This window comes from Zonotrichia leucophrys, chromosome 1 (genome assembly GCF_028769735.1).
Source record: "Zonotrichia leucophrys gambelii isolate GWCS_2022_RI chromosome 1, RI_Zleu_2.0, whole genome shotgun sequence".
NCBI lineage: Eukaryota > Metazoa > Chordata > Aves > Passeriformes > Passerellidae > Zonotrichia > Zonotrichia leucophrys.
Genome location: NC_088169.1, coordinates 79,778,745 through 79,922,923, shown reverse-complemented (window position 1 = coordinate 79,922,923; position 144,179 = coordinate 79,778,745). Strand labels below are relative to the sequence as shown.

At 39.2% G+C, this 144,179-nt stretch overlaps 1 protein-coding gene across 3 annotated transcripts; it reads right to left on the bottom strand.

The window, feature by feature from the left end:
* Positions 1-43,699: 43,699 nt before the first annotated feature.
* On the bottom strand, positions 43,700-132,472 carry SLC36A4 (solute carrier family 36 member 4). Of its 3 annotated transcripts, none has more exons than XM_064719009.1 (11): positions 132,388-132,472; positions 123,940-124,066; positions 123,344-123,434; positions 122,270-122,358; positions 120,912-121,007; positions 119,632-119,716; positions 110,877-111,104; positions 110,080-110,178; positions 94,669-94,838; positions 89,070-89,239; positions 43,700-46,658 (listed from the first exon to the last, which is right to left on the bottom strand). In XM_064719009.1, the coding sequence occupies exons 1-11, from the start codon at positions 132,413-132,415 to the stop codon at positions 46,351-46,353; spliced, it is 1,491 nt and encodes a 496-aa protein (XP_064575079.1). In that variant the 5' UTR covers positions 132,416-132,472; the 3' UTR covers positions 43,700-46,350. The 3 variants fall into 3 exon arrangements, with proteins under 3 accessions (XP_064575079.1, XP_064575096.1, XP_064575087.1); XM_064719017.1 differs by lacking the exon at positions 43,700-46,658 and adding an exon at positions 88,101-88,486; XM_064719026.1 differs by lacking the exons at positions 123,344-123,434; positions 123,940-124,066; positions 132,388-132,472 and having other exon boundaries at positions 122,299-122,359.
* Positions 132,473-144,179: the final 11,707 nt, after the last annotated feature.

Genomic DNA, 144,179 nt, shown 5'->3' with positions numbered 1-144,179 from the left:
AATTCCAACCCCTGCCGTGGGCAGGGACACCTTCCACTGGACCAAGTTGTTCCGAGCCCCATCCAGCCTGACCACTTGGATAAACAGATATGGGACAAAAAGAAGATCAAGTACAGGGCCCAGGCTCCAGAGCAGGGCAGGGCAAGCCAGAGCAGAGTGGAGCTTTCACTATCTCCTTCTACAGCTCAGGCAGGGCTCCCGTAAGGCTGGTGCTCTGGGGCTGGCCCTGCTGCCAGACATAATTCTGGGCTTTGCTGGCCTTCCAGACAGGTGGTTGTGTTCTCTGCAAAACTGGGTTTGTCACCTGCTGTGCAGCAAGCCAATAATTACACACTTGTGAGAGGCACAGATTGTGTGTTTCAGAGTTACATGTGCTTGGGTGCTCAATGGTATTTCATAGATAAAGCACACCCCACCAGACTTTTCATACTATTATTTATACATAGAAGTTCAGAATTAACAGCTTCCCAAGTACAGTCCCTCTACTATGACTGGTTAATAGTTTCCATACAAGTTATGCAACCACAGCTAACTTCTATGCATGCTTAGGGGAGGGGTCTTCACCTGGGCAGGGGTCTTTTTAACCTCCAGGTGTGATTTTCAGTATTATAATGAAGAAAATACAGCTAGACTATACATGGACCTTGAGTCTTCTGCCAAACTGGCAATGTATATACATAGAAATACATCAACATCTTGATTTATAGCAACCTTTATAGATGTCCTTCACTAAGGATGCTTCTGCTGTCTGTTCTACTGAAACAACAATATCTTGATTTACTACATCCTTAACACTTGTAAGTTCCAGGATGTCCTTGGCTGAGGGATGCTGGCTGCTGCTGTTCCACTGATTGTCTCCTTTCTTGCTGCTTAGGCTTGAAAGCATACATAAAAAACTCCACCCAGACTCAGATAATTTGGACAAATCCCTTATTTTGAACAGGCGGGGGGCCTGCTGTTTGTCCTTACTGCTTGTCCTTGTTGTAGCCATTGATGCGGAGCTTGTTCAGCCACCAGTGCCGCCGCAGCCGGGCCAGGTCGGCGCTGGCGGCCGCGCTGTGCAGGTCCACCAGCACCATGGCTCGGGGCTGGGCTCAGCACACACAGCGGGGCCCGGCCGCCTCTGCCCAGCCCCGGGCCGGGAGGGGAAGCGGCCGTGGGGACGGGAATCGCGAATCCGAGAGGCCAGGTCCTGGAGGCCGCTCGCAGTCCCGGCTCTGCGGGCCCGAGGCGCGCTGCCCGTGCCGCCGGCACGGAGCCGGCACTGGCAGCTGGGCAGCGCCCGGCCCAGACAGAAACCCTGGGAGCCGGCACTGGGGACAGTGACCCGGGGAGCCGGCGCTGGGGGCTGGACAGCGCCCGGCACTGGGGACAGCGACCCTGAGAGCCGACAGTGGCAGCTGGACAGCGCCCGGCACTGGGGACAGCGACCCTGAGAGCCGGCAGTGACAGCTGGGCAGCGCCCGGCACTGGGGACAGCGACCCTGAGAGCCGTCACTAGGGGCTGGACAGCGCCCGGCACTGGGGACAGCGACCGTGGAACGCGCCCCGACGTCACACACGGGACACGCCCGCCCCCAGCACGGCCGGCCCGGCGGGGAAGGCGGGAGTCGGCATGACACGGCCTGTGGGGTCGGAATCACAGCGCTTCAGTCAGCCTGAGACCGCCTCTTATCGAGAAAGAAGTGCTCGTATACACTCATTATAGATCATGAAGAAGTATGAGCTATAATAATGAAGGATGTTAGCCCAGATGGAAAAAAAAAACCAAATAACAGAACTGACATAGTGCTGGTTCCCAGAAGACTGTGCTTTCCCCTGGGCAGACAGCCTTCTGGTAATAATCTGTTCAAGCTTCCACTAAGCCAAGGGCAGGCTTTTGAACAGCAGGCAGGCTGGAAGTCTCCCATGGTTTACCATCTCCTGATCCCAGGGATCAATAGCTAATTGTATTTCTATCCTCTTCAATCCATTGATCATTTTATGTTAAAGCATTAGATAATTAATGACTACCTTTGAACACCAGAGTTAGACTCATTGACTTCATTTTGAATAAATCAATAACTGAGACAAAATTCCTGGTGGTTTGGACAGCCTTTAAAAGGGGTAATTTAGAAAATGAGTTTTCAATTACTCCATTCTAGCAGTTGGCAAGAACTCAAAAAATAAGATGAGTCTCAACTGAGGCCATAAACACTTTTATAGAAACACTAAAGTCAGATTTTCAAGGGAATTCAGCACCCCAAATCCCCAGCATTTTTTAAAATCTGCCTACTCTCCTGGCATTAAAATACATCAGAGGCAAAAACTGTGAGCCCTCTATCATGAGCAGGAGGGGGGCTGTTCACAACATATGCACAAGGGAAAACAAATTATTTCCTGAAGAAAAAGACATTTTAAGGAATGATTTTGCATTTCCTCTTCTATCTATTAGAAAAAAACGGTGGATGGCAGGTGGAAGAAAACTGCAAGGACAGAAAATAACTCAAGGGAAATGGTAATACCCAACATATATACTATTTTCTTTTCTTTTTTTTTTTCCACCTAAAAGGTCATTGTAAAGATTATAATAATATAAATGAAAGATTAAAGTCTTGATTGCTTTAATACCTAACTGCTAAATCCTGTTCATAGGGAAAATATGTCTCACTGCTTTTTCTAAACCTTTTTATGCCTGATTTTCAAATTATACTGTAAAAATTCACCACAGCCAAATGCAAGGGCCCCCACTGAGGGACAGGAATGAGTTAGGCCACTGGTTGTTCATAAAATAATCCCCTAGTAATTTACTATCAATGAACAATTTACATTCACAAATAATCAGGAGCCAGATTTTGACTACCTAGATAAAAGTCAGAGCCCTTAACAGGGAAGTAGGCATGATCTTTGGATGCCAGCTTCTCAAAAACTTAAAGAGGCAAGACCACAGAGTCTTTTCCTTACATGGATTAATCCTTGCATGGTGTAACCAGTTGCATCAGTAGAAGTTGTTCTGGTGGATGTGATAGAATCACTCTTGGTGATTGTACCAGCAAGCAGTATAGAGAAATACCCCCCACTGCAATGGTTGTAATTCTGTGTCCCCTAGAGATACCCTGCCAGAGCCAAAGTGCCACCCAAATATAACCTTGTTTCACTGAATGCCATTGGCAGTGCTGCAATAATTATCCAGACTGGAGGCAATTCCATTCATTCCATCTTGCATTTCATTCACGCAGCCTAGCCTAAAGCAGATCTTTGTGAATGTTGTGTTTGGTTCTATCCCAGCACACTGTCCACCCAGCATTCAGAATTAAGTGGGCTAACTGAAATAACAAGTGAAAACCCCAATTAATTCGTAATGCTTCCTCATGATTTCTGTGAGTCACATGGTGGTTCTCTGCTGCAAGTAACTGGTTTTTTGCAGGGAAATAGACACCTGAAGTGGCACAGGCCATTCCACCTGACTGTTGGCACAATGGTCATTACCATGACTTGACAGCATTTAGTTGTGCAAATAACAGGATACTGCTATCAAACCTCCAGCATAGTCACTGGGTACTGTGTGAGAACATAGGAGCTTTCATATTTAGCATGTGGCAAAAAAAAACCAAAAAACACCCTGCTCTCACAAACCTGCTGTATGTAAGGTTCCCTGATTCTAACAGTGCATCCCTTCACCAATGTTTGCCAGCCACCATTCACTGGTGTAGCTGAAAGAAAGCAGCAGGATTTGCCCCCAGTCATCACTTGAATCTCTTAGTGATTGTTAGATTTCATCCTGCTTGATTAACAGATTAGTTCTGTGCATTGGAATTACTCTACACTTTATCTCAGAGAATTTACTTATTATTCTCAGAGCATCAGAAGTAATCAATTCTACTATTATTTTGCCCTCATAATCCTTTTTCACCTCATTCCAGAAATGCATTTTCATCTGAAATTTGCACCCAAAGTTCTACTGGGACCATCCACAGAGTACCAAGCTTGTAAAGACAGCACAATATCAGCTTTGATATTTTCCTTCATTGTAGACAAAACTAAAATGACTGTTTAGTATTTTCCATCACTTGCATACCAATAGAGTGTCTGTCCTTGTGTGTTAGCCCTTTGGTGTTTTTATCTGCCCTCTTTATTCACATTTCTTCCCAGGCTTTTGGATTATCTGATCATAATAACTGTGCAGGCTGGGATCCCTCCATTCCAGGCCTCCCTGAGAGGCACAACCACTGGGAGATGTCTGCTCTCAGGACACAGCCTGTTGCATACTCCTTCAGGCAACTCCTTAGCTGCTAACTACATCTTGTCTCCTCCAACAACTTCTGTTTGTGAAGGAACTTCCATCATGTGTTTACCTCCATGGTTTGAAGCTTAAAGAACATTAGCACCCTAACATTGCTGGTGGGATAAATACTGCAATTGCCTTTCAGCCAGAAACAGTCCCCAAAAAAAAGCTTAGGGAAGCCGGCAGAGAGGGAGACTACAAACCTCCTCAGGGCCAGGTCGCAGTCTCATAGCGCTTTCCTTCCACCAGTGTACATGAAAAAGACATTTTGGAGAGGAAGTGTCACCACTACTAGACCCTTCCCTGATTTGGATCCCTTTCTTCCAATAGACAGCCCTGTGCTGTATTTTTAAACCATCTTTAAGAAAGCACTCAGGAAAAGTTGGGACACAAGTTATTTAGGTAAAAGTGGCAGTACTGAGCTGTTGCAGGACACCAGAGGAATGGCTGGCTGGCTCCCAACATCCAAGGGAGGAAGTGGTGGGAGCACAGTGGCAGTGAGTGGGTGGGGCAGTGCCCCCTGCCCCGTGTGTGTGTGAGTGGGTGTGTGTGTGTGCAGGGCCAGCCCTGGAGTCCACGCTGCCAGGAACATGGAATTGGCATAGGCTTGCCTGATAGAGGAGCACAGGTATAATGAAATAATAAAACTCAGCATAATTTTACAGTTAAACTTTACAATTCTTTTTTTTTTTTTCAAACTAAACTATTCTATGAGAAACATTCTGCAATAAAGTTATGATTATGAGGGTTTATCACACCAACCCTGCTCAATACTCATAGGCCCTTTGTGAGTTGTGCTCCCTTTTATCTGCATTTTGTCTTTCCTCTTCTTTGGGTGGGTGGTTGAGATGAAGTGACTCACCACTGGACACCTTGAAATATCTTCAACAGACAGAAAGGAAGCTAATTTAATTTAAAATGACAGGAACAGCAGGCTTACCTGTCTAATCTGATTTATTAGTGTTCCCCTGCCAACTAGTTTGGATAAAGTTCCAACCACATGAGCACCTTCATTTGCTTGGTCTCCTACAGACATTTAAGAAGATTTCCCTTTCTATGGGTTTTGTCATATGTGACAAACACAGTGAATTCCCTTTCTTCCTTTTTTTCCAGTTGGTCCTTAAGAGACAGAGCACACAGTTAATTTGGGAGATTTAAAGAACAAAGATAAAGACTGGTTTAAGTCCACTTTCTCTGAAAGACTTTTTTTCTTCCCTGGAACTATGCCTGATACAAAGGTTTCTTACAAAGGAAATTCACAACAGAAGCACAGGGAGATACTAAAAGTGTGGGCAGGATGTGCCTTCAAACATCCCTAATTCAAAAACTGAACGCTGCACAAGGTGAATAGACTGCAGAAAATGGACAGGTTATTACCATGCAAACCTGTAATACACTATTGCCATTGTCACTAAGAAAGCCAAAGCTCTGTACTGAGCCCTTCAAGCCTCAGAGGAAGGGCTTGCCCTAGACAAGCTTTCTTTGACCTGGACAACCTGCACAAGGTAGACAAGCAGAAGCCAGCCAAATCTGGCTTTATGGGTAATGGAGACATGTAAAATGCATCATGTAATGTGGAGCTGCAGAGCAATCAAAAAAAGAGTAAGGTGCAAATATATGTTAGCAAATACATAAATGTGGCCCCATTTGAAAAGGGGAGGGAGGAAAACACCACCATGAAAATCCTGCACTTCCAGATGCTGGTAGTGGGCTAAAGCTCCCCCTTCACCATCAACCACCAAAACAAAACCATCAACCTGAGCACTCAGAAGAGCAGGGAAAGAGTGAGGCAGAAGGGGTCTAGAAACTAAACAGGGTGAGACTAATAATTGCAATTGTATAGTTATCATTATTATATTATTATTAAAGTTTTTCTGCATTGAAGCATTTTTCGTTCTTATATAATTATTTGGTCTGAACTATTATTTGCTTCTTGGATTAGAATGTTAATATTTCAATCATACCAGCAATAAATTCTTGTTTTATATAAATTTCTTCTGAGATTTCCTCTGTCCTACGCACTCCCTGTTCCTTCTTTATCCTTTGCTCCTCCCATTGCACCATCCAGAGTGGTGGCCACACTGAAAATGAACCAATGTGAAAGACAGGTTTTTCCAGTGATTTGTTCTGGGAGGGTTGATCAACTTTACAAACACCATCAGAGTGAAGGGAAGATTACTACCTGCTTTAAAAAAGCTGGAGCTAGGCACAGTTTTACTATCTGAGCGTCATTATAATTTCAAAACTATCTCATTCCAACAGAATGTAAAATGCAATAATAACTACCTGTGAAATTTTTATGGCTATGTCCTGACAGCAGTACAGCAGCAGCAGTTTTTTCCCGACTCTTATTTATTCCTTCTTATTATATATATGCATTTTCCTGATTATTTTAACTATAAAACCAGCCATATTCCAGGAAACAAGAATTTTAAAGCCGATTATATCTGCAGCAGGACAGTGATTGAAATGAAAATTGTATTTTCAATGTAAACTTTCTTAAAAATTACCATTCTTTGAGTTTTCATACCTCAGTGCTTAGGGCAGGATGGAGAGTAAATACCACATATACAGAAACACAGAATTAATTCTTAAATATTTTCCCCTTATCTAAACCATATTTCTGCAGCATATCATACAAGCTAATTCTAGCCCAAATATTCAGATATTCAGTACTATTTTTCTTGATGCATGTTCCCAGAAAGGAAAGCTGAAGGGTGTAGAAAATCTATCAAGATAAACTAATGTATGAGATTATTTGCAATAGATTAATCATTTAGGCAGAAAATTTAAGAGATGTCTGAAATACCTGTGCAGAGTAATTTTTAAAAACATCTACTTCAAAATAGGTAAAGAATTAAAGGTATGCAAGCAACAGCTGCGGACTCCTCTGGCAAGAGATAATATTTTTGTTCATTGCTTATTCAGCACTTAAAGAGGTCTTAATCAATTAAAGTCTTCTTATAGCCACAGTCACCACAGGACAAGCAAATATTTCATAGTTCTTTATGGTCTAAATCAGTCTTATCCTGAGCTTTTGGTTTATTCTGGACTAAAGAAGGCTGCAGCCTTGCACATGATGCCAGCAATTATCCCAAAGCATACGGTCATGCTGAAGCTTCACATCTCTGTAGTGTTCCAGTTCCACTTGAGGCTACAGAAACCTGGATCCAATGCAGATGAATGCTACACACAAGCCAAGATATTTATGTCCAAATTTCCTACAGCTTAAGGCATTCATTTCTTTCTTCTGTAATGTTTAGAACATTTTCATCCTCAGTCTGGGATTACGTTTTCTGGAAAAAATACAATCCTAAACCCACAACCCAAATTTTGGCTGCTCTTTCCTTTTTAATAACTTCTCTATTGGCAAAGTGTTGGAATTGGGCAACAAAAAGCATCTTTTAAGGGTACATGTTGGATTTTCAGAATCAGAGCAAGTAATCATTTGTCAAAGTCATATGTTTTATAAATATGTTTTGTTTCTGGCTCTCAGTGTTGTATTTTCTATGGCTCACCAGCACTCTATGGTTCTGAGCAACCCAAGTACTGCTCAAGACCGATGGAGTGCTGGGTTAGTGCAAATTCTTCATCTAACCCCAGTTCAATCTCATAGCAAAATTATCCATGGCCCTAGAGAAAAAGAAAATCCAAACTGCTCCTCATATGTATGCTTTAAAAACAGCATCCTGCCACATCCTGGGAATACCTGAGCCCATCAAGGCAATTCATCTCCCCTCATCACTTATGTCTGCTGGATTTTTCACCACAGGTCTGCCAAAGGTGAGTTATTCTGACAATTTTTCCAGAGCATCCACCCTGGGAGCAGATAAGGATGTAGGCACAGGGCAGGCAAGGGATTAAACTCATCCTGTGGTCAGGAGCAGCTGTACACAGAACACAAGACACCCTAAAACTGTCAGGACTGTGGAACATATCCAAGATCACCTGAAGAGCCCTGGGCATGAAGGTTTTCTGTGACAAGGGGACATGGTTTGACATATCACTCCTTTACACAAAGTTCCTAGGCTTAATCTGGGCTTTGCCTCTTTGTTTTAGGAACAGTATATCCTTATATATGACCTGCTTCTGACACTGTGGTGAAGGCCATAATAGAGAAGTCTCTATAAAATCACCTTCTCCAAACAAGAAGTGAAATAATTCCTTTAAACTGTTAAGTCAGGAACTGAGTAAGTGTTTGTCATCTAATTTCAGCTCTCCCACACAGAGTGAAGTCAGTGAAAGTTTAGGCATCTAAAAGCTACTTTGGATTGACTTCAGTCTTCTAACCTGTCGAGAAGGACAAAATTCTGTACTTCTCCAGTAAGAAGTGATCTCATTGTAATAACTTATTTGTGCAATTACCTGCAGCTCATTAGGAGTGAGTTATTTCACTTAGTTTTCATCTCTTACCCAGAAAACCCCACTTGGCAGCCAAAGGCAAGAATCAGCAAAGAGACAGGGAAAAATAACTCTTGCCATAATAAATAATTTGCTGTTTGCTGAGTTTTAAATTAGTTACTAATCTTCAGACTTTCTATTGGCAAGACATCACCTAAACTTGTATTTTCATTCATTTAAGCATCCAGTAAAATTTTTGGCAGAGTTGACACTCCAGAACTTGTTGATCTACTCTTTTGGACTTACTTTCAGCTTACTACTAATAAAACTACACTAACTCAACACTGCTTTATAGTTCTTGACCCACAACTGGTTGGCCTTCCAATGATATTGTGAAAGAAAATGACATTATGAAACTATTGGTGAATCAATTCACAAAAACCCTCCTTTGCAAACTATGAAGTCAGGAAAAATTGTGCACAAGAAATTGCCCTCAAATGGATTTTGTCATATCCAAAGGAATTTTTTACTACTCATGGCATGAAATGATGTGATGACTCCTTTACACAGGAATAAGAATGATTAAAACACTACCAAGATATTTACTATGAATTAACACAAGGAAAAGCCCAGCCCTTTCTTCCATGAGGTCGTGCATGACTTGATACTGTAAAATTTCTCAGCTCTCCTAATCAAGAACAGGTCACTGTTTTAGCCTCTGACAATTCAAAGCCTCTATGCGTATTACTGAAAGTTCATCTCAGTTTTGAGATGCCTGCAGCCTCCTGAACCCAGAAACTAAGGCTCTGCCCTCCTTCAGCCCTGCACCCATGAGATCAAACTCCAGTCAGGATGTTATCTCCACTGCTTTGTCCCCCCATCCTCAAAAATGTCTCCAGGATAATTCATTTTCCTTGTGACATACATGTGGAAAACCGCTATTATCTCAGTTTCATCTCTGCTTATCTTCTTTGTGCTCCTTTGTGCTGAATGAACCACTGATCCATGAAACCTTCTGGCTGCTTAGCACTGCTGCAGCTTTCACTGCCTCCCTCGTCTCCTTGGGCTTTGAACATTTGGCACTACAGTAACCTTACTGCCAACTCACCTGAAGAACACGAATCACCCCTCTTTCTCCCAAATCACTGTTAAAATAACAAAGGGGGGGGGGGTGTTGCAATTACAATAAGTAAATGTTGGGCTTTTTTTTTAATTTATAATTTCAATTTTCCTCTCTGTCCCTGAAATTAAATTCTTACAAGCTGTCATCTAGAAGGACTCTCCATTTTTCACTATGCAATATATTTTGTCCATTTAGTTTTTGCCCAAAACCAAATGCAGATGATTATTTATTTTCAGAAAAGGATGGGATTTTTAAAAATGCCTGAAGAGAAAGAATACTGTGGGTATCACTGACAGATGGCCACAGCAAGCACGGGGAGTATTCAAAAGTGCTTGTGAGAGCAGGATAGGTCCCCATGCTTTCAGTGTTGAAAGCCAAGTGTCTGTCCCCTGTGATGTGTACAGTCAGCATCTGTTACAGAGAGGAGTAAAACACAGAAAGATCTGAACAGTTTAGGGAAATTCTGTCATTTCCAAATGTGGTTTATAAAAACAAGACAAAGTTACCCTCTCTTTTTCGTCAGGTTTTTTTCTGTGTGTCAGAGTGTTGGGATTTTTTTGTTTCTCACTGAATGCATTTGGAAATGTTGACTTTTTATTTGGAGGTGCATCCTCAAAATAAAATATTATGAAATTCACAGTATTGGCACAAACGTATTTGTTGGTTTCATAGGACAGAGGTAAATCATTGTTAAAATGATTGTTAGAAGTCTTTCCAATTTTAATAACACTGTTCTTTCAGCTATCGCAATGCATAAGCGGTTCATCTGTCTTCATTGCCTTGCCTGACCATATTCTCTGGACTACTGTCAAAATATCCCCAGTGTCCTTGAAAAACCTCACAGACAGACAATAATCAACACATCATCCATGAGTCTCCAGGGACCCATATGCAGAAGTAAACAAAACAGATCCCTGGTAAGAGAGATCCCCAGAGGAAATGTGCTACAGAGAAAGGCACTCCATTGTCTGTGATTCAAAAGTCAATGCTCCATAAAACAATACTACTGTCTTTAGCCATTACAAGGCCATTTTAACTAAAAGCAATCTGAAAAGAAATTTATTTTTATTTCCTTTTGAAAAAAATTATATAAAAATTTAAGTTTTTTATTACAAACTTAAGGAAAAGAAATAACATGGTGATCTGCATCTCTTGACTATTTATATCATAGGCCATGGATAACAAGTGGACAATTCTGATTGTATCCTGTGGAAGGCAGCAAGATATGTTCTAGCAAATCCTTTATGATGAAAGTTTTCTGAGCACAATGGCTGCAACCCTTTCTTGTCCATTCCTGGATGGACTTCTCAGAAGTTAAATGATTTCCAGAAGGAGAAAAGAAAAAAAATAAAGTTCAGGATAAGACTGTGACACTTTAAACTTCAAAATACCCTCTTACTGAGACTGAGTTTAGACAATAAACTTTTCCCCCCAAGCTGCACTATCCATAGCAATTTTATGCTTTAAAAAACATGGCAGCAAAATACTAGCTGTAATGCTTTTGGCTGTCTCTCCTTCCCTCATTCATACATCATTTAGCTTCCTTTTAGGAGGTGAAAACATCAGCTAATCTGAGGGAGGAAACAACTGGTTTGAAGCAATTGTTCCATGTAATACTCTTTTTTTTTTTTTTTGTATTCTCTCTTGTGCCATCATGGTTCATCAATAATTTATAGAGCATTTAATTACTCAGTAAAGCACAAGTGGGCATATTTTCCATAGCTATTCCAAGCACATCAACAAGGCCTTTTTCCCCTTAAGGCCTTGAAGCATGTACAGTAATGGACTTTTAAAACTTTCCCTAGAGTACCTTACTGCTCTTGCTTTATGTTCTTTTAATTTATTTTGGGAATGCTTTTTTTGTTTTGGTTTGGTTTTTTGAAAGGGGAATTTTCGGGTCAAACCTACTGCTTTGACTCATCCTTTCATACTCTTACTGCTTTGACTTCATCCCTTCACACAGTGAGTACATTAATAAATAATATAGTGCTGACCTGCACTGAATGGTTTTATAAAAAATCTTGCTCAGGCTTCACAGAAAACAATACAAGAGCTTCTCAGGGAGAAAGAATCAGATGGCATTAGGCTGGTTCCTTGCTGATTTTGGTGAGACACCTGTAGACAGTCCATTCTTTGTATTCCCTTTGTTTTCAGCAGGACCTTTGGAATGATGACACTGCCACACTCATACTCTGAATCACTCAAAATCTCAACATTTCCTTCCTGCAATGGTCCCTGACATTAGGTAAGGGTCAGGGCAACACCATTTCCATTTCTGCCTTCTGATTTGAAGGCTCTTGGAGTGACAGGTTAACCCTCTGCATTTCACTGTATTTTGTAAAATAAGCATAAATAAACCTTGCACCAACTACACAGAAGAGTATCATGAGACTAATTATCAGTGTTTCTGAAGAACTGTTATGGACTGAGTTATGTCCTCAGGCCAAATGTCTTATTGGCAATGTTTCTTACTCTGTTAAGTGCCAATCTGAGCAGTCAGCACCAATTTCTTTCTTTCTTTAAGGTCACTGAAGACAGCAGACCAAGTTCTGCCCTCATATCTGAACCCATCACATTTTAACCCAAATCTCTTCAGGACTACTATTAAAATTGAGACTTCTTTTACACCTGCAAAATCCTTAAGAAAAAGCAAAAGAAGCCTTCCAGTGACAAAAGTTGAGCTCCATCTGCCTAGCACACTGCTTGGCCCTGTTTCAAGTAAATGTCATAACCCTGCACCTGTGGCCATTTTTTTGTGTCTAAAACTGACATAATTTGAGATAATGGAGGAAAATATACCTTATATATAAATTTATATAGATATATAAATCTATATTCTGCAGAATGAAAGCTACCTGAACCTGGAAGCAGAATGCCATAAATATGTGGAATAAGCACAGTGACAAAGAGAGAGACAGCAAAATCACCACAGAAAAGAGGTGTGTACACCAGGGTTTTGGAGTGCTTGTCAGGGAGGGAAGATGGTTGCAAGAAGATTTTTGGCTTTATGAGTGAAGAAGTTTTAAAAGAATAGGAAGAGTCAGACATATTTAAGAAGGGTGCCATGTTTGGCCCATCATTCAGTGTACCAAGCTATGATCCCAGCCTTATCTATAAGAGAAATTGGTGTAGAAGAATTCTCTATTTTCCAGATGCTTTGCAATATAATGTTATGGAATTTTCATGCAGATTTTCCGCAACTGAGATCTCCACAAAATAAAAAATGTAAGCTTTTTAGGTAACAATGAGTTATTTCCTAGGCCCTAAGTGTGATGGGCTGGTTAGTAAATGGAATCCCTGCTCTGCTCACACTCGGGTGTGTGCCAATCTTCTTGCTACTTCTGTCTTCTGTCCAGTATTGTTTAATTAGCAAAAAAATTGACACAATAGCACATTTTGGGTGGACAAAAAAAAAACCTCAAACCACCCAGTTCTGCAGAGGGAGCTCCATTGATTTTGGACTAATGTTTACAAATTTTTTGATTTTCTGCGAGAAATTTCCCATATTATCGCTGTATACAGGACACATCCCAAGCAGATGACATTTACAGCACTTGTCAACATTTTAAGACTCTTATTCAGGGAAAGTAAATTAGAAACTGCATTTTGTTTTCTATTGAAATACTCAGTAGGAAGCCTTTCCAAATTACCTTTGGAAGATGCAGGTCCCTGTAAACACAGAGCTTTCTTTGGGACCACTGTGTTCTAGGATGATTACTTGGCTTGTTCATCTTGTTCCTGTATTTGGCCAAACAATTAGCTTGGCAATGTGCCATAGCTAAACTTTTCCTTGGGAAACTTACTGTTGTCTAATTTAATGTGCAGTGAAAATATGTGAAATTTTAAAGTGTAGCAAGAAAGAAAGGTTAATGATTTTCTATGTTGCATTTTAAAAAAGCATCTCCTTGGACTTGATGTACAATGATATGCACTAATGCACTAAGTTGCTAAGTGAGCAAGATTTGAAAATGAAAAATGTAAATATAACCCCTGATATTGATTGCTGTGCAGGCAGAATGTAGAGAGGAGAAGCATACATTAGGTTCACCATCCTCACATGAAAAGACATTGCAGGACATATACATTTTCAGAAATGTTATTAATAATGGTGAAGTAAATGTGTCTTGAGAAGATGCAATTAAAAGTTAAATTGATTTGCTTATCCATTTTTCACTTTCATGGCAACACATGGCTGCCCAGTAACTGTAGTGGAATCAAATGATTAATGCCCAGTTTTCAGGGATGTCCTCTTCAGTGCAAATATGAAGATGGCATTTAGATTTTAAAACCTTGGGAATCCTCAGTATAGAACTATTAAATCTCACTGCAGTTCACTTTTCTGACCACTGAATCATTTTGCCTATCTCCTCTTTAAATACATGCCAGGCATTTGTCGCCATGCTAAGCAGACACGTGAGTTTTGTAATATACATCCTTTGCCTCCTCTGTGAAAACATAGTATTTGAACCCAGATTTCTAGAAAAAAATGGTCAGTGAATTAGCCACTAATTTTGTCTCTTCTGTAATGATACACACACTTTCTGTATGTATTATGAGGAGTCATGATTATACTTGGCATGGTTCAAAACAACATCAAAAAATAATCATGTCTAAGGTGACAGTTAAGGTATAGATATCTGCACTGCCCATAAGAAAAAATAAGTGACATACATTGCACCCTTCTGGTGTGGTTGGGGATTTTAGTTTGTTTGTTTGCCCTGGAATCCCCTTTAAAATATTTTTCCTATTTAATAGTTCAGGTTTATGTGGCAAATTTATTTGATAAGGTGTAAATAAATCATTATGTATATCATCATATATAATTATGTGCATGCTATGAAAGGCAACAAGAATTTACTGGAGACTCTTGAGCTTTCATGAGCTTGAGTATCTCTTGATAGCTTCTGCAGTGGTAGCTGAATTGGAGCCCTGCTGCAAAAAAAAAAAAGGAACAGGGCAAAAAAGGGAGCAGCAAAGTGGAGAAAACACACAGTGAAGGCAGGATGCTGGTGAAAGAACAGAGCAGTCAGCACTGGCACCAAACAGCACAGCAGTGTGTCCCACCCACTGAAACCAGAGGGTTGCAGCACCTCCTGATGCCAGTGCATGCTGAAGTGGCAGCTGCAGCCCACGGGCAAAACCTACAGTGTCAGGTATCCTACAAAAAGCACCTCGAGGCTCAAAGAGTGGGTAGAACCTCACACAACCACTCCTTGCAACTCCCAATTCACTGTACAGAACAATGCCTCATGTCCACTTGTGTTTGTCCTCTACAAGTGAGCTTGGTCCCTGCCCCAAGGACAGCCTGAGGATGCCCAAGATGGGTGCAGATTCTCTGGGACACCACCTCAGATAATCACAGTGAAACACAAAGGTGCAGCTCAGTTGAACAGACTTCCATACAGACAGTACTTGAATCTCCCCTGTGGCAATTTCTCCAGTTATTCACTTCAAAACAGCAAAATCTCTGAGAATGCACAAATCAGATCTGAGATGTTCAAGAAAGAGTGAAGATCATATAATGACCAATGAGATATAAAACAAATACAGTTAAATGGATAGCTGCTGCTTTTTAAAAAATTATTATTACTCCCTCTATATTATATCCTTCTTTTCAATTTTAGGTGCAGTTAAATTCATTCTTATTATGCATTAATTTATTTGAAATTGAAGAATAATTTATCAGAGGAACATTTATTTGACTTTATTTGAACATTTATTTGAACATAAGATCATCATAACAGTGTAAGATTTCCTATCCAATGATGACTAAAAATAGTGTGATTATCACTTTGCTACCAGTATAGTACCATTTAATTTGAAAGTTGGAATTACCTAGGAGAAATGACTGCAACTTGAAGACATCAATAAACTTCCAGAAATAAAACATAAGATACAAGAGGCCAATAAAATAATGATGTTCAAACTTTTCCTATTACTGACTGGGATGATGATGATGAAGGCTGTGCGGGCCATTGCAGAATGCCTTCATCAGGAGGAAAGTTGTCCACAAGGACAGCTAAAATTCTATGGACCATGAGCTTAAATTTGCACACTCAGTTCACCCACCAATCATTTAAAAATCCCAGTTCAGGTTCAGCTGATGCCTTCAGATGAAATTATAACAAATTTTGGCAGCAGTGGCAATCTGGGACAGATGAAAAAAGGGTAAAATCCAAAGGTGCAGAGAGGCTGTTTCAGAGCATTTGCAATGCATAACCTGGGATGGCAGGGTGTGCAACATTTTGTTTTAAGATAATGGGAGGCTGAACAAGACTAGCAAAGTCTTTACTGCAAGCATTGGATGATAAGAACATTCCCCATACCAGAAAAAGATGTTTTAAAAGTTTATTAAAAACTATGAAGAAACTGTTTTTTCCGGCCTGTGCTCAGCACATTTCCAAAATGTTAGATGCTTTTGGGGAAAGAATGTGAAGGTTCTTTGTTGTCTTTCTGCTTTTCCTTTGAGGAAAGTTCTTCTTCTTTCTAATCTTTGTGACAAAGATGCCCTATATTTGTTTTTTATTCCATTTTTCTCTTTTGTCATGTTCTTCTCTCAGCAAAATATGACATTTTGAAGTTTTCTGGGCTGGAGAAGTAAAACTGCTTTTTGACAGTGATTCTTTGTCTAAAGAAATTTCTCAGCTTTTTGACAAACAACAAAACTATTGTGCACAATCCAGGACAAACCATATTCCCCAATAGAGGTAAGCCAAAGCTGTAAGATTAAATAATTTGGTATCTTGCTTTTGTTGAGGATGTCACCTGTATGCTTTCTGTGGCTTCCTGATGGATGCACAGAAACACAGGCAAGGAGGCAAGAAAACAGTTTTAAAGTTCATACTGTGTGGATATGAATGGGAGGGGTTCACCAGAACAGCGCTCTCATTGTGAGGGATTTTGCACTCTAAGGCACAGGATGACTTCCAAGAAAGATTTTCTTTCCTACCTTGTATACATTATACCTGGCGTATTTGTGGTGTATTGTGTGAGATGTGGGGAAAAATTGAGGATGGGAACTTTCCCGTTGAAGATAATAGGAATTTTGACTGGGGCTTAGATTCTGGCCAGAGGATTTATAGTTTGGTATTTATCTAAGAGTCAGAGAATCTGGATTCAGCTCCTCAGTGGATTTATTGATTTCTGGATAGATGTTAGTATCTCACTTAAAACCTAATTTTTAAGGCAGTTGGTGCTCAATAGGTTTAAATAGCCCTGCCACTTCCTTCAGGTCCCAAAGAGAGAATTTACAATCTTGGAAAATTTGGCCATTAATCTCTGCCCTCTACTGCTGTATCTTTTTCAACTCTTCTGATTCCCACAATTTAAGTGGCCCATCTCTTCAAATAATAGTTTGGGGGTTTTTTGGTATTGGACCTTATTAGGATGCAAGAACAGTATTAAACATTTTTCCAGTACCTGACTCTATCGGACCCAGGCTTTGTGCTATTAGGCCTAAAAGCAACACAAATAGAAAATAATGACATAGTTTGTATTGAATTTTATCGAGGCTAGTGAACACAGCAACTGTCACATACTTAAAATGTAGAAGTGAGTGAGTGTAGCTAAAAATGAAGATGCACTTACCCAAAAGAGAGTCCTGCAGCAAAATCAGAGGTGAGAACAAAGACAGTCCAAGGAACTTTCCCAGACACTAATCAAGGAGGCATGCACATATCTGTGTCTGTGTGGGTGCACTGGGTTTGCATGGCAAGCTTTTGGTAGCAGAGGATCCACAGAGGTGGTTTCTATGAGAATCTGCCAGAAGCTTCCCCCATGTCTGACAGAGCCAATGCCAGCTGGCTCCCAGAGTGACCTGCCACTGAGCAAGCTGAGCAATGGTGGGGACAAAATGCCAAAGCAAAATGAATAAATGCTGAACAGCAGCCAGAGGACAGGAGTGAGAATATGGACTAGGAACAGCCCCACAGACACCAAGGTCAGTGCAGAAGGAGGGGCAGGAGGTGCTCCAGGCACAGGAGCAGAAATTCCCCTGCAGCCCATGGGGCAGCCCATGGTGAGACAGCTGTGCCCCTGCAGCCCACAGAGGACCATGGTGGAGCAGAGATCCACCTGCAGCCCATGGAGGACCATGGTGGAGCAGAGATCCACCTGCAGCCCATGGAGGACCATGGTGGAGCAGAGATCCACCTGCAGCCCATGGAGGACCATGGGGGAGCAGAGATCCACCTGCAGCCCATGGAGGATGCCATGCCTGAGCAGGGGGATGCCTGAAGGAGGCTGTGACCCCATGGGAAGTTCATACTGAAGCAGGGACCTACACTAGAGCACTTCATGAAGATCTGTGTCCCATGGGAAAGACTCAAGTTGGAAAAGTTGTGGAGGACTTCCTCCCATGGAAGGACCCCACACTGGAGCAGGGGAAGGGTGTGAGGAATCCTGTCCCTGAAGAGAAAGGAGTGGCAGAGAAATGATGAAGAAGAAGAGTGTGATGAACTGGCTGCAGCCACCATTCCCCATCTCCCTGTGCCAATCTGGGAGAGCGTAGAGAAATCAGGAGTGAAGCTGAGCCTGGGAGAAATGCAGAGATAGAGGGAAGGTTTTTTAAGCTCTTTTTTCCCATTATCCTTCTCTTTTACTGACTAGCAATAATTAAACTAATTGTCCCATGTCCAGTCTACTTTTGATGCCATGCTAATTGAGGGGTCATCTTCATTCCATATCTTTAACAGTGATTCTATGAATGGACAGGATTTTAGAAGATGGGATCCAGTCATAGGACAAGGGATTGTAACCAGTAGTAACCAGCCAAGTACTAAACCAGCTACTAAGACTGCCACTGCTTTGGGAGTGCTGATGCTTTGTTCCACAATTTACACCTATGTTCTGATCATGGGAGGGTCAAGGTGGGCTGGGCTATGATCAGATAGTCCAGCTGGTGCTGATACTGTCCTTCCTACTCCATGTGCACCCCTCCGCACTGTTCTATCAGCGCCTGTCAGCCACTCAGCTCTTCACATACCCACAAGGACAGTGTAAGGTGCCCTTTCCTTTGACTACATCTTTAAATGTTATTGCTGTATAAATGTCACCATTTCCAGTGCTGCCCACAATACTACCCATGCAGAGCCTCATGCTGCTTTTTTACTCTGTGGCTCTTTTCGTTTTTTCTGCTTTCCTTCTGGCTCTGGACCAATTCCTTCTTTAAAATTCCTTTTGAAAGGTTCAGCTTGAGAACACTTCATTTAAGTACTGACAGTAGGTTCAGACTTTCAGAAGTACTGCTGCAGAGCACAGGAACTCACCAACTTCCCTTGATGAAATGCCTTGTAGGTTTTTTTTAATGACTCAAGGAAAAAAACTGTCTTGGCTCCTTTCCTCCCTCCTCAATGATTCAGCCACACAAACACGTAGCAAGATGTGTGAAAAGCCATTCTGTAAACAAAATTATTTAAGCAAAATGAATCCTATTGCACTGGTTTTGTACAAGTCCTGTGTCAATCCTATGGGACAGGTTGAATTTAACCCTGGCGTAAGTTTGCATAAATTAAGACAACTCTTATTTGCTATCTGAGATGCTGTCACGAATTCCTCTTCCAGTACATGAACTTCCATTCTTCCAAAATGCTACCCCTGAATGTGCAACGTGGTCTGGCACCACATCGCCAACAGAAAATCTCTCAGAGAAAGATGGACAGGAGCTGGAGAGAGGCAAGCATCTGTTCAAACTATTCAAGGATTAAATTGATTGCTTCTAAATTAATTGGGCCAGAGAAAGGAGATAACAGGTTGGCAACTGAACACTGCTCAGAGGGATGTAAATTTCATAAAAAGGTTGGAGTACAGTGCAAGATAATTTCGAACAGTGAGGCACCCTATTCCACTGGGCTACAGAATTGAAACAGCTGAAGAAAAAAGTCTGCAAACATAATGCAGGGAATTTTTGGTAGCTCAGAAAGGTTGATAATAAAATAAAGGATCCAGCACCTCTTCTGGTAAAGAAAACACATAGATTCTTATAATTTTTCCTCTAAGAAATCCTTATTTGCAAATATTGCCAGCACGGGTCTAAGAGCTGTTTGAGGAAGGGTGGGAAGGATTTTGGGTGTGTTTTCTGACATCTCTTTCCAGGGGATGTTTGATTCATGTCTGGCGTTGTACCCAGCATGACTCAGCTGTAATGAATGAAAAACCTTCTGTGAAAATTTCTGATAAATTTTCCTTCTCTCAACCCTTTAAGAAGCAGCATAAAGTAACCCAATATAAAATCAAAGCAAAGGCACCACATCCTTGTTGCAGAGTGTATTTAGGCTGGTAATTCTTGTTCCACTCCAACAGGAAGACCTCTCCTGTTTCACATTCCCATGTATAAAATTTAAAACTTGCCCCAGCATCTGGCTGACAGACTGCATTGTCATCTCATCTGGGAGAAGGAGTTTCTCCTGGTGAAGAGGAGTGTGGTGGGTTGACCCGGACTGTACACCAGGTGCCCACCAAAGCCACTCTGTCACTGCCCTCCTCAGCTGGACAGGGGAGAGAAAATAGAGTGAAAGATTCATGGGCTGAGATAAGGACTGACAAAACCAAATATTGAAAACCCCTTTCCCCCATCCCTTCCTCCTTCCCATGCTTAACTTGTATCCCTGTTCTCTACCTCCTCCCTGACAGCGGTGCAGGGACTGTAAATGGGGGCTCTGGTCAGTTCATCACACCTTGTTTCTGCCACTGCTTCCTCCTCGTGGAGAAAAGTCCTTCCCCTGCTCCAGTGTGGGTCCCTCCCATCGGCAACAGTCCCCCACAGACTTCCCCACTGTGAGTCCTGCCCGTTGGCTGCAGTTCTCCATTAACTTCTCCAGCATGAGTCCCTTCATGAGCTCCAGTCCTTCAGAAACAGGCTGCTCCAGCATGGATCCCCCATGGGATCATAAGTCTTGCCAGCAAACCTGCTCCAGGGTGAGCTCCTCTCCCCAAGTCCCACAGGTCCTGCCAGGAAGTTGTTCCAGTGTGGGCTTCTCATGGAGTCACATCCTCCTTTGGGCATCCCCCTGCTCTGGAATGGGATCCTCCAAGGGCTGCAGGTGGATCTCTGCTCCCCCATGGGCTGCACCATGGGCTGCAGGGGGATCTCCGCTCCATGCCTGGAGCACCTCCTGCCCCTCCTTCTGCCCTGACCTTGGTTGTCTGCAGGGCTGTTCCTGCCACATGGTCCTACTTCTCTCCTTTGGCTGTTTCTGAGTCTTTCTGTCTCTGCCCACAATCACTCCTGCACAATGTGGTTTTCCCCTCTTCTTGAATACAATATCCCAGAGGCACTACCACTGTTTCCCTTGGGCTTGTCCTTGGCCCGCAGTGGGCCCCTCTTGGAGCCCACTGACATTGGCTCTGTTGCACGTGGGGGAAGCTTCCAGCAGCTTCTCAGAGAAGCCACCCCTGTAGATCCCCTGCTACCAAAAGCTTGCCAAGAAAACCCACTACAAGGGACCAATGTGAGAAATCTGGTTTGGAATAATTCAAAGTTTCAGGAATGGAAACAGTGGCTGTTTCTGGATGCTGTTCCTCTCTCAAAAGGTAATGAGACAGAGTAGAGATCCATTCTGAATTAGGTGAAGTGTCTAGGAGAGGTGAAAAGTCTGTGAGGCCAAAGCTGAAGGAAAAACTCGCATGCCAAGACAGCAAGGAGACAGAGAAAGAAAAACAGAAAAGACCACGAGGTCAATTTGCCCCCGACCTAGGAATTCCTTTGATAAAGAAGAACTGGCAATAAATGTCACGCGGAATGAATATGTATGAACCTATTGTGAAACTGTATGCATATGCATTTGGAAGGGGGATAAAAGAAGACCTGAGATCTTCAGGAGCACACATGCCTTTTGAGGAGAATTTTCTCCGCATGCGTAAATAAACATACCGAGCTTTACAACTTTTATAAAGTTGTGAGGTTTCTTCTTTTCTCCACAAAACAGTAGGTAAGAGTTCCAGAATATTGGCATGAGTCAATGGCCTCTACACTGGATGGCTAGAGAAGCTTGTACTGCTGACTGTTCATTAACAGTAAAGGAGGGCCCTTTCATCAGTGATTGCAGATTTTTTGCGAGAGGGAGAAGCAATTAAAGTTCTTTAAAATTGCCTATTCCTGAAGTATTTCTCATTATAAAGGACTGCAGAGAGAAATTACAAATCTGTTATTTTTTCACCATGTGAGCACAAAATGAAACAGTTCCTTAATGCATTAATGTGATACTTGCAAATAAAAGTGAGATAAGTTTTGGGACAAAACCTATGTTGTTTGAAAATCTGTGACACTCTAATCAGCAGATTAATAAAAAACCAGTAATTTGGTTCAAATAACCGAGACAGGCCAACATGATTCTCATTCCTATTTCTTTTTCCTTCTTCCACCCTCCAGGGAGTAGTTTATCCATTATAAAATGGGGGTTTGCCAGGACCAGGTGTTATTAAGTAAAAATCCCTCATGCCTGGTTATGTTTTACTCACTAAGATATTACATAAAAGGTTGATAGTGCAAATACTGCCCTCACCTTCCTGAAAGGGAGGAGATGGTGTACTATCCATAATTAAAAGGTTGGTGGTTGCTTAGACCTAGAAACATTACAGGATACATTCAGTGTCCCTGAAATACACTGATACATTCAGGAAACCTGATGTTCAGGGTGTAAGTGAGATTGCAAACACGTTTTTCTTCTCTGCATTGTCTGTCCCTCAGCTCTGTAAATTCATCCCAGAGCCAGAGATGCTCAGTGGTTAGGAAACACTGCAGATCAGTCTCTGAAACTCTGATAGAGGTTTCAAAGCTACTTTTCTATCAGGTTATGGCGCTATTCAATGTAACAGAGCATAGGCTAAACTACTTTCATTTTAGGGTAGTGAAGACTGATTTTGCTTTAAATCTTCTCTGTTCTCTAGGTAAGAACACTGCTTCCCACCTGTGCCTGGGCACAGCCTGGCTTTCAGCATGATCCAGGTTCATCAGTTCCTGTTGAATTTAGCAATGGCTACTGGGGCACAACTCTGGCATCAGCCACATTTTAAATTCAGTCTTAGGAGGAAACTACAAATAGTAGCAGCATGCCTTCAGCTGGCTATTCAAAAATCAGTGATCATTAACAGTACTGAGTGCATGAGAAGGTGTTTCTAAAAAGTTTGCTGATCGCCCCGTTCCTGAAACTTGGATCACTGCAGGTCCCCTCACTGATGCCACTTTGCCAGCAGCCAGCAGCTGCTGACAGACATGAACTGCTGAAGATGAGCTGAAATACCTATTGCTTTTTCACAGTACAGTACTCCTTACCCAGAGATTTTCATTTGTCTTCAACAGTCTTCACCACCTCTCTGTGTTTTCTTTGTTTGAAGTCAGGTAATAAATGATTAATGTAACTTCAGATGCCAAACGCAGTGCCCACCCAACACAGTTTGACAGAGACTGGACAGTTTGATGGTTGCCTGAAGTTATGCCTAAGGGTTTGTCCACCCTCTGAAAAGCAAAGTGATAGGGATAGCTAACCTAGGAAAATTGCAAGTCAGCAGGCACACAGGGCCATGGAAACACAGAGCAAAGCAGAGTTAGCCCTGTGCTGTGCTGGTTAGCAACCCCTTGTCATTATCCACACATGAGTTTATCATCCTCATAAGTCAGAGTTTTAGTAACACAGGCTTGCCCACAATACCAGCTTCATGGTCAGCATGGACCAACTGAGGGAGTCTGCTTGCAGCCTCTGGCTTGCTGACATTCTTTGGAAGGGCCAAGGAGCTTCTGAACCTGTCAGAGTCCATCTGACTCCAGCAGATCTATCTCCAGATTTACAAGAAAGAATGAAAAAAAAAGAAGCCAACAACTTGATCTCACTAAAGAATTACAAAGAAGCAGAAATGGAAGAAAGAAACTCCCTCTTCCTCAATATTTGCCAATATGGACTGTGTCTCTCCTAAATGTTATCCAAAGTCTCCTATGAAGTGCCAGTGGTCCTCTTAACTCAAGACAAGTCAGCGAAACTGAGCTTTGCACTTAATGGAAAAGCCATTTTTACTGAACAAGTGCATTTCCATTAAAAAAAAAATCTATTACAGAAATTGATTGCAATGCTTATACTGGGGCATATGAGAAGAAAAGAGACAGAGAATGTAAGCCATTCATCATTTCTTTACAGATGCATGCTCCCCAGAGGCTTAATTGTGGTTTGATTATATGCAGTAGTGGCTCATTTACACTAGCCCTGGCAGAAGGCAGTGGTGACTAGCAATGCTTTAACAAAATGTCACATACAGCTTTTCCTTCAAACCAGGCCAGGGCCTGCTGAAGTCCGGGTGATGAAGTTCACCTTACCTATATCTAGATTTCCAGCCAGATGTCTTTTCTATCATGTTTCCTCAAGCCTATTTTGGTCATCAGCTCTAGCTCGAGATGCATGGCTCCAGCTGGCAGGAGCCATTCCTCTCTGTGGCACACAGAGGCACTGTCCTGTGACCAGCCAGGTGTGGCCAATGTGTTCCTTAGTCAAATGTGTTCCCCTCAGCCTTTGCATTGGCTCAGTGGATTCTGGCTGAGAGGTCAGCAATGCATTCTGGTGAGGTTAAACAGTTTTGGAGACTTCAGTCCTGAAAGTACACATTGCATCAAAGTATGTCACTCTTGAAATAAGCAGTGTCCTGTAGTCAGGCCACAGGAATACATTTCCTCCTTGTTATACTCCTTGTTTATATATGTATAAAATACACTGCTAGTTTCTACATGCTATATTTTTCCTGAACTTTCACTTTTCTTTTGTTTTTTCTCATATCACTTCACCTCTTCATCATCTTTCTCTGTTTTCCTCTACATTTTTCAGTCTTATCTTCTTTGCCATCCTGTATTCTATTTTTCCTTTCTACTGCTTTTATATAATGTCATTATTTATTGGTTTTTATCAACAAATCATCTCTTCAATACACTTCATACACTTACACTTTCCAAAAACTTTGGAAGAGAAAATAAATTCTATTCTGCTGCTTCTGCAAAACATCTGTTTAGTGTGTTAATACACATTATATTTCTAAATAGTGTAATACGTGAGTGTAAAAACAAAAGAAAAAAATTTACATTCAGACTATTTTCACGTAAATGTAAAATCTTTCTGAAGACTACACACATTTATGGGATAATAAATTATTATCCTGTATCACTTTTATCATTTAACTTTTATTTCCTTAGTCACGTTCGCATTTTCCTCAATTATTTTTGTGATACAGCTCAGCTCAGTCACTCAAAGCTCTTAGAAATCACACCCACCTTGTTTAGTCTCTATCCTGCCTAAGGAACAGGAATTCAATTGAAGAAGCAGCCTCAAAAATAGCTTTTCAATCTTCAGAGCCATGCATATCAGCCCTAAATACAACCAATACAAGTCCATCTGGCATGTTAATTGCTGCTTACCTCTTATCTGTGCTTGCAAACCAGCTGCAAGACCATAAAATTTGTAAATATGTTTCATCTCCAGTGGGGTTAAAAGCAGTGCTTAGGTTTCTGTGTGCAGTATAGAATGCAGGAAAAGATTGCTCCGGGCTAATTAAAGCTAGGGACTGGGACATTAGGATGCTGGGGAGCTCTCCACATCCTACACTGCAGAAGACCCCTAAGCAAATTTCAGGAAGGTGTGTGAACTCAGCAGAACTCTTCTGCTTCTGGGAGAAATGCACACACTGGGTTTTTCCATGAAGATACAGGAGCTCACTCAGTGCCAGCTCAGCTCTCTCTAACCAGCTCTCTGGCTCTTTTCTTTGCACTAATGTGAAGACAGGCGGAGAGAGCTGGAGCTGTTCAGCCTGGAGATGAGAAAGCTCTGGGGAGGCATTCTAGGAGCCTTCCAGCCAGTACCTAAAGGGTCCTACAGCAAAGCTGGGGAGGGACTTTTTACAAGGGTGTGAGTGATGGTACAAGGGCAAATGGCTTTTAGCTGAAAGAGGGAAGGGTTAGATTAGATTAGATGTGAGGAAGAAATTCTTTACCAGGAGGGCAGTGAGGTGTAGGAACAGGTTACCCAGAGAAGCTGTGAATGCTCCATCTCTGGAATTGTTCAAGGCCAGGATAGACAGGGTTTGGAGCAACCTGTGGAAGGTGTCCCTGTCCATGGCAGGGGGTTGTAACTAGATGATCTTTAAGGTCCCTTCCAACCCTAACAATTCTGTGATTTTATATGTAGCAGAAGTAGCATTGTAGCACAGCAGTGATTTCATACATCTCTTATTCAGTCTGGCAGCCACAACCTGGCTTCTTCCAAAAACTTTCCAGAGCAATAAATAAAAGGGTTTCTGCTTGTAGTCCCTGCTGCTGTACTTTGGAAGGAGTATCTGGAACTTCCAGCAGCAGATGGCCCTTCCACATCTTCAGAGTTACTTGGTGCCTTTGATCTTTCTGCAGTTGCTTCAATAAGCCAGCTGAGTCTGAATCAGAAAAAAATCTAAGGCTCATGAAGAAGTTTAATCCCTCTTAATAACCCAATCTTATGACATTTACAATCTTCCTGTTGTTTTTATGTTCAATAACAAGGTAGAAATCTTCTGCAACTTCATAATTGCTTGCAAGGCTTTTCTAGGAGCATCAGAACCATTTTCTAGGTGCTGCAAAGGACCTGAATTTGAAGTGTGCTGGAGCCACTCTTCTCTCCCATGCCTGCAATGTGTGTTCCTGGGTGCTGGTGTGACTGGTGTGGTTCCACTAAGCCATTGCTGACTTTTCTCAAACTGCTGCCTCCCACTGGACTAGTCCTCTGTTCCAGAGAGGAAACATTGAGCTGTTTTTGGAGATAGTCATCTTCGAGTCAGTGAAAACAGCCTAAAACATGCAGCATCTGTTTACCTCCCTTGCTTGCCAAATAAAAAAGTGGTGGAAGACTTCTGGAGGGTATGCAGGAATAGCTTAGTAAAGGGTATGGCAATAACAGGGAATGGCAACTGTTGACTTGCTCTTCTGATTTGACTGCCCTTCCACATTGTTATCTCAGTTAAAAAGGTCTTGGAATCACAAATTTAAATGCACTTAATTATTCATTTTTATAGAGATTAATTAAATGTTCCTTTCCAATTCATCATGAAGGCCTTCAGTCCAAGGCATGTACATCTGTATCACTCAAAGCATTTGGCTATTGCATAAAAAGCTTTGCAATGTGAGCTGCATATAATTCCCTGTCTCCCATCAGCATAGTTTAAAAGGGAAACTTTAGGGGGATAGTGCTCCCCTCAGAGCTGCTGAAGCACACAAATTCATCCAGTTAGTCGAGCAAAGGTAGAGCATTTACATAAACTATTCTCTGTCAGGACTGTGGTCTAGAAATTCCCACAGATGTTTCTCACTTTTGTACAGTGCAAAGTGCAATTCCTTTTGTCTAACTTTGTGCATATTCCCACAGCTGTCCACCCTGAAGAGAGAGTCACCTCCACAGATGGTCTCACCCATGGGTTTCATGATTTGCTTTGACAACATTGACGACAAAGGGAGATCACTGATTTATTGTTCTATGTCTGCCATTGTATGAAATGAAAATGGCCATGAGCGGCTTCCCTTTCCTTGGCCACAGCTACCACATTGCCAGCCTTCATTGAACACACCTCAAATGTCTTTTCCTTATGATCATCCCAGTCTTCTGCACCTCCTTGCTCCATGGAACATCCCTTTCATGTCCTGAACTGTGAAGAAAGCTGACAATATCCCTGCTGTGTCAGCTGGTAGGTTTTCTCACACTGCTTCTACTACATGAGCAATGTCACTTAAGAGCAGGAATGATGTTTACCTTGAAAAGGGTGGGCACTTGCAATCTACTTTTACTAATGATGGACTAAAGGAAATCACATATCTGAGATCCTGCTCAAATATTAATATCTGATCTGCATATTTTTCTATTTTTTTACAAATTGAATGTTACATTTCACAAGGGAAAAATCAGGATGTGTTGATCAGAGAACTTTTAACACCAGAGACTTATTAATAGTAACTACAGTACAAAAGCAGCTGTTTCCAGCTTTTATACAGCATTACATTTGCTTGATGCAGATAAAGAGAAATTACTCATGAGGCAATGGAAGGAAAGGTGTAGGAGGGTGAATCATGTTGGAAGAATAGGAAAAAATGAAAGTGGGGGCAAAATTTTTTAAGCATGCTGTGTCATCCCCAGTAAAAAGTAATTTGCTATATCAGTGGAATGCTATTAACTCCTGCTTGGTTGGGCATAATGCATGGTGGAGGAGGGAATATTTCAGTCAAATTGAATGACAGTAATTTTGGGGGAAAGAGAATGACTCTCATTACTTTTTTTTTTCTAGAAGGAAACTCATTGGCATCTTCACATCTAATTCTGATTTGCAGGCAATTAGTGCACAGTTGCACAACTGGAGCCAAACTGTTGCTATTAGCAGGGCTCAGCACAATTGTCTAAGGCTGAAAATAAGTGAACACAAAAAGACTGCAGGTTTTCTTCATAACAGGGTGACAAACATTTAGTGAAAACATGGTTTATCTGTTAAAATTGCAGTTAATTTTAGGTATGTTTCTTCTTTTTTTCCAATGACCTCCATCATATTATTGAGATTACTCTTTGAAACAGGACTAAGGAATGTTCTGGAGCAATCTCTACTTCAGGGATAACAGGCTATGTCAAATTAGAACTAACTAATCACTATAATCTGCATATTACACAAGACTGACTGTCACATTGGATTTTTATGCAAGTTTATAACAAGAAACACTGCATGTGCCACTCTTACTGCTTTTTTTCAGGATGACATCTTCCATTTCCTCTGCCAAGGGAGACCTTTTATTCCATAAGCAGAGATTGGAAAACAAAGAAGATTCTCATGTCAAAGTCAGACAAAAATACATTTAATATTGTGCCACAGAAGCCAAAATAAAGGGCTTAACCCAGACACAAAAAGTGACATGACTTAGAGGCACACTGTAGTTTTCATGTGCAGTTTGTTTCCCCTTTGTGCTGCCAATATCTCTGCCACTTCCTGGCATCCAAAGAGCCGTTCCCAGCAGAGAGGGCAATGATCTGGGCTCTCAGGGCTCCTTCATATTAATTCCTCCACCATTCCTCACTGAAGCCTTTTCTAGCAGCCAGTCTGAGTCCATATACAAAATGAGGTGGCACGTTGCAAAATTTATAATCATCCCATGACATCTTTCATTATTTCTTTTCCATTTGTGGGGCACAAAACAGTCATGTGGCATATCTCAGGGGAAAAAAATCCCCAATTGTCCTGTTTTCTCAGTGTTAAGCAGCTTTGGGGTACATAACCCATGCTTATGTTGCAATTCAGGTATGTAAAACAGGCAGGGTGCCCCAGGCCCATTTCCCTTGGTCCCAGAGCAGTGCTGAGGGAAGCCCCAGCCTGGGTGCCTCCATCACAAGGCCAGAGCTATGTTCACGTGTCTTGTTTCCTCTCCTGAATTCCCTCCTGCTCAGAGAGTAATTCCACAGCAGATCATGTCATCATTTCATTGCAGCAATCCAAAGGACATCCAAATCCTCTGCACAAATATTGAGAGGAGTTTATTGGGGAAAATATTACTCACAAACCCTTTGCACTGTCCAGCTGATAACATGTGCCCTTCATTCCCTTCACTTGCACTACAGAGGTCAGTATGACCAGCTCACCCCAACTCCCTCACCTGCTGCCAAGTCATCTATTTCTTTTGAGTTTTTCTCTGCTCTTACTCTTCTCCCACTGTCTCTAGGGTTGTCTCAAAGTGCCACATCCCAGGCTGTGCTTTGGGACACAGATGGAATCTTTGCTCTGCCAGGAACACATGCTGACTGTGAGGAAGTTGTTCTCAATTTAGGCTCAAGATTGTGACTCTTCAGATTCTGCCACTGAGTGCCCCTTGAAAGCACCACACACCTCACTGTACTTCTCCACGCCTTCTGACAGGTCTGGAGAGATTTGCTGAGGTGTCAATACCAAGTATGCAGGATTTCATGCAGGATAACACTGAAGATATTTTATGCACAAATACCTTTGCAATGACAAGAAGGTTTCAGTGAGGAGAAAGGTGTAGGCAGTACTGGAAGGAGTGGGTCTGACCAGCTTCTTGTTTCTCCCTGCTGCAGTGAATATCACACTTGAGACCAAAAGACTCCAGCTAGAAGAGATCTAAAGAGGAGGGACAGGAAATGATTAATTATTTTAGTTAAAAGAAACAATATTACTTGGCCACAAGCCCCCAGGTAATAAAGAATTACTTTTTCTTAGCTAATGAGAAATTACATCTCCACAATATCTGAACAAGAATGCATTCCACTGAAAGTAATTCTTCAAGAAAGGATGTCAGAAAAGACTAGGAAATGCACAAAACATTTGCACACCACTGCAAAAGGGCAGTTTTGATGTGAAATCATTGGAACTGCATTTAGAGTAATCCAAACTCAGAAATGGTCATGGAAGGTGCTTTATGGATCTAATGTAGCTTTTTCAGTGGCAAGACAGGGTTTTATTATCACTTTTTAAATTTTTGTTTGTTTGTTTTTATTTGTTTTGCTTTGTTTTGTTTTGAATAACTAGCTATTATCCCAAGACCTATCTATAGCTACATTTATTAAAGAGCTGCATTTATACCCAGTAGGATGGGAGGATCCAAATCTGTGATGTTTTTGAAAGACTTCAAGGGGCACATCACTCCATAAAGGCAGTGTAACCGGTTTCCCACCTGCATCAGAAAGTGGTGTAAGAATCAAGTCCACACAAAACAAGCAAATTAGGAGCTCTTTTTCTAAACAATTGCCCTTTTCTTGAAGAACCTGATGATGCCTTGAAGCTATGAGAGAAAATTCTGACAGTGACAAACTTCAAATTTTAGGGGTTTAGAAAAACAAGAGGGGGGAAAAAAGAAAGAAATAAAAAAGAAATTAGGAAAAAGAAAGAGGGAATGCTTATAACAGCCTTTGTGGTGTTTTAGGAGAACTCTGTTCTTTTGCAAAATGTTAGAGGACAGACTGGGGAGCTTGTGCATGTATACCACAGCCTTGCCCTGACTGCATGCCAGGTGCCACCAAAGCTGCTCTATCACTCCCCTCAGCTGGCCAGGGGAGAGAAAATATAACAAAAGGCTCGTGGGTTGAGATAAGGACAAGGAGAGATCACTCACCAGTCACCATTGTGGGCAAAACAGGCTTGCCTTGGGGAAAATAGTTTAATTTATTGCAAATCAAATCAGAGTGGGATAATGAGAAATAAGAACAAAACTGCAAACACATGTTCCTCCCTTCTTGGGCTCTGCTTCAGTGGTGATTTCTCTGCCTCATCTCCCGCAGTGGCACAGGGGAATGGGGAATGGTGGCTGCAGTCAGTTCATCACACGCTGTCTGTGCTGCTCCTCCCTCCCCACAGGCAGGACTCCTCACACTCCTTTATCCCTCCAGAGGGCTCTCTGCAGTTTTGGGAGTGGATATTTCCTCTTGGTATTCCTTCTCAGGACCTTGCAGTCACTGGCACACGTCATGGCACTCTGGTTCTTTTTTACTGTATTCAGGTCACAGATCACTGACACATTCAGACATGGCAGGTCAGAATTCATGCAGATAAGAGATCACATTTAAAATATTTAAAATTCCCTTATGTAAACATCAATTTTATTAAGATCTATTAAAAAAATCCCTCAAAAATATTGAGAGTAAATGGGAAAGATTCACAATTTACTAGATACTTCTGTTATAATCTGATTTGAGACTCAAATTTTTTAAAATGTTCCTACTATAAAATTATCGGTGGATTATGAACACCATTTTTAAAGTTTTACACTGTATCATTACACATCTTCACTAGAGTTGTCTTTTTGAGATACCTACTGTTAATACCTGCATTTTTACTGGATACTTCACACCTGTAAATTCCAGATAATTTATTCCAGTACTACTAAATCCTTATTTTCCCAATGGATTTTCCCAAAACACCAAAACTTGCTACTTTATGCCTCAAGGATAACCAAGAGCTTCTCCATACTGGCAGATGACCTCTGTAGCTAGCAAATTTAAGCCAAATATTGCTCTTTTCATCTCTCTAGGTCAATTTTTTATGCTTGTTTATACTTTAACAGATAGACTTGGATGTGAGGGACCCAAACCCCCTCACACTGGATCTTTAACATTGAGTAGTCTTTATTTCCAGGGTTACTTTTTCTCCCTTTCCTCCTCCTCCACAATTTGTCCCTAGTTTTCCTTCTGCTCTACTCCCACCCCCAACATCTCTGTCTTTGCCTGACTCCTCTCAGAGTAGGGCATTCAATTGAATTAACACAGAATCTTCTTTTTCTTCTGCATCATTACTGAAGGAGCTACTTGACAACAGTAATTACAAAGATCCCTGGTTTGCCACCTCACTCTGCCAAAAATATTACCCTTAGTGCTAACCTTATATGTTCCTAATTTCATTTTCAGTCCCAGGAGAGCTTGTATTCAGGCTCATCTGAATTCTTTCTGAGCGTGAGTTTTTCAACCACTGCAGTTCCTGCTCACTGCTTAAGGAAATGATGTGTTCTAATCCAAAAGCATAATAAACTAGATCAACTGCTTTGCTTTCAGTGACTGTCTTAGCTATTCTACGAAAAATCTGGCAAGATTTATTCTATATAGACATAGTAATTTCTTTTCCTCATGCTTCTGAAGACCAAATCCTTTTCACCAGTAGGCTGGTTATCTATCTCTCTGCTAAGCTGGAAAAACTCCATAAAAGTAAATAACATTATGCCAGCTTCATACTAGGCTTTTTATCAGAGTTTGTTTCTTTTCTTTAGAGGCAAGGAGTTCTGGATACTGACCTTAACTAAAATTTTCAAAAAGATCATATAGACTTTTTCTTGGTTTGGAGCTGCCTGCTCATTTTGAGATTTCTTGGATCTCATTTGAAATCGCACAGACACCTTTGTTTGTTAGACACCCAGAAGTATTAGCAAATTTAAAACCACTAACATTTCTCCATTCCCACTGTCCATGAAATGCAAGAGATAATTTCTCTATCTTGCAGGCATATTATGAGGAAAAATGTGTCACTGTAACCTAAGATCTCAGATACTGTGAACAAATAAGGAAAACAGCAAATAATGAAGCAAATACAGGTAAACAGCTCCATAGCCATGAACTAGTTCTTTCTTCCTTCACCTTACATTATTGAAAGGTTCTACACCTCAGCTGTGGTTATATTACTTGTACTAACACATAAAATAGCATTTTTTATCCTTCTGTACTTTGTCCTTCACAGACTCAGGATGAGTTGTTGTCCCAGGGGAAATCACAGAAATGAGGAACATGAGCAAGATCAGGTTTCTGCAATACAAAGCTGACCCAAAACATGAAATACACTTTGGTGCCATGTAGGTCATGTAGAAGGGCAAAATGTACCCAGTAACAGCTGTGATTGTTACTTTATCGTCAATGGGATCAGAAGTTGATATCATATCTGGTGCTTTTTCTTCCATTTCAACCAGCCATCACAGGTCTTCTGAATCCCCCTCCTCAATTGTGAATGGCTCTTAGACTTCAAAACTACAAAGAAGTCTTCCAAACTCAAATCAAATAAAATACAGCGTGTCTCCTTTGTAAATATGTTCCTCCATGAAGAATAAATCTAATGAATCACACAGATCTCTGCTTAATGACGCTTACAGCCTCTTGTTTCCTTTCCTCCTGTAGCAAAACTCCCCATCCATCTCCCAGGAACTGAAGGGCTAAAAGCTGGAGCAAGCTGTGGTTGCTTGCAAGGGTTGGTAGCGCTGCTGCTGGAGCAGCAGCTCCATGAGTAAGGGTGATAATCAGAGGAGCTGACAGCTCCACAGGGGTCATTTGAACGCATTTCCCCAAGTCACAGTTTTGAGGAAACTTTAAAGAGTATCTTTGACAACATTTTCAAGGTGATATCTATGCCCTCTGCCAGACTGGTGAATAGCCCTGAATGTGTCAAAGTCATTAAAAGGTGATATGACAGGCAAAAATCCTAATGTGCAACTACATAATTCACTGCCTTGGCATATCAGGCTAAAAATCTCAAATTTCCCAGAACAAAATATTACCAAGGAGAAAACAGTGAGATCCATATGCAATCTGCTTTGCAGGGAGAGAACAGAAACTTGACATGTTTTTCTACCAAACAGAAAATGAAGTGATAATTCAGGTATGATTGTTTCACAGCTCCTTGAGGAGTGGCAGAAAAGGATTCCCTCTGTAATAGAGAAATGCCATAAAAAGGCACAAAAATTGTAGACTAGATCCAGGTCTATAAGACTGGAAACAAAATGCAGTTTTTAAGAGGTGAGGAGCAACTTAAAAGCAGCAACTGATGCAGCAATCAGAGTAGATGAGGCGCTGAGAAGGTGAAGTCCCTAAATAAGCTTTGAAACACTAATAAGTACTGTTACAAAGATACTTTTCTGGTAGCAGCATTGCCAGGTAACATTGCCCCAGGCTGTCTCCCACCAGCATCTTCACGTGCACCCCAAAAATCTCCTGGCCTGGACCTTCAGAGCTCACTGCCTTGTCAGCTTGAAAATGTTTTAGCTGTTGGAGCTGAGACCAATGAGATAAATGCAAGACCTGACACTGTTTAACATTTTCATCAATGAACTAGGAGTAAATATAAAATCACTGCGTAAGATTTCTAGAGCTGATGATGTAAAAAAGAGTGGAGAGAAAAACAGCACCAGAGACAGAACATTATTAAGAGCTGGCTGGTGTTGAGGAAATTATTTCATCAAAACAATGAAAATTCATATTCCTGGGGAAAAGAAATCCAATATTTATGCATCAAGGGGTTTTATCAACAGTAAAATACGGGTTATCTTGGGCAGTGAGCACACACCGGAGAACTGTCAGGAAAGACTAGAAAAAGATGACAAAAGATTATATTTCAGTGAGAGAATTGATTTGAATTAGTTTTCAAAGATAATCAATTATGTCATTCAAATGCTGGAATACTTTTGTGGGAGAAAGCACAATGTCCTATGTCTTGAATGGGGCTCTAATCTGGTGGGGAATAAAACAAAAAAATTTAACAAGATGTCTAGAAGCAAAAAGGAAATCTAAATTGGAAACTACAGACAAAATTCTAGCAGTGAGAGAGACTAAAGTCCTGAGCAAAACAACAGAGAAAATGTTGGATTTTCAGCCTCTTGATGTTGCATAGTGACCTGATGACTTTTTGTGTCAGGGCTGAGATTCTGGATGCAAAGTAACTGTCTGCATTTGACTCAGGTTTGGTGATCTCCTGATGCTCTTTTTCATTTGTAAAATCTATTAATATATGTAAATATTGACTTTGCACTTTCACAGCTGTTCCTTTTTTGTTTCAGTTTCTAGCCAAATTGAGAGGGAATATAAAATCTTTTGCTTAGCCTAACTAGAATCAGTCCATGTTTTATTAACACATATCCATTTCTGTTCCAACAGCTGGAAGAGGAGAGGAAGCTGAAAAAGGCCTAAGTCCCAGACTTATACTCCTGGGCTATACATGTTTTCATATTTTTTTTCCCAAATGCCACTTAAGCACTGTGAAGTATGAAGTGAAACCAGCAATGTAGAAGTATTTTTTTTGTGTATTTATACAGCATTTTGCAAAATATATTCTGCTAGTTTCTTCTTCTTTTGCCTGTGAGGCTTTTCAGCAGCATGCCATTATCCCAAATGGCATGGTTTCTTGTAGATATTTGTCTCTCTATATATTATAGCTCCAATAAAAATCAATTGAATAGGAAAAAAAAAATTAAATTCTCAGAATTGTGGGCATTAGGCAATGCAGTTATTACAGGAAAGTTGGAACTCATTTACCTTTATCAGGGTGTAATTAAAACACCGTTTTAAAAGGCACATGATAACTGCAGTGTTCAGTGAAGCTGCAGGAGATTCACAAGATGAGAAGGAGCAAAGAAAGTTCAGCTCAAAAGAGAAATACATTTCCAATGAACAATTAACCACCCTTAATCAGGATCTGCTGGCAGAAAGAAGAATTGGACTGGGTAACAACTCCCAAGCCTGGAGAAGAGAAGGCTCCAGGGAGACCTCATAGCACCTTCCAGTACCTAAAGGGGACCCATAGGCTGGGGACAAACCTTTTTTAGCAGGGTCTAGTGATAGAACAAGGGGGGATGGCTTTAACTAGAATCAAGGCCCTGTTCACTATGAGGGTGGTGAGGCACTGGTGGCACAGGCTGCCCAGAGAGGCTGTGGGTCCAGCATCTCGGGAGCAGAGCTGTGAAGATCTTGTTGGAGGCACTTGATGATGTAGGGAAAAGCGTAAAGGTGTTTGTGGCTTGCCAGGAGCAACCTCATGGAAAGCCAGCCTTTGAGAACCTGGTGAGGGCATTTACACAGGTATTACTCATAGGTAACTGCGAAATAAATGAAAATTAAACTCACCCCAAGGTAATAAATTTACCTTCCTCAAAATTAATAGCCAGGAAAACCATAAATATTTATGAGAAAAGAGGAAAAAAATATTTAAAAAGTCAGATAGAAGTCATAATTTGTTCCTTTGTGTGTTGAATAGACACTACAACTGACTGTGAAATTTAGTCTTTTCTATCATTAGATCTCACCTTTCAGTTTCAGAGTCTTATCCCCATGTCTCTCTAGAACAGAAAGACCAAGAAATAAGACATTACAAAGTCTACATTTTAAAGTGTTTCAGCATTTGGTCAGTACATCAGGGTCTGGAGTGTCCTGCAATGTGTGAAAGGAGAAATTCTTTAAATTAAAATGTTTTGAAGCCTGTGTCATATAAAGATGGTACCTACTTACTCATCTACCCATAGCCAGAAACAAATAGATGCCTTCTATTATCTCCATTCAGTGCAATAAAACAAGAATGAAAATTCTGAGACTCATAGCTGGGTTATAAAAAACAACAGAGCCACTGGAATGGGATGTTTGAGATAAGCAAGCATGAGGTGACGGCTCCTCGAGATCTCTGGCAGCAGGATTCATTTCCTAATGCATGTATGTGTGCCTGTCATGCTATTTTGGCAAGGAAGAAAGAGGAAATGACAGGACAAGAGCTGTAGGTGTTTGCCCAACAGAGCTGAGGGCTGTGCATGGAGCCCTTTTTGTTGCATGGCACTGGTTTTGCTGCACAAGTTGAAGCATTCTTAGAAATCTCAAATCAGTTAATCCCAGCTCCTCACATGGCTGCAGGGAGTAGGAATTATTCATTAATTCAGCAAAGGAAGAGTGAAAATACACTTGTAGATGATATAGAAAAAGAGACAGAGGTTTGAGATGCACACTATTCTTTTATAAATCCTCCAGACTCCTAATGGCAGAGTGACCCCATATTAGTAACAGAGTTTAGGAAAAAATTAGGAGAGTCTTAACAAAAGTTTCTATGATGTTGTAATTTTCTAATAAAAGAGCCAAACAAAATAAACAAACAAACCAAAACAACAGCCAAAAGAAAAACCAAACCACAATAAACAAACAAAACCCCCAAACAACTAAAGAGGAAGATAAAAATAAATGCTAGGGAGAGGTGCTTCATAATGCAGAGAAATGGCATTTGCTCATGACATGGATCAATCAAAAAGAAAATCCTGTTTTGTGCCAAACTTTGATGGAGGTAATTGAACATGAGATGACAATACCCTCATAACTTCTTATATACTATTCTATAGGGGAATACGTGTGTTGCATGGGTAAGGCAACATCTAATAAATACCTGTAATGGCAGAAATAAATACCTGTAACTTTCAGCAAACATTGCCCAAAGTGAGCCATCCATATCCATATCTGTGTTCTGTGCAGAGCACTGAACATCTGCCATAACTCCCTGATAGATGGTCCCTTCCTAAGTATGAATTATATAGATTCTCTAGATTCTCTAGATTCTCTAAAGTAGCTATCAGACATGGGGATCTCACCTGCATGCCTGACTTGAGATATTGCAAAAAAAATAACTTGTCTTGCAGGCAGTTCTGGGTAACTGCCCTACAGTTCTGATATTTTGATAGGAATGCATTGTATTATTGCTCTTGAAGTGCCATCCTTCAGCAGCAAAGAAGAAGGGAAAGAAGAAAGAAAACAGGAAAACAGGTATCAGTTATTCTCACCTGCTTAATTACTATGGTGAGCTAAACCCTTGCTGATGCTGATACAAATCTGACTGGTCTCCTCAAAGCCCAGCACCCTGGAGATTATTTTACAGAGATGCTTCTGAGACAATTCACAGTGAGCTAGGGCTGTCTGAAAGTGAGAACACTGCAGACTTTATGGCAGGTACATTCTTGAGGGAAACAGACTTATTTGCTATGTTTGCTTGTCAAGCCCAGCACCCTGTCTTCAGTGCTAGTAAGAACTTTATTTTCTGTTTGATTTCAGAATACTGTGATGCTTTATGCATTTCTCTCTTTTGATTCATACTTTTTTTTGTTGAACATCACTACTGCTCTTGCCATATCACTTCAGCTAACTCTAACATAACATGGAAAAAGAGAGATAAACCACACAGTCCCAACAAAAAAAAAAAAAAAAAACTAAACCCCCCAATTTCTCTCACCAATACAGAGATGTGAGAGTAAGGGCTGAAAAATGGCAGTCAACAACCACTGCAAAGCCAGAAGTTACAAGTTTAAAGTCTCCAGGCAAGTCAGAGACTTGTTTGCTGCCACAGGGTAGCTGACCTCACTGCAGGACAAACTGCACATTTCTTCCCCTAAGCCCCAAAAGAAACAAACTACACTGGGAAAATAACTTTGTTGCAGCAAATTTTGCTGGCATTGCAGTGTCTGTAAGGGATCATTTGTCATTGAATTGAACAACATGACTGTTGTAGGAGAATTGTGATGCCAGCTTGGCCTCTGGCAGTCACAAGATCCATAGCCCTGTTCTATATAAAAAGAGAGCACTATAATTTAGGACATTGAGAAGGGTCACTCTACTCCATTTTAATTAAGAAATGTAGCACTTATGATTTAACAAAGGAAAAAGTTCTCTTATAAAATGTTTGACAAGTTTCTTATGAACTCTAGCTTTGCCTCCAGAAGAAGATGCCAACATTTACAGGACAAAACCACAGAAACTGTGATAACAACTGGCACTGCATGTGACAGTGCCAGGCAAGGCGTGTTACTGAAATAAAATGTGACACGGCAGAAATGTGATTGCAGAGAGGAGAGATGATCAGCTGAGCTGGCTGAATCTGATGGAAACAGAAACTGTCTGATGAATAGAGGGGGGATGAAATATCTGGAAGAACAAAGCTTGACTGGTGCAGAGTTTTGTGAACAAAGCACACCTTCAGTGTGTCGTCTGAGGCTGTGGAAGGTAGGCAGGACTGATGGTGAGTCCCAAAGTAGCCTATAAAGGCCTGAGGAAAGAGCTGAGGCCACTGCTTGCTGCTGGTGGTTTTCTCAACAGTGGATCAGGTCTTGTTAGCTACCATCTCCCTGGGTTGTCCCCATGCACATGGACTATATCCAGAAGGGTGCCCCAGCTTCCAGCCTGGACCTTCATATCAGCTTTTTCAGCTGCATTTCTGCTGGGACATGGTCCTCACCAGTGCTGCTCTCATCCCACCACCCCAGCCCAAATGGTGTGTTTTCCACAAGAGAGCCAAGGCCCACCCTGGCCAGGTCTTTGAACTGAGGGACTGGAGAGCACCTCCAGCTATTTGAGATACAGCCCCAGTGCCGTGAACAACCTCTGGGGCTCACCTGTGGGTCTGTGCTGCAGTCACAAGAACATGGCTATTTTAAGAAAATTTTATCAAGGGCAGACCTGAGAGGCTTCTTTCATGGAGCTGAATTGAATTGAATATACCTCATTTTGTTTCTTGGATAACTCCACTGGACACAGACACATTTGCTTATTAGAATCATTGTCAACTGAATCCTTGAACTTCCCATATTCTCACCTTTTAAAATCAGCTGTGACACCTGGGTTCAACAAAACAAGTAGAAATTTGAGATTCACAATAAATATAATTCAGATATGCATTTATGATATACAGGTGTTTTGAATGAACAAGGCAGAGCATAAACAACAGCTCACAGCACGATGATGAGTAGCATGACTTTGTCTAAAATTGAGAGCCAGGGACAGAGCTAGCCTTGCATTCTGAGCAGAAAGATCACTGGATGCAAGGCATAGCAGTGACTTCCACAAAAATAGCTTAGGTAGGAAGAGAATGGGTAATTTTAATAAACATGTATATGAGATGTATTTATTTTTATATATAAAAAGATCCTTTCAACCAAGCTGACACGAGTTCAGCAATTTAAACAGAAATATAGAACTTAAAATGGCAGAGAATTCACTAAAAAATAGAAAAGTAAGGAATCCCCCATGACAGATAAGGCGAAACATCAGGTTGGGAAGACACAAAATTGTCCATGGACTGATGAGACTCAGGAGAGAGAGCACTGAGATGCAATTACCCTGCAGAGGTAGCATATGCACCATGGGTTCTAACTTGAAAACAGAAACTTGTAACAGCGGAGTTGCCAAGTGAGGGGAAAGCAAGGAGATGAATCTGATCCAACTATCCATGAAAATATTCTCAGCAAAGTTTTGGAGATTAAAGTAGTACCTGTGTTGTAAAAGCTGTGTACTCTTTGAAGGGTAGCTTGTAAGGCTGACCAGGTAAAAGAATTAAGTTCCCATTGACAGATTTATTCCTGTATATAGTTGGGTCATATTTAGTAATAATAAGTTTGCTGAGCCTTAGGCTGACACCCTCTGGAGCCTACCCAGCAGTAGGAACAAATGGATTCTCTATCTTGTGGGCAAGAATTGCTCCAATAATTTATTATTCAATATGAATCCATTAACAGTAACAATGTCCTAGGCTTTGGAGGAGATGCTGTAGCACAAATTATGCGGAAAGACTAACAAATCCTCACAATGATTTTATTAACCTTGGGGAAGTATGAAAAAAGAGCACTGGGCTTGGTGTCCCAGGACTTTGGTCTCTGGGCTGGCAACTGAAACCAAGGAAAAAAAGGTTGTGTTCTACAAAGAGATTATATTGGATATGAAGATGGTCCAAAAAATCAATAAACTTTGAAACTTCCAATGGCATTTATATGTCAACATTTAGAGGGCTGGATACATTAAAGGTTATTTAAATTTTGGAAAGTTGCTGAAAACAAAAATATAGAACAATCAATTGTCACTAAGTATCTAAGATACAAATGGAAATGCTCCCAAAATAAAACTTTGTTTCTGAGTGCATATGTAAGAGCAAAACTGAAAGGACTTCACCGGCTTCAGTAGTTTGAGCTCACTCATTCAAAGTCAAGTAAATCCATCGGGTCAAGAGACAAATACTGTACAGCATAAATTATCCAGAGACATCATGAAAAACACCTCACAAAATGCCACATGCACAAATTCCAAGAAGAAACTGAGCTGTTTAAAAACCACTAAAGAAACTATTACCTGAGGAAAAGGAGTGCTGGGGGGGCACATGCACCTTTTACCTCCAAGATGACAGGAAGCCCAAAGCTCAGCAGTAAGAGGCGATGCTGCTGAGCCCCAGAGAAACCAGTTTTCCCAGGAAATACGAGGTGGGGGGTGTGTTGGAGCTGCCAAAGCTGGTAGCAGGAAGGAAGTGAGGTTGCCACAGCTCCATGTCCAGCACACAGTGAGGCTGAGCACATATTCCTGATAAGCACATGGCCATGTGTTTACACATCCCAAGCAGGTGAGAGCCAGGTAAGGGAAGAGGCCAGTAAGAAGTGGATCCTGCAAGGTGGGATAAGGCTTTTTTCATGCCAATGTTCTCCCTTAACCCAACTGGCTTAGGTGTGGAAACTGCCCTCCAGGGCAGGTATTGGGACATTGTCATGGGTGGGAGAGAAGCTTCAGAAAATGTTTACTAAAGAAGCCCTACAATTGAGTCACAAGGTGCAGGAAGGACCCCCTTGCTTTCCAAACTCCTTTTCAGAGAGAGGAGCCCAGGCACAGCTGGATTCAGTCCTAGTTTAGTGAGAAGGCAAGAGAGGCTGCACTGGTCAGGCACAGAGCATGGACAGACCGACACCTGTACTGACCATTCCCCGCTCACATGGGATTGACTGGACTCTTTTATCTCTACATTCACAGAATCATAAAATTCCATTTTTCCCAATACACTTTGATTCATCACTTCTCCCACCTTTGGTTGCTACTCCAAATTTCCATTAAAAGTCCTGTACATGCCCAAAATAAACTTCCCATAGATCCTACAGGGTGTTCCCTTGCCCCTCTAAGCAGTAACGCTCTCAGTTTATAGAGTTTTCCTGAGAGATGCTCCCCAGTCAACCTCTTTGGTGATTTTCTCACCTGGACCATGGACTGATTGCTGTGCTGTGAAAACCCTAGAAGAAGCCAGGTTAGGGCTCCATTTCTCTGATGAAGGTATTTTGGTTCCCCCATTTCTTTGCATTGACAGAGATTGGTCTTTAGGCACACCAGTGACTCCTCTTCCCTTTCTTCGCCATGCTACAAGACAAGCTCCTAATAATTTGGTGCAACCTGTGAAACATGCTCCTTTGAAATTAACCCTTATTCTGTAAGAACAGAAAACAAGGTGAATTTATTTGAAGTGGGGTTCATCCACTCACAGTTGAGCCTCTGTGCTTCTTTGTGTCTGTGCAGATGAGTGCTTTGCCACATAACCTTGCAGATTCTTTTTCTGTAATTTGAGAAGCACCTCCTTTTGGATGCAGGGAAACTTTTGCTCAACTCAATCTGAATGTCTACTTAGATGCTGCTTTCTACATCCCAGCTACTACCTGCCTGGAGTGAATCTATGGAACTGCAAATTGGGATCAATTCGTAATTGTTAATAAAAGCATTTTAAGAAAAAACAAATTAAACCAAGAGTAAAACAAAATTACTGCTATCAGATGCTACTCATCCAAGCATTCTAGAACTTGGAGATACTAATATTGAGTACAAACTAATATTTAGACCAGTATCAGTATGTATGTCCAGGCATACTGTCAGCTCACAGACCTGCATTATACCAATCAGAACTATGAAGGAGTCTGGAGGATAACTCGGTAACTGTGGGCAAGATTCAGACTTCTCATGTCATGTTAAGAAGGTCCAGGATGACCAAAACATCTGTAGACAACACACAGAATCATGGAGAAGGTTCTCCTCTCTTCCTGAAACCCCACCAAGATGTTGCAGTCATTTCTTCCATGGACAGCATGTGAAAAATGAACTTCAGCTGGTGTTGAAGCTGTATTGCTTGTTTTCTGCTAGAGAACACTTGGTCACTTGAGAAATCAGAATTATTAAATTGAGAAATCAGCAGCAGAAATACCGATTAATCTTTACAGAACCAAATAAATTACAGCAGAAGAATGGGAGGCCTCACAAGGCTCATAATACATTCCAGCAATTATAGAATGGTAGTGATGTATAGAGCTTCTCTAGTCCTTCATCAGGAAACATTTTAATATATAATTAATAAAATAATCACTTTTCTATTATGTCCCTCTTGCCTTTTACTCTCCCTGAGATGAACTGAGTGCAATCTCTTAGGTTGTCCATCAACTAATCTCATTCCTCACTTCTAGTCAGGAGTTTTCCAAGTTAACACTTTCCCTTCTCTGTCAACATGTTGAGACAGCACTCCATCCTTACAGATAAGGCCAAGTCCACAGCAAATCTATATAAGCTTGTCCCATTTTAAAATGGCTGGATTTTTCTTTTTGGTTTTCTAAACAGGAACTGGAATTTCAGTGGGAACACCTGCATATCTTTTTACATTTAAAAATTAACTTCCTACAGAACCTCTAAAAAGATGCAGAAGCCTAACTTTAACTGTGCCCTCATGCAAACCCTTGGAGTGAGGGTGGGATTTTTCATTACTGCCTATGTGACTTTAAAATGAGATTTTTTATCAATGAAAAATCAGTTCTAGAGCTTGCATGTGAGTCTCACGTCAGTCACCATTCCTTGCACAACTTCAAAGGTAAATTCTGCAGTAGGACAGCTATTTCTTCTAGTGATCCAGTATTGGAAACAGGCAGGATAACACTGAGTTTGCAGGGTAATTTGTAGTTTTATTGATACAGAAGATTAAAGTTTTACAGAACATCAGGCAAACCCATCCTCTTATTTGCCCAATATTTGAGGATGAACAGTTACAGACAAGAAAATTATCCAGTTACCTGTAATGCAGCTAATGATTAAATTACATTAAAACTGTTAACAATATTATATTGTAAAATATAAGTTCATATACAGTATATAAATACAAAGGCTTTCTGCTCCTTGTCAGGAACATAAGCTAATCACACATTTTGCAGTTTAATTTAGCTTGTGCTAAAGTACATTTCCATCTTAAATATATACCTTAATGTAAACCATACCTATGAAATCTCTCAGTTTCATTCCCCGCCTCTTAACTTGCAACTAATATTACAGCACTTTAAAAGCTGAATGAACACTCTTATTCAGAAGAGGTTTCTATCAGAATTTCCTCTCTCTTAAATCTTTGGCAATGCTTTACAGGACATTCTCATTAGTCAGACTTAGTTTTTTACCACATGACATTTTAATCTTATCCAAAGCAGGACACTCTGGTTCCTGACTCCTTCTGTCTGAAAGAGCAGGCCATGCAAATGTATGAGTGTTAAAATTATAAAAATCCTACACTGTAGGAGAAAATTGACATTGTGCAAAATATATCAATAAACATTTTAAAGATTCAAAAGATATAACATTGTTAGACTTGGCTACACTGGCCAACTGCATAAAAGCACTACTTCATACCTGGTCAGTCGGTGGCCACTCACTGCTCTGGAAACCTGTGCCTTGACAGGCTGCACTGCAGTCAGAGCAGGAAAAAGATGTGCATGGCTTTGTCTCTGGGCCAGCCTTTCCAAGGTCTGATGGCTAAGATCAGAACCCTCAAACCCATCAAGCTTCTGAACAAATTATCTGAGTTTCACAAGGATATGTTACATTCACTGGGTACCGGGGCCACCTCTGTAGGCTGTAGGTATCCAGCTCAGCAAATATTCATTGATAGAAGCGTGGCAGTGTTCACTTGCACCTGACAAAATCACCACCAAACTCTGAACTGGACCAGTCCTTCTGCACCCTGGTAGAAGCACCTTCTCAGAGCTGCTCACCAGGACACAACTGAAGTAGAACAGATATGAATGGACTTCAAAGCCCTTTATTCTCCCAACACACAAGCAGAAGGATGAAAAACCAAGAGGAAAAGTAACTCGCATTTAAATCCTCTCAGTCCTACTAAAGATGTTTCTTGCAGAAGTATTTCATGTCAAGTAAAATATGCTGCACAGAAATATATTCTATAGGTGTATGGGTAAGGTAAGTAACAGATTCACTATGAAACAGATGGAAACACTGAGATTTAATGTCTTTTTAAACAGCTTAAAGACTGAAAATCCTTCAAGATGAAAAGCTGAAGTTACCTTTTTCTTCTCTGCTAACTACCTGCATTTGCTCTGCTGTGGCACTTCCATAAGAAAGGTTAACCTGTGGTATCACACAGACAGACTCATCCCTTCCAAGTACCTGCCAAGTATCTAATTTTGTCCATGCTAAAATCAAAATTAGAGGATTACTCAGAACTATTGCTTGAACAAATACATGCAGTTTAAACTACATGCTGTAACAAATCCCTATCAGAAATGCCCTCATCCACATGGAGATAAAAGTGCACATTACAGTCACCAGTTGGTAGATGACAGTGGAAGAATTCTTAAGAGAAAATACAAATATAGATATATTTAGTAGTATATTACTCTAGCACTGTAATGCCAAATGGTAGATTACCAAATGGTAAATTTCTGAGGAATATACTGAAGGCAGGCAAAATATTACATATATTTCTATCTTAATTTGTATGACTACGGTGGAGAGGTTTTGGCATAACATATTTCTTGGGGGAATGTTATGATTAAAAATATTCTGTAGAAAAAAATTGTTTCTTCATAACAGGAATGAGTATGATAAATAGTTATGTTATTGCACAAACTATAGGGTTTTTAGAAAACAAGACCAAAAATAGTGCTTCAACATTTGGAGTGAAAGTCATGTATGAAGTGTGAGACAGAAAGTCAAATATGAACCCTGAAAATCAGGATTGTTCATAGGAACTCAGCCAGCAGGCTTGCTAAACAAAACTAATTTCTACCCAGATACCAACTTATGAACCTACTATTTTTTTTTTCAAAAAAGACAAAAGAAGCAAAAATACGTAAAGAACATGTTAGATACTACTTAAGGCAGAACATAAAAATGAAAAAATAATTATTATATGTTCCAATATAAATATAGATATGTAGTCTACAGACTTCAAGCCACAGGCAATAAAAAATACAGCATTTTATACTTTTGTATAGTTGAAATCAAGGATAAAGAAATTGTGTAAAAAATGGGTCAGGGTAACAGTTACCAAAATGTACAAAAAATAAACTGCTTATCATGTGTGATGTTGAATGCTTTTGCATGAAAATAATATTGCTTTGATAAACAAAACAAAATCTTGTAACTTTTCATTCAAAGTCCAGAAGAGATATATAATTACTTTCTAAAAAAATAATACATTTCCACATGTATATCCTACATCTTACAAACTGTACCTCTTTACACAGTACCAGTAGTTGAAAGCAGGTCCTGAGTCAAGAATTTCTTGTTAAGGAATGAAATAGTTCACAGTGCCTGGTTAATTACTTTAACCCAACCACCAAGTCTGTAGCATTTACATCTGCAGGAAAGCTCCCTGTTGCATTAGCAAGAACTGTGGATGCTGGATAAATGATTTCTTCAACCGTCACGTATGTCCCTGTTAAAAATCCAACAAATCCAACCACAGCTATAAAAACATCTTTAAATATTGTCAATAAACTTAGGTTTTCCTTGTAGAAAGTGAGGATTTCAATCAGAGGTGGCAGAATCAGTCCCAGAGTGCTGCTGCTGACAGCTCCGACGAAAGAAATCACCAGGTCTAGGCGAGGGATCAGAACTGCTACAGCACCTAAAGCACAACAGGAGAAATGGTGGCTTCAGATTCAATGTCCTCATGAGAAACAAAACTGCAAAAAACACATCACCGAGTGGGTCAGGCTTTTTACAAAGTTCCATCATTCTGTATTCTTTCAGCTCCTAAATAGCACTATATAGAGTGTGTGTGAACTATAGATTAATGCACATATTTGTCAGTAACCCACATCTTCATACTCATCTGAGAGACCCAGCTTCAATTCTGAATTTCTGCATGAGCTGGCAGAGCATCAAGTTAAAGTATTCTTGTACTTACAGGGTAAAGAGATTTGGCCTGCAAATCACAGAGAAATGAATTATATGGAATTGCAAGGAAATCTTTTAGTTTTTGGTTGTCGATAGATTTTTAGGATGAAGGAAAAAAAGCTGAGGAAGAGTAGAAGGGGCTGTTGCATGCTGCTCAGGAGACAGGGGGCAAAAATATATTACTGTCTATTAATTTGCATAATTAATAATCTAAAAATCACATAAAATTATTCAAAATGAACAAACCTGTGTGGCTTGGCAGTCAGTCACACAGTCATTTAAGTGACTTTTACCTACACACTTGAACAATCTTGGTCTGTACAACTGCTTTCAGTCTGTAAAATGTCGCTGTAATAGTTGCCCAGTTAACTAAATGAGAACTTGGCCCTGCCAAGAGGAGTCTGAACACAAGGCCCAGTAATGCTTTTAAGCTTGGCCAGTGTCACCTCCTGAAACTACAACAGTTACAGAAACAGAATCCATCATGTTGGACCAGAAACAGTTCTGGTTTTAACTGCTTTGGCTGGCAAGGTCCCCTAGTATTAACTCAGATATATCAGTTGTGTCATGTTTTCAGTCCTGGACTAGAAAACAGCTTTCAAAAGCCTCTATATGACCCCTGTATGTGGCAGAAATGTCTTTTTTCCCTTCCACGAATATACTGCCTTTTAACTATCAGACATTAGTGTAAAGAGCATCAGACTGTTTGCACCCTTCCACCACATCTCATCGAGACAAAGAAGCAATCAAAAAGAAAGGGGAAGTGGAAAAGAGGTATAAATGCCACCAGCATTAATACCATGCATTAACACACACTAAAATACCATGTAATATGTTTTGGTTTTTCTCTAACTCCCTTTTTCATTCTGAAGCCAAAATAAAAGCATGTTTGGTTTTAGAGCAATTTCACTGACCATACGTTATTCAGTGTTTATGGTAATGAACAAATGGAACAAGCAGGAAGGAGATCTTCACAAAATATGCAAAGATGAAAACCAAAAGGTGTGTATTAGCTTTATAATGCATAACCATGAAGTTGTGCTTTCTATTTGTAGAGTGTCTTTGCTGTGGGCTGAATGGCACCAGCTGCATCAATTCTGACACGTTGTGATTATGAAAGGCAGCATACTCAAATGATGTTCCTGTTGATGTTCTCCATTGAGGACAGCTTTGGGAAAACTGCACTGGAAAATACACTCAAAATTCACTTACGGAACACAAGAGCTGTCCACTGCTGCCTGGCAACTTTGCTACACATCTTAATGAAACTTGTAACTATAGAGTTCTCACATAAAAAGGAGCTAAGACTAAAATGTATAAAACTGCAGAGGGAGAGTGGATTCACTAGCTCATCCTATTTGAAAGGAACATATCACGCACAGATCTGCCAGAAAAAAAATCTATTAACTTGTTCCTGCTTGAGATGACTGTAGTTTATTAACACTGGGATTCTACAGAGATATGAGAGGCACTGTTTAGTCAAAGAAAAACTGGGCAGAGACAGAAGTGGAAACCTTGAAAACACCCTGGCACTCAAAAATAGGTAAGACAGCTTTTTTTATCCCACTGTTAGGATGGACCTACTCAATGCCAAACATATTCTTCCATTTCATGATGTGACATTTGAAGACTGGAAATGTCACATGCTTATGCATTATCCAGGACAAAGCTGAATGAAAGGCAAAAGGAATTATGCCAAAGGTAATAAAAGTCACTAAATACCCACCACTGTAACTTTTGCAGCCATAAATGTTCAAGCCACAAGAGTAGGCACCATAAACATACAAACAATACAAGATGAGCACTCAGACCACATTGCTATGTGTGATACTTACACAGCCATACAGAGTCCAAAAGTAACTGAAAAGTGCAGCTGAATGTATTGCAGTGTCTGGTAAAACTCCCAGCTAATGACTATGTTGAATGTGTTGTTCTAAAGTAAAAGAGAGGGCTGCACACTTATTATCTTGCCAATTCAATAGATGTAGTGGGTGTATTCATTAAATATAGATTTTCAACTTCTGTAATAGACCTCTTTCAGTTCCACATGTGTCCAGAGTTTAGAAGGCACTCATTAATTTATAGTTCATAGTTTTGATTCCAACACTTATTAAAATAATGAGACTATGTTTCATATTTTTTAATTGGAAAAAAATCCAACTCTAGTTTGTAATTGCTTCAAGTTACAGAAAAACAAAATGCAGTGTGTTGATTGGAATCTCATCAAACGTTTGTCTGACTCATACAAATTTGTATTAATCTGGATATTGCTGTGGGAGGAAGTTTGGAGAAGTCTTTCAAGGTTTTAATTAGTGTCTTATTTATTCCCTAACAAGCCAAGAGAAATACAATGCATGTTTATTACCTACCAAAGAATGTATTCAAGAGTTAAGAAAGGGCTCCTTTTTCCAGAAGCAAATAAGAGGCATTCCTACAGGTAGGAAGCGTAATTTTCCCAGCCATTTGTAGGTTTCAAAAATACAATGTGAAGAAGAAATTCTGATCCTTCATCAGCAGTTATGAAACCTTCTGGTTTGGAAGCTCAGCTGAAGAAGTAAGTTCTGTATTAGTAATAAGACACTTTTTTTTTGGTCAACTGTTAAATTGTCTTTAGGCTTGAATAAAAGAGTGTGGGCCATATGAACAAAACATTCTGCAGAGATAACAAAAGGTATAATCATATTGACTCTACCTTAAACTCTGCAGTCTAATCTCAAAACCTACAACTCATGGTTTCTCCAGCCTCTCTCAGCTATGTAGCTCCACATTTGGGTCAGCTGAGACTTTTTAAGGAGACGAACGCTATACTGCAATGTTTAGATTTTCTTAAGGGACATAACACCCCAGTGGGATGATACTCTTAATTTTATTATCTTTATTTTGTAGTGTTGCTTCTTTTACAACTTTTTGTTACAGAATCAGCGTATTAGCTGCCAGACTTGCTTCTTGGGAGGCAATTCCAGTGAGATTGCTGGGGAGGAACAAAGTTTTGCCATTTACACCCAACCTAAATGCATTATACCTGCTGATGAAGTCAAATAGATGATTACCATATTCCAATACTTCCTCCAATAATCAAATATTGAGCTACCTTACTTATATCAGAAAGTAATGCATATTCCATGCTAAATCCTTGAGCAGGATGGCCACAGCTGTAATCAGGATGCATGGATGTAAGTAAAGATTGAATATAAGTTTGGTCCTATACATAGATAGTTCAAAAGCAAAGCATATTATGACTTCATCAGGACACTTTAATCACAGAACTTACATAAAAAGCCTTTATTCCCATACTTCTAGTAGGACTTAATTAATTTATAAGCGTCTTTAGGACCTCAGAAACCAATTTTGAAATTTAAAATGCTAATAATAATAATTTCTACTGTATTTTCCTTTTCCTCAGTAACAAAGCTATTTAATACTTCTTCACTAAAATCATCAAAAGAAATTATTTTTCTGATAATACCAGATTTTAGATTTTATGTAGGTACTCAAACAAAATTCTGACAAAGAAAACCAGGTTAGTGGTATTCAAATGTTGCATCTGAAAAAAAGAAGTAGTACATACACTACCAGATCAGTAGTATGGCACAAAAAATTGTCCTAACAACAGGTTTTATAAATAGGCATAGTCAAAAACACTGGGAGCTTCTTAAGAACAAAAAAATGTTGGATATTACTTGGGAGTGGTAAGTTCATACAATTGAAAAGTAAAGTAATTGTCTGAAGTGATATACAACCAGTTCTCTTCAAAGGGAAGTGACAGTGCTGGGGAAGCCCCTGTCCTGCAGGAAGCCAGCATACACCAAACTTTCTATTTGTACCACTTTTCCAGGACCAGAGAGCAGACTACGACACTGATGGGTGTCTGACATCCATATGACCTTCCAAAAACACAAAACAAAATTGTATTCTTAGCATACAGATGTCTATGATATGGTAAGGAATGGATCCCTTCCAGGAGTTAAAATTGCCAAGAATTCTGCCTGGAGGTAAAACAGCAATTCACAATTTCAGCCTGAATGCCCTTTCCTATCTAATATCCCAGGCTGCCCCCTCTGTCCATCTTTCTTTACTGCAGCACTGCTCACCCTCTCAGTCTGGCATCCTTTTCTTCCCTCCCCTACTGCAGTGTTTCCTGGATCCCCTTCCTTAATGCAGCACCTGCATATTTCCTTCCAACTCCCTCCTCCTTTTCTGCAACACTTCCCTCCACATTGCCCAAGGTTTTTTTCCTTTATCTTTTGTGAGAATGGAAGAGCATTTCTCTGATATGGACTACCCCAAAAGGCTCAGCCAGTTTGGCTGCAAGGAGCATACATGTGCAGGCTGGACAACTGGCAAGTCAAGATAACATCACCTCCCCAATCCAACATCACAATTAAAACTACTCACCTTTTAAAAATAAATGTCAAAGTCTAACAAAATCTAATGTTTCCATGAGAAGTTGCTCGTGTAAATTAATAAAAAAGAATGCCTTCCACAGTGGACACCAAACTGTTTTGATACATATGTACATAGGAATATAAGATCAAATAAAAACTGTTATCTATCTGCAGATAAACCAACGCAAATAATAACTTAAGAACATTTGTGAATAATTTACATGTTGATACCTGCAGTTTAAAAGAAGGATTTTAGTTAAAGATTCTGGCATAATTTTACTTTATTTTTTGCTAAAAATGATAATTAACATGGGGTTCTAGGTGGTGTTTGTTTCATCTGTTGAGACATTAAGACTCTAAGATACATATAGAAGAGATTTTTTTAAAAATATATTTAGATTGTCTTCACAAAAAATAATTTTCTTAATCCAATTTTCTAAAAAGCAGCCTTTTAAATTTGCTCAATCTCAAAACCAAAACTAAATGTGAAAAGGAACAAAGCAGAAGACATATTGCAGTTATATATGAGGTGACAAATTCTACTTGCACGTTGGAGAGAAGGAGGGACAGCTTGCACACAGGACAACCACACACATCATCTAGTTTGGCTTTGTTCCCTTTGGAATGAAAAACTTCTTCATCATTATCTTCCTGCAACACACAGTATGAGAGACAGAAACATAAAGTACTTCACATCACTTGCCCTCACACTACACCACCACATTTTTTATTGCTTTGTCCTGTGCTAGAAGGAAAGACCAGACTCACACAGGAGAAGATGGTTTCAATATCCTAATCTTTCACAAGCAGAGGTGATACAGGACACTGCCCTGACACACAGCAGGGAATGGGCAGATCCATCCCTTCCCCAGAGCCCCCCACCTTTCTCAAACATGTAAATAAATTCAGGTTTTACAGCATTTTGCATCCAAGATGTCAAAACTGTTATCAGAAGGGTTTTTATTATTTTTATTCCTTAAGCAGAAAGACACATGAAGAATAACACCAGACCAAAGAGCAATTTAACAGCAGTATTGAGTCCAGTCTTCTTACCAGGCTACTTAAAATACCTACAGCCAGGGCAAAGGACTGGCACATACCACTGCTATGAGACACCTGTTTCAAGGCAGCATTCCCTCCTTGCTCCACTAATAAACTCACTCCCCTTATCTGTCTGTATTCTAGATAACCCCAAAATTCAGGTAGTGCAATTAGGTCAGATTTCAGCTTCCACAACCTGCACCCATTTTAAGCAAAATCCAGTGTCACAACAATCCAGTGCAGGAGGAGGCTGTGTGAGAGGTGTGGCTTCACAGGGACAGGGATGAAGGAGCAGTGACACAGCTACAATGCAATTCTTCCCTCTAATCTCCTCCTTGGGACCACCCAGACTGACTTCTCTCTCTGAGCCAAATGTCCAAGTGGAAGTCAGTGGTAGCTTGGCCTCTTCATCCTGTTCTGCCTGTCCCCATCAGATCCTCAAAATTAATGTATTTTTACTAAGCACCCCCCTTAGATGGCAACAAACCAAGAAAACCAGGCTGTGAGAGGCCAAGGAACGTCCTCACACTGCAGTTTGTCCAGAGCTGCAGTACCAAGTGGTCTTCACAAAACCAGCAAGCACACGTGCTTGGCACAGCACACACCAGATTAGGTGTAAATGTATTTGACCATTTAGTTAACTACAAACCATGTGGTCAGAAATGCCTCCTATTTCAGGCTGTCAGATGTGAAGCATTTTATTTATTCATTTGTCTCTGCAGTAAATTTATTTGAGCTTTGCTGCTGATACTTTATCATAAAAAAAAAAATTTAAGACATTCTCCAGTGAAATAATGCAGCCAGCTGTTAACATGCATTTCTGGATTCAAGGAATGAATGCAAAGCATACAGCAAAACTCAGTAATACTAAGCTACAAATGGATGATCCTAGACCATAAAAGTACTGGCACTTCCCACTGGCAGTCTCCTTCTGATTCTACAGGCTCACCAGAAATGAGTCCACAATTGAACTTTTGTCCTCTTTGTCTCACTCTCTCAAAATAATTTGTGGCTCTGAGACAGCTGAAAGGTTTTGAACCACGTAAGCAAAAATTAGTGTTTGCTTATCCAAGGACAAGACTGTTTTTGCTACAGAGAGCAGAGGTGAAGAAAAGAGTCAGGAGGAGTGGTTAAGCCTTGAAGAGCCAGCCATACTGCTTCCAATGATGCTTAAGAATGGTATTTTCCAATATTCACCATCACCACTCCATACTCCCCAGTCTTTCTCTTGGATGCACTGCATGTACCAAGCTATCCCACAGGAAAGTAGGCGGGGATACATGGCTGCTACTTTGTAGTTTCATAACAAAAGCAATAATAAATTCAAATAATTTTGTATTAAATTTTTATATTAAAAAGTTTGTCTTGCCATTACCCTTGAAAATAAAATTTTCATTATATGCCTTTTGATTACTACATAAAGCAAGAAATAATGTGGTGAAGATGAAATTGAACACACTTAGCTTTAATCTCAAGCTAATATACTTTGCTCCATAAACACATAAATATGAAGGAGAAACATCACCAAAGACACCTTTAGGAATAGTAAAAACTACTTATCTTTATCCTTCAGGCTTCTTTTCCCGTTTCATAATACAATTTTACATTTCTTTAATAAAGATAATTGAAGAAACAGATGATTAAGATGACAAGAAGCATCTGTTATTTTGGAATCCTTTCGTAGTAATAGAGTCCATCAGGGTGCCATAAATTGTAACAATCATGTCAGGTAAATTATCTTCTCTAATCACCATCTAAGGACTAAACAATATATTAAGTAATAGAATAAGTTAGCCCTCTCTCCTCTCACCAAGTATTAAAAAAATTAACATAACAAGGAGATTATGCTCTAAATAGCCTTTAAGAAACTTCTAAGTCTCTAACCCATGTTTTTGGGGAGCAGGGATTGTTTATGTGTGCTACAGCTTCCACCAGCAGGAACAGATTAATTTGTAGAATTTCCAAACAAGGAAGTGTACCAGACCAGTTTGATTAATCAGAGAATTCATCACAGAGCTCTGTAGTAAGAAAAACCACAAAGAGGAGATTTAAGCGAGGACATACCATAAAAGAGAAATTTAGAAACATCACATGGAGAAGTCTGGATGTTCAGAAAATTCTACTAAACAGACACATTTAAGGGATGCTACAGGCAATAAGAAAAGCTTTTACAACCACACTGACAACAAAAGGCTGGAAGGAGGAAAGTGAGCCTGCTCCTGGATGGAGTGTGGGATTTAGGGACAGCACACCCAGCAAAGGCTGAGGTATCCAGTGCTGCCTTGGCCTCAGTCAGCCTCCCAGTCCCCAGTGTCAGTGCAAGACCTCAGTAAGAAGAATTTCCTTTGGGAGATGAAGATTGAATCAGGGATTATTTGAGACAACTCAGACCATAACAATATACAGAACATGAAGAGTTGAATTCAAGAATGTTGAAGAGAACTGGCCAATGTCCTTCTAACATCACTCTGTACTGTCTTTTACAAGTCATGGAATCTGGGGGAAATCCCTGGTGACAAGGGAAATTAAATGTTGTCAAGAAAGGCCAAACAAATAACAGAGGGAAATACAGGCAAGTCATATTCACTTTGGTCCTTGGAAAAATCATGGAGCAAAGTCATCTTGGAGCATATTGCAGGGCTCATGAAGGAGAAAAGGGTATCTGGGAACAGAAAATTAATGGATTTATGTAGGAGAAATCATGTCTGACCATCCTGACAGCATTCTTTGATACAATGTCTGGATTTATGGATGAGAGGAGAGCAGTAGATGTTATTTACCTCAATTTTAGAGAGGTCTTTGACACTGTCTTCCACAATATTCTTGTGTCTGAATGGAGGGAAAACAGAGAAGCAAAGAAGCTTAATGGATCAAACAATAGCTGTTAATGGGTTGTGCTCGACCTGGAGGCTGGTAGAAATCCTACAGCTAGTAGGGAAAGTAAAAGCTTCCTGTAACTGATTAAAATGCTAAATGATCACTTAAGATGACATGAATTATGTTCTTTAAACCTAGAAAATGATAATGTGCTCACCACAACACTAATATCTAAATATGTCCCTGTATCACAAAGTACCAATGTTGGAAGTGAGCTGACATCAGATTTAAGTGATTCATTTACATTAATTTACATCACTAATTTTTAATTCTGATTCAAAACTGGATCAAATTTGATATTTTAACAGTGATATTTCATAGTACTTTTATGAAAATGGCTTAAAAACATATTAATTCCTGCTTATCGATAACTTGAGATTACACATCATATTACTTAAGTAACAGCTAAGTACTTTACTACACAAAATGATTTATTCCACAGAGAAATTTTAGCCATTTTCAAATGGGAAGCCACACTGATTTCAAAACTGTTAAAAGTTTTTCATAGAAAGCAAATACCTGGATTCTCATGTTGTTTTTAAGTATCTGAATTGGCCTACTTATTTTGGGCTGTGAAAAGCAGAGGTTTTGGGTATGATTAGCAGCTGTAGCATATGGCACTTACTCTATTATTACTGACATAGTAATGAATAACTTGTGAGCTTGCTGCAACGTATCAAAAATAAATTAAAAAATAATGTCCTTAAATAGATAACCATCACCACCAACCACACTGCAGTGGGATGACCAGTGCATTTCCAAAACAATGCTTTGCAACAGCTGGTGTCAAAGGCACGGGCTAGTTAAAGCCTGCTGTGGTGATTGATGATGGAGAAACAAGGAGCTGCCAAGAGCCTTGGCTTCCTGGGGAGGATCATGTGGTTGAGGTTCAGCTCCCTGTGTTGACAGTACTGAATTATGGCCTGCAGTCACAATCCATCAAAAAATGCAGTCATCTGCAGATGTTTTTAGTCTTAATTTGTTGGTATTTCACCTCACAAAATGACGTTCAAAGAGAGCAGCTTGCTTCATCACACGGGTGAACTCACCTCCGGCTCAGCACAGGGAAATTCAGGCACAGCTCCTGTCCTCTCCCAGCACCCCATCAGCCGAGCAGGGATCACACTTTGCCATTGTCTGGGAACACTCACTGCATGCCAGGCACACCCAAGGGAAGAGGCACCCTCCTAGGCATTCTTTCTTAGGTTTTTTTTTGACACAAGTGAATCAATACCCAACAAAAATATGTGATTGCATATCAGAAGCCTGTACCAACACATTTTATCCTTTATCTGTAATTTACAAAGAGCTCACCATTATCTTTTCACCTTGATGGTGAAAAAATGACCTAGTTCTTACAGCAGATACACAGGAATAGGGGAATTCAGGTTGGACATGTTCCTTCAAGGACTAAGGCTTAAGTCCCAAATAGTGGGTTTTCACCTACAAAATTACCATTCAATTATTTTTTTTTCTAAATAAGGAACAGGGCTTGTCTTATGTGAGCAGAAACTTTTTTCCTGGCTATCCTCAAATGCTTTGCATTCTGTTTCAGGGGTGGTTTTTTTTCCCATACCAACTCTATCTTTGGTAATGCTTTTAAGTGGAGAGTAAAATTATTATATGTGAATATACTCTATAAAGCAGTGTGAACTCCTGCAGAATAAAAGGCAATACTAAATATCAAGCATAAGATATTACTTTGTAATAATGTAATTTTTTAACTAGCAGACATTACAGCAACCATATCAACTAATAAGCCAACCAAAAAAAAAACTAATATGTATGTAATACTACCTCCATACTTTGATACAAATACTGGCCTTAATTAAAATTTATTGGAACATTCTTGTGGAAATTATTATGTATATTTGCTGTCTGTGGTCCTCATATTACTAAAAAATGATTTGCAATTAGTTACAAACCAGTTTAAAAAAATTACTTGCAAACTAGTAAAAAAAAGTAAATTCCAGTATGTTTGAAATTCACCAAACACCTAACTTTTTACTGTCCAAAAAATTCCTATAATGATTTCTTTGTTAGCTCTGGACCACACTAATTATTATTATTCATAATGTAATATTCAAATCTAGAGTAATTTCATAAAACAAAATTCATCTTGAGGGTTAAGTATAGGCAAGATCTTACATTATTTTGGTGTTCCCAAAACACTGATCTGAATGTTGGAGCAATATTTTACACTCAACCTAAACAGACCTGAACCTAAACCACTTTATTCATTGCTAAGAGCTTTGTAAATATTGATTTAAGGATGTGATTATAACCATGGAGTTAGAATATTGATCTACCCATTTTCAGTGTAAGAATCAATTTAGAAAACAAGTGAAACACAAAATTGCCACGAATTTTTTCAATTAGGAGAGATAATACTGCTGTTTATAAATCAGATGAGCAAGAATTTAATTAGTTTCCCTCTGGAAAAAGCGATGAAAGAAACAAGAAAAGGGAACAATGAAAATACAAGAGAATGGTATCATCAAATGGTATCAGAATGGACTGGGAGGATTTCCAACATAAATAAAAGGACAAAAACCTATAGTAGATCTGTATTTGAGTAAAAGGAGGTTCATGATAAGATAGATCAGTGCTGACTGCTGGTTTCTGGGCATAAACAAAAACTGATGGCTGGATCATCTTGAATGTAAACGTCAAGTCACAGAAAGCAACTCTATTTTATAGGTTAGGCATAGCTGAACACCATGGAGAATTTGGAGAACTGCTAATACAGTCAGACAACGCAGCAGGTCAAAATTTTGCTATCAGTGTCATGAACATATATCCATACCTCAGTGGTAATGCTCTGTATTTGCTTTAATGCAAGTTTAGTGTTTTACCCCATGGATGGAAATACTCAGTATGTTTACTGGGTAATTATACTTAATTAGCAAAATAATTTTAATAGTTTAATTTTATAAAATGTGGCTATTTATTTGCATGCATTACATAATATTGATTACAGTTCATTATAAAATTAATACTTCGGATACTGTATGAAAAACCAAAAGATAAAGGAAGAAATTCTGTATTTAACAGCACCAAGTGTTGACAGATTAGGAACAGGTCTAAGAGATCCCTTCCCAAAGACCTTGAAGGATCTACTACAAATGAAATGAAAAACAGTTTTTGTGCTAAGGAACATTCTGATTTTATCCCTTGCCTTTGTTATCACAATGTATTTCATACACTGTCAAGAAAAGGGATTCTTTTTGGATGACACAAATCACTCAATAATTACAGCGTAAAAAAGAAAGTCCTTCAACAAGAAGAAAATGACAAGGTTTTATCCATCCCTCCTTTTCATGGCATGAGTTTACAAGTATATCCTACAAGCAGGTCATCCAGCCATTTCTAAGCATCCTCCTCTTTGGAGTGAGTTGCAGTATTTCAGTAAGCCAGGGGAAGGAAAAACACATAAAAAACCAAAATAAAGCAATAATGCCAAAACCATAACACTACATGGATTTAATTAATTTAAATGTGCTATAAATTTTTCCTTATTTTTGCTCTAACACTTTAAAGCTGCCTTTATTATGACAAGCAATCTTTGAAGTACTAGCTCTGCAGTCTGGTGCAGTCATTATAATCAATCCACAGAGGACTTAATTCTCACATAGTTCCCTTGGTTTCTCAAGACTAAGAGTTTGCTGCTTATTACACATAGTAAGGGTGGATGAAATGAAACAACGATTAAAAAATTGCTAATTTTGACCTAATGCAGTTCAGAAAGCACAACAAGCTGCTACCACTCAGAAACCAAGGCAGAAATTTGAAAACCTTTGTGAGATCAGCTTATCAAGCCACAAATCATGAGTAACACTCAGGCATCATTAATATTCTAGCTTTTACGCTTATTTGAAGTACTAGCAAAGAAAATGCCTGGAGTGACTAATTCCAGCTATGAAGTAATTCTTAAGAGACAATTGAAAGCAAAGCAATGTTTCACCCTTATTGAAAAGAAAAAGAGGCACTAGGATGCAGGTACACAAACCAGCACAAAAGTTATACTTTGATGGCCCTGAGTATTTGATTTATTTCTGCTTTCAATATGCAGTGGAAACCTCTCCAACATTTTCAAGGAATACTTTCACTATGCAATTTTCAAAACGCTTACTTGCAACCTGCTTATCATTTGTGGTATCTTGAAAAACTCTGTACATTTGGCTCTCTGCACAGCAATCTATCTATGCTTGAGGAAAAATACATTTCCTCATCAATAAATTAGGAAAGTATTTTGAAAGTAAGTTGCAACCCAACTTTGCAGCACTGTTCTGCTGGATCTCATTTTAAGAGACAATCAATTTTTGATTTTCTTTTTCACTCAGTGAACATTAAATATGGTATTTAGCTATTCAAATTTCAAATGCTCTCTCATCCTAACCTAGAAATACAAATTAAGAACAGTTTTCTCATTTTTACATGAGCTCATACCTTTTGTGTGATGTTGACTGCACTTCCCCTGCCTCCCCTGAGAAAGCAGAGGTTGCTCTTCAACAAGTGCTGCTACAGAAACATAATCAGACTTCCTGTCACTCTTAAATTTACATAAAATCCTACCTAAATGCCCTCTGTCAGTTGAGTGATCTCCAGAATGCCACAAACATAGCACACAGAAGTACGTGTCAGTTCTCCAGTGAATTCTCCACATGGACAGAGTCCTTAGCAAGGAATTCACCGGACCACAGTTTGTCACTAGAGCCAGTATGTTGCTGGTCTACTTAGAGGCATTAAAAATAATTACCACAAGAAAATCAAATCAAAATGTCTGCAATGTGTAAATGTAAAACGTACCTGGAGATATTGAGAGGAATTATTTCCTTTTTGCTCAGCAGTCAAAACCTTCTGTGTGCTGCATTTGTGGCTAAAACATGAAAGTGTGCACATCATTGCTTTAAACAGGTCCCTGATCAGTTAGCTGAACTAGTTAGACCATTTTCTTCTACCAGATTATTGTGAGCACAGCATTTCCAAAGAGAAACGGAATCCCATAGGCCATGGCTGAGCCAGAGTTTTTGTCTGGTTTTCTAGTTTGAGTTAGGAAGTCATACTCCAAGGGAGAAATAGCTTCTGTGTCTAAGTTGCAAAGACTGGTTACAACTTGATTGGTAACAACATCTTTTAGCATTTTGCTCCATATTTTACATATGTTCCTGAAGGGAATTTGACAATAACTTTCATCTTCCTTTTCTCATAGAATTACCTAGCTCCCCAGTCATATTCACTTCCTTGCTCAGTAGAATGTTTGATAGGTCTTAATTATAGTGTGCATCTGAAAATGGCTTGGAATTGTATCTAAATGACTTTCAAAAGTATCCTAAGTAAGATTTTAAGTCTACCCATTAAGTACTCAGACTTCACTGTCAATCAGTCAGAGGAATATCACTGAGCAAATAGTGCTTAGCTGGTTTTGCTCAACATTTTTGTATCTATTCTTCCTCAAAGCCGCACCACTCCCTAACTAAAATATTTACTGAGCTCTGGAAAGGACAGTGTTCAGCATCTCCCAACTTACTAATGAGCCTGCTTATCTTTATTGGCAACACAAATATCCTGTCTGCAAAGAGGAAAATCAATAAAGGGATTAACTGACTATCCCATTCTTCTTTGAAGCCACAGCCACAGGGAAGACCCCTTGACCAAACACTCACATCACTCTGGGCTGATTGATACCACTAAAGATACAGACAGAGCTTTATAAGAAAGGGAAAACAATTTGTGCTAAACAATAAAATTAGGCAGTTGTATGAACATTTGCCTATATATAATACCTTTCCTTAACCCATACTTGCAAGAAATAAAGATCAATTCAGCAACACAACCATGGGACAGAGTAAAGATTACAAGATATGACAGCCTGAGACAGAATTCTAATGCCTAAAATTCCCAAGATTTTATTGAGTAAATTCTTCAGACTTCATTTTCTGCTATGCAGAGAAATATAAAGAAATAAATATAAACTTCAGAACTGTATGTTTTCTTTAATGAGATGGCTCACACAAGTAAGCTTATTTATTCAGTGCTGCAAACCAGAGAAGTCATCCCCTGGCTAATGGACCCATTTGTTCTTTTGCTCTAAAGTGGCTTCTAAAAAAAGACAAGCACATTCTGTGAAGATCTGTTTTGAGCTACAGAATCACAAAATATGTCAAGTTGGAAAGGATCCATATGGATCACCAAGTCCCAACTTCCTGCTCTTCACAGAAGCCATCTAATCTGGTTTTCAAATGTTAGGGAGACTTCATTTCCCTAGGCCATCAGACACTGCCTGCATAACACTTTCAGAAGTTTGTTTTCTCTTTGCTGACTCACCCCTGCCCTGAAAGTAGTTCAGTTTCATTTTTATGTTACTAATTCCCTGTTGATTAGAGTTTATCCCGGGCTGTGTAGGCTAGATTCTATGCTAGAAAAGCAAGAGATCAGGAAGAGTAAATGATTTTTAAAGAATTTCTGAAGTGCAAGCTGCAACCTACCACTGAAAGGACAATGAAATACCAATACACTGAGAATTAGTAACAATGCAAACCCAAACCCAACCTACAGGAGGGCTTTGGCCATGATAAAAGCAATAATTTCAGCTGGCTGCTCCAGTAAGAGACCACTAAAAGATCACTGTGCAAATTATGCTACAACTATGATAGCCTTATCTTTAGAAAACAGTTATTTTATTCTTTCATAGGTTTTACCGCTGTTGTTATGGTCATTTTATACTTAACTCTAGTTCAAATATGTTAGTTCAATTTGCATCAAAACTCTCCATCAAAAAACTGAAGTTTTTTCCTCTTTAACTTCCATACCAAAATCAGTTCAGCACAACTTATTCCTGAGCTTTGTGCTTTAGCTTTGCTAAACACCACAAAAAAGGTTTTATCCCTGAATAGCTTTAATATTTGCTACAGTGTTTAAGATGTTTTCGTTAATTGATGATGACATTGACAAAGGGATTGAACACATGCTCAGGAAGTCTACATATGACACCAAGCTGAGTGATACAGGAGCTGACACTCCTGAAGGATGGGGTGCCATCCAGAGGGACCTGGACAAGCTCAGGAAGTGGGTCCATGGGAACCCCATGAAGTTTAACAAGACCAAGTGCAAGGTGCTGTACCTGGGGCAACCCCTGGCATCAGCTCAGGCTGGGGATGAACAGATCAGAGCAGCCCTGCCCAGAAGGACTTGGGAGTGCTGGTGGCTGAGAGGCTGGACACGGCCCAGCCATGGGCTCTCACAGCCCAGGCAGCCAATCCTGTCCTGGGCTGCATCCAAAGCCCCGTGGGCAGCAGGGCCAGGGAGGGGATTCTGCCAGTCTGCTCTGCTCTGCTGAGACCCCACCTGCAGGGCTGTGTCCAGCTCTGGAATCCCCAACACAAGAAGGATGTGGGCCTGCTTGAACAAGTCCAAGCAAAGGCCACAGAGATGATCAGAAGGATGGGACACCTCTCCTACAATGAAAAGCCAAGACACTGGTGAGGGAGGTGGGGTTGTTCAGCCTGGAGAAGAGAAGGCTCTGAGGAGAAAGGCTCTGAGGAGACCTTCTAGCACCTTCCAGTACCTAAAAGGGGCTTACAAAAGAGCTGGAGAGGGACTTTTCACAGTGGCACATAGTGAACAAGGACAAGAACAAGCAGCAATAGTTTTAAATGGAATGAGGGTGGGCTTACATTAGATGCCAAGAATAAATTCTTTAATGCGAGGGTGGTGAGACTGGCACAGGTTCCACCCCTGGAAGGGTTCGAGGCCAGGCTGGATGGGGCTCTGAGCAACCTGTTCTAGTGGAAAGTGTCTCTGCCCATGGCAGGGGATTGGAACTAGAGGGTCTTTAAACCAAACCATTGAAGTGTGTGTACCCAGATGGAGGCCATCAAGAGCACTGGATCATGTAGTCCTACTGCAGCTTAAATGGCTTCCTGAGAGAAACACAGCGCACTTTTTGATCTCAACTTTTATTACAGGCAGGCTTGTCACTTTCAATTCAGTGAGTGTCAAACAGTTACAAAGCTGCACCAGGATGAGTAGTTGAAAACAGCACATCAGCTGATTCAGTTGTTGCCATACTAATGCTCTTCTGAAAATCCTGAATTAGCTACACTAAAAGAAATGGAGATGGAAAGAGGTGAAACAAAAGGAAAAGTAATGATTCTCAAGGAAGGAAAATGCCAGAGTGATGATAAATGTAATAAAGTAAGATACTGTGATGATAAATATTTGGACAGATATAATACAGCTGTGGAAAGAGTTTATTGTGATAAATGCCAAAAAAAACCTTTCAATTTTATTTTCACACAGGTCTATGTCCTTACAGAAAACTTCTCATGCCTTCAGTAAAAAAAAAATCTCACTTTTGACTTCAGACAATTTTGTTGTAAATAGGTATCAACAGAGAAACATGGACATACTGTGAGAAGGACATAATTTTATTTTTAATTCTACCATATAATAAAATTGATGCAGAATTGTGTTATTTTGCACAGGCTCCTCTATACCTAGTAGTCTCTGCCATGCAGAATTTATAATCAAATAAAAGGCTACATATAAGAGGGACAAAAATGGCTGCCTACTTCAACATGAACTGTTTTTATAGTACAAGTCTAAGAAAATATAGTGTCACAAATTAAAAGGCAGCCTACTCTACATTACTGTTCAACTGCCTGTAAAATTGTACACTAAAAATGAAGCCTTTCAGAGATGACATTGAAAAGGATCCAAAATTATTTCACTTCTCCATTCAATAAAACAAAATTCAGTTTAAAGAAAGGCTTTTCCTGTATAATAATAGTTTAAAATTGTATAAAATAGAAACTTCTGAAATCTAGTGGTGTTGCTGGAAACCCATACTTTTAGAAAATATCTACTTCAATAAGTACAGAGGAGCATCCTGCAATGCTTGACAAGCTGCAATCAACTTTGTAGCTCTGCTTAGTTGAGACTTGACTATGTAATGTATGATGTAGCAGCTGCAGAACTCTCACAGTCAAACACTCTCCAAATAAACACACTTCTTACATCCTAAGGGTTGACACAGTAACTCTTTATAAAACTAGTGGAATAGAACTCGGAAGTTCTGGTCATCTTTCAAGCTTTTACCAGGTTAAAGACAGAAAAAAAGGTAAAGCTCAATGAGGTTGTTTAATTTTCTTCCAAAATCCAATTCAATATTTAGGCAGCAGCTTGAGAATTAATTTAGAGACGAGACTGATTCTGCTTTTTCTGTTCCCTTATAGATCACTCTAAATTTCAACTCAAGTAACTATCTAGTCTGTACCTTAAAGAAGTCTGTCTAAGCACAACTGCCAATAGCACTAATGCTGTCACACACATCCAACAGAGAAATCTTTCTGCATATTAAGAGACACAATTCATTTGTTTGCTCAACAGGTTCATATTCAAAAGTTATAAAAGCTTTGTAGCTGTTTATATCAAATACTTTCACCTATTTCAAATAAACAAATAAAAATAATTCAAATAAACTTAGAGGCTGTGGCCCTTCATAATCATGTATATTCATTATGCTCTGTGGATGTTCTGTAACTAACCAAATACTTTATGGTACTGGATATTAAATAGTCTAAATCTTACCTAGTTTCATGTTACCACATTACTGTGCAGACTGGAATATTTATGGTTGGCCTTATTCAGTTTTGCTAACAAAAAACCCCAGAGTGTGAGACAAAATCAAAAGCATTATAGTATGACCTTAGAATACAGCAGTTTGCACTGATAATTGTTTTAATGGATCATTTAAATGAAAAAATTTGAAATTCTAGGAAGTTTCAAAGAAATTTGATTAAAGTTACTTCACAGTTGCCCCAGATGTATCCTCAACTGCAGAAAGACTGAAATCAGTGCAAAACAATTTTATCCAACTGATTTGCTGTGGCCAAATTTTTCCAACACAGGCATTCAGAAATAGTCAGTATTAAACCTCCCCAATATTGTATCTGTGTGTTATAGCATCTAAATTATCTGACTTCTTTCCTCACAGCCTGACCACCTGCAGTTGTATAGGCCAAACTAATGAGATAAGCCTCACTGGCATGCTGCACCAAAGTATCAGGCTGTGTAAATCTGAACATCCCTATGTTTTCATACAGTCAAAGCTAAATACTCCTTAGGCACCTCATCAAACCCTAAATTGCTTCCTATGGATAAACTGAAATTAAAGATGACTTACATGTATCAGCACAAGGATAATTCACGACAAGTGTCTGAATGACAGCATTTAACATAAGTGTCAGACACACAGCAGCGTGACTTGAAGAACAAAAATAAATCCTCCAAGATCTGCAATATCCAAGGATAGCAAGAGAAAAGCACTGGAAAAAAACCTGTCTCATACACATCTAAACTTTCTCAATTATATGTTTAATATTTGAATTTTTTATATTTCGCCTATTTATGGAGATCAAATTCAAAGGTATATTTTCCCAGTTCTAGAGAGTTGAATCTTTGGCTGTGTAGACAAATGAAGGAACTGGAACACTTCATCCAGCAGTAATGAAGTCAAAACTTGAAATGCTGAAGTAGAGAGATAGTGAACATTTAAACAACGGAGTTAATTAACATGCAGATCAGACAGGTGATGAGAACATTATGAAAAGTGATTAGTCTGCACTGGGAGAAAAGAAAATGTAGAAATACAGTTAGATTTACTGGAGGATGATGTTTCAAAAATTCAATTACTAAAATCCTGACAGAATTGGGCAGGAAATGAAAAATAAAGCTTGATAAGCCTATTTATTTTAGCTCATAAGCATTTGCTTAAAATGAAAGAATATTGCTTCGTACTCCAATAGACTTTTGTGATTTTGACTTGGGTTAAGGTATTAGTCCCATTCCATGAAAGGTATTTCAATAAATGTGCAATATTTTATAAGAAGACAAACCCCCCCTTCCTATGTTACCTCTAACAGGGACAGATGAAAGGACTCCAAACTGCAGAAGTTCAAAATAAAGTAAGGAATGCATTAGGCATCCTTACTGTATAGATGAATGTTAAAGGGCCTGGTCTTGAAATCATAATATGGACAAACTCCTGCTTTTCACTGCCTTAGTGGTCTATTTGTGAGAGTGGGAGCTCTTATGTTAAATCTTTAATGTAAGTGCTTTTCACAAATCTTTGACAACCAGAAGAGTATGTAGGCAATGTATAGATTTGTATATATAAAATATCATTTGCTCTTTTGATAACAGGAAGGATCAGACAATCTTGGTTTCATGATTTCATAATGTCAAAGCTTCATAGCAAAACTACAGAATACAAAATAACACAATTTGAGACCAGACTTGAATACAAAACTGCATGCTGCATTTTGAATGTGCTTGACTGTTTTCAAAAAATATCAAATTTTCCAGGTCAAAATCCATGCAATTTCTCAGCATTCACACGAGCATATTGACAAAAATGTATTTAATCAACAGGAATAAAAGGCTGGAAGAAACACTACGAAAAATCATGACTCCTAAGTTTTATTTGAGGGCGATTTGGTAAATGCTCATTTTCTAGCTGCAGGATTTGATTAAAATGTAACACTGAAGTGTAGCATATTTATCATTTTCCTTCCCCTTTGCTTCAATCAAAAAAACCTAAAATCTCATGCCCCACTTCCAACTTGAGTAAGCATCTATACTGGCAGCTCCCATCATCACACCACTCACACTAGCTTTAAATAACTTCTTTATCAACCTTAGAAAGTTTAGTCCTCCACAGGTGTTTGCACTAAGTTCTGCCTTCCACAGGTACCTTAAAAAGCCAGTGCTATGGGCTATCATGGATTTCCTTCCCATCTGAGTATGAGAAGAATGAAGTTTCCACCACATTTTCCAATGTAAATGGAAGCCTCCCAATTAACTTAAATTAATGCAGTGATAATTAATACGCAAATGATACACACCCATTCCCTCAGGATGCCACAATTCTGGGGTTTTCTCTCAACATAAATGTGATGAGTACTAAATACTAAATCTATTTCTGTTTATTATGAAGTTTTTTGACCAAAGCAACTCAAGAAACGTCTCTGCTTTTAGAAGCATTATAGTTAGTAAGCACTGGGGTAGATACATATCACCTGTTTCTCTCTCATCCCTTTATTTGCTCATTTCATCTACCAAGACACAGAACTTCACCAAATCAGCTTTTTAGCTCCTCTGGAATAGGATAAGGTAGGAAAATTATTTTGTTTTGATTATAGTTTATTTCGTTTTGTGCAGGAAAGATCTGTCCATGATTATTTCAATGTCCAAGGTATCCTTTATCAGCTAAAGTAGATATGCTTAGAAATCATGATTTTTTTTCTCATGATTAGGAGTAAGAAATCCCTGGGAAGATTTTCAGTTTCATTTATTGGTTTAAAAAGCCTGAATTAAAAAATGCAGTAATGATGCCATAGATCTCAGTACATAATATGTTTCTTGCAGCATAATAATTCCTAACTTGAGTGAAACAAAAGATCTCACAAATAATCTCTAATAAATGTCTTTTCTAACTTGTTTATGGCGTGAGGCCAATGAAGACTTTTACGACATTAAAAAAAATCACAGTATGAAATACTACAGAACCATTTGGAGAACAAGGGTTTGAAATGAACAGTTTCACAGAATTGCTGAAAATCTCTCCCCAGAGAACTTCTATTGATAATTCATTCTGCTCCTAAAACTCACAATACAGCTCTGCTTCAGCACACTATGGGACACCTCGCTTCTGTGGTTTCTTCTCCTCTTTGTGTTCCTACAAATTGAGCAATCAGATGTAAATCATCACCATCCTTCAATTTTTGCACCACGTTTTGTTCTCCTAACTACTAAACAATGTACTGTAAATTATTTTGGGTTAAAGAAATTTGTTGCTGCTATTTTCTGAGAGCAGGCTAATTTGCAAACCCAATAGTATTTTAGAAATCTTTTATCTATTGTAAAAGTGATGTTTACCTAACTCATGTTTGCAAGGTGCTCTACAATCATAATGCATGTGAAGTACCAGCATCAATTTTCCGTACTGGAATTGCCTTTGGAAAATTGCGATTTTAATGTAATTTCATCACAGTATTGCAAAAGTAGAGAGAACTCAGCAATCTGTGACTGAGGCACTTCAATCCTCACCATTTTAACAAGACCAACTATCCTCTTTGTTGTTTGTCATGACCATCTGACAAAACCCAGTAACTGTCAAAAGAATTAAAATCCAGACACTTCACCAGAAAAGAGAAAATAGCAGTATTGACTCTTCATGCAATGAAAAGCAGACCACATTAAGATCTAGTTACACCACTAGAAAATGAAAGGAGTTTTCATATGCCTGAGAGTACATTCCTGTACCAAGTTTAAGTGGGCTGAATTTGGAAGACTGATTCACTCACAAGAAGCACCTCTATATACCATTTGCGTCAGATATTTCATGAAATATGCTTATGTAAACAAAACAACCTTGAGCATGTTTTAGGTGTATTTTTAAATGAAATGTTTGCGTATTTTTCTATCTGCAGTCACGTATTTCAGTTTGGCACTTATTATCTTGTTTCTCCAACTTGCTGCTGTAACCACTGCTTTGCCTGTGTGAGAGGTCACATCCCTCAAAGCGGATTTGAAATTGCATTTGTCCCCTCCAAAGAATGCTGATGGCAGAGATGCTCCTAATTTTAGCATAACAGGGAAGTATCTAGTGTTGAACTGAATGAGTCTGGTCTTGTGATTTAAGCTAGATAGGGTAGATCTGTGTGACTCAGAAAAAATTAAGCTAAAATGCTATGGAGTTCTAACATATACCAAACCAGCAAATTTTAAAAGTTTTTATGTATGCAATTTTGAGTCTTTTCTGAGAGATAACAAGCAACTCATCAGGAAGCTGTAACATTTTCTGGTAGTAAAATATTCCTAGTTCACTCTTGCAACAGCATCTCTACTGCCTACATAAATAGCAACTAAAGGATTCAGCTCCAGAACTCATTTTTGCCTATGGAGGTCTCAAGGCAACAGGAACCAGCAGTTAAAAGAAAAATATGCTATGGAAAGGGCAAAGCATTACCCTCTTTAAGAGGCTGGGAGAAAGAGCAGCCTAGAGCAGACCAGTGCTATGGAGCTCCAGATCTAATGGCACAGGAACATACAAGCAGTGTGTACCCACTCTTCACTAGCAGGAACCACTCAGAAACTACAAGCACTTGTAAAGCATGATAGACATGATCCAACACCTGCAAGCACTCTGTGAGAGCTAAATCCTTTTATTATCTCTGCTGTTCAGTCGTGTATTGATTTTGAAAACATTTCCAAATTACTGCAAAGCTGAAGGATCAAATCTATCTTGTTAGCTATGGGTGGATGCTCCAAATTTGCTGAATAACCTCACACTGGTAATGCTCCTCAATGACAGGTATCAGGAACTAAATAGTGAAAACAATATTCAAACATCTACTGGATGTCAGAAATGTCAATCACCACTTGCAATCACCAGTTTTCTTCAGTTACATTTGTTGTGTGGCTCGGCACTTCAGAAAATGAGATAAATGTCTAGATCTAGGCTATATTAATTGCAGGCTTTCATTCCTTAAAATGCTATCATCTTACAAACCTGGGCAATAAATAAGGAGAATTTATCACTTAGTCACATTCTACCATATATACCTTACTATTTGACTGGCCATAAATATGAAAACCTTTTATATTTACATGAGGAGTTTTAAGGAACTGGCTATCTTGTGTCCTACACCTCTTTCACTAATAACGATGTTTTAACGATGTCGCTCTATCTATCAAATGTTCCACAGAGTTGTGACTCATAATCTTATACAGGAAATACTGTATAAAGATTTAAAAATACAGGATTTTAAAATGTACTGCTTTTTCAACTAAATCTCATATTTACTCTTCTGAACATATCCTCTTCTTTATTTCAAATGTCTCCAAGAGTTAAGCTGAATTTTTAAAGTATTGCATTAGCTTTAAGAACAAGGAGAACTGAGATCTAAAGAAAATTTGCTCTCAAAATGCTTAAATGCATTTTAAAATTGTATTTTTAAATGCAAAGGATCTACACCTGCATAGCTCACGAACATACTGGTTGGTGCATATTTGACTAAGAGCCACAAAGATGATTCAAAGATTGAGTATTATTCATGAGAGAGCTGAGAGAGCAGGGACTGTTCTGCCTGGAGAAGAGATGTCTCAGGAAGACCTTGTCATTGTGTACACTTACCTCATGGGAGTAAGCAAAGAATACAGACTCAGAGTCTTCACAGCGCTGCCCAGTCAGAGGACAAGAGGCAGCAAACAAATGCTGGCACAAACTGAAATACAAGAATCTCTTCCTGAGCGTGAGAAACAACATCACTGTGACAGTGGACAACACCAGAGCTAGTCACCCAGAGGAGCTGTGTAGTCTCCATCCTTGGAGGTACTCAAAAACCACCTGAGCAGGACAAAAGGGCTCTCAAGCTCCTCCGGGGTGCCCTCCTTCCTACCTCCACTGTCCTATGACTCTAGATTTGCTTTCATGTCTTCATGAAAAGACTGTTTTGTTGTTTATTTGTATAATGGAACTGCTTCTATACAGGTACTATTTATCTAATTTTTTCCAGTTGATTTTTTTTCTTTTTTTGTTGCTGTTGGAAGTAATGCCTGGAAGGGTGAATAAAGTAACACACATACTGTATACACAAACAGATATATGAACAATTCAAAAGTTCAGTATTTTTCAGAAGTAAAAGAAACCCATATCAGCCTCAAATAAAAACATAAATATGTTTTATGTGTTTTTATTTGCAGCTGATACACTGTATAAATAAATACAATTTGACCACATAAAGGACATAGAGTTGCACAGACAGATTAGAAGAACATGACTAATTTAAATGGCAATACTGAGCATAAAGTAAGACAGAATAAAGGTTGACTTCATAAAGTCTAAACTGAATAAGTACTTGCACAAACTTGGCAATAAAAGCATTTACCTTTTTCAGTGTGACATTATAGCTAATGAAGGTTTAAGGGACTGCATATTTTCACTAATCTGATTTTTTATACTTATAAAATAAACAGTGAAACAATTTAATCCACTAATGTAATGGATTTTACACCACACAAGAAGAACTAGAAGACTTTCCAAGCTTGTATGACTGTAAATTATGTGCAATTCTCAAAGACAGGCACTGTGAATACCAGCATTTTTAACAACACAGAAGTCTGTATTTTATACTGCCCTAGATATCCTGTGTCTAATTATCTCCATACTAAGATTCTTTGTAAATGACCAAAGAGTGTTTCTTTCTCTCTAGAGCCTGAACCTTCCAAGGTCATTAACTGCATTGTGAGAACCCCACACAAAACCAAAGTAATTGCAATGAGTCACATATGTGTTAAATGGCACCAATTCTCCAGAACTCCAAAGAACCTAATGATTAGGACATCTCTTGAGAGCACTTGGACAAGCAAGTAGGTGGCAAGAATATAAGATGGTAACAAAGGAACATCTAATTATCCTAGTATGGATATGCATCACAAGCTCAGTGGCCATCCTCTACAGACAAGATAAGGCACAATGCAGACAGTGTAAGTACCATGTTTTACAGCTCTACAAGACAAAACATACACACTAGCATTGCTATTTCAGGCAGAAAAGATGCTTTTGATGGAGAACAAGGAAAACAGAAATAACTCTTTGTCCACATTCAAAACAAAACAAAACAAAACAAAAAAAAAAACAAAACAAAACAAAAAATTAGATTTAAGGTTGATGAAGCCTCAAATTTAACATCCCGTTCCTAACAGTAGAATGTAATACTCAGTTCTTCCATTAATACATCATATCCCAAGAGCACATGGTAATATGAGTACATGGGAGAACATTTTACAAGTCGGGAACTGACAGAATGAAGGTTTCTTATCCAATCAAAGGGAAGATTCTGTTGCTACAAAAAGTCGGTACAGAATTGCATGGTAAATAAAGTATCTGATATACTTCAAGTAAACTTTTCCAACAGTAATGCATGCAATTTGTCAGCATCCATAGCAATATTTTAAAACGCAACTTAATTAAACATATAAGCCATTAAATATTATTTTGCTGCAATCAGAAAAAGTCCACAGGCTTTGTACACTCTCAGAGAGCACGGTCTCTGGATTTGTCTGGACCTGTATTAGCCTGTATTTTAACTGTGAGACCAACTCTTTAGCCATCAAACAGTCAAACTGACTTAGTTCTGAGATTAAGGTACCTCTTAACAATCTATTAAGTTCATGTACCCACTGAGCAACCTTCTATTTTGTACAGCAAATTCACATTGCATATAGCTTTTCTATCATAATTAACCTGGGCTATCAGCGTTAGTGTCATTGTATCTGGACTACTAACAACTGCATTGTACTTGAATTATACTCATATAATATTAGGCTTTATTAATAAAACCTTGCATCTGTGTATTCTGTTCTATCTTAGCCCATAGCAAAATGGGCTGTGTAAAAAAAACCCTAAGCAGCAAACTTAGGAAAAAGTTGTAATTTGAGATTTTAGCCAAACATATGTATTCTTATGTGCTCTGTTCTTGTATCACAATAAAGAAAATGTTGATCATAGAACTTCAGTCCTAATACACTGTTTCTTTAACAAAGTTACAATACTGCCAATTTCAGAAGAAACCATCAGATTATTTGATACTCATCCACAGCAGTTTGTCATTTGTACTAATCCACTTCCACACCTTCTCTCGCAGCTCGTTAAACATTTTTCCTCCTGACACACCATCTCACCTACCCTATGTCTCTTCTCCCTTCATAACCATGAATGTCTTTCACTTCTCTAAAACAAAGATTCATCTTTTTCCATTCATTTTCAGGAAACTGCTACCGATCCCAGATTTGTTCAAACAGCTTATCCTTCAGGATCTATAAAAACCACACATTTGAAGCCTCAGTCCCAAACACTTAGTTCACTGGCTTGGGATTGGGTCAAAGGCCAGGAAGATTTGCCTTTTTTTTTTTTTAACTAAACATCTAATTAAAATTTTCAGTTATTTAAGGGGTTTTTTTACTACATATTGATTTATAAGCATCAGCATTTAGAGAACAGAAAAATCCCTACAATTACATTACAGTTTTCAGCTTTCTCACATGAAGGTCACCAGAATAAAATGGAAATGGATAAATAATTGGAATTTGATCCATAAGACATAATTAGCACCTGATTATACAGCAGAGTAATTAAACTAAACTTAACTGAGATGCTGCAGCATGTCTGCCACTCCCAGCAATGTGCAGTATTAGCCTGGTCTTGACTAGGGTCTCTGTCTTCTTTCTGTGCTGTGAAGGCACTGTCTTTAACAGGACTCTGCATTTGATATTGAAATATACTTTTTACAAAAAAAAATCTCCTTATCATTTAAAAAAATATTCGCCCGTGTCCTGGACTCTAGGAGTACCCCACCACTTACAGACAAACTTCAGGAGAGAGAAAATCCCTGCACTATGGAGATGTGAACAATACTGTGGAGGACCATAACAGTTAGGAGTCATTCCCTAGAAATACACAGAGTGTCTTTAGTACAACACTGCAGCAATGCCTGACATTTCAAAATCCAGGCTGAAAACCACCACCATACATACCCCATGAAAATCCTGGAATGGATGGGACTTGATGGCTCTGATAACAGAAAGCCTCTGCTTTAAATGCTTTGGAAAGGAAATCCAATCACATTCCCAACTTCAACAATTGAAAAATCACTTCAAATGCCTGTTAAAGGGAAAAGTTTTGTTTGGTTTTGAATTCTCTGCTGCCTCTTAGAAGGATAAAAAGCTATTGCCTGTATCTGTAAAAGATCACAGAAGTTTACCCACCATTTACACTGCTGTAGAATATTTGTTTCGTACTTACGGAAATCTCAGATCCTGACTGCCACACTTCTAAATGAGATATACAGTTGAAAATTAAAGGTCTGAATTTGTTTGTTCCCAAAAGCATAAGTACAACATTGAAACAGACTGTCCAATTTGTCTCTTAATTTCCAAATAAACACAGGAGACAATGCAATTAAAATTTGGAATGTAGAAGCACACACAAAAATCAATTTTTGTTCAGAACAACAAACTATTTGAAACTGTAAAGAAACTCAATCCGAGATAATCAGTGCATGCATTGACCAGCTTAGCACATAAAATACTAACAGCTATACCAAACTGCTCTAGTCTCTCCATCTGTGTGAATGTTGTTGATTGGAGCTTTCTTGGGATCAGAAAGAAACATTTCCAGCACCACCAGCACTCTCTCATTCCTGGAGACAATGGGTCTCCAGGAAAAAATGATGGCATCATCTTTCTCCTGCCATTCAGCTGCTTGGCCCTACACTGTGTAACCCCTCCCTGCAAAACATGCCTTTCCTGCATGAGCTCCAGGACCTCCCATATTCCCAGTGGCTTGTTTTAAGCTTTGCCATCATCCCTCCTCACTGAGTTAGAGGTCAGGCAGACACATCACCTGCTCTGCAGCTCTCTGCAGTGGTGCTGCAAGCCAACCCCAGCACCCAGCACTGGAGAGCAAATAACATCTCGCTCCTTTGCGTCATAGTTTGCACCACTACAGTTCCACGCTGATTAAAAAAGCTGTGATGAAAACCAAATTGCAACCTTCACAAAAGGCTATGGAATTATGAAATTAAGGGAACTAGAATTATATACTCAATTACCCAATAGTGTTATTTTAAAAAGCTGCCATTTAAGGAACTCAATTCTAAATCATGAGCTGTAGTAAATTACTTCATTGTACATACTAGATCAATTTAAGGTCAAACTAAATTACATTTTAAATAACTCACTGGTCTTCGAACAAGTCTCAAGATTCTAGTGCAACTTTGGGGTTCTAAAAGTAACTAACTAGATAATGAAATTATCAGCTTCAAAAAGTTCACGTTCATCTATAAATAAAAGCTTAAACATTCTATTCAATTCCTTTGCTCCAAAATTCAAACAGTACACCATGCTCAAAAGTACTCCAATGCAGGAGTAAATCAGCACAGAAGAACGTCTATCAAAATAGAGAAAAGCAAAAAACAGTTAAGTTTTGTTTTGTAAACCTACTGGTTCTAAGGTTGGAAGAAATGAAAGAAGCTGAAAATTATGTCCAGTTTTATAAATTCTTATGCTCTCAAAATGCATTATTATTACCAATTATTCAGTTAATATCTCTGCAAGTGAAATCCTTATAAATATTAAAAGTCTTTCTCCTTCAAAATTACTTTTCCCTATGCTTTATTTTAACAGTATGACAGAGTATTTTCAAAATCATTGATTTTTTTATATTAGGAAACTGAAATTTTACCTTAGGAAACTATTTCATTCTTGTGAAACTTCAATTTTCCATGGTTCTATGCACACAAGAGAAATCAAATATTTAATACTGCTGCACAGTGTAGGGATTCCAAACAAATGAACTTCGTGATGAGAAAATGGCAAAAGAAACTGGGAAGTTAGTAACAAAAAGAGACCTTGGAAGGACATGCAAGCACAATCTCTCTCAGGCCCTCTCAACACACACAAGTAGCCAGTTGAAATTTTAAACAGCCCAGACAATACTGAAGATCACGTTATGAGTTCCAAATAGAGGACAACAAAAGTATAAAAGTTTTTTTTAAAGAGCAGGTGTTTTCAGCAATAGATAATTCTTATCTTTTCATTTCCTGTGGTCCAGTGAATTACATCAAACCCCAGGTAATACTTTCCTAATGTTCAGTATCCCATGCAGGATTTATGGTTTCACAAACAAAGAAGAGCGAAGTGATTCTTGAAGCAATTACTGACACCTTGTGCACTGTCCAACTCTAAAATATGCATATCCCTCTTTGGTAATACTGTCAACCACTGGCTTCTATAAAGTCTCTTCAAGGTCCTCTAATTTCATAGTTACCTGAAGTGCATCAGTGAGAAACACAGTATCATGGCTTTCCTGATTCAGCCAGGGAATTGACACCAGCAAGGGATTTATTTTATGGACTCTCTCCATAAGCATAAGTATCAGGACTCTGTTACTTGCACATTTTTTAAATCAATTTTAGAATTTCACTTAAACTTTAAATACCACCTTTGCAGAAGCTCTGTCACCAGCCACTGGCTTTCAGCAGAGCTGCACTATGGATTGTGAAGACTAAAGAAGCAGAACATAAACTTCTCACCCAATTTTCCCCAAAATATTTCCTGCATCATTTACAACCCCAATAACTAGGAATTTCTCAATGAACTGACTAAACTATAACCCCCTCCCAGTTAGTAAAGTACAGTATTAACTTATTTGTGCCAGTATTTTACTATTTACAATTTTTTCTCTATTGTACTCACCCACTGCCCAATATCCATTCATGCAGTACCATTTTCAAGTACAAGAAATTTGTGGAAGGAGAGAGGTATGCTAAACTGCCTCTGGTTGAAAAAAAAGAAAAGCTATGGGTCATTCCTTCAGATGACAGTGACAAAACTGAAATTACATGGGGTTTTGTTCATGACTTCAAATATGCTTGATGTATTTGCTCCCTATTATCTAACTTCAAATTTTTCTCTTTCATACATACATAGTATTAGTACACACACCATCCAAATTCTCCAGTGTCAGATAAAAATATCGTTGGAGGCATCTAGCAAGTGGTTTTCTGGAAATTTATTGATATAAATACAACAGATATTTTAAACAGGTCACAGGAAAGTAGTGTGCAAGTAGGAGAAATACATTTACTGCAAGAGAAATGCAGGAAGTGCCTTGGTGCTTTAGTGCCTGAAAAGCTGCTGTGCGACTCACCATCATTCAGGGAAAAAGGCTAACTAGGAGTTTAGCTATTATACACGTTTTTTTGACCCCAGCTATTATTTTGGTCATTTCTAGTCTTACTCCATACATTGTAGCCTATAGGAATGCTCACCTACTCTCTACTGCTGTGAAAGACTCAATGAACCTGACTTTATACCAGAATGGTATAAGGGTTGGCCTCATAAATTTTCTCTGTAATGTTTTGTGGTCTGCATAATAAAAACACAGGCATATATCTGAATATATATAACAGTCCATTTTGTTGCATAATGCATTTTGCAATGTTTTTTCTGTGATATTATTAGAAAAAATTATTTTGATTCTCAACTTGTGGGATAACTTTATAGCTGTACATAAAACAGCAGGCAGCTTTATGGAAATGCTAAGCCTTTCCAAAACACAGAACAGCAAATATTAATGACATCCTACATCAAAACTCCTTCTCCAATCTTCTCTAAAGCTTCCAAGGAGGTTCAGCATGTCTAGTGTTTGCAAACACAACACTCAGAAAACCATCTTTAGATGAACTATTCTGAAAGTAACTGTACCAGTTTTTCTAGGATCTTCATTTGCAAAGTGTAGCTCTTCCAAGTGACAGAGCTGAATAACTAAGTTACAAAAAAGTTAGCCATAACTTCTCTTTGTTCCCTTTTATCTAAGAAAGAACTTTCAATAACAAGTAGAAATGAAACCTTGACTGCCTAAGGGCTTGTTATTATGTCTCATGTGCGGGCAATTGAGAGGGGCAATATTCAGCACTGAGAATTGATTTTGAACTTGCTCCATGAACTTGCTCTACATTCATGGCTTTCAGATTTAAGTTGGAAAATCAAGAACCACAGGACCCAAGATCCTTTTGAGAAACCTTCTCATGGTTTTTATTATACACAGTCCTTTGTTCCAAACTAGCTGAAGACTGATTATCTCTGGTGAATTTAAAATGTTACCCTGCACTTTGGTAACCAAATCAGTAATACTGTATTCTTGCCTTATATTTTGCTATCAAGTACTTTTTTTTTTGTATTTAATCATAGCCATTATTTCTATTGTGCTTATCCCCTGTAATTTTATGTTATATAGAATGACAGTTATTTGAGCTAAAACAATTGCTCACAATAATATGTGTGTTTATTTTTATTGTGATTATTGTCATTCCAGTTCCCTCACGGCAAGAGCAGGGCACTCTACCTTATGCATATGCACCATTTAGTAACTAAGCTGTTCTTTTCCTTGGGGTTCAACCAACTACTGATGACAAAACAAAACACAACTATGCATAGAATGAAAAAGTAAATGAAATTAATAAGTTATCTTCTTACTCCCCTGATAATTGCCAATGAAAATTGTAAGAGTAACACAGGAAAATAGCTACTGTATTATTTTTGCATGGAACTATCAGATTTCTTTTCTTTTGGCAAAGAATGGCTTTTAAAGACATATACATTTACCAGCATGTGTTAATAAGAAACTGACTCCCCCAGAGCTGAATGTGGGCTGAAGTGAAAGAACACTTCTTTTTCTCCACATACTCTCTCTCACCCAAATATGTCCTTGTCAAAATAGAGTCCAGAACTGCACTGACACTTAAACCACAGAAAGCCAAGATTTACATGGCAGCAAAATGATGCCCTTTGCCTTGCTTTCTGACAATTTCACTGTCCTTTTGGTTGCCAGTGGATACTGAGTTCATGGCTTCAGAAACCTCTGGATAATGATTCCAAGATACCTTCCCAAATTTTAATGTGTACTTCTAAGCCCAGCACTATTTTAAGCACAATTTTAACTACTTTCCCTTTGATGGATAAGAGAAGAGAGACATAGCACCTTCCAGTACCTAGACGGGGCTTACAAGAAAGCTGGACAGGGACTTTGCTCAAGTGTCTGGAGTGACAGAACAAGTGGCAATGATTTTCAACTAAAACAAGGTAGATTTAGATTAGATATCAGGAAGAATTCTTCAAGAGTGTAGAGAAGCACTAGAAGAAGTTGCCCAGAGAAGTTGTGAATGCCCCATCTCTGGAAGTGCTCAAGACCTGCTCTAGTGTAAAGTAATCCTGCTCATTACAGGGAGCTTGGAACTGAATGATCCTTAAGGTCCCTTTCAACCCGAACAGATGTAAAGAGATTGTATGAATGCTAACATTCTTTTATACCAGGTATAAAAAAATTACCTTAAATATGAAGTATTGGAAAATGCCTCCTAACATCAGTCTTTCCAGTTTATGAGAGTACACCAACTGCAGGTTTATTATGGCCTGCTTGTACTAACAGGTGGAACAAAATATGTGTAGGAAAGGATCTCTAAAACTCACAGACAAAAGAATGGCACCTACAAGATCCAGCTTGATAAATGCAAGACAGAAAAAAGCAAATTTTAAATACACAGATAAAAGAGCAAGGATAGTAACTTGCTGGATTCATCTTTACAATCAAGATGGATATGCCCAACACTTCAGGTAATCTTCTCTTTTTTGAAGTAGAACCACCAGAGCTACATGGGACAGTAGTTCCTTTCAGCAATTAAAAAAAAGATATAAAGTTGTTTCTAAAACAGTGACACATGGAAATGTACCTGGGATACCCCAAAACATAAAGGATTCTGGTTACTTTTCTCCTACTGAATAAATGTTAACACTGCCAAATAATTCATAGTTTCTCCTAATTCCACAGCACACTCTCATATGCTCGAAAGGCAGGTTAATTTATTACTGCTCCACAGTTTATTTGGCACAAAGATGAATAGGAATTATATCTTAGATATCCAGCTCAACAGAGCCACAAAAATGAGTAATTTTAGTTTTCATTCATGATACTTTAACCTTTCCTTAACCCCAGCTAGCTATCTTGCAATTTCTTTCTAGCCCATTAATCATTATTTTGACTTGAATTTGTTAAAAATTAGCTAACTGGGAAGACAGGACTTTAATTAATGCAATGAAGTCCAAAATTACTACCTCTTTTTTCTAAAAGTAATAAATCTAGAATCTGTGCTTCTGTAATCAAAAGTTATTCATGTCTCTGAGCTGCATGCTAATTCTACTGGACACTTCCACAAAGTAACTTCTAGATGGCCACCTTGAAACAGGATCAAAATGTTAAATCACAATCCACATACACTTAGAATGTACATTTAACTGAACAGTAAAACTGAACAGTAAATTCTTCCAGCCTAGTCTATATGCTTAAGTACCAGGTCTTAAAATTAAACTCCTGCAATATTCTCAGTGGTCTACTTTGCAGCAAGCATTTGAAATAATTCTGCCTTCCAGCAAGAAATATAGTGTGTAGCTATGAAATAGGGATAATTAAAGTAAACATAAACCACATAATTGCATAAACCACATAAAAGCTTCCTTCACCACTTAGACTTTAGATTTGGAACACATTGTGTCAAGTTGATTACTAGTCATATAATAGTAATGGCTCATTTGATGCATTTATACTAATAATCCTCTGGCTTCTTGTCTGATATCACAGATTAATTATGTCCAATAATTAAAACAAAAAATGAAGGGAAAGGCATAGAAACAAAAATGGAAAAATAAATGCAGCAAAGTTATAAAATATAAAGTTTATGGTTACTGAATAAGTAGTGGATAAACACAGAATGCGAGAGTGAGAGGCTTTACAAAAAGAGTAGAAATGGGAGGTTGAAATCTGAAAGGTCACAGAAAACGCAACCAGCAAGATCATGGTGAGGTACCACTGAGTGGAATAAAAAAGCAGTAAGAACAAAAACATGGCATCTGATCTTATTCCAGCAAAGACAAAGACACTTGTGGAGGGAAATGTTGATTGAATAATTGTAAACACATAAATCCTTCAGAGATCTGACTTTGAATGAAGGAGTCTTTATTAAGGAGGTTCACATTAGTTTATCAGGACAGCAACATGATCTGAGGTATCTTTTACTGAAGGAAGAACTTTAGCTTCGATAACCTTACCACAACACCACATGTTCAATAAGAACAACATTCAACCTCAAAGAACAAGACACAGAATTTTTGACATCACAACATTATTGTGACAACAGAACAGTTTTATCAGTGAGCATTACTGCAAGTCAAAACACAGTATGTTCCATTTCTTGCTTAAGGAAAAAAAAACACAAAGTAGTTGAACAGAGAACAGGGGGGTTGTGCTGATCAGTGAAGCCAATCTGCTCTTTTCTGACTGGATGCTAGAGCTAGCATGATGAAGAATATGGAATTATGTGCCGTGGTGGGATAAAGAAAACCAAAGAAAAGACAGAAGATACTCTACATTTGTAAGCAGTAAGATGTTAATTTGCCTCACATACCATAAAAGTATATTGTTGAAGTATTCTTCTTTCTCTCCACATCCCCTGAACTCTAGAAAACAGCTTTTCTGTTTGTGCCTGACATTGCAAGTCAGCCCCAGAAAAACTTCCAGGTTAAAAAAAACAAATCTAGATAGAATAAGGTTTGCAGGATACAACAGGAAGGAACAAACTACTGAATCTTTGAACGTGGGGTTGAAAACAAAAGGATTAAAAAGTGAATGGGATGCCATTTGTGCTACAGGATCCTTAGATTTTCTGCAGCAGTAAATTAATATTGCTCATAATCACAACTTCTACACTGAGGGACCTTATCAAGTGAAAATGTACAGATTAATATTCGACACTACTCAACTCAGATTATCCAACTAAGCAAAGCACATGTTATTACTTTTGGTATGTCCATGAACTCAAAATACTTTTCAATTCTGTGTTGGAAGCAGACATATGTCAATGTCCTGAAAAAAATGGGGAGATTTTTAAAATGCCAAGCACTGTTATCTCTTTCCTCTTAACTGTTCACTAATAAAGTGATGTTTTTCCATCTGCTGAATCCTTTACTTTCCCCTTAGGAAACTCTGGATCTTAAAGGAAATTTCAAGTCTATGAAGCACTGAATAGATGTAAAATGCATAAGGGGTACATACAAAAATAGCTGCTCCACTCAATAAGCATGACAGAAAATCACTGGCTCGGGTATGACATTTAAGAAGAAACCTGATAAATGACCTTCTCTTCTAAGTCAGTTCATGCATAGAAATATAATGGGCTAAAATAATGGAGAAACACAAATTCATGAATTATTGAAATATTACAAATAAAGTTCACTTTCTATGAGCTAGAGAATATATTTTTTTTTGTTATTTGGACAAAGAATTTTCACATCACCACTTCACTATATTTGTAAGCACACAGATGGAAAACAGAGTGTGAAACTAAAAAATAAAAGCAGGCTTGATTAGCTTTAAAATTATTGTTAGAAAGGGAAAATGGGATTTAACTGTAGGCAACTGAGCATGATATTCAGCACCACTTCTCACTCTTCCTGAGAAGAATTCATCATACCAAATGCTGGATGTATTTCTCACCTATATTCCTTCAAACATGCCAAAGAAGGGAATAAGCACTTCTGTGGTCCAGTTCAACCTGTCCAGAAGCAAATATGTAAACCAGATCAGGAAAATTGTGCCATTCCAAGCACCTGCTCCTCTCTCTTGCTTCCAGAGAGTCTAGCCTGGAAAACTACTGCAGCTGCAGAGGTGCAGACAACAGAGTTCTCCATGCTAAATTAGACAAGTATTAAAACACAGAACACTTTGCAAGTTATGCCAGGCATGACCTCAAATCTCCAGAGCAGTGACTGACAGGTCAATTTACACTGTAAGTAGTATTAGGAACATTCTACTTGCACTTCACCATAAGTGAATACAATTTACAAAGGAGTCTTCAAAAAGGAATCATAATTTTAAAAAAATATTAATAATTAAAAAGTTAATGCAAATAGTTTAAAAATTAAAATAATTATTGCTCCAGAATATGATCAAGTACTTCTGAATACATGAATGAATTGCTAAACTACTTGTTCTTTATCTGTTTTGTAAATTATGAACAAATGTCACAGAACAAAAATCAGGCAAATTTCATGACAAGCCCTAAATTACTTTTAAATTTTCTAATTACAAATCTTTCAAAATTGTCCATTTTTCACCTCAATCACAAATCATAGAATCAGAGTCCCAGAATGAATAAGGTTGGAAAGGACCACAGTGGGTCATCTGATCCAACCTCCCTGCTCAAGCAGGGGCATCCTAGAGCACATGGCACAGGATTGTGTCCAGACAGTTCTTGAATTTACTGATTGCCCAATATTCAAACTCATACTTTTCTTTCTTTCCCACAAAATATTTTCAGAAAAGAACTGTACTCCAAAATCTGAAGCACAAAATCAAAATTCATTCAGAAACCTAACTAACACCTGAACAGAAGAAATCCAACATACACCATAATAATTTTAAAAAAACCCAAACAGATAAAGCAGAGCTTGTTTTAGCTTTTCAGGAATTTACTTTACAACCTGAACTTTCTATATACAGCTTTTAAAATATAAAATTTTGCAATGATGAATACTAACATTAGACCATTCTGCTAGTCTCTATGGCTTTATTTGGAAAATGTATTCACACATTAATGTCTCTAGAACAATGAGTAGTAAGAAACACTTCTGTGGTTTATTCAAATAAATCATAACATTTACCATTAATCATAAGCCACAGATTTCTAGTATCCATATACTAAAGCTGGGTAAAAAAAGATTTTAATGTTTGCACTGCTAAAAAGAACATTAAGTTACTGCATGTCCATGAATTGATGCCTACACCAACGGCAACCCATAAGACAATTGGTAATGGCACATCAATAGAAAGGACTCATAATCGGGATATATTAACCCTGAAATTAAGAACTTTATTCTTCTTGCAAAGATACTCAAAAAGGTTGAAAAATCTGATTTCATGTATCTATTTCTCATGCCCAAGCACATATCAAAAAAACACCCAATGATCATATCTCAACTTAAAACCACAGTACAGAATTTTCTACTTGGAAGCAAGAATTATAGCTCATAGCTCCCCATATCCAAAAAAGCTCCAGGTAAAACCCCAATACACAGCGGGGGAACATTAACTGAATTAATCAAATATTTGATTTTATTCCTTTGATAATTCATAAACAATTGTTTTGTGTTAAAGCCCACTCTGATAGACCTGTTAGCAGTCCACACAAATATTTTATATCCCATCTGGAATTTTCCTAAATCACTAATTTAACTATTCCACTTTTCTGTCATTAATTAGCCAACTCTTATTTAAAAAAAAAATAATCTGTGTCTAATAAATGATACATAAGCGTCTTCTATATAAATGATTATTAGTTTATCCTAGGAGTATTGCATTATTAGACCTTAAAACTCCTTCATGTTACCTCTCTTGGAGCTACTCTAAGCAAGTATTTTATTGGCACAATGTCAATAAACGGTGTAAGACATCTGGTAAACATAATTTTATCTTGTGTCTAATTGTTCAGCATGAAGAACTGTTCTTTCCTGAAATCAGGTACAGTTCAAATAGGGAAATATTTAGAAAATGTAACTGATAAGCTCAACTGAAAAATGCATTTATTCTCCTCTTGGTAAAATTACACACTAAGCTCAGACTTAATGGCAAGCAGCTCAGTAACAGCTCCGTTCATGCTCAGCTGGATCAGCCCTTCAATTAAATTTCTTTCATTTCAAGGTAATAATCAAAGCAGCTGACAATTCAAGTGATATCTCCACATCCACATGCAAATACAGTATTTCTTAATTTACCTTTTAACAGGAAAACCATGGATGCAGGAACACAGCCCTAAATTAAGCTATTAAAAGAATAATATTCTAAACTTCTTGTGCAGATGAAATATACTATTAATGCTCAACTCCAGTTTTCTCCATTATACTTGCTGATATTCTTCAGCAGCTACCAATTCACAAAAAAAAATTCTTTCACTACTATCTTTAATAAATCAAACACAACTTATTCTTCAAAAATGAAAGTAATGCTAGAATTGTTCCTTTCTATTTTATTCCCTTACTTCATGGATTTGCTGCCACCTTTTCAGATGAAGTATTTTCTCAATACTGCCTTTTTTTTCCCCATACTTCTTCCAACACATCCAGCAAGCAGATTTAATTTCAGTGTCCTTCAGTCAGAAGACATGAGGAGGCCTTTGCTTTGAGATATTTACATTTTCATTCTAGAGGAAATTTACAGTCTTGCCCCATCCTAAATTTTTGACCACAATTCTTACTGTGAGGCATCAGAAGTGAGTATGTCTGATGCCATTTAGCATCAACACTGACTAAAGCTTAGCAGATCATCTCTCAATCTCCAAGTTCTCAGCATACTTTGAAGCTTTTAATACAGGAGGAATTAATTGCTAAAGCTGAACAAAATCTCTCCAAATTTTCCCTTCCCAGAATCACTAGGATTTCAGTACAAGTGAGCAAAAGAGAGTAAAGAGCTCTCTTGCTCATGATGTAACAGCAGTTTATTTCAAGCAATGGGCATAACAGAATGATTTGTGTAAAAAGGGGTTTTTTCTTGCTCTCTGAGACAAGCTGACCTCTGGAAAGATAAAACTTACAGCTATCTACATAAAAATATTAAATGACCTTTTAACAATTCATCCAGGATGCCTCAGGAGCAAACTAAAAAAGCTTCACACTTTATCAGTTAATCCCAGTGTGCTGCACATACAATCCCATCATGTAACAGGCTTGGCTAAGAGCTGAACCTCAGGCATGATGCCCAACCTTCACCCAGGCAGATGTCGCAAACACAGATCCTAACTATATTTGTGACATGTGTTTTAAATATGTAAAATCAGGGTAAATACTTCCAACTTTATAAAAATTCCACCCTGACAAATATTTCAAAGCACTGAGGTTATCTGACATTCAAATACCACAAATACCAAGGCAGTACCCACACAAAGTTGCACCTGCATATCTCTTCCAGCATTTTCCAAATCCCATGAGGACTTTTGTCCTATTCCTTCTATTTTCCTGCATTCCTAATTTCTAACTTAGCCCACCACAGTGATGCTTAGTCCAACTTTCAATCCTATTTCTGCCTAGCTAGCTATACATCCAGCTCCCACCTGCTTTCAGCATCCACCAAACCCAGGCTCCAGCTCTAGGCTGGACTTTGAGCACAAGCTTAGCTTACTGCACCACTCAGTGCACCAGGTGCTCACCTAGTTTATAAATAATGGTTTATGTCAGGATTTACGAAGTATGGTGGGATCTTCCAACCCGCTACACCATCTACAGTGAAATCCAAGCAAAGATGAAGAGATGCTTGTCTCTTGCAAACAAAACAGAAAAAAGCTGAAGAAGAACAGGGAAACCTAAAAATGCAGAACATTCTTGTGATCATTCTCCTGCAATGCTAAGTGTCCAAAAGTGAGCAAGTAAGTAATGAAAAACCCTAAGCAACAATGGCTCTTGGGTGTGTGTTACATCCCCAGTCAGTTGCCAAATCCTTACTTAAAACAAACCTTATCAGACAAGAAAAATATGACAAAAAAATAGACTCCTGGTCTGCTTCTTGCAAAAACAGTCTCTCATATACTCCAACAATAAAACAATGACATAACTTTTGAGTAATGCAAAATTCCCAAGAATTAGTAATAAGTGATTTTTCATGTCTTCTCTTCAAAAGCTAATGGGCTACTAGCACCACAGCTGAAGTTCCTCTTCTCAAAGAGCTACTTTCAAGCAAGCAGATTTCCTTTAATCAGTGTATGACCTCTGAATGGTCCAGACATTACAACATACTCCGTCACTGTTATCAAAACCATTTAATTTCTAAAATTCAATTGAAAAGGTTTTAGATTTTTACTTTCTATTAAAGAAACACTTTCTGAATCATTTTAGGAACAATGTTCTGCAGTCAGACAAAGTGCAGCTAAGTGAAAAGTGGTGCTATTTAAATTAATTCTGTTTAAAACCAATGCTTCAATGAAAAATGAAGATGAATGTAAGCATGAGAGCTTACACAATTGTTGGCGAAAAAGTATTATAGCTACTGCATGCATACAAGTTGTAGAAACCACTTGGGAAAAACCTGAAATGCCATTAGGTTAATACAACACATCACACAACAGCTCGGCAAATACCAAACCTTTAAGAGCAAACTTTTAATGTTACTTTTTTGTGCCTTGCAGCAAACAATTTAATATCCTCAAATATCCCAGTAAGACCCATAACACTTCAGCAGCTCCATTTCAGAGATTCATATCACAGGTAAGTTGCAATGGCATACACTAGGTACAATTTTACTATACACATTTTTTTCAAAGACATAAAGGCAGAGCATTCTAATGCTACATCTTTATATATATATAGCTATATCTTTTGTATATATGTATCTTTACATATATATAGCTGATTTCCTTTCGTTTTCTACTTTCTTTTCTTGGATATTGTTTCCCAGTTTTCCCTTTTCAGACTGCCCAGAAATTACAAAAGTTAATGATAAAATTAAGGAAAAACCTATGGCTGAATAATATGAAGTAATTTATAATTTTCCCAAGTCAATTAGGGAATTGTGCCTTTAAGCCTGTTCACCACTGGCTATTCTCATCAGACACATACATGGAACTACCTTTCACCTATAAATCCTTGAAGCCTTTGGCTGTAAGCAACAGTTTGGATATACAAGATTTTTAGCTTTTCAAATCTATTGTGATATCATTACCAGGGCAGGTGATAAGGAGCACATAAAGGGCATGAGAGATTGAGAAGTCAAGGGTGTCATGACAGCAAGGCGTGGTTAGGACTGGAGATCTAACTGGTGACCTTTTAGTGTCCTGGAGAGATACTAAAAAGTGTTTTGAACCTTGAAGCTTTTTGATCTAGATGTCTCTCAAGTGTTACAAGAGCTATTCATCTGTCCTCAATCTTAAAATCTTAATGCCTTGATCACCTGAAATAGAACACAGGCTGTATGATGCTTCAGAAGACATGTACTTCATCATTCAAGAAAAATTTGGGTTTTCTTTTTATTTTGTTAGTTTCACAATACAGACGTATTTTCAGAGCTGCAAGTTATTAGATTGATGGTATTTCCCTTTGCTTACTGTAGTAATTAAATTGCACTGGCATTAAACTGTTTTTCTAAACAGACTTGACTTTAGGAAGGTCTCACTGGATGTCAAAGTCTTCTTTTACAACAATCCTTAGGTGTCATCCAGTACATTAGCTACAGCATTCATCAAGGGAATTGAGACAATAAACTTAGTTAGTACCTTCTCTTTCATCAGTACTTTCCCCTAAAACACAAAGTTTAGCATTTTTTTTGCTTATTTATCAGTTTTGATTGCTTTTAAGATATTAACAGCTTATTTCAATACAACTGGTCAAGTCAAGACAGCTTTGTACTCAAAACAATTTCTTAACAATGTCTTTGAGAAAAGGTTGCTATGTTATTGAGCACTTTGGCTGGGAGCTGTAAAGGCAAAGCTGAACTTCTCCCACAGTTCATTATCTTCAGGAGTATTGATTCCTGGATGAGACCACACTCACCATCCAATGCCAGCTCTGCTGACTCCTACTAGCACATCTCAAGCAGCTGTGAGAAAGCAGGGACACAGTAGGAGGGAAGATTAGGGGACAAGCAAGAAAAACAAGAAAAGTAACAGGCAGTGAAGGTAGAGATGCCTGCCTCCAAAAACTACTTTGGAGCATTATTCTAAAATAAGTGGCACTTCATTAACTCCATGACCAGGCATCAATGTTTGCCAATGCCACCTTTTGGCTACAGACCCAGCATATCCTTAGGCTTAATCCTCAGATCAACAAAACAGAAATGATTTCTCCACAACAAGCATGTACTGAAGATCACATAGATAAATGCTGACAAATCTCAGCAATGTGCATCTCATTTAAAAAAATTTATTTGAGAAAGGTTTATTTTCCAGTTGGCAGCTTTAGGGTATTACCAGCAAAATATATTGTTGTCAAATAATCGGTCAAACCTACTAAAACAAATGCGGTTAAATTACAAATACAACATTAGTTTCATTTGTTTGTGAAAGTCAAAATGTCAGGTTTGCTAGCCTCCAGAAAACTAAACAACAAAACATATATTTAAATAAGCAGGTCCCAAAAAATGTAATAGCAAGTTTTTTAATGGATGTTCTGCACATACTTACAGGTTGAGCAGACTAGTAGTGCTCTCACCACAAGCTCACTGAGTAACTTCCACTTCTGCCTCACTCTGGAGGTGACAACTGGAGCCAGAATCTCTGCAGGGACGTAGAACTGAATCGAGTATGTCACAAAAATCCCAAAGGAGTACAGAATTTTTACAGACTGATACAACCTGTTGAAAACATTTACAGTCATGTAAGTATGTAAGCTGCAAATTCTTCATAAAAAATTCGCTTGATAACGGCCCTAAGGAGATACATATATATGTATATATGATTTTTTTTCCCCAGTAAACATGAATATATTTTAACTGCCTAAGAAATTGTAGAAGATAAGCCAACTAGAGTAAATCTTCCAAGAAAGGGCAGACATTCTTACCACTGTTACTTGTGGCTGAGTAAACAAATGATAAAGGGCTATCCATGCCTCCAACAGGTTTAAATTTACATATATTTTTAATTTGTGCTGCATTAATTACAAGCATTTGCCATTACTTGCAGTGAACTAACAGAAATTGAGTCTTTGTATGATTTTCTTTCTATGGACATTATAAAAATCTTGGGTGAGGGCTTGGTTCATTGCTTCAGTCCTTAAAAAGATGTTCATCTGAAGCAAAGCCAACATCCTTATTGATGACATGGATGAGGTGATTGAGTTCTTCATCAGTAAATTTGCAGACACCACTAATCTGGGAGCATGTGTCAATCTGTTGGAAGGTAGGAGGGCTCTGCAGACAGACCTGGAATGCTTGGATGGATGGGCAGAGTCCAACAGGATGAAGTTTAATAAATCCAAGTGCTGAGTCCTGCATTTTGGCCACAATAACCCCCTGCAGCACTACAGGCTGGGGATGGTGTGGCTGGACAGTGCCCAGGCAGAAAGGGACCTGGGGGCACTGGTGACAGCCAGCTGAGCATGAGCCAGCAGTGCCCTGGGGGCCAAGAGGGCCAAGGGCATCCTGGCCTGTGTCAGGAACAGTGTGGCCAGCAGGAGCAGGGAGGTCATTCCTTCCCCTGTACCCAGCACTGGTGAGGGCACACCTTGAGTGCTGTGTCCAGCTCTGGGCCCTCAGTTTGGGAAGGACATTGAGACACCCGAGCACATCCAGAGGAGGCAACGAGGCTGGGGAGGGGCTGGGAACACAAACCCTGTGAGGAACGGCTGAGGGAGCTGGGGGTGTTTAGCCTGGAGAAAAGGAGACTCAGGGGTGACCGTGTCACTCTCTACAACTCCCTGAAAGGTGGCTGTAGCCTGGTGGGGTTGGTCTCTTTCTCCAGGCAGCAACTGACCGAATGAGAGGACATAGCCTCAAACTGTGTCAAGGGAAATGCAGACTGGATATTAGGAAAAAATGTTTTACAGAAAGGGTGATAAAGTTCTGGAATGGTCGGCCTTGGGAGGTAGTAAAGTCACCATCCCTGGATGTGTTTAAGAAAAGACTGGATGTGGCACTCAGTGCCATGGTTTAGCTGAGGTGCTGGGGCATGGGTTGGACTCAGTGATCTTGAAGGTCTCTTCCAGCCTAGTGATTCTGTGAATGCATAAGTAAGAAAATAAAAAGCACCAGCAAGTAGGGAAAGAACAAATAGGACCTGGATCTCTGTGTATCTCAAAGCCTGGCAGGGGTCACTTGAACATTCTCTCTTTGAGTATCACAGTCTGTATCTGCATTAGTAAATAAAATCCAGGCAGGACTGCTTTTGGCCCTTTATCCTGTGACCAAATGGCATGGCAAAACTTTTATCTGTACAGCTCAGCTTTTTTCCACGATACTTTCTATGATTCTATGATATGAGGAAGAAAAGAAAAATAAGCTTCAACTAAAATTACATTTTGACTAATAGGTTTGAAATTATCTGTATCAAAGCTTTGGCCATCACTTTACACAGGTCAAGGAATCTCCAAAGCCACATTCAAATGGACAGAAAAGTTATTGCATCAATTTACATGCTGACATAATGGTGTAGCTAGTTCAGAACCTACTGCTTTCATGACACACATCTTTTTGACTGGTGAGTAGCTTTTAGAAATTTAGAGGGAACAAGAGTTCTGCAAGACTGTCCTTATTCCAGAAGATATAGATTAGATTTTAGATTAAGATATAGATAGATTTTAGCTGGTTAAATTTTAGCTGACCAGATACCCAGAATTCACCTCTACTCTCAGGCTTCAGACTACCTCAAGCCTTTACAAAAGTAATTTCTAAAATATATTCAAAAACAGGATTGGTAAGCATCCCCATTACACTATTTTTTCTACAGCTCTATGACGATTAAAACTTTCCAAATTAAAAAAATACTTTTTTATATTACTGAGGTGATTTTACTAGTAATTTAATATTATATTCCAATCAGAAAAAGATGACTCCTTAGGCTACCTTTTAATAAAAATCTACATCATTCATATGTGCTACACCACTTTCCAATTCGTTATTTTAGATTTCATTATACTCATCTGAAGAGTAGAAACATTGGCAAGCAGTGCAACAAAACTTGCAGAACAACACAGCTAGACCAAAGAGAGCAATAATAATGTGAAGCTTTCACTTGAACTAAGCTGCATGTGAAGTCTTGTCGAACTCCAATACACCAATGTTTGTATGGTCATTAACTTTTGGAATCCACAATAAGGGAAGTGTTGTACAAAGACTCACTTATATCTAACAAAGAACAGGTGGTGGAAAGAACCTTCATATTCAGCCTCAAGAAGACAAGAACCCAAAAAAGAAGAAAGAAGAAATTTTTGACAATGAGGATAGTGAAGCTGGGGATGCCCATCCCTGGAAGTGCTCACGGCCAGGTTGGGTGGAGTTTGGTGGAGCAACCTGGTCTTATGAAAGATTTCTCTGCTCATGGCACAGGGATCAGAACAGATGATCTTTAAAGGTCCTCTCCAACTGAAACCATTTCATGAATCAACAAGGCCCAAACCAAAGACACTTAAGCAGAATTTTCTGTAATTTACATCTGCAAATACTGAAAACTACTCTTTAAGTCAATTTTCAACATATTCTAAGTAATATATTATGCTGAATGACAATTTGTACTCCCAAACACCATCTAAATAGAACAGCATCAAGCCATTTATCCAAAAGCACCAATCTAGCAGGATATTTTTAATACAAGTAGTCCTCTATTTAAATTAAACTTAAGAACTTAACTAGTCTAGGGCCTGTGTATGCCTTCCAGTCAATTCATCTGTGAGATCATCAAATAAAACTCTGAAAGCAGCAGAATTTTAATTTAATTTTCTATATCAGGAAAAGCTTATTTTTAAGACAGAGGCTGTCCAGCTGGAATTAAACACATAAGCCAAGTCTCACTGCTTAGATACACTCCAGGTCTTTCGCCTGTCTGTCTTCCTATGAAAAAATTCCTCTGTTCCTTGCAATTTCTCTGGTTCAAACTGGCAACTTAATGGCTTTTTATGTGAGGACCAAATAGCAAAATAGTGTCCTACGGTTCACTGGAAATTTGTTTTGCTAGCCCAGTAAATTGCAACCATTTGTCCCTCAGTACTGCATCAGGCAGACCCAAGTCCTGCACAGCACTGGCATCGTACATCACAATCCCTGAGCGCACCACCGAGCTGCTTCTCCTAATTTTGTTTGGTGCTCTGGGGTACTCTCCAGGGTAAGACAAAAACAGATGACTTTGTTAACTGTGGATATGTGCCCTGAGTAGCTTTGAGGTTATTACGCTTATAATGCCAATTTCCAACCCTACAGAGCACCAGTTTCCATCTCTTTTATTGTCTGTTTCCTTGCATTAGGCCTGCAAAGCCATCAGCACAAATATCATCATCATCACATCTGCACTGTAGCCAAGAGCTATTTGAAAACTCCTATGTGAACAGCTCTGTTAGACAGCAGGGATGCAGAATAAAGTTCATTCTGTTGCTTGCATGAGCACAATAAAAAGCAACAGTGAGTAGAACCTTAGCTTATTACACATTCCTCTCACTCCCTGTTTTTTAATAACACCTCTCTTAAGGCACAAATAAACCCAGAGCTACCATTTAAAACAAGCTTTTCACTAATCTTATAAACAACAAGGACTGCCATGGTTTATTAGAAATAGAAGTATTATTCCTTTCAGCTGCATCACACAGAAAAGATACAGTAAACATTTACAGATTTCTGGTTTTTTGGTTTTTTTGATGTCAGACAATCCTAGAATGGTTTGGGTTTAAAGGAACCTCAAAGATCATCCAGTTCCAACTCTCCTGCCATGGCTAGTACCTTTCACTAGATCAGGTAACCCAGAACCCCATTCAGCTCAGTCCTTAACACTTCCAGGGATGGGGAGTCCACAACCTCTCTGGGCAACCTGTTCCACTGCCTCACCACCCTCACACGACAGAATTTGTTCCTAATTTGTAACTGAAACCTGCCCTCCTTGGGAAGGGAAGGGGAAGGGGAAGGGGAAGGGGAAGGGGAAGGGAAGGCCCAAATCTCAGTTGTTACGACAGCAGTATAAAAACAAAGCAAGTAAACAAGCAGGAAGAAATAGATGAAGGTTCTAGCAATGAAAAATCATTCATCCTTCAAGACACATTTTTTATACTCTCATGTATTAAACATTGGAATCAGTCTGGCAATTAAACAAAACTTCTTAAGAATATTAAAAATGCATAGATCACACTGACTCCAAGGAATGAAAAGGAAGAAAAGAAAGTGAAAAAGTAACATTTAAAAATTGAGAACATTCATTACATGTGTTCTCCCATTTTTCAAAAAATCAGCATTCATTTTATCTATGCAGGGTTTTTTTGCCAGTAATTTGAGATTTCACTACTTTAATAAACTACTACAATGGACGTTGAAGAAGTAGATGCAAGTATATAACCTATAAAACATTACTTGATCAGAATGAAAACATTAAAATACTTTTCAGTTTTAGCCCTTTTGCACTGCTGATATACCTAATTTTAGACCTATTAGACAAAACTATTAAAAATAAATTATATTAGAGAATAGTTAAGAGTATGTCCATCCACAGACAGATATAAAACTAACTATACAGCAGTTGAAATCATCTTCAGTGCATCTTCAGCATGTGACATTCATAACATTAAAAAAATAGCTAAATAAAAATTGTAGAATCCTTGAGACACTAGCAAACATAAGCTTCATTCTCCTGATAGGAAGTCATCATATACACTATCCCTGGACTTGCACTTGAACTACAAAACCATTCATCTTTGATGTCTTCTATTCCATTTGGCCACTTGCTAAACTCAGTGATTACACTGAAAGTGTGATCACTCAGTGATTACACAAGAAAGGGCACCATATCACCAGGATATCCAAGGTAAAAGTTGCTTGTTCCAGAACTGTGTATTCCCCCCCTCAAAAGTCCTGGAACTAGCTCCTTCTAGAGAGATGGAATGATTTATAACATCATTGATCAGCATTTATAATATCATTGATCACCCTCCCTATGCAAGTCCTTTTAATATGGAAGAAATGACTGGTGAGGACCACAGCTCTATTGTGGATACATTAAAAGTCTGAGCACCCTGAGGGCACTGAGGCATGGGACAACCTTTCCAACATTTCTGCCTTCTAGGTTACTGCTTTTCAATCGCAGAGGCACTTACCACTTATCCTGTGGCAGGTTTAAAGTTATGCTGCCTTTGACTTCATCTCCGAAGCGCATATACCCCAGGGTGGCCAGCGAGATGTACAGTGCCATGACTATAGCCATCCCAACGTTCAGTGCCTGTGGGAAACGGGAGCTGTCCTTCATTCTGTTTTCCAATGGCAGCACCTGGAAACACAGGGAGAATCAATCACATCTGATGTTCTCAGAGCAAAACTATTTGTCTCCCCTCTTTCAATGTCAACTTCCAAAATTCAGGTTATTTTATAAATAAGTAAGATTATTCTACAATAATGTTTTACTGCCCAGATGGTCACAATGTCTTCTGTACCCAATAGAAAAATTGGAGATTGAAAAGCACATATTTTGGTTGGAAAAAAGCATCAGTGTGGAATCATAAAGCAATATTCATAGGTTAGAAAAACCGCCAAGAGAAACTTATGGTGTGGAGATGAAAATACATAAGCAATGAGAGTAACATGAAATTTTTTTTGGCAACAAAATTTTTCAGAATCCAAGGATATTTCTCCAATTCCTGTCAGGTATGCCTGCACTGACAGCCTCCATCACAGATAAAGCTACTGACACACAAGCTCAGTCTCAGCACACAGCCTCACCCTCCCAGCAAATACTCTGGAGTCCACTGTCACAGAAAACTTTTATAAAAAAATCCTTTCCTTAGGATTTTTCCTCCTGAGAAGCTGAGAGGCCTCAGAAACAAAATGTAAACAATGATTATCTGCTGCTGTGGAATGCAACATGTGGATCTGTGATTGGTCTCATGGAGTTGTTTGTAATTAATGGCCAATCACAGCCCAGCTGGCTCAGGCTCTATGTCCAAGCCACAAACCGTTGTTATCATTCCTTTCTATCCTTAGCTTAGCTAGCCTTCTGATGAAACCTTTTCTTCTATTCTTTTAGTATAGTTTTAACATAATATATATCATAAAATAATAAATCAAGCCTTCTGAAACATGAAGTCAACATTCTCGTCTCTTCCCTCATCCAAGAACCCCTGTGATCGCTGTCACAGTCCATGACTACCAGAATGCAGTCCCAATGCTCTTTTTCATCTCTCTAACAGAAACGGGGCCAGGTACACCAAGCCCTGCTTTTCCTAACTACAGTGCTTTGGGCCTCACTTGGTCAAGCCATCTCACTGGGCCTGCCATCACTGCAAAGTGAAGACTCAGGCGTTTCAACCGTTACTGCACGAAGTTTGCTGGGAATTGCCTTTTACTTTTACTACTCTACAGCATTCAGAAAAACACTCTCAGTAAGTTCCAATTTAAGTTTTTAGACACCCAGACAAAACTTCCAGGCAAGACAGTAAAACCCAGTGACAAGCTCACATATTGCTCTTCCTACCTTCCATTTCACCCACAAAACAGATCATTAAAACATCAGCTGACGGCACATGGATACTCCTAGACAAGCACTTCCCCCACTTCTTTCAGGAGAACTGTACAGTCATCTCAAATACTGAATATGGGATATAGTCCAAGATTAAGACACATAATATGGTATGTCTACATCTAAGTGAAACATCCAAGCTCCATTGATGCCTTAGGATTTTAGCTTTTCTATTTTTCATATATTTATAATCCTGCAATTCTTTAGAGTATAACTCTAAACTCCATATAGAGTGTTAGCAACTGTTTTTCTATTTTAGTCAGACAAAACAATTCCTCTCTAGGCCTGGGAATCAAGGACATCTTACTGTCTCAGCCCCAAGAGATGTAAACAAAAGTGATTTGGAGGGCAGCAAACTTGGGGTAAAATGACTTCATTACCTGAAGCTGAAATTGGAAGATTATTCCCCAATATGCAAATGGATCAAACTTATAAAAGTATGGAAATCCATGACCCATCATCCATTTTTGGATGTAACCCTGTGGGGGGCTTCATCTACCCTAAAAGTACCTGAAGGCCCTTTAATAAATATAATCACTTTTTATTCTCTTAATTTTTTCCAGTCTTTGTTTTTAGGTAGTCCCAAAAAGGCATCACTAGAATGAAATTAGGTAATGAAGATCTAGGCAATACAGAGAATGGAATAAAGTTCACAGCTCAGCTTATCTTTCAGTAGACATGCAGGTTATATTTGATGACAGCACAGTTAATTAAAGAAGCTTGTCATCCCTGGTTAGCACTTATGTCATATCTAATACAGACAAACAGTCCCAGTGCAATAAGGTTGTCCTGTAAAAGCTAGTGTTCATCATACAAAATTGCTTTTTAATTGACTGAATATTTACTATTTAAGCAATATGAGTTATGAAAAAAACAGATTTCATCCACTAATTAACTAACAAATTGATATATCTGAATTTCTGGCATATTATTTTCTATATGGTAATTACTCCTTTCCTCCTAGTCACCCACTGAAATTTACTTCCTTACTTGTAGTAGCATAACACCATTGCCAGTCTATACCACATGGCCCTATTTCTCCTGTATTTCAAATCCCAAAAAGTAATTTTACACTTGGGAACCGAGACGTCCCTAAACAGGTACACATTTAGAGGTAATTTTTATTCCTATTCAATTAAAATGCATTATACATATCAACTTCTTTATATATTTCAGAGCCTTCACTGCTGATGTTGCTTCACCAGAAAAGAACCTGAACTTAGACTGTAACTTGATCTGGTGGGGAATGCAGAATTTAAACAAAGAAGAGTTTCAGAAATTAAATCAATTTTTAAATGAGTGTCGAGCAGCAGGAAGAATGCAAAAAGAGACATGGTCCGTAACAGACTCTAACCAGGGTATCTGCCTTTTAAATATTTTTATATTTTAACAAAGTTCTTTTCACAGGCAGACAAGACTATCATAGAATTGTTTCTCTGAAAATTAGTTCATAAATTAAGTAAAGGACTAGTGGCACACACTATGTTCAATGTTCTAGATTCCAAAAGGAAGCATTGAAACTTTCTTTTCAAATTTTTAACTATGCAGACATTTTTTATCTTTAGTATTTAAAGCCAAACAGTTTAGCATTTAAACCAGAAGACCCGTGTTTCTCCAAGAAAACAAAAGCATAAAAAAATTAAAAGCAATTTAAAACCATTATAGGACAATGCTCTTAAGCATACACACTCTGATTTTTAACTATCCACAAAACCAAGTTTACTCATTAAATGCAATGGTATCATTTCCTGTATACTTATGTGTAAATCAGAGTAAAACATATCCATTTAAACTCATGTTCTCATATCAACATCCCCTCTTTAACGTTACAACTTTCATTTTTGCTGAGTGTAAGGAAATGAGACACTAAAAGAAATACAGGATAATAAGACTGGTGGTGATAGACACATTAACATATGTAGACTGTGAAATTATATTTAAAAATGCAAATTCCTCCCAGCTTATCCTTGAGTTAGTATCAGGACTACATGTGCCTCCAGGCTGAGCAGATGAGAATGCTAATGCAGCCTTTTGTGCATCACTCAGAGCAGGTGAAAGTGTCCCTGCCCAGCTCAGCACGAGCCTTCCCAGGTTCATGTTCCCTCTCTGAACAGCAGCAATCTCAAGACAGTCATCATTGCAGGAGATGCTTCCCTCACTAAAAGTGACCCCCAAAGAAATCATGCAAAGAACTTGAGCCAGGTTTTAGAGAGTATCCAATATCACCCACCCCAGACAAGCTAAGAAGTTCTGTAACTCATGGGATTAGCATGACACTGAGTAACAACCAATTACATGTGTATTACCAAACTCACCCAGCTCCCTAAGCTGTTGAAGCCCATCAGGATCCAAAGGATCACTGCAGCATCCACAAGGAGACAGAGGCTGCCAGGAGATATGATGTGAGCCAGTGCTTGTTCTGACACTGAGTCACTGGTGGGCAGCTACTGGATAGATCTTCACTGTAAGGTTTCTTTCCAGTCCCTGCACAGCTCCTCTTGCAATGACTTCAGAAAACCTAACATTTCATCTGAATGCAAGAGACAAGGTTCTTTTCACAAATGCTTTTTAGTCCTGGTTTTACAGCTTCCTTCCTGGAACCAGGAAGTGAGATGAATTAAGATTCAGTTTCAAATATACATTCTTAACCTTTTTATTTAATGACTCTCTTCTGTGCTTCTGATTTCCATGCTGCACTTCCTTCAAGCCCTTTCCCCTTCACTTCACACTAGTCCCTGTCATAGCCTTAAACACCTACAAAATAAGATATTTTAGACTAAGCTTATTCTTTTCCTAATTTCTCAATTTCCATCCTTTTTTTCCTCCTCACTGAGTAAACTCTCTATCTAATTTTTCTCTGTCAGCTGCTTCACAGAGTTTTTCCTACAATTTTTGAGACATTTGCACACATCACTACTACTATACTCCTTGAAACTTAATACTATATTCTTTTAGTTACAATCAACCTTTGGCTTCTTAAAATTGCAAAACAAGCACAGTACATCTTGCTTTCATCCACCAAATAAATTCAAAACTAGCCATAATTAACTGGCAAAGAATTGTAACTGAATGTTTGAAATAACCTGGCTAATCTGATATCATCCATTATGCAAAGTGCTTTCCCCTTCATTTCAAGCTGCCTGAAGTAGGTACAAATATTCCCAGTAATACCATTGCCTCCTCATCCCTTGCCTTGAATATCCTGCTACACTCACAGTCTTCCTGCAAATAAGCTGCAGGGGACTGCCTAATTTTAATCAGAAATCTCTACTGTACTTTTAATATAACTGCACTAAAAAAAATCCCTACTAGAGAATTTGACCTGCAGACAATCAGATAAACTTTTATTTAATTTTCATAGCCACTGAAAGCTAATCTTGGAATGGATGGCTTAAGAGCAGATGTGCTTAATGTTTAAATACATAAAGTCACCTTTCCATTTCTCAGGAAATCCCACTAAAATGGCCATCCTTTATCTCCTGCACTTTTAAAGTAAGTACATTAGGCAGACAGCTATATAGAAGTTTTGATTGGCTTAAGCTAAAGACAACTCAAGAATTTTGGAAAATTAAAACCAATATATTTATCAATTTACTCAGGGAAGAAAAGTATCTAATAATGCTCTACAGCAGCAAAATAAAGCCCTGTTCAAAGCAAAAAAATCTGATATCAAAGGTATTCAAGATATGTAAACCTAAATTCTATTACCTAACCTTCAAAGACAAATATTAAATCCTCAGCAGACAAATGCAGTGCAAGCCTGGCCCATTCCTTTTTGTCTGCAGAAGATACCAATGAATTCATCTGCTCACTGAAAGGTGGATTTACAACCACACAGCCTATGGGGGAGCTGCAGAAAAAGTACAGTTACCTCAAGTAAAATAATAGTAACAACATACACCATTATTATATTACCATGTTTGCTTTTCTGTCCTAGTGCATGTGCTCTTGCACTGCACAGAAAAAGGTCATGCAATATTTTGAGCAACAGGCTTCTATTCCATCACTTTTAGGTACACTTTTAAAGCTGACTCTCTTTACTAAGCTACAGAACATCACTATTTAGAACACGTAGAATAAACAATCCAATTTTCCTTAACAGATCCCTCATGACTACAAACAAAAGGGCAGCTACTATTACCCAAGGAAAAGTGCAAGCCAAATGGTGACTGTACATCAATTTTTATAGTAAAAGTTTTATATGAAATAAATAAACCCAGAAGAGAAGTTCTCACTACAGAACACACTGCCTTCTGAAACCTGCTGAGCAATTCCAATCACTCCAAAAACCAATCTCCTCAGACTCCAGTAAAGCCCCTTTCGACTTGTTTCACCAGGAAAAAGTATTACTCACCTACACAAAAAAACCAAACTCAATCTACCACCCTATTCTGATGGCCTTGATTTAACAATGCTTGAAGGAATTGTGTAAATCTTACCTAGCTTGCTGTCCAAACTCTGCACTCTCCAGGGGTTCTTTTTTTTCTTTTATTATATTCAAGAATTTATTTATCACTTTATTATTATATTTATTTAATCTTTATCTTGCTCTGAAATTTAACAGAACTTCTGCAAGTTTGTGTATTATCATGTCCTATGTGACTTTGTGAACCAAATCCAAAAAATTTCTCTCCAATGAAAACTGGAAATGATAAAGCAGCATTTTAGTTCGGTCATCAATATTTTAAAATATTTTTAAATATCTGTCCTGTCAAAATCACTGAAGTGTTATATGCTTTGCTGGCCTTTACAATAGTATGTGGTTTTATCCAGCAGAAGATAAATGCTAATAGAAAATTACGTTTCTAATTTATCAGACAGTTCCAGCCCCCAGCCACTTGGACTGCAGCCCACAGACTATACAGCACTATGGTCTAACACGTTCTGAATAAGTTATGCTACTCTCAAAATTTCCACAAGGTAAGTGATAAAAGAAAAAACTACTTAGAAATGCAAGTGTTGCTGAAGGGTATATTTCAATCTACTGCAATAATACATAAAGATGTAGTACATGATTGTGTATTTCTGGACTCTTTCTGGCTCAGGAGGTAAAAATGAAATTTCCCAAAGCTGTAATGGCACTTAAATTTTTATGCCAGCCAATGATCAAACCCACACTGAATTTAAGTCCCCTCAAAATAAGTGATAATGATTACTAAGTTCTCACCTATCCCTACCTGTTCCTTTGTAAGCAAGAGAAAAAATTTACAAACTTCAATCTGTTTCAATGGAAAGGTTTAAAATAAAACGTTTTCCCAAAAGGTCTTTTGTCTTTTATGTGAAATGCTCCTCCACCCATACGTTGCTTTATTTTCTAAGGGGACACAGAACAAAGTATACACATATTGCAAGGTCCTGCATGGGGCTGTGCAAATTTCATTACTGCAGAAGTGAAAAAATAAATTACAATGGTTTCCACTGAGGACTAATGAGTATGACAGGAAATAAATGGGATTAGAGACCTACAAACATTTTTAACTTTAAATACAGAAATTTCTCTGCCCTGGGATAAGGAGCCTTGAAAATACAGACATATACACTCCTGGATCAACAGCTAAAAAACAACAGGACCCCAAAACAGAAAGTGCTTTGCATGTCACATCTAACATTTTACAAGGCCATCATTGAAAGAAATAACCACCCAATTCTGAAAAGAAACCCCAACCAATCCAAACAGAAGGAAGAGAAGGCACTGACAATTTCACTTTCTTTAGAACAGTTCCATACAGTTCAGCTTGCCCTGAGAGCGTGCCATGCTTTGACAGCTGCACTACCCATCACCTTTCCTATGGCACACTCACAGAGCTCAAGCACAACACCAAGAATACACCAAGACAAGCAGAAGGACACACACCCCATCACTTCCTGCTATAATCTTCTCACTCCAAATATCTTCCCCATTACAATATTTTCCCTTTCCACCTCTCCCATTTCTTTTCATTCTTCTGCTGCTCCTGAGAAATCAGTATAATTTTTCAACCACAATGTTTATTAGGGAGCCATCACTGATGCCTGCAGAAGTGTTCAGCAGTACATTACTAGGGCTCTCAACTCTGGGAGAACATGTATTAATAAAAAATTTTAGGTTTAGGAAAGGTATTCTTCAGTGAACATTCAAGAACATTACTGAGTTAAAAATTCTTTCGACAAAATGATAGGTTTATTAATACCTAGTATTTTCAGCCATATAATAAAATAACTTTTTTTCCAGCTGCTGTCTCCATCATCCCTTATTCAATAAATGTAAATGATTCATGATTTACAACAGATTTAACTTATAAAATAAACATGTTGGCAAAATATTTAAGAGGCAAACTAGAACTTAAATTTCATTTATTGTTACATATAGACACAAGCATTGCACACTGCAATGCTACTTTCATCAATGAAAAGCCTGCACAGGGCCTATTATAGATGGTAAAGTTAAGATGCTGCTGATTAAATGACAGACATGAAAGTCTAAAACCAAGGATGCAAGTATTTGTTCTAGCTAGCTGCTCTCTCCAGGAAAAGTTATTAACATTTCTGCATCTTCAGGGTTATATTCAAGATCTTTCTCACATCATGAAGACTTACATTTAAATACACTTGGAGAATTCCATACACTGCAGGTAAGTGCTCACAAAGTTCAAAAAAGCTGCAGTTTAGAGGACTTGCAGAATGGTGGGCCAGGGGAACAAAAAATCTGGCCCCAAAAAAGCAAAATAATTTGCATGAATATTCCTGCCTGAAATTATTTAACTATGTTTCTAATTATATATAACATCATCATAAGTAGTTTGTGTATCACTCTGCCTCTACTGCATGTATAATTAAGGCAGACACATCTTCCATCTAAGACAGGGTCACATCTAAAAGGAAAATTAGCTTTTGTACCTCACTGAAGCTGTGTCTCACACCCCAAAACCCACCTGCCATAAGCTGGCGGCAGAGCACGACAACTTGGCCCTCTGACACTTGCTCTTTGCCTCCTTCTTCCAAGTCACCAACCACATAATGATTAAGAAAAGTTTCAGGCAAGTAAGAAGTAAACTTAAAATGCCTTTGTTCTACAATTGCGTAAATGCATCTGTATCTTATGTTTTCTAAAGAAAAAGAAACATTTGAATGCTGCAAGCATGTGTGTGGGATGCTGCCTGGAAGAATGTTATCCTAGGGACTTTGTGTTATTAAGAATTGCCTTTAAAATAAGAAGTAATAAAAGTACAATATGCAAAAAACAACGGTTCTCCAGGGTGAAAGCAAGTTTCTCCATTCTCAGGAAGTGCAGATTACTGGTAAGGAATATTTAACTTGATAAAGAGGTGATATCAAGTTGTCTGATACTTTATCAACATTCATCTGAATTGGGCAGATGTATATTTTTAACAGTTTCTGATACAACATCTTTCTATCTGCTGCACCCAACAACATTCTCTGTTTCTAACACATTTGTTCATCATCATTTCCTGATTTTGCACAGTAGCTACAACACACCTCTTGCTGACACAACATCCGAAGTCCACACTTACCATGTACATTTAGTAGTAGGTCATGTCCACAGTGATCAAACCCAGTCCAAATACAAAGACATGCTTGTCCAAACACAAAACCATCCTCAGAGAATTCTCACCTTTCACATTTTGAGGATACAAGCCTTTGCATTATCAAAAAAAACAACAATGGAATTGATATACCTTGGTCCAAAGAGATGATGCCTCAAGCAGATTTAGATGATGTCAGGTTACCTGTTAAATGTCTGCTTCTGATAAATACAGTCTGGTCTTAAGGACAAGGGAAGCATGCCACTGGGTTTCTTTTTTTTTTTTTTTTAAGGGCAATACTAATCTGTCAAAAGAGTTTTTGACAATGAGGGGCTTTTATCTCAAAGCCACAGGCCTAACAAGCTCATCTGCATTACTTTCCAAATCCAAACAATGACATTTTAAAATGATAATCCACTTAGTTTTCTCTTTTTAAATCTTCTGGAATTGGTTAGCTGCTGCCTAATGTGATCCAGAGCCTGTCTTCTGGTATACAAATACCACCCTATCTTCGGCTGCAAAGCTGTGATATCCAAGTTCAAAAGCAGTTTGAATAGTCATCTTCAAGTAATAGGCCAAAATATAAGAAGTCTTATTTTCCAAACCTGAAATTAATGTTGGAAAGTAATGTTTTTCTCTTCACTAAGCTAATCTGTCTGCAGCACTCAACAGGAGGGGAAAAATCACACTCAATTGTAAAAACTGCAGTTAATTTAGCATATTTATATGTAATGGAGAATGAAAATTATATTTCTTGTTTAAATATTATGATTCTATTGCATCCTTCTTCCTCCTGAAGCTTATTATAAAGTATCACTTTCACATTGGAATTGGTTTTTTATATCTAGAACAAGAAACCCAAGCAGACTTTTGACACAAAATATTCTTAAAGTGTAACTGCTATTACATAAACACAACATTATGCAAAGCTGTTACCTGCACATGGCAATGCTGCAGACAGAGCCAAGCCTGAAGGCGCTGCTTTACACCCTTCTAAAAAGGGCGTTCAAGACTCTTAATTTCATTTTGGACAAACTCAGTCTGAAGTTACTTTTAATTCAGTAACAAAATCTCACATTAATTTTAAAATCAGGCCTACTCGCCTCTGGAATATGAAAAAAGCATTCTAACATAGTTCTTAACAAAATCATGTTTCATGTTCTGTGAAAGACTTCTTCAGTCTACTACATCACCCACAGCTCCTGCATTCAAGGAGTAGCATCGGTTCTCTCTTCTGTTCTGTGGCCTGAACACCAGCCCCGTGCTTTGCCAGGCAGCACCATCTGGCACAGGGAACCCACAGCCACAGAGAACCAAACTACAGAGGGAGAGCAGCTGCCACATCTCCCAGCCCCAGCACAGTCCTGTATCCAAAAAGGTTCACTGAGGGCTGAAGATACATTTCCTCCACTTTGAAATCAATATTCTGCCCCTGAACCAAAATTTTCATTTGACGGCTTAAACAAAACCAAATATCTTATGTGGTTTGTCGCATCTGAGAGGAATAGCGGATTTGTCTTTACAAGCAAGTTGTGGGTCTGCTGGTAGATAAAACTAGCACTGGGAGATAAAAGAAACAATGGGAAGGATTCCACTGATTGATGAATGCAAAAAGATATTTGCTTTTACAAATAAACTTTAGGTTTGCTGATAAATGAAATTAGACACTGAGAGATGAAAGAAACAATGGGGAAGAAAAACCCCTAAATTCCATACCAATTAAAAATTAAAAGGGAGGGTTATACATTAAAGGGAAATCTTTAGTATCAGGCCTATCGGGGAGTCTGTACCTCTCAAGTACCTCAGCCAATGGAGAAGGAGAGAAGGGAAATGCGGCTGGCAAATTAGGATAAAAAGGAGGCTGCATCCTCCAAAAATTTGAGAGATCCCAGATTGCCCCATGGCCTCTCCCTTTATTCGAATAAAGCCAGAAAGGACTCCTCTGTCTCCTTTTTGGACATAAACCTCTGGTGTTTGGATTAATTTTCTTAACACATCCACTTGGGAGTACTGCATTTCTGTTGCTGCTGTTCCACAAATTGAACTGATGTCACCAGTCAGTAGGATTTTCACAAGGTCATCCTGATCATGGTAAAGTCTAAACTTACAAGTGATGAAATCCCATAACAACTCTCAATGCTATGAATGGTAACCCCGAGGCTGACAGTACTGAGCTCTCAGCTGCTGTTTGCTACCTCGGGGTCACTGGGGGCCCCTGCTGCCAACTTCTCCTGTTCCCACACAGGAATGATCCTCACCCATTTGCAGCAGCAACCTTAGACCAATCTGGAGTAGCCCCATTTTTACAGACATCTCTAAGTGGCAGCAACTAAATGAACAGCACAAGCAACTGACTGCAGCACTTTTCAATCCTGTTACAAGCATCACTCAGAGTGTAGCATGAATTAGCATCAATCAGCTCTTCAATAGCACTAACCTTACTCCTGCTACAGCAATTGCAACAAAAAACAACTTGCCTAGACTTTAGCAAATTACCAAAATTGCTCAAACCTGCTATCAAGTAAGAGTCTAGATGGATCACAGGCAAATATGAACAGCTCAATTCATCACATTAATAGCATCAATTCATCATATTAATTGTTGTTATTTTAATGAAATATATCTCAAAATAGTTTTATAATACTGGCTGATGAAATGTTTAAACTAGCTTTTAGTACCACCCAAGTGCTACTTTCTAGGCACTACCTTGGTTTCTTTGAGATCCTCTATTTCAAATACAAATAGTCCACGTTTTTGTTATTACAGACTTAAATAAGTAAAATTGAGGTTCTTCAAGTCTATTTATTTAGGGATCGACTATACCCAAAGCAACAATATTCCAAAATCTATACTGCTAATTTTCTTACAACACTATGACAGCTAATCAGTCCTAATCTAACAATAGATTTTAACCCAAACCCATGTTCATACACTCATCATCTGTGAGGCAAATATGATCTCTCAAGATCAAGAGGAAAGTTCTAGTAGGAATCTGTGACAGTGGTCACAAGGGTTTTCAGGATGAGGCAAGAGACGAGAATGTTGACTCCATGTTCAGAAGGCTTGATTTATTATTTTATGATATATATATATTATATTCTAATTATACCAAAAAGAAAAGGAAAGAAAAGGTTTCCTCAGAACCCAGCAAAGCTAAGAATAGAAAAGAAAGAATGATAACAAAAGGCAGCTCTCTCGGACTCTGTCCAAGATAGCTCTGTCTTGATTGGCCATTAATTATAAACATTCAAGATGGCCAATCAAAAATCCACCTGTTGCATTCCAGAGCAGCAGATAACCATTGTTTACATTCTTTTTTTGGGGCCCCAACTTCCCAGAAAGGAAAATCCTAAAAAAAGGATTTTTAGTGAAAAAGATGTCCGCGACAGGAATCTGCTGAATCATTGCAGCTCTCTGAAACGTTGCATTTAGTGAACAGGTCCTCTGTTTTATTAGTATCACTAATTTTTATTAGTTACTAATGAACTATAGTCATATTGTAAGTGATGACAAGTGCTAAACTGAAAGAAAAAAAAACTAAGATATATGTATTTTGGAACAATGGGATGAAAAAAAACCCAAGCAAACACACTGAGTTTTCCTCTCTTGTCAGGTTCTGCCTAATATGACTTCACCAGCCCAAAACCTCAGAATTTCATTGTCCCTTTTCATAACACCAGTAATCTGGCAGCTCTCAAGATGAGAATTGGCATAACACACATTCAGATTCAAGGAAAAGGAAAAATGAGACCCCATAACATACCATAACTGGTATGTCAACTTATTGTATAAAATTAAGCAATCAAAATCAACTTTTCTGAAAATTAAGACCTTAAGCCGTCTGTTTATAATGCCATGCTCAGACAGCTTCTCAGTAATATTAGATATTTGCAAGACATTCCAGAACAGAACCTAAAATCACGTCTCTAAAAACGAGACCAAGATTACATAAATCCATTTTATACGCCTGCAGTCAGACAAGAGTAGACTAAGGAGCCAATTGAATTAAATGGAGTTTAATTCATGGATCTAGGACCACATGGATCTACGAAGGATAGTAAGACACAGGGTAACAAAGTTACCACACACTAGCTACACAACAGGTTTATGATGGCAACTTCCTGAGCTATAATAACTAGTTATCAATTAAATCATTCACCAAGAATTACATGAAATACTAATTATGTAAAGAGGAAATGTCTTGCTTTGCTTCACTTATCTTTTTTTTATTTCATGCTTCAACAACTTTGTTTAGTTCTGATTATTCAAATATATGAAATAATCTTATCTTCAGATCTCTATAGTGAATGAAAATACAGCATAAGCATGCACAGCAAACATGCTGCATGCCTAAAATATCCCTGAGAGGCAGGGACATCTTAATACCATGCTGCATATAATGAACAGGCATTAAGCTATAGACTTTCATTTCAGTTTATAAAGGTAGCCATGTTATATGAATGGTTTTTTGTAATGTAAGCACACACACAAAGTGTATTGAACCATAATAAACATAAACATTTAATTAGTTTGTAAACACTAATAATAAGGTGAAAACTTAACCATGCTTTCAATTTGCTTTCAAGAGGGAGTAAATTATCACCAAGTAAAAAACAGAGACGGCCTATGCAGAAATACATGCAATACATACATAACACTAATATGTAATAATATAAAGTAGCATTTTTACATTTTAAAGGTACACATAGAATAAACCCTATATCATTAAGCTCTTGAATAAAAGAGAGATAAAAAATTCATGTTCTTGAAGATGCCCTTAGTAACAATCAGGGAGTCAAACAAGCAAATGCTCCGGGGAGGTCTTTAAGAGGTTTACATCAGAAGTCAATGCTGCCACTACTGATGTAACCTTAAGGAGCTGTCTAATTTGGGATCCAATGTGCCAGAAAATAATTACAATAAATCAATTCCCTACCTATAATTCAATAAACTCTGCTACCAAATGATAAGCCTTCACCACCTCCCCGAGGCTTACAGAGCTCTCACTTGGGATTCCCTGGCTACAAATACCTGTGTGCTATGCAGTACATGAGCAAACCTGATAAAACTGGGGCATGCATCAGATCTACTGTGCATGACACACACAGCAAGTGTAGTCTGTCCCAGGTAGACTATATAACCAAAAAGTAACAAGCTTAGTGTAGTCCAGGCTGATTATCTGAGGCTGGGGAGGTTTTTTTGCCCAAGACCTGTAGGTATCAAATAATCTCAGACAAACAGCTGATTTCCCATAAGGAAATTTCCACATGACAAAAGATGTTCAGATACACACAGATTTATGGTAGGTAAACCTCTGGATCAATCAGTTCATATGTGAGAAACAGTGGAAAATATGTTACAAAAGTATGTTCTCAAACTAAGTTAAAAGGTTTTCCTATTCAGCTATTCTGCCACTGACAACACAACAACAAAGTAAAATAATCTGGTTTAAGTCAGAATTGACAAATCTAAAAAAGAAAACAGACTTGAAAATCTTCTGTGTTATATGAGTGACAGACAATCATTTCAGATTAACTGCATGCTGCTTGGGAGTTGTTTTAGTTTGGGTTTGTTCAGAGTTTTTTTGGAGGATGGGGTAGGGACAGAAGGAGGGGTTGGTTGGCTGTTTTTTAATTTTAAACATACACTTAAAGCATAACACTTGCTTAAATATGTAAATATATAACAAATAAAGTATGTACACTAATTTCCCCAACGATTTATGACCTACCATTCCAAGAGGCCTCTTTAGGTACCTTTTAAAATATATCACATAGAACAAAAGTGGTTAACTAATGAGAGGAAACCTAATGTCTTTGCAAATAATTTGATGGATGAAAGTATGGGTGTTAACATCTTTGAAATTGTTCTTAATGTCTCTACTGGCTTTGGGCAGCAGGTTCATTACAGAGCCCCAACAGTCTGACTCCTGAAACAACCAAGTGGGCCTGCACAAGCCTGAACTTCTGAACTTTGGGGTAAAACAGCAGATTCAAGGGGGGAATATGTGGTAGGCAGTTCAGGAAGGCTGGACTCTCTGAGTACCTCAGCAATGAGGAAAGGAAGAGGGCAACAGGCAGCAGGGAGTTTGGGATAAAAGGAGGCTGCACCCTCTGAAACCTTGAGAGAGAAAACCCCGCAGCCCCCAGAGGACTCTCTGCCTTTGTTTAAATAAAATTGCAGGACTCCTCTGTCTCCTTTTTGGACATAAACCTCAGGTGTTTGTGGATTTTCCTGACACTAACTATTTGGGACTAAATGCATTTTTGCAATTTGGGACAGGGCTAAGCATCCAAGCCATGGCGAAGTTGTGTCCACAACTTTTACCTTATTTGACCAGACAAATTAATCCTTTTCACACGAACACAGGAGATTAGTGCTTCACAAAACCAAAAAAATAACAACAGGAGTAAAACTGCCTGTATCCCCAGCACAAAACCAGTGATTTTGAAGAGTCAGTGAAAAGCACTTACCACACCAATTCCTTCGAAAGCAAATACTGCAGTCCCAAAAAACAGTGGGTATTTCTTCCAGCCAACCACAGGTGGCAGTTTTCGAGGATCTGCTAGATCCTGAAGAAAACAAAGCAAAACAGTGCATTAGCTCTTCCTACAATTTTGACTGATGCATTATGTTATACAAAAGAAAATTCAGTACATGTTGATAGTGGTGTATATGTTGCTATTTACAATCCCTGGTTTTTCTCCCAAACCTAGTCCTCTCTACACATTTATAGCCACCTTCCCACACGGAAACTTGCAGATGTATTTATTCTAGATTCCATCACTGTCACTAGAAATGTTCACATTTAAAGTAACACATTGGTGTGCATAAGGGAGCATCAATTAAAACAGAAGGGAAAGTGCACATCTCAAGTCTTATCTTCTGCAAACTTCTAAGTGCACTGCTCTTTCTAATCTGCTTTCATACTGCACAGATATTCTTTAAAACCATAAGGGACACTAAAAGAATATGTCTTTAACACAAGACAAAGTTCTGCAGAATGATTAATTACTATTACTATTAATTATCTGATTTTTTTCATAATTTCTCCTGTCTCCTTGCTCAGTCCATATTCTCATTGCCTCTCTCCCCATGCTCCACTTCCCACTCATAAAAATAAATATTTTATTATCTTAAATTAAGATGCCTCAAATAAAGTTAATGTTGCCTTTCAGAAATTGTCAGTCAGTACATATCTATCAGAAACCAACTGCCACATTCAACAAACTTGCCACACTGAACAGATAATAAACTTTTTTATACTCACTCTAACAATATACTGGTAAATAATCACCAGGCTGACAGCCATGGACAGATTGGCAAGCAATGAAAGCAAGGACAGGCTCTTAAGGTCACGAATGAAGACCAGGAGGACCAGGAATGGCAGGAAGCACAGCATATATATTCGTAAATCAGTATTCCTTTTCTCAGAGGAGCTGCCAGTGGCACTAACGTTCATGGGAGCAATCTTACTTTCCAAGAATCCTTCATGGACCTTTATTAAAACAAACAAACAAAACCAACATGTTAAACAGTGGTACAAGTGAGTATATGGTCACATTGCTCTTTTCCTACAGGGAAGTTTGTCTCTCTGCTCCACCTGGTGAGGGACAGGAATTTTGAGATTCCTGTATGTGTACTCAGTGCAGAGGGGAAGACAAGGCACTTCCAGCAAGTAATTCATACTTAAGGCAAATGATGAAATGAGGGCCTGAAAGCATCGTTATCCCACCACTGAGGAAATTCACACATGCAGTTTAGATCAGAGTCCTTTCAGAAAGGGAGTTTGGTAAACTGGAAACAAGCCAGACAGATCTGGGCCTAAAACCTAAGAGTTTGAATTTTCCTGGGGAGAGGAAGTGGGTTAGATAATAAAATCCTATTGCACTTGAGTTCAGTGCCTAACAACCTTATGCCTTCACCATACACATCACAGCAGCATACATACAAAATAATGTTAGAATATGAACATGCCTGCCTTTCCTTTAATTCAAATGAATTTTTTTCACTCTTCACTTTTTTATTAATGAGTATTAACTCAACTTTTAAAACCATGACAGAATTGAGAATTCTGTATCTAATAAACTGATATAAATTAATGCCTATAAATTAAAAGTAGCAGTCAATGTGAAAGTGCATTCGGTTTTTTTGTACATAACATTACAACAGCTGCATGTAGTGCAAATCAGAAGATTGAGTTGGGAACTCTTTATGACTCTCACTGCTTCTTTTCGGAAAAAGGCAGCGTGGCTGCAACTGCCAAAATTTGTTTTGTGGAAATTTACGCAGCCATCTGTGCTATGCACACCACAATCAAAACATTCAGAGCTGCTGGTGATTCTGCTTGCTGCAAAACAAGAACTGTTTTATTTGTTTTAGATCTCCTCATGCGGTTTCCCTTAGGTATCCTTTTCTTCTTTACCATTGCATTCAGCATCTTCCAAATGAGCCTATGGCTGTACTTAATCTGCTCATGCTGTATAAAGCCTTTGGCTTGATGGCTACAAAAACATACCTAGATAGCGAAAAAAAAATCCTTATAGCACAGAGACAAATAAAAATGCTAAACTGATATAGAACCAAAATAACTTGCTTGATTTGCATTGTTTCAAACAATCCACAAATTCAGAAAGAGTCAATTAACTTAAAACTATTCATTCTGTAACCAAAAGCACTGTACTCTTTTCTCCACAATGAAAAAGCCAAATTATATAATTCTGCAACTGCATGCTTTCCAGAAATCTCAATTATATGAAAACATCGCTGTTCATTATGGAAACACTGATAGTTTCTACCTTGCAAGAAGCTAAAGTGTCACTTGCAAGACATTTAACATCTGGTAGTTTTCATTAAGATACCATTTTTACAAAGCTACAAAGAAGTTCTAATTACATTTAGAATTTAATTCACACAGCTACAATAACTTGACTTTGCCAAGTTGTAAGTCAAACACTTAACCAAATTGCTTCCCTAATGCCACATGAAGTAAAGCCCTCTGTGGAAGCTTCCTGCTTTCCCACTACACTTAAAACAGAAATGCAGAACAAGCACTTTAGGCCTTTCACTTTAACAGGTCTTGTGTATTTACTTGCTTGCATGCACTTGCAGGTAGCCAGAGCTGCTCTGCACACAAGGACATGTAAAAGAGCTTCTAAGAATCACAAAGTGATTTGAGCACAGAAACTCTCTGCTACAATAAATATTTAGCACAACATGTCTTTAATTTATACAAATATCTGTAGCCTGATTAGCTATTAGAAAAAAATAAATAAAACATTCATTCCTTAAAAAACCCAAACCAAAGAAAAACTAGCAGGCAAGATACTGTTCAGGTTCTAAAATACATTTTTACAATACTACAGTATAAACCAGCTTCTACTCAAATAATTTCAAGTATTCAAACACTTCAGTCATCTCTTAAAGACAGAGGCATTCCCCTAGTACACATAAACCCCATTAGAAAGTGCCTGAAGTCAGAAATATTTTTTTCCTATTACCACCACGAATTCCATTCAGCTGGAGTTTATTGGCTAGTACTGTTGAAAAATGCAATACACAATACTCTATAAAATCATATCCAAATTTTGGCCTACTGTGATCAGCTGCCCTGATGATGGGTGTGATAAGATCACATCTCCACACTGTGTTAGGTAAGTGTGGTCATACAAAATAGCCCTTACAATTATCTGCCTTTTACTTTTTCACAAGAGTACTGAGGGGAAGCACAGAGAAAGAACACACTACACCTACCCACAAACCCTCCCCAACCTTCATGAGGTGAATGGATACTGATGCACAATCAGCAAAACACAGCTGACTAAAATTCTCAGACAGTGCCTCCCTGGCCCTGCCTTCCCACCTCCCATTTGCACTTTCAGAATGAGTTATATTCCTGCAATAAATCACAACACTATAACCTGCTTTACAGTACAGTAAGCATGGTAACCCTTCCCCCTACATAGTTCCCTGCTCCAGAATTCTCTGGAGAACGAAATGGAGGCCAAACAGATTCTCAAAATCTTCATGACTTGCAGGAGCCTGTAGCAGGTCCCGTTCCTTGAAATACAGTTTAAAGAAAGAAGTCAGGGCATCCAAAACATTCTAGCTGGAAGGGGAAAAAAATAAAAAATATAATGATGAAATGATGAAATTCTTAACCTGCTCAGTACAAATTACTATTCTGCATTAACCAGATTTGCAGTCACAGCTGTCTTTAGTCTGAGATAGGAACAGCATCTACTTGTATGTTTTTTCACAACTTTCCCTTGTCCTCACATTTGACCTTACCAAGTACAAAACGTGACTTTTGTTTCTAAACTCTTTGCAGTCCTGGTTGCTCCTAAGTCCTCCAAAAGCCACTTCTCTAAGTTGAAAAAGCCCAGTTTCTGCAGCCCTCAAAGGACAGGTGCCTCAGCCCCAATGATTTCAGCAGGCTCCCCTGAACTCACTTCAGTCAGTCAATGGCATTCCAGTATTGAGGATATCAGAACTCAGCAGATATGGTCTATCAAATGGGTAGTAAGGATGACAATCACTTCTCTCCATCTACCAGCAATTCTTGTGTTCATACAACCAGGATGCTGCTGCTTTCAGGGCACATTGCTGGCTCTTGATCATGACCACTACCCTCTGAATCTGATGACACAAACAGCTTTATTATCCCCTCTTTAGCTAGTTGTCCGTTCATCCATCCATCCATCCCGTAATAACCTTTCTTGGATACAAGGATATTTACTGTCAGTGACAGCATGGAAAAACTTGCTAAATTCAAAGTGACATCTAGTGCTTTCTCATCATGTACAAATTCAGATTCATGGACACAGTTATACTGATAAAAAGGCACAGGAGGACACAGTTTATTCCCTTTTGTGGATATACATACATCTTTAAATCAACTTTGTATCAAGAGAGCAGCTTTAACATCAGTCAGAGCAGTACCACTTATGGGCTTAGGCAAGACCACAGAAAATATCCTGCAAAGGTGGATTTTGAGATGTGGCAAAATGTGGGATCCTACACATTAGCTCAGAGGAGGCACACCAGATAAGATCCAGCAAGGGTTAATCTTGTGGGAGAACTCAACAAACAGAAATGAGTTAGTGACAGGTAGAAGAAAGCTGAGTTGGAAAGCAAAATGCAAAAGTTATGGAAAGTAAGGCTCACTACTCTCTCTCTTAAAATGAAACAATGGCTGTGGGAGATCTGACAGCAGAGTAGCAATGGAAAACTCTAATAAAGATGAGATTATAATGACTTTTTCAGGCTAACATCATCATGACTTTACAGTGTTTTCCTAAATTTTGTTTTGAAAAATTGATCAGACAACACTTAAAACTGTTCCAAAAGTACCAAAATACAAAACAGCAGGAAGAATTTTAGATTTTTAAACATTTTCATGTGCTGTTTAGTTCTCTGCAAATCTACTGCTGACTGTTAGGACGGACTATGATGCACCTTCTATCTAACGTAGTGTCCTAAATATTAGAATTAATATTACCTCAGATTTCTATTGTGGACAATAATCACTTTCAATCCTCTGCTGCTCTCTGCTAGTGAATTATTGCATATGGCAGTCATGCTGAGCCAAGAGCAGCCAACGCTCCATGTAACTGCCTTTGTCCTGAACAAAGCAACATGACCTGGTGTCAAACATTTCCCCAAACCACATGAGGAAATATCACTATGGTTTTAGAAAGGAAGCACATAGACACTGAAGTCACTAAGCAAAGTGATGCCTCCAGACAAAAGATTTCATCAGGAGTTACTTCAGATACTCAAGCATTAATTTACCATGCTGGTGTGATGTCTGAAAAAGTTTTTTTCACTCATTTATACAACCCAAGCATAGCATTCAGGTGAATACAAGAAGATCAAACGTGCAAATCTAGATATCAAGCTCCTTCTCCAGTCAGAAAACTAATGCACAGTTAGAGGCTGCAAAAAATTCAGTTCAACCAATGAAACACTTCCTTCTTACAAGAACTATCTCAGAGGCAAGAAATAATTCCATGTCCTTAGTCTCTTCAACTGAGACCACTGTTTCCTTGCCTCTATCCCAAAACACACTCTTTCTGTCATGCAATTTTATGGACTTTTCAACACCTAGTGAACTCAAAACAGCAGTCCTTGAACTCACTGGTTCCTCCTAATTTCTTCCTTACTTAGCTCAGAGCAACAGCCAGTTCAACACACAAGGCCAGATCTGAGATAAAATCAGTACATTATCAGAGAGATAAAGACTATATTATAACCCTGCAATTTTGCATGAACAGGCCAAATAAATGTTTCACAGCTCATTTAGTTCTGGCACATCCCTGAAACTTAATACTGTACTTTGCAGCATTTTTAACACATCCAGTTTTATGACTAAGCACAATTCCCAAAGTTTTGTGAAGTTTTTCCCTAAAAAATTGGGGAAAAAAAATCAGAATTCCACTACATAGTGTGCTACTGCTGGGTCATCCTCAGGGTGCTAAAGATCCAAAAAAATGCTCACAAAAAGCAAAAACGTGTTTTCATTTCTTAGCTTTATCAGCAAACAATGAAAGAGGACACTTTTGCAGAGAACTCAGCAAACATTAAAAAGAAAGGAATAAATTTTCCTTCACTAAAAAGGGTGGTCAGGCATTGGAAGAAGTTGTCCAGGAAAGTCTTGGAATCACCACCCTTTTAAGTGTTCAAAAAATGTGTGGATGTTGCAATTGGGACCATGGTTTATTGATGAACATGGCAGTATTGGTTAATCTTAATAAAAATCTCTGCAAAACCAACCTTCGCAATTCCATGACTCTATGAAATGCCAGGACTCTTGACACAGGGTCCTCTGCTGTCCAAGCAGGAAATGCAAAGCAACTATGGCATGAAAGGGACCATGTTTTTTTGAGCACAGCTTCTTTTTTCTATCCCTGTGTGTTCCTTCCCTAGCCTTGCTGTAGTCAGCCCTCAAGATTTTCGTTCCAGCTTTACTGTTCTTCTCCAGTCTGAAACACATTCACCCATAAGTCTCATATTACATCCTGACAGAGTTAACCAGAACTTTTGTCACCAGTCTAAGTTTCTTTGGTGCTCCTGGAAAATATTTTCCTTAGGAAAAGCTTGACTTGCTATTCAACATAACTGAAGATAGGATCTTGCATCACAGTGTCTGGCAAACTGTAATGTAATGCAGAAAAATCTCAGTATAAGTTTCCACCAGTTTCAATGGCTTTAATTTGCACACACCAACATGCAAATATGATCAGCAAAGTACAGATAATAATGCAGATGTATCAGTCACGGTGTGCTATCAGTAACAGTTTGACTATGCTTTTCCTTTACCTCAGTTCTCCCCTTCCTGCCCCCCACTCCCTCTGTCCACCTTCCCCGTCCTTTCACTACCCCAAATCATTGGAGATTTAGGCTGTACCAATTTTTGTTCTTTGCTGCCCTCTACGGGACTGATTTCTGCAATAAAAGTTGCCAGGAAGAAACGAACCAGAGCTCTCCCTCAGAGAAGAGCAAGCACAGAGCAGTCCAAATCAAGTACATTTGGAAGTGGAACTTCTGAATTGCTAATGACTTTAATCCACCCATCCATAGGGTCCATGTTACAGGTCTCTGCAGCTACTGCTTTTGCAGCAGTTGCCTTCCTGTAAGAGTTTCAATGTTTCCTCAAGAAAGCAAAAAGTTTCCTGAAAAACATTTTAGGGTTTTTTTTTCCCCAATCTACAAAAGCCAAGGTCAGCAAATGCTCAGATCTCACCTTTTGCCTATGGCCACAGCATATACATAACCAGCTGATCAGGTAAGCATTTGATAAGAAAGGCTTTAATTTAAACTTGCATTACAAGGCATGCATTAAAGATCTAATTTCAGAAGGCCAGCAAAATGACATCAGATAGTATTTTTATCTTTAGAGACAAATTCTGAAGGTAGGAGTGCAGTTTTAAAGGCTTTTTTTTTCCCCCCTCACAACACATAAATTACAGAGTACCCAGCTTCCAAATACAGAGATTTGCCTAATTTTGATAGATCTTCATCCACAGAACTTGGAACACTTCTTAAACACTATATAAATAATGATCCACAAGGGGATGAAAAACCCAAACTATCTTCTATGTGCTAACTGCCCAAGGGGACACTCTTCTTCTCAATTAAATTAAGGTAAGCTGCTATGCCAACATACCTGTTGCCTACCTTATGGGTAGAGTAAGAATCCATATGGACAATTAATGCTCAGCAACCTACAACAACTTATTCCTCACTTCACTACTCACAGGAGCATACAGAAAAACAGAGAGTCACAGAAATGTTTGGGTTGGAAAAGATCCCCAGGATCACCAAGTCCAACCTTTGACCAATCATCACCTTGTCAACTACACCATGGCACTGTGTGCCTCATCCAGTTGTTTCTTGAACACCTCCAGGACTTCACCACCTCCCCACATAGTCTGTTCCAGTGTTTAACAAGCCTTCCCATGAAGAAATTCTTCCTGATGTCCAACCTGGACCTTCCCTGGCACAACTTCAGACTATGTCCTTTCAACCTGTCACTGGCTGCCTGAGAGAAAACAACAATCCCCACCTGGCTACAGCCTCCTGTCAGGCAGTTGCAGTGAGTGATGAGGTCATTCCTGAGCCTCCTTTTCTCCATGTTTAACACCCCCAGCTCCCTCAGTCACTCCTCATATCACTTCCTCTCTAGTCTCTTCCCCAGCTTCACTGCCCCTGCCAGGACTCACTCCAGCATCTCAGTGTCTTTCTTGAAGTGAGGGGCCCAGACCTGGACACAGAACTCGAGGTGCTGCCTCACCGCTGCTTGTATGGATACAGGCCCAAGGAGATTCAGACTCATCAAGCTTTATGACAACTGACTAACCACAGTTCCCTGAGCAGAAAACACAGCAGAGCACATTGGTAGTGCCCTGGAATTGTGAAAAGAAAGAGAGGGCACCACAAGCTCAACGTGCCTGTTTGAGCATCCATCCTGTGCTGGCTGACCCTCCATGGACCACGTGCTCAGACACACAAACTGCTGACTGCAACTGCCAAGTGTGCCCTGAGGAAGAACCAACACCCACCAGGACCCCATCAAGAGAATCCCCCTATGAGAAAGAGCTTGGAAGGACTGAAGAGCAAGAGACAAAGCAGGTAAATGAAAGCAGGAGCAGAGTCACAAAAGTGCCAGGCATGGTTTTGTTTGCTTTTGTCAGTGATGGATGGCAGCAGGGAAGAAAAGGGGTAGCTGGGTTTTATTGTAAGGTTTGGGGTTGCTTGCAATGTGTAAAGGTGTTTGTGGTTGTGGGGACCCATTTGCAATGTTTAGTCGACTTCAGCAACTTCAGGCATAAAACTTGAAAGAAAGAGATGTGACCAAATGCAAAGCATTCACAGAAGAGCAAGAACAATTTTAAGATTATATCATGTCTCCCCTCTATTAGATAGAGGGGAGACAGCATAAAAATATTCAAAAATATAAAAGATGTCCACAAATAGAAAAGAATAAATTACTTATAGCTAGAACATGAAAAAAAAAGAACTTACAATATCAGTAAGAAATCTGAGGCTTCTATAAAGAAGCAGCTGTCTAACAGATAAAGAAAGCATTGGAACTGACTACTGAGGAAGCTGTAGAAATGTCAATGTCAGGCATTTTTTGGAACAAAAATCAGGATTCATTTAGATACAGTGGATTCTGTGAATAGAAGGGACTAAACAAGAACCTAAAAAAAATTCCAGTTATGTGAAAAGGATAAAATATGCCCAGGAGTTTGGAGAAAAAAAAGGAAGTCAGCAGAAAGCCTAGAAAAAAATATTTCTGGGACAACTGGCTCCTACACCATTTTATGCCTTATCTTCCATCATTTCCACAATTAATTTTTAAACTCAACAAACAAGTCAGAAGGAAATACACACTTTCACCAGAGCTGAATGTAGTTCACCTTGCCCACTGCGCCCCTTTTAACCAAAAGCTTCATAGGAAATAAAAGTGAGGGGAAAAGAATTTAAACTCTTAACTGCTTTCATACTGCAGCATTACTCACTTGTTTCACATTTTCTGCCAAGAACACAACATAAACGCCACAAAATCCCAGCTGTGTTATCACTAGGAAAAAGTCCACAATATACCTGAGGAAGAAAAAACAAACATACATTATACTTAAGATCCAAACAATTATCCCATTGCTACCTAATATGCAATTACTGCTCCTTTTTGGAGTAGTCAAAATGCTAGACTCAAATGCCACATTAATCTCACAAGCAGTGCAGTGCAGGTAACTCCTCTGTGATCACTGCAAGAACACTGTGGCTCAGACTGTTTTAGAAAAAAGTGATACACAATGGTGGCCTGCAGACAGACTGCAATGGAACTCTGCTAGAGTCAAGCACAGAGCAGACATCTGTCCCAGAGAATGGATTTGCTGCAGCATTGGTCTCTGGAGAACCCAATGCCCATTTGAGGCTTGTAATTCTTTGGTGCAATAGAAAATTATATATCAGAATATTAAAAAATCTATCAGAATTATATATCAGAAGAATCCAATTTTCCCTCTAATTGAGCTCTACTTCATCCCTATGAAGTCATCACAACATACCTTAAAACACTAGCTCACTAGCAAGATGCTGCATCCTAGAAAGTAACAGGAATTTAAAAAATTCTTCCACAAGTGAGGTAAAAACCATTTTAAATTAACACTGAGCAATGTGTCTGTTTCAGATTCACAATTTCACTACTGTGCAGTCATACCATAAACTCTACAAACAGCAACAGATGGCAAAGAAAAAACAATGTGTTTTTTTGGTAAAAGAGAGATAAAATATTTAACAGACACAACAAGCCATTTATATCTTCATGTCATTATTGCAAAAACAGTAAATATTTCTCCATTATTTGTATGTTGTGTTTAAACAGGAACCAAAGAATTGTTTTGCTTTGTCTCAGAATACATACATCAAAGTAGATAACATTTGCAGGGTAAACCTGCAATGCAGAGAAATGTTGGGAAAACAGAATGAAAACTTAAACTACTTCATTGCATTAGACAACACAGAATGCATTTCTGGTTACAACACATCTCTTCCTATATTACTAAACAGAATTCATTTTCTTCAGAGCTCTTGTAGAACAGAAAATTGATATAGCTAATAAAGTCAGATATCCTCCCATCTCACCACTACCAGCTGGCAGGAGGAAATAACACTGCATAAGAGCATTTTGAAGGAAGGTAAAATCTTAGTAAAATAGACATCTCCTAATCATTCCAAGTGTAGCCATTAACTTCTGAAAATGAATTTACTCCGTTCAATTCTAGCTCAAGCTTACCGGCCCCAAGAAGCTCGTTTCTGAAGAGCAGTCAGGGGCCCCACTTCCATGGCACAGCTGACTGTATCGCTGTATCCCAGGGAGGACTTCCTCATCCTGATATCAAAAAGTGAAGAAAAACCAGAGTTACCAGAAACTATGACGACCCAGAACCCTACTTTGAAAATGCTATTGGTCTTCCATGACTATACCAGATTGTAAACTGTGGCAACACTGCTGCTGAATTTCAGAGGTATGGTTTGGGATTCTTTACCCCAGCAAGGGCTATTTAGCACTCTGCAAGCATGTGAAACACAGAGCTGCTTCCCCCCAGTTCAACAGTACTAAATGAGTTTCTTACAAAACAAGGGGGTTTTTTGATAAACTACTCCAAAATCATATTCTTGTTATATGACCTTAAGAAATTAATCTCAAATCTAAAAGTTACAAAGAACGTAAACAGAATTCAACTCTTGATGCACAAGCAGTTAATCAAAATTGATTCAATGATCTTATTTCAGTCATCAACTTTAAAGACCATTCAAAACTACACAGGAAAAATTCAGGAACAACAGGGTCTGTTCACAGTACAAAATCATATAAATCAGGTAAAATAGATTTTCCAGCTACAGGGACAGTAATCGTTTTGTGATTCTACTCAGTTCAAAAGTTCATTGCACTCTGAAACATGAGACCCTCCCACTGCTTCTCTTTAACACCTGACAGTACAATAAAAATATTTAATGAAAGTCACTATTAATCAAAAATCTCTGTCAGTCAAACCTGAGTAACTGCTTGCCCACAGTACTGCACATGTCACTTGGAGGAATATTTAATACTTATCTGTTCAATAGAATAATTTTAACACATTCCTTCAGCACTACATATTCAAAGAATCAAGCTGCCACAATTCAGAGACAGAGTTCACATATAATCATGAAAGACATTACCAGTATTTCTTACTTTATCTTTTACTCCTATAAAATACTTATAAACTGGGTATTCATAGATTATTTACATTTTTCAAAGCTATGAAGACTCAGAAGCTCTATGAATATAAAGAAGGACTTAAAATAAGCAATTAAAACTGTCAAGAGAAAGACTTGATTATTTGCCAGCAGGGAAGAAGGTACTGGGAAAAACAAGTTAAACCAACCTCATTTTGTGTTTGAGCAGAAAACAAATATGTTTTTTTAATGTGTTGCACAAAGCATAGCTGTAATTACTAGGCGCACACTAAAAATCTGAGAAGATTCTAAACTGACAGAAGAAACTGCTACAGTACCAGAGTATTTTGTAGACCAAAAATCACAAAAAGAAAAGAGGAATTAAAAAAATTACTTCAAACTCAGCAACTGAATGAATAGTTCCACATTTACCTCTGACATAGAGAGTGGCTGCAACGTACCAAGATGTGCATACAGTGAACCGATATAACTCCTATGAACACAAGGCTGATTGGTCCAACCTGGTATGGGAAAAAAAAAGGGATGACACATAAAATACAGACACTTCCATGGAAGTATGCTGGGGAAAAATCTTTACATGAAAAAATTTCACATTGTAGCAAACAAAGTAATAATTAAAAATTTTTCACCCTCAGAAGGGTGCTGCTGCTGATGTTTCATGTCGTCCCTTATTTTCAGTTCACTACTTAAGAGAAAGCTATTCAGGGGTGATCAAGCCATAAGTATGAAATGAGTACTTCAGTCCTCTGTTTCACTTGCCAAAAAACTTTTTCAAGAAAGAAGACTGCACAGACTGCACAATTCAGTAGTTTGAGCCACTTGAATGGCAATGACAGCAAAAGTTACAAGCTCCACACAACTATGAAATTAAATCATTTGCTCCAGAATAGAAGCTTGACCATAAGTTTTCACAGAAGGAACTTGCCTTACACTCATGTGATTTTCACTCTCATACTGAACAACCTGTACTATGGAATTACAGGATTATTTAGTCATAAGGTGAAAATGTAATTTAATTAAATTTACCTTGCCCTAGGAAATGCATTGTTTGTTACCAGGTGTAAACAAGCTTGGCTATACCCTATTTTTGCAGAAACACTAGATTGATTTAACAAACTGATGCTTCATCCTAAGACATACAATCTGTCTCTAGAGAAGTCTGTACAAAGATAAGACAACCCCTAGAAACAATTCCCATGAGACATCACAGGAATCTGAGTAAATCAATATATTTCTTTTTTCTGACAAACTTTTTGTTTGGACCAGGAAAATACTTTGGCTAAGCAAAAATGCAACTCATGCAATGAAGTCTTCAGGGTGAAGCAGTAACTTCCTATAAAACAAAAAAATCTTAATCTTCAGTACTGATTTCCCCAAATTATAGAGAAGAAATGACACAACTCTATCAATATGGCAGTGACAAATAAGAAGCATTTTAGTTTTTTGGGACATATATCTGAAAATCTATGAAAAAAGAATTCTTACCACAATGCCAGCATTTTTTATTGCAAGCGGAAGACCAAGGAGCCCAGTTCCGATGTTTCCCTTGAGCAGGTGAGTCAGTGTTTGTATAAACCTGAGGATAAAATGGCACATTAGAAGTACACACTGATGGGGTAGAGGGCGAAAACAAAGCCTCACCCTTTCTCTATAATAAAATGATAAATTTCAAGTTTCAACTTAAAATTTACAGTGGTCCAGCTATTTTAAAGGAAGTGCAACACATTCAAATAATGTTTCTATTCATCCTTACACATGAGCACCCTCAAATAGAACACTCAAATAGAAGTTTGATATTCAGTTCCTTACTCCAGCTTGTGAGATGTTAATTTCTCAGCCATTTCATAGTTCTAATCACTTTACAAATAGGAACCTTGAAATATTTTACAGCCAGTACATTGTTAGCTTCAAAAGTGAGAACCTACTCAAAATGGTCTGGTTTTTGGGAGAATTATGCAAAGTCCTTGTGCATAACCACAAAACTCTGCAGGTCCAAGAAGACCCTTTCAGAGTTCAGCAAACTGGTCATAATAAACAAGACAGAGGCAAGAAATCTGAACAAGCTTAAGATTAACACATACGTAATGCCTTCTTCATTATCAAGCTGGTAGTGTGTCTTAACTGGCAGGAAAGTATTTTCAGAATGCTCTTCATCTGAGATGCCATCTGAGTCTTCTTCTTCAATTAAAGGCTTCATTACTTCCATGCCTGTACAACAGAGGTAACACTACATAAGCATTAGAAACAAGTTTACAGTTCAGAAGCAAGACATGATTCAAACTTCCCATGCAATGAGGTTTTAACATGCTCCTAAACACAAAGATGATTTAAGCAGACATATAGAGCATAAGTCTGCACAGGATAGTCTCTCTCTTTGAAGTGGCACACCATCTCATTATTATTATTATTATTATTATTATTATTATTATTATTATTATTATGGCCAAACACTACAGTTTTTCATTAAGAAAAGCAAATTTCTATCATTAAAATGTCACTAGTTTAAATCACTTTGCAAGCTAATGCACCATAAAGCAAAACAGAAGTTATCCATCATTACAAAAGGGTGAGATTTGGCTTAAACACTGGTAGATACTTCAGAATTAAACACTAAGTTTGCACTCAGAGAGGCAAGACAGATACCACAGAAAGTATCTCCATTCATTGAAGAAAGAACCAAAATACAGGAATCAGGTTGCATGCTTTGAAAGCTGCAATTTCCTGAACCTTTTAAACTGGCATAAAATTCCAGTTAAGTAACAGCACCAAGTAACAGCAAGCAGTCAGTAGTGAACAAAATTGCCTTTCAGGCAAAACTAACATCTTATGCCAGTTTAATGTTGAGGAAATTATAACCATTTTAAATTACTACAGTTAAGCAAAGTAAATCCTGCCAAGAGCAAAAAGATAATTTACCCTACACTTGCCTACCACAGTATCCATTCATAAAATAAGTCGAATAAGTCCCAAGTTCCCTGTAATGTTAACATTTTATATTTAAAAAAAACTAAACAAGCAAACTACACTACATTTACATTTATGTTACAAAGCAGGCATTGTGTGTCAGGGTTTTGGTGGTAATGGGGCTACAGGAGTGGCTTCAGTGAGAACCTGCAGGAAGCATCTCCCATGCTAACAGAGGCAACGCCAGCTGCTTCCAGGACAGATCTGCTGTGGGACATGTCCAAGCCCATCAGCGATGGTGGCAGCACCTCTGCAATAACAGAGTTAAGAAGGGGAAAAAAACCTGCCAAGTAGCTACAGCTGGAGAGTGGAGTGAGAATATGTGACAGAACAGCCCCACAGACACCAAGGGCAGTGCAGAAGGAGGGGCAGGAGGTGCTCCAGGCACGGGAGCTGGGATCCCCCTGCAGCCCCTGGGGCAGCCCACGGTGAGGCAGCTGTGCCCCTGCAGCCCATGGAGTCCATGGAGGAGCAGAGATCCACCTGCAGCCACTGGAGGACCCCACAGTGGAGCAGGTGGATGTCCAAACAAGGCTGTGACTTCAAGGGAAGCCCACACTGGAGCAGACTTCCTGGCAGAGGACCTGTGGCCCCATGGAGAGAAGAGTCTAAGTCTGGAGCAGGTTTGCTGGCATGTTTGTGACCCCATGGGGACCCACACTGGAGCATTTTCCAGAAGACTTCCTCCCATGGGAGAGGAACATGAAAACCTGTTCCACACTGGAACATGGAAAGAGTGTGAGGAGTTCTCCCACTGAGGAGAAAGAAGCACAAGAAACAATGTGGGTGAACTGACCACAGTCCCCATGCCCCATCTCCCTGCACCACTGGAGGGGAAGAAGTAGAGAAATTCTGAGTGAAGTTGAACCTGGGAAGAATGGAGAGATGGGTAGAAGGTTTCTTAAGATTTATTCTTATTTCTCATGACCCTGTTCTGATTTGACTGATAAGAAGTTTAACTTATTTACCCAAGTCGAGTCTGTTTTGCCCATGACTGCAAATGGCAAGTGATCTCTCCCTGTCCTTTTCTCAACCCACACACAAGGATTTTGTTGTATTTTCTCCAGCTAAGGAGGGGAGTGATAGAGTAGCTTTTGTGGACACCCAGAATCCAGCCAGGGTCAACCCACCATAGCCATTAAACAAATCATTAAGGTTTATATGAAATCTTGGAGACATTTAACCCACTAGCAGAGCACTGAAGCCAGTGCTAACAAGTTCTAGAGAAAAACTGTAGAACAACTGTAAAAACCCCACAAAGCAGAAAGCAGCTTATCCAAGTCATTAACATTAAATCATATAGCTCAAATTCTCCTGAAAACACCAAAGGTTTATCAAAATTTCATGTCTGAAAAGCTGAAAGCCAGTAATGAAAGCACTTGACAGAAGCAAAGATGCCCAGTCAAGAGCAAAATCAGAGGTCAGAGACTCAACCAGAAAATACACTGTAAAGCAAATTTATACTCAGAGATATTCCAATTATACAAGTCAGGGTGGACTGCACCATATTTCTGTACATGGCACATAGTCTTTGAATTGATCAAAAGAAAGATCACCAGAGTTCCCTCCCTCTGCTCCCACAGCATTGTGCTGACTAGTTCTTGAGGATGCCACCACCATCCTCCCCCTCAGCTCTGAGTCCCTGCTGGGCACATTTGATGCTCACAAAGACCTGCACACTCTAGTTCTGGAATAAAAGTTTGCCTCCTCAGGGATCAGAGGGAGCAGGAAGTTTCACCTAATGAGCAACTGATTAGGCTGATTTTCATTCTTTAAGGTATTGATTCTAAACTAACAATCTGAAGGAACAAGCCAAACTACAAGTGCGCAAGTCTCTCATCACATGAAATTTGACAACATATAAAAGAAATAATACTTAAATTAATCTTCCAGTTTTTTCTCCATCACATTTTGTAGAATACTCTTCATAATGCTAAACAATAATGACAAGATGCAGCAAGTCAGGTTCTTATTTAGCAGTAGCACAGGACCAGCATGACCCACAGGACCAACAGCTTTGGTGAGTATCAGCAACTGCTCAGTCAAGGGAGAAAAGTAAAATTTTCTTCTTTCATTGCAACCTGAGACTGGAACGTTTGGCATATACATACATCTACACTGTTTACCATGCAGCCAAATGACACACAAAAGACTCTGAACTTTATTAAGACATCCCATTTTACTTTCTCTCCCAACTTCCTGACCCATGTTATGATCACAAAGGTAGTCCTTTAAGAATACATTTAGATATACTCAAGTATTCCCCTCATCTTTCAAGTAATTAAATTTTTCCTAACACAAGCTATTATTCTTCTGAAAAGTCATGTCCCCATGCTTAAAGCCATCTAGTCATCTCAGGGTTATTGTTATCACTGTCCCACTGCCCCATTCACCCCCCTTCTCAGAAATGGCTTAAATTAGAGCCAAGAATATCCATTTCCAATATGCACACTAAGGCTTAGAGTTCACGGTTCCTATTCTAATGTAACAATGCATTTGAGAATAAGTTCCATTAGAAGTTTTAAAACACAGGCTACAGCAACATCATCAACTCACACTGTCATAACTATACAGGTTATGACTTACTACATGTTCCTCTAAAATAGTGCATTATATAAAACATTCCCAGAATGCTATCGGGTCTCTATCCTAGCCATAAAAATGCTCTTGAATTGCTTCTTTTCTTCATCACTCCTCCTTCATCCCATGACTGCTGTACAGTTTTGGCCTAAATATGTGAACCCATTGACAGTAATGGTACTGAGACATTAATGGGAGGTGTGGATCATGCAACTTTCTAAGCACAGGTTTTCATTTGATAACAGATCTCTACTGTTGGAATAGTGTGGCTGTGTCCCACAGTCCATACCCACAGTGACATCCAGGTTTGTGTAACATCCACATTGAATGGGTCCAAACTTGTAGTCTAAAGCACATGAGACAAAAAAGCCTGAGCTTTCCATACTTGGATCTCGCTTGAAATAAATTATTCTGGAACATCCACAGTCATTGCCAGAAATCTGGCACTGAATACCCCCACATTTACTTTGATTCCTTCCTACAAAGGTGCAGTTTGTGCAATTTAAACACAATCTCAAACTAAAGCACAAGCACAGCATATGCATGTGAGACCTGAATCAGAGATGAAGTTGTCTTGCTGCTCTCACAAAGCACGTGGTACAGAGCACACCTCAGCCAACATTAGACCCATGCTCCACCAACCTGTCCTGGCTGCACCCAAACACACTATGAATAATCCAACCCAGTGATCAGCCACAGAAGCCACTGAAATTTTTGCATTATCATCATTCAGCACAACTAAAAATAAGGAAATTCATTTCTGCCCCCCTTTTGTTTTCACTTAGACGAAGAACCAAGCAATTTTCAGACCTGTCCTTCTATCACCCAATATGAATTTCTTTCCTCCTTGTTCCACCACAAAAATCTTTTTAGATCAAATGCTGTCTTCTGATTGTCTTTAACAGTTAATTAAACTGACATTGTTTCTGCTTTCTTCTGTGAACACCCATGCAAGCAGGGTGCCAAAAAGCTCTGCATCTACTGCTATCAACCAAGGCAACACAAAGTGCATTTCATCTTCTCCCAGCCTTATCACAGCAATGTTGAAACTAATTCCTTAAGCCATTGGAGAGATAAATCTCTGATTCATTATAGCGGCACATCACATTATAATCATGCATAAATGTCAACACTGTATCCTCAAGACCCAAATTTCAATCATTAATCAGCCCCCAGTAACACAGAGAGATTAAATCCATTGTATTAAAATCGTTACAACTATTACTCCCAATTTTGTGTCTTCACAAGTACTCTGCTATCCCCTAGAATCTGCCAGCATCTTGCCAACACTTATGGACGTACTGCCAAAGAAACCTTTGAACTGTTACTAACTTTACTTAATTCTGAGGTTTTTCAAGCACACTGAAGAAATCCTCTAGTTCAAAAGTTCACCAAAGAAATTAATTTTCACCAAGAACTTTAGGTAATTTTTCTATATTGCTCAAGCAATTAACACTTCCAAATTTAACTGAACCACTCAGTACCACAGGAGATAAAACTTATCTCCATAATTTTCATTTTGTGGAAGAAACAGTGACAAAAGAATGAAGGAGTTTGCCAGGCAGGCATAGCAGGCTGAAATAGATATTAAAAATAAAAGACAAGTACGATCCTCTAATGTTCCTTTGGAGAAGGTCACGCCCCAGACAAATTCATGTCTAAAACCCCTTTTCCAAATCAAATTTAGCAATATGGTCTGGTTTTCATTTGCTTGGGGTTTTTTACCCTTCAGGTTTTTGAAGTCAGTGTCAGCAAACGGAAAGAACTGGGTTTGACATACAAGCATATAAAGATCTGGGGGACAGGATATAGCATAACATTGCTTGCATCAGCTGGTTTGACTCATTTATGGGAGAGGGGACACGCAGGTCTTGTTGGAGCAACACTTCACACGTGTATTAAATGCTCAGCAAAAAGCAGTAGGCAGAGGAGGTCTTGCACACACTTCACTGCTCAGTCAGCTTCTACACAAGAACATGCCCACAGGGCCAGAAACACTGCCCAAGATTCACAAACTGTGAACTGTGTTTATTAAATAGAGGCTGACCCAGTGCCTCTGGAATTGGGATACAGATTCAATTTAGCAAGCAGCTATTTTGACTGGCCAGCATGCTCCATAAAAGAGAAAATCAGCACCACATCATCTTTACACTAGCCTAAAATGCAGGTTTATGCTAATATTTTCCCACAGGCTATGAAAAGTCATATTCATGATCCTGGGGACATACCCAGAGCTTCTGTCACCAATCAGAGCTGGCTGCTCTTATGGGACAAGGTCAGTGACTGAATTATGAACAAGCAGACACATTCAAGGAGCCTTCACTGCAGTGTTAACAGAGAATAAACGTTTATATCTGGCAGCAGCCACACCTGTGACAACAGGAGAGGCTCAGTGCTCCCAGCAAATCCATTCAGTTGCCAGATGATCCTCTGTGTATTACCTCTGTCCTGTGGAGAGGCTTTTCAATTCAGCATTCAGAACCAGGCCTCTCAAGACAAATTTAATTACAAAGGAAACATTGTGACTAATTATTTTCATGGTAATGCTCAGTTACTCCCTCAACCACAGAAGGAAATAGCTGTTTAGGTATTTAGGTCCTTTAGCATACAAACAACCCTCCCAGCACTTCTCCAGAAGACATCTCACTGCACAGTACAGCTTTGTCCACAAAGCACACATGATCAGCTAAGTCACATGCCTCCACCACCTCCAAAGAAATTACAGAGCAAGACAAAGTGACTGAATGGTACTGCCAGAGGCACGCTGGCCCAGACGGATAAACCTTGGTAAATTTTCCTAGCTCAAGGGGGAAGTAACAGACAACACCATTAAACCATACACAAGCCAGGTCCCTTTTTATTTTCCACTACAGCTATTCCTGTTGAATACAAGAGAGATAAAAATAAACAAAATGCTCAAAATAAAATATATTATTCAGTTTGAATATTGAGAAAGAAAATCTCATCTAGTTTAAAAATTACTATTAAATACCAATAATTACATTTTCCAAACAGTAAAAGCGAGCATCAGCTTTTGTTGTGTTTGTCAAGAACTCCAAGCTATGCCTCATGCAGTTATTTGCATCCCTTTTTATTTCTCTTTGGAAAATAAATCTCAGATCATTTATTTCTCTCCATTACAGACTGCAACTTAATAAAGTAGATTTATTCAGCTTTGTGGTAGACTGTATTAATCTAGAGAATGGTTATTTCTAAGCAAATGTTGAAAGTCAATAATGCCTCACAATAAGCAGGAGGAAGTGTTTGCTTTTGCATCATAACTGTTGGATCCAGACGGCTCATAAAATGGGCACACTTGCAGTTATTAAACCAAAGTGCACACAGGTCTGCATAGCTATTGCACACTTACAGAGGAGCAATTTTACCCCAACCCACAATGGATCATTTATTCTGACAGATACTAGTCTTAAATAATCCACTATCCTGTCTAGACCAAGCCACACATTTCTACAATTAACACGCTCTTAAGTGACAATACATTGGCAAGACTTCAGATTTATTAAGTATTCAATAGCACTGAACCATGCAAAAGATTTTGGAATTCTTATCAGGTATGGAACTGCTTTTTTAAACAGTTAATAACATAGAAAATCCAGTTTCTAGAGGTTCTGACAGGAAAAACTGTCCAATGGGTGAACTTCTGGGGGGAAAAATAAGAAAAAAGCTCTAAAATTTCTTTCAGCAGCCTTTCCTCCAAAGTGACAGCCTCTCAATGCAAGATGGATAAGGACTGGGGACAACAAAATTTGAAGCATGTCTTCCAAGTCCTATCATTGCCATGGGACAGGACAAAATCTGCAGATTAATCCTCAGATTCCCAACAGGAGGAACAAGGATGACTGGGGGACTGAAGCATCTCTCTTATGAAGAAAGGCTGAGGGAGCTGGGCTCGTTCAGCCTCAAGAAGCAGCAGCTTAGAGGAGACCTCACCAATGTATATAAGTATTTAAAGAGGGATGCCAGGAGGATGGAGCCAGGCTCTGCTCAGTGGTGCCAACCACTAGGACATGAGGCAGTGGGCAGAAACTGATGCACAGGAAGATCCCCCTGAACACGAGGAAGAACTTCTTTACAGTGTGGGTGACCATGCACTGGAGCAGGTAACCCAGAGAGGCTGTGGATTGTCCCTGTCCGGAGATACTCAAAAGCCATTTGGATGCAATCCTGTGCCATAAGCACTGCTGGAGCAGGGAGGTCGCACCACATGAACCCAACCGGACCTTCCAACCGGACCCACTCTGTGATTCTGAAAACACAACTCTGAGATGAGGTCTTTTATACGTCCAGCCCAGCCACAACTGCACTTTATAACTAAACCTACTACGAGCTAACTTGTCCACCCATGGACAGAAAAACCTAGCAATGAACATCTAGGTGTCCTCCATCAATCAGATTTAAAGGTGGTAAGAGTAATATACTGCAAATGCAATAAATACAACACCACTAGCACATAAACACACATATGCCCCGGGAAACCCCAACCCAGCCTTGCAGGGCAGATAAATGCATCACCGATGCAAAAAGAACATATTTCCATAAACTTCTAGGGAGGCCGTGACTTCACCAAGAAACCGAGCGCCAGCCAGGTGCGACTGACGCCCCGGGGAGCGGCCCCTGCCGCCCCGCAGAGCCCCTGAGGGCTGCGCTGCCCTCAGCCCGCCCGGGCCCGGCCCCGGTGCTGCCGGTCCGGCCCCGGCAACTCAGCCCTTGCCGCCGCGGCCCCGGCGAGGCGGAGACACCGCAGCGCAGCGCCCACCCCCGCTCCAGGTGGGATGGTTCATCCCGCCCGCCTCGGTTGCGCTGAGCGCCGTAGCGCATCCCCGGTGGGCCGAACCATCTCTCCTGAAGCAGAGGGGGGTTGGGACCGGCCGGCCGGTCCCGGCGCTCAAGCCCCCTCCTTCCCGCCCCGCAGCCAGCCGCCCTCCCGCCGCCACCGCCGGGCAGCACGGCTCGTGTCGCCTCACCCAGCTCCTCCCTGCCCGCGCCGGCCATCGCCCCACCGGGCTCCGCTCGCCCTTCCGCCGATGTGGAGCCGGCCGGCGCGGCGCATGCGCCCGGCGGGAGCGAACCATGGAGGGCGGCGGGCGGGCCGGCGGGCCGTGCGCGGGCTGAGGGAGGCGGTGCCGCTCCCGGTGCGGGGCCGCCGCCTGCCCCGGCCTCCTGTCCCGCGGCAGCACTCGCCCATGGAGTCCTGGAGTATCTCAACTTGGGAGGAACCCATCAGAATCTTCAATGCCCTGCTCCATATAGGAGCACCTAAAGCCAAGCCGTGTCACTAAGGGGCTGTCCAGACGCTCCCTAACCGTGACATCGTTGCCATCCTTAGGGACGTGCTTTGGCTTTGCTGCGACCCAGCTGTGCTGGCCCCACAAAGCGGTGCCCTGGCAGGGCTGGGGAGCCCGGCTTTGGATGCGCACTGCAAGCTTTGAGCCAGAATTAATCGGCGAACACGGCAAACAGGGATGAGTGTGAAAAGTTCAGCAGAGCTGGGCAGCTGGAACGCTTGGAGATTAACCACTAACCTTCCCACCTTAACCTGTTATGCCAGTTGCTTTCCAATATTGCTTCTTTCCTGCCAGTATTTCTTCAGCAGAACTACCTATATCTGTGGCTGATTTGACTTAAGTAATAACGTTTCCCGCTGCTGCTTTCCTACAACTTCTTTTTTTTCTCATAGAGAATATAGGGTAAAGTAATTTGATTTTTTTTTCTACACAAGAGAAATGCAGTCTTCAGAAGCTTCTCATAAACTTCAGTCATCTTTAGACATACATCATTAATTAATTTATCTACTATGAAGAATTTCCAGTGGGGAAAGCATCCATTTTCAATTGTCAAATTTATGTGTATTCCAAATACTCCTCCAAAGTTTCATTAAAAAAATGAGCCATGTGCATGAGCTATTATCATCAAATTTATTTTAGAAAAGGGTTCCCAGTAGGCTATCCATGACTGCAGGTTATTGATTTAAGGAACTGACTCACTAATTACAATATTTGTGTCAAGCATTTATGCAATATTCTGCTTTGTTTATAACAATGCCAAACTTTGTTCAAGAAAATATAAAATTAACAGATCTTTCGGGTTGTATTGAGTGTTCATTCTTTCTACCTTGTCCTTGCATCTCAGGACTTGACTGACTAAATCCTGTGTAGACATTGAAGAGATATTAAGGACATGATACGTGTTTATTTCACATCCTACCCAGTGGAGAACTTTGTTTCTACTACTTGTTGCTACTTCCATAAAAAATCTTTTTTCTGGGAGCAGGTTTGTTGTGTGGTTAGAGAGCTATTTCTAATATGCTCCAGAAGTTATATCTGGCATGTGAGTAACCAGTGGTGACCAATGAATACTCAGAAACACATGGGAGATACTGTAATGTGATAGAAATTAGTGATTTTGTAATCTGCATTTTGTTTCTCTTTGGTAAGAATAGAAGGATTTGCTTTAATGCGTGCATCTGGTTAAATTCTAGACATCCATCCATCAAAGCAAAATGACTTTATGATGAGAATATTGCAGACACCAAACACTTGTTTACCATAGGCTTCCTTTTCTGAATAGCATTTACAGCATCTCTCTTAGATGAAAATCATGAATTCAACTCATGTTGTTTCTGTTGGTTCAGAGCAAGGCCAGATGGGGTACAATACCCAGCTTCTTCCATTTAAATTTTTTTAATTAAAAGCTAACCCTGAAATCTTTAAGGGCCATTTTCAGTAAATTTATTTTGGTCTATTTAAATCCTCCTTGTTAGAATAGATGCTCTGCTAGGTCTAACTGAACACTAAGTATACTCTGGCTAAATTTCCACACTTTTTTAGGGAAAAAAATACAAGGACCAATTAAATATACAGAAATACTGTTTCAATATACAATCCATCTACACAGATGCCAGCAGGCTTTAGCTTTGGGGCTGCCCAAGTCTTGAGGGACTTCCATTTCTTCATGGAAACTTCCTTTTGTGATGCTATATATTTGGCTTCCAGACCCTCCATTGGCAGTGAGTCCCATAATTTGCTCATTCATGGTACAAAAAAATGTGCCTTTTGAGCCTGCTATGTGATAATCTCTGGTCTTGCAGCATAAAAATAATTATTGCATTTACCTTGTCTAAGTCATTCTTGACAGATCACTGCCAAACTCTCTCCTGTCTGTTTTCCAGGCTGAAGAGTCTAATTCATTTAAGTCTCCCTTCATAGGGATGCCATTCCATGGCATCTTTCCTTCATTCCTGTTCCCTACTTCTGTGTGTTCTGGATCCCCCATGTTCAGCTGCAGTTGAGGATGCCAGAACTGCAGCCATACAAAGCCACTAAAACCCTTCTGCCTGCATCTGAGGGGTTTTCACTCCTCCTTTCTGTAAAATTTTGTATTTTAACTTTTTCTCAGGTACTACCTTGCAAGGTGATTACTCTGCACAACATTTTAATGAGCCATTGGTAGTTCTCAATTATGTTGCCATCCAACTGCCTGTAGATTATGATTCTATCTGATTGGCAAATGATTGACATTCCTCTAAATTTATATCACTGCTTTATATCTAAAAGCACATTTCAAAATCACCTTGAATATCAATATGGCATTTACATTTCATGAGATCCTGGATAGCAAATTGCTCACCTGTGTATCAGAAAGCAATACCTCCTCCTGTTAATTCACACTGAACATCATGGGATCAAACTGAAAGAGGGATGTTTAGGCTAGATATACAGAATAAATTCTTTACTGGCAGGGTGATAAGGCATTGGAACAGACTGCCCAGAGAAACTGTGCATGCCCCATCCTTGCTAGCATTCAGGGAGAGTTGGGATGGGGTTTGAGCAATCTGGTCCAATTAATGCCTTCCTGCACATGGCAGGGGAATTCACAGAATCACAGACTGTTCTGTGATGAAAGGGACCAGTCAGGATCAACAAATCCAGCTCCTGGCTCTGCACAGGACACCCCAAGAGTCACACAAGGGGCCTGAGAGCATTGTCCAAATGCTCCTTGAACTCTGTCAGGCTGGTGCTGCGACCACTTCCCTGAGGAACCTGTTTCAGTGCCCAACCACCATCTGGGTGAAGAACCTTTTCCTAATACCCAACCAAAACCTCCCCTGACTCAGCATCATGCCAGGTTGGATCTTTGAGGTCCCTTCCAACCCAAACCATTCCATGAGTCTATGATTATGCATGTATATATCTCTTTATCTCTCTTCCTTAGTTACAAGTGTGTGCTTCCTTTCACAGTAGTTCCTTATGATCCGTGTGCTGGTCTGTAACAGCCCATTTCCAAGGGTTCTTATTTACCTTCTTTTTCTTGGTACAAAAATTGAGCACTGAAAATCTTAAACTGTGGTTAAAAACTCAGTGTTGTAATGCTGTTTTAAAGAATTGCAGTTGATAGAAGGAGACTCAAGCTTTTAGAAGGAATTGGTTTGATGTATATCAACTGGGGAACTCTTTTGTAATATTTTGATATGAAGTTTCATGCAATGTTCGCCTTTCTTTGCCATGAAAAAAATTTGGAAGGAGGTCCAGATGTTGATTTCCATTGTATTTCCTAGAATCACAGAATGGCTGAGATTAGAAGGGATCTTTGAAAATTATCTGGTCCCACCACCCTGGCAAAGCATGGCCACATGTATCCATCCAGGCAGCTTTTAAATATTTTCACAAAGGAGACTCCACAGTGTCTCTGGAGAGCCTGTGCCAGTGCCTGGTGACCCTCACAGCAGAAGAGTGTTTCCTGATATTCAGAGAAAATCTCCTGTGTTTCAGTTTGTGCCCATTGCCTCTGGTCCTGGCACTGAATGCCACTTAAGAGAGCCTGGCTCCATTCTCTTTGCAACTTGCCTTCAGTTATTTGTAGACACTGATGGGATCTGTCTGAGCCTTCTCTTCTCCCAGCTGAACAGTCCCAGCTCTTTCAGTCTTTTCTCATGGAAGAGATGCTCCACTCCCTTCATTCTTGTGGCCCTTGGTTGGACTCCCTCCAGTCTGTTTACATCTCTGTTGCTGTGAGGAGCCCAGCACTGAACACAGCACTGCAGGTGAGGCCAAAGTGGTGCTGAGCAGAGGGAAAGACGGGTCACCCCCCTTGCCATGGTGCCAGTACTTTGCCAGTACAGCCCAGGATGCCACCAGCCAGCTTTGCATCGACAATTCCGTGCTGGCTCCCATTCAGCCTGGTGTCCACCCGGGTCCCCACTCCTCTCTTGCCAAGCTGCTTTCCAGCTGGGGGGCCTCCAGCATCCCCTGGTGCCTGTAGTTGTTCAGGAGGTGCGTGGCTGAAGATGGCAGGCATGTTGTCAATGTCACCAGTTAAGAACATAGATCACAAAAGGCCCCTTGTGTTCAAAAAATATGCTTCAAACTCCAAAACTGCTGCTCAGAAGTTTGATTGCTACAGCTGTAACACAGAAATGTTGGATGGCCCCCACTGGACTCCATAAAACATAGCTGTTTAGTAACAAAATGTTAAAAGCTTGGGGTGTGTTGACTCTCCCTAAGCTTTGATGGAGAATAAATATGATTATAAAAGATACTGCAGCTGTCAAAAGTGCTAGTGGTGGTTCATACTTCAAATAGAAATTATCAGCACATTTAAAATACCAGAAACATTTGAGAAAGCCGCCAGGATTTTTCCCAACATTTTCCCAACATGAATCATTATCATGTCAGTAAAGTAAAATATTTTATCTGTCACTTAATGAAAATAAAATATCTTTATTTGCATATAGATCTGCATGTGCTGGGACTTATCATTCAAGCATTGCCAACATCAAGGTTTGCTTTTGTTGTTTAATTTGGTGGGCTGCCAATGTCAACTTTCTTTCAGTACACTTCAAAGTCAAAGTACAGCATCCCCTCAATAAGTAGGTCACTTGGGAAAATGTCACAAATGTTCAGATATTTGTGAATCTTTGTCAGCTCTTATTTATCTTTAAATAAAAAAACAGATGTACTGCATGGTAAACATACCAAGTTGCACTAAAGGATATCATATGATAATTTTGGGCAGTGCATCAGATTCACAACACTTTGCCATATTGTCCTCCTAACTTCACGAGTCCTACAATCTGAAAAATAGTGCTTGAATTCTGAGGGTGTCCAAGAAATACAACTTCCATATGCTCTTAAGCATCTGCATAGACCTACCCTGATGCTTGAGAAATTAGGTAGATGTCTGTAGTTCTGCTCATGACCAGAGACACTGTCAAATCTTGACATCTCACTCCAGCTTATGGTCAGCTGTGTCTTGTCCTGGAGTATTCACAAATGAAAGGATCAGGGAGATCTTAGTCATGGCCCTGTTCTGGACTTCTTATCAGATTTCTCCAAGACTATGTCCCAGGACTGTCAGGGAACAGGCCTCTTCAGTCAGCTCCCAAAAAGCACTGTGGACAAGAATGTATAAAATCTGTCTTCCTCCATTTCCACAGTCCCCCCACAGGATTCCAGCAGGCTTTACATCTTCAAACAGCTCATGTATCCTCATGTAACATTTCTAGGGCATTTAGTATACCCACAAGAACTGAAAACAAATGACAGGAGAGGGGAGAAGAACTCTGATGGTGTAAGACAAACCATTCCTGTTTTAAAAATTCTACCATTCATAGTTTTTCACAGATGGATGTAATGCATTGGCGTGGGTCTCTTGGTGCCCATAGCTGTAATATCACAAAAAGTCATGGCCCACCAGCAGAGCCCTAAGGTAGCTGGCAGCCACCCTCCCACTCCTATGATTCACATCTGCTTTGGAAACTGGTACAGCCCATGGCACAAAGCATTACTCCCAAGTCTGCTCTAATTCATGAGAAACCTCCAGAGAGGTACAGCTCAGAGCACTGAAAATCCACATTGCAGCATGCACTGCAGGGACTTCTTTCATGTGTGTTGGGAGGATTCTCCCTCCACCAGCTGCAGGGCTTGTACAGCCCTTGTATTCCAATGAAGCAGTGTTCAAAGGAATGTGAAGAGGAGGATGATCATCCGCCTGCTTGAGCTTCCTGAGGTAAAAGAAGTTGTAGAACACCATAAAACCATAGCCAGTTTGTGATTAAAAGGTGATACTGCAAATACTTTTTATAGCTGCAGGTAATATTAACTATAGGAATTTAAAAATAGCTGCCTAGGTAATTTCAATTTACTTCAGAGGATGAATCACATCCAATTAAAAAAACAGAAGCCTCCTGGAAAGGGTTAGAAAGCACAAGATGTTAGAAAATCTGTGATCATTCAGACAATTGAGCACTGGAGTAAGGGCATCTGTAGGATTTTCCTAGGATCAGTTTCTTACTCTGGAATTTGCAACTGCTGTATACATACAAGTACCTACATTGGTAATAATTTATTCAGTAAACATGGTAATCAAGCTCTTTCTCATCTGCTCTGAGCTTTATTTAATGTCTGTGAAAACAAAAGTGTAGCATTTGGCATTTATCTTGGAAACTCAGGTCAGCCACTCATATTCAGGAAGCATTTAGAAGCTGTCCTTTCATCCACAAGAGCCACCCTGTCGAGCAGCATAAAATCAATGACACACACTCTCTTTATAGCCAGACCCAATGTGAGTAGTTTAGAAAATAACTGATGGGCTGTTTCTGTCTGTATAATGTCTTCAATGTGCAAGTGAGCAATCGTCAGTCTGCACAGCTGCCCTTGGGCTGCTTGAGAACAGCACCATTCCCCCCCTACGTGCAGCCTCCTGCCCCCTGGAGCTGCATAAGCAGGGTTTCAGCTTCTGCCCCTCTTCTGAGCTGCTCTACTTCATGTGTTGGACGTAATGCTCTGCCCACTGTGGGTGGTTGACCTTTGCTGTCCACCAGAGGCCCACCAAAGCCTCTTTGTCACTACCCTCCTCACCTGGACAGGGGAGAGGAAATATGGTGAGAGGTCTGTGAGTTAAGATAAGGACGGGAATAGATCACTTAACTTATGCCATCACATATTAAAGAGACTCAACTTGGGGAAATTAATTTTATTATGCAAACAAAACAGAGCAGAATAATGAGAAATAAGAAAAACAAAATCTAAAACCACCTCTCTCCCAGCCTTCCTTTCTTCCTGCACTCAACTCCCAGGATAAGGGTAAAGGAGAGAAGTAAAAAATTCACTTACTTCCATTCATGGAGTGTCAGTGTCACAAATTATCAGCCATTGTTTCATCTTTCTGTTTAAACACAATGAATGGTGTCTTCCATTCATGGAGAAGTTCTGCTACACTGTAATTAGAAGCTAATTGCAATACAACCTGACAAAAACCATTTTTCTCCCTAAAGATCTAACTCTTTGTTGAATGCCATGTTTGCTTTTGAATTGTCAGTTGCATAAAACTCCATCCCAAACCTCATAAATAAAACAATTACCAGAACGAAAGGATTCACTGACAGTGTTGTCTTTTTCTGGAGTACTACTTTGAATGTTATTTATCAATACAGTGAACACCTTCCCTTCTCTACAGAAGTTCATTCTGCTCTTTATTTCACAAAGACGTTTTCAAAATAATCAGCATATCCATCTTTTACAAGTGCTGCACATTTAGACTGAGGTAAATAATTCATATTAATTTAATATTGAGTATTATACTTGGCTGTGAACTTCTAATAATAGAATGGGTACTGGTACCCATTTACAGCTACAGTTCTGTATGTAGCATAAAAAGAAATTATGCCATTAACTTTATCCCTTTTTTCCTTTTTGCTAACCCTTTTCATTATTCCTTCTTCCTCCTTTCCTGGGTGAAAACTCTGAGATAGGCATGATGTCAGCAGCAAAAATAGCAAAGCATTTAACAGTTGAATAAAGGTGTGACTACAAAGAGGGACTGAGGGGGCAAAGAGCTGCTTCATGGAAGCCATGGCTGCTCATAGTAAGATCTCTGCTTCTGGTAAGAGTGTAGAGACACTGCCCTCTGCATCAAAGTATTACACACAGTCTGGAAATAATTAATATATGTATATGTGTGTGTGTATATATATATATATATATATGTATGTAGGTATATATCTATTTGGAAATCCACCAATTCACATCACCAAATTATATTCTAAATAGGAAAATTTTGGTGGAGACTGCTATTGATTAGTAAAGGGCAAGCATGACTTCAAAATTCAATAGGTGAAATCCTGGTGCATGTGTGCCAGTCCTGGTTTGTGGGTAAGCTGCATATCCCAAAAAATAGGCATATAGACTGACTATACCAGTAAGCTTGTTAGATGGTGAGTAAAATCAGTGATATTCTGTGATAATCTATATTAAATTATAATCCAAAACCTGGTATGATTCAGAGCTGAGCTTGCACTTTCCCAGGCATAACTGGCACACGTACTATTCCCAACAAGGTTGGACGTGGCAATCTCATTTTGGAGGGTGGTAAACCTTAAGTATATGGGATCCTACCTCATGTCCAAAAAAAAAAGGGTCATGCCCTGTTTTGGTTACAAGTACAGAATTTATTCTCTGGTATAGATGCATTGAAGAGGGGGTCAACAAGCACCTGGTTCCTGATGGAGCCAAGAAGTTGCAGAATCTCCCTTGTCTGTAGCTGGAACAAGGGCAGAGCATGGGCAAGGGGGAGAGAGAAAGCAGATGTTTGCTGTGCAAGATGCTTCTTTCCTGTGTAAAGCAATGTTGTGAATTAACCATGTCTGCTGTAGCCAATGGGCACAGAAATGAATGCCAGAATCTTCTGAGTCCAGTTCTCTCTTCCACTCTGAGTAAAAATGCCTGCAATGTTCTGTTTCAGTCACAGCTTTCTCCACAGCACCAGACCCAGTGATGAAAATGGGACATAGTTATTTTTTCCTTGGCTTGTTCAGACAAATTAAGACAGTATGAAAACAGAAATATTAACTGCTGACATTTACCAGCTGGTTCTGGTGGCACTGCAGTGGGATGCTTGAAGGAAAGTTTGGATATGATTTCTGCTCAGTTCATTCAGTATGAGTCAACTTCCCCTCTGTACACTACAGCACTATAATTAGTAGCAGTTCAATTGCATTTCACAAATTAAAGTGTTGTGTAAATTGTTCCCCTATTCAGCACAACACTTCTCCTCTTATGGGATAATCCAGGCCAAGGAACATCCTGAGACTCCATGGAGAAAGACTATCACTTTTTGCAGAGCAGAGGGGAGAGAAGCAAATGAGCAATGTCTATTTATGTATCTATATTCTAGTTATGTGGTAGTTTGTCAAATTTTAGCCAGAAGTAGGATTGAAACTAGATGATCTTTAAAGTCTCTTTCAGCCCAAACCACTCTATGATTCTAACATTTTGCTAATGAAAGCCTGTTAATGTAGGAAAGAGGAGGCAGAAGCAGAGGAGGAGACCAAATATTGCTGGGATGGGAAACTATCCTGGACAAATCCTCCCTTCACTGTATAATAAAGCAGGTTTAAGAATCTGGAAGGAGAGAGAAAGGATATCTGATTGCCTAGTCAAAGAGTACATGGGCTTAAAATGCTATTTAGTCCTCCATGAAGATTTAAAAACTCTGTGCTGAGGACACAGAAGGGTTTTTAACACAGGCTGATGCTCCTGTGTTAGCAGCACAGTGGGTCATGTAACAGAAGTGTCTGCCTCATCCATCCTAGATATCACAGGTACAACAGGGGACAGCAGCTCCTTTGGGACATCTCCATATATCCATAATCAGGCTCTAACCTCTACAGCATTATTTGAGTTTGGAGCTCCAGGGTCAGACAAGACAATTACTCCTTTTGAGGATGCAGACACACCTGTCTGAATTTGGGCAGCAGCAAATAATGAATGGCACTGAACAGCAGGGTTGCAGGGGTGATCTCAGGGATGCCAACCCTTACTCTTAATACTGGACTGCACCTGGGCAACTGTTAAAATATCTGGAGTGGAGGACTACACTCTACATGTCAGGGGATTAAACTTTGGAAGCTCAAATTTATGTGTGCCAGAATATGCTCCTACTTCTCCAAAGCAAAATCCACCTTCTCCATGGAGCATATTTAAAGCACAATTTCAGCAACAGGTATGCAAGATGTATTACCAATCTTTTCAGTGTGAAAAAGTTGAAGTACCTCCTCAGACAGGGAAAAGTGCTTAGTGCTTGGGGCTTTTTTTGATAAATAATCAGTTTTATGGTATTTTTGGTGGACCAAATGGGTACAGAAGTTAAAAGCAATGGTAAGACTCAGCCTGAGGCTAATATTAGAATATTAAATGGTAGGAAGAGCTGAGTCAAGATTTGAGATTCAGACTTGCTTCATCTCATGGTAAACATTACTAAAATTTCTTCAAGGAGGAAGAGACAATAGTGACAATATTGATTACGTTTTAATTTTAACAACATGAGTTAATGTCTTTCTCGTTTGTAAAAGAGAGGGGGTTTTTTAATGGAAACTTTCCATATTTGGCCAACATTTAGATCATCCTTTGTAGGGAGAAGATGAAAGACTATTTCACTGGGAGATTGTGGTGGTTTGACCAGGAAGAAGTGGGAATTCTGGGAGGCTGTGGTCAAACCAATGGATGCTCGGAGTTTGATATTGGCACCTTGTGTGACCAGTGCAGTTTGGACACACCTCCGAGAATACACAGGGGTTAAAAAGCAGAGCTCTGGCCCTGGGAGGCTCTCTTGGGACGTCGAGGAGAAGAGGTCAGATCTCCCTCCCCTGTCCAGCCACTGCTGCTGGGCGGGGGAGGGGCAGCCATGCGGTAGGCCTGGGGCCTGAACAGAGATGGGGGTGAGAAGGCCCTCAAGGATGGAAGGGTGGAGGAGCAGCCCCAAGAGACATCGGGCAGACATTTCCCCCCCCCAGGAGGGAGAGAGAGGGACAGTCGGCGAGACGGAATGTGATAGCAGCCGGCCCAGGAGGAGAAAGGGGGGAGAAGGGTGCAGCCCGGCCGGCCGCAGCAGCAGCGCGTGTGGGAGTATCGTCATTCTGAGACAGGCAGAGACTGAAATTTTTAACCCCTTTCTTTCATGATTGGGGCCTTGCAAGAATGCTGATCCTCCTCGGAGCTGACTAAGAAGGGAGATAAGAGATAAGATGAAAAAAGGACCTGGCCCAAAGGACGTAGAGAAGACTGGCTGAGTGAAGAGAGAGATGCTTGGAGTGGCCTTTTGGCTGGACTTTTCTTGTGGCCATGGACTCAGTTTGTTCCTGTGACACAGAGACTGCACTTAGGGGGAGGCAGTGCCTCAGAACCAGGAGGGTTCATCGTGGGGACCCCTCAGCCCCAGGGGGTTGGAAAAATATGGGGGGGACAGATGTCCCAAAGCAGAGACTGTGCCTTTTTGGAGTGAGACAAGGCATCCTTAAAAGACAACCCTAAAAGCAGCTCTGGTCCATGCACGGTGGTGAGAGCACTGGGCATGGAAGGAAGATGTCACAAGCGGCAAAAGGACTTTCCGGGCTGTGCCGAGTGACATTGGAAGCACAGAGGTTTCAGCATGTTTCCAGGGGAAGCCTATGGAACAAGAAGGACTCCTCTCCTCTTCATGAACTGAAGTTTGAGTATACTAAAGTGTGGTGCCAGGCTGGCCAGTTGGTGATTTGGGAGAGTGTATCGGATTGAGAAATTCAAGTAGTGGGGAGGAGGAAAGTGGGTTTTTTGTAAGGTTTTCAATTTTTTTTTCTTTTCCTTATAGTTTTTCCCTATTTTCCTGTAGTTTAGGTAATAAAGTGTTCTTTATGTTTAAGCTGGAGCCTGTTTTGCTTATTCCTGGTCACATCTCACAGCAGACACCAGGGTGAGGGCATTTTCATGGGGGCACTGGCTCTGTG

Bases quoted from the DNA above. Each gene is read 5' to 3' on its own strand.
- SLC36A4 (XM_064719009.1), bottom strand. From the start codon at position 132,415: ATGGCCGGCGCGGGCAGGGAGGAGCTGG. The intron at 121,008-122,269 runs GTAAATGTGGAA...TTTTGATATCAG, and splicing joins AGCCACTCTCTATGTCAGAG to GATGAGGAAGTCCTCCCTGG. The intron at 89,240-94,668 runs GTAAGTGCCTCT...TGTTTTCAACAG, and splicing joins AACCTGCCACAGGATAAGTG to GTTGTATCAGTCTGTAAAAA.